This window comes from Rhinolophus sinicus, chromosome 6 (assembly GCF_057876585.1).
Source record: "Rhinolophus sinicus isolate RSI-liver-muscle chromosome 6, RSI-T2T, whole genome shotgun sequence".
Classification (NCBI taxonomy): Eukaryota; Metazoa; Chordata; class Mammalia; order Chiroptera; family Rhinolophidae; genus Rhinolophus; species Rhinolophus sinicus.
The window spans coordinates 55,764,697-55,905,119 of record NC_142506.1 but is presented as its reverse complement, the minus strand read 5'-3'; the positions used below and the strand labels follow the sequence as shown (position 1 = coordinate 55,905,119).

The following is a 140,423-nucleotide window of genomic DNA, read 5'->3' as shown; positions in this document are numbered from 1 at the left end:
TCAACTAGATTTGGTGAAGTGGATGACCTTTGTGATTCTGCGGGGCTCAGAGGCCGGCAGGAATGCGGAAGGTCGTGCGATGGAGGCCACAGGAGGAGGGAGGGCTGAGGGCAGTCATTCCAGGGAAGGGAACAAAAGCCTCCTACAGGGGCTGTTTGAAGTGAGCTCAGGCCCTTTTAGAAAAGTCGCTGAGCCCTCCGCGTGGCTGGCAGCTCACGTGGCTGCTGGTTAACTCAGGCTGTGAAAGCCATTTAGCAACGTGATACCTAGAGGGCACGGAACCAGGTGTGCCATGCGGGGCACAGAGGCGTGAGTACCTGAGCAGGAAGGAGAGGGCTCAGGCAGTTCTGGGGCCCGGCAGGGACTTGCCTTCCCATTGCAGTTTCGAGCTAGTCCAACCTCCAGTTCTCCAGTTCAAGAGACAGCTGTGTCATTTACCTTAAAAGGGGGGGAGGGGGCACCCACGTTTATTTAGATGTAATTCATACACCACAAAATTTACCCTTTTAAAGCATACAATTCAGTGAGTTTCAGTGTATTCACAGAGTTCTGCAACCATCACCACTATTTAATTGTAGAACATTTTCATCACCCCAAAAAGAAACTTGAAACCATTAGGAGTCACTTCCCATTTCACCCACCCCTATCAACCGCCAATCTGCTTTCTATCTCTATGAATCTGTCTATTCTGGTTACTTCATACAAATGGAGTCATACCATATGTGACCTTCATGTCTGGCTTCTTTCACTTAGCATGTTTTCAAGGTTCATCCATGCTGTAGTATGTATCGGCACTTCATTCCTTTTGGTGGCTTAATAATATTCCATTGTATGAATTTTGTTTATCCATTAGTCTGTTGATGGACATTTGGGTTGTTTCCACATTTTGGATATTAGGAATAACGGTGCTGTGAACATTTGTGTATAGGTTTTTGCAGACACATAAGTTTTCAATTCTATTGAGTATATACATAGGAGTAGAATTTCTGGGCCATATGGTAACTCTATGTTTAACATTTTGAGGAACTGCCACATTTTTTTCCAAAGCAGTTGCCCCATTTTATTCCCACCAGCAGTGTATGAGGGTTCTGATTTCTCCACATTCACCCCAACACTTGTTTTTGTTCCTTGTTTTCATTATAGCTATCCTAGTGGGTGAAGTGGTATTTCATGTGGTTTTGAGTTGCATCTTTCTTGTAACTAACGATGTTGATCATTTTTCATGGGGTTAGCGGCCATTTGTATGTCTTCTTTGGAGAAATTTCTATTTAAATTTATGCCCATTTTTAACTTGGGTTGCCTTTTATTGTTGCATTTAAGAGTTCTTTATATTTTGTTGATATAAGTCCCTTATCAGACATATGATTTGTAAATATTTTCTCCCATTCTATGGGTTGTCTTTTCACTTTCTTGATGGCGTCCTTTGATGCACAAAAATTTTTAATTTTGATGAAGTCCAATTTATCTAGGTTTTCCTTTGTCACTTGTGCCTGTGGAGCGTCATAATTAAGAAACCATTATCTAATCCAAGGTCATGAAGATTTATGTTTTCTTCTAAGAGTTTTATAGTTTAGTGCTTACATGTAGGTCTATAATCCACTGGGATAACATACGAGATAGAAATAGTCAGGTCTATTTATCTGTTTATCATGATTGTAATAGATGCTCTGATGCTGGCCAGGTACCCCTTTGGAACAAAAAAACTATTCCCCGAGCTGCTGAGCGTGTTGACAGCTCTCAGTTGTCAGTCCTCTTTGGGAATTGCGTTGGATGAAGAAAGTCACCTTACCCAAGATCATTCTGTCTTTGGGGGAAACCCACACCCATGATTAGTTAATGCGGGAATTCAGAGGCCTGCTCCCCTTGCCCCAACTTGATACTACTCCAAAGAGTCACCCAACTTTAGATCTTCCTTGGGCATTACTGAGTCCTCATTGAGACTGCACTGTGGCCCAACCAACTTCCTCCTGTACACAATCCTGCCCCCTTCCCTTCCCTTCCACAGGCGCTGATATCAAAAGCACTTCTTAACAGACGTCTTCTGTGCTAATATCTGCCTCAGTGTCTACTTCTCTGGGAATTCAACCTATGACTGTTGGTACTAGCAGTGGCCCATGAAAGAAGATGCTAAAATGGGATTTTGGGATTAGATTACCCCCCATCCAGCTGGCATCGAGGCCCCCAGTGACGGCAGTAGGTGGAGTACAGATAGGTCCTAGAGCAAGGTAGCAGTGAAATTCTTAAAACTTTCACTGATGGTGAACTGGGAATAGTATTCTGCAGGAAGGGCATGCACGAGTGGGTGTGATATGTGACCAGCAACCAGAGACTTGTGGAGATGATTAAGAGAACACAGCAAAAGTGATTGGGCAAAAGGGTTTTGCTCGTTCTGTACAACAGCAACAACAAAATCAAGAATGGATGAGCAGTAAGTCGAGAACAGCCACCTCAATGAAAAGTCATGATCCTTGCTCTGTTTCCAGAAAGAAACTAGTTTTCAAACCCAGAATCCATGGATTGAAAACGAGGTCAGGTCTGCCGTAGGAAGTACCCTGTTAACACCATGATGACTACCCAAGGGAACTGTGGCCGTTTATTTGGGTAGCCATATACTAAGAAAAGGGAATACTCTTGGGTCTGAGTTGACACCCTGAGACCTGAAGTATCATTATGAGATCTTTGTTAGAGTAGGTACATATGGATATGGGGCCAGTTAGCAAGTGGAGGCTGGCGCAGGTAAGGCCCTCGTGTGCCCAATGGGTCCATGGGCACAGCCAGTGGTCATTTCCCCAGTCCCTGAATGTATAATTAGAATGGACATATGTTGGTTTCTTGGCCTCTGTAATAAAAGCTATTTAATGGAAAAGCCTTTGAAACTCCCTTTCTTTCATCATTCCTGTCCCTATGAGCCAAGATAGTAAATCAAAAACAGTAGTATATCCCGGGGCGGGGTGTGTGTGTGTGAAGGGGTTGTGACGACAATTCATACAAAGTAATTATAAATGTAATTCAGAATCCTAAAGGGTATAGGGCTGGCGGTCCCCATCAGGTCTCCATTTAATCACCAGTCTGCACCCTGGTCAGACAGATCTTGGAGGACGACGATAGATGACTATAGTCCACCAAACAGTAGCCCCACCTGCAGCTGCTGTGCCAGATGTGATATCTTTGCAAGAGCAAATTAACATATCCTCAGGTACATAACATGTGGCCACTGAGCCAATGCGTGCATTCTTTTCTATCCATACCAAAAAGAAGGTAAGAATAGTTGATTCACTTGGAACAGACAACACACACTTTTATAGTCTTGCCCCAGGGGTATGTTAATGCTCCCTCGCTTGGCATAATATAGTCCCAATAGACCTGACCTGGCTGGATATTGACAACATCCTGCTAATTGGATGAGCTGAGCAAGAAGTGACTAGTGCATTGGGGCCTCTTCAACACATGCATTCCAGAGAGTAGGAGAAAAGTCCTATGAAGACTCAGAAGTCTGCCATGTCAGTAACATTTTTAGGGGTTCAGTGGATTGGTGCATGCTGAGAAATCCCCCCAACATAAAGGATAAATTATTACCTCTTCCACTTCCCACCTCAAAGGAGGAAACTCAACACCTGTAGGTCTCATTGAGTTCCAGAGGCTGCATATTCCAAATTTGGGAATATCAGTCCAACTCACATACCAGGTGTATGAAACCCTGTCAACTTTAAGTGGGGTCAAATGCACAAAAGGGCTCTTGCAAAGAATGTCCAGGCTGCAGTACAAGCAGTCCTGCTGCTTGGACCATATGATCTGGCAGACTCTCTGTTACTAGAGGTAGAAGAGGATGTTATGTGCAATTTCTGACAAGTCCCAATGGGAGAAGCACAATGTAGATTCCCAGGGCTCTGGAGCAAGGCCATGCCATCTGCAGAAGAGAATTAAATACCTTTCTAGGAAGCTCCTGGCAGGCTATTAGACCGTAGTAGAGACAGAACACCTGACGATGGGACATCAAGTGACCAGGCAGCTAGAACTGTCCATCATGAGCTGGGTTCTGAAAGAGCCATGGAAATACAAGGTCGTATGGTCCCACCAGCAGATGGAAATGGTACATTCAAAATCACCCACAAGCAGGGCCAAAGGGCATAAGTGATCTGCGCACTTATTTGTGTAGATACACATGCCACATATCGCTGTGGCACCAGCTTCTCTCCCTCAGCTCAGTCCTGTAACCCCATGTGGGTCTCTGGATAATTGGTGATGACCGCTTAACAGAAGAGGGAAAATCGTCAGTATGGGTCATGGATGGGTGGGCTTGATATGCAGTTGCGAGCTGAAAATAGATGGTAACTTCACGACTGTATCCTTCGGGGGGGACCTTGAAAGATAATGGTAAGCAGAAATCCTCTCAATGGCTAGACCTTCAGGTAGTGAATCTGTCATCCAGTTTGTGGGGAAAAAAGAAGCAGTTTGGGTTTGGAATAAACAAGGACTCAGGTAGTGGCGAATGGTTTGGTCAGCGGCCTCGAAAGAGAGATTTGAAGATTGGGACAGAGAAGTCTGTGGTACTGGCCCTTGGACAGACGTCAGGGAGTGGACATGAGGTGTAAAGACCGTTGTCTAGCATGTTAATACCTCTGAGGTAGCACCCACCAAAGAAGAAGTACTAGACAACCAGGCTGGCAAAATGGACTCAGCCGGCTGAAGTCAAGCTGCCCCCGTCATTGGCCCCCCCAGTACTGGCATAGTGGGGACTGAGTGGAGTACACATGGTGGGAGGGACAGAAGCTATGCATGGGCCCCAAAACGTGGGTGCCCTCTCATCAATGCTACTGAAGCTCATGTCCAGCCTGCCAGCAGGAAAGACCAACTCTGTGTCCTTTCTTTGCCATCATCCATTGAGGAGACCGACCAGCCACCTGGCAAGGAGTAGCAGTTAAATTCTTTTTTTCATTAGGAAAACTAGCAGAAAATGTAACATTTATTAGATCTGTTCAGGAATGATGATTTTCATGGCTTTCAAACAAGAGAAGCAAGCACCGAGGAAAAGATAAATAGATTTGAATATGTTAAAATTTAAAACTTCTATGCAAATGAAGAGGCAACAGACTGAGAAAGTTTGTGACACATAAATGACTGATAATGCATTGTGACTTTAATCTATAGCTTACTTAATGTATATGAAAAGGGCTGGAACCTTAATAGATAAATATAGACTATAACAACTGCCATTTATTGAATATTTTTCTATGCCCACATAGATTTACAAAATGAGATTGAACTGATTTTTTGGTATACAGAATGTTTGTAACCAGTTTTTCTCACAAAACAGCAGACTATGTTATTCACTAGTCTTCTAAAACCTAGTTTTCAGTGGTTGCAAAGTCTTCATTGGTGAGGAAGCGCAGCCTTATTTTACGTAGTTTTCTTTCTTTCTTTTTTTGCAATTAATTTTGCAAGAACTAGACATTTTCTCCATGCAGGACCGCAACCAGCACCACTGGCCAAGTGCTTACAGAAAGTTTAATCCACCAGCATATGATCCCACACAGCATTGCATTAGACCAAGGGACCCATCTTATAGCAAAAATGCTACAAGCATAGGTCCACGACCATGACACGTATATCATACTCTCTAGTCAGAGAGGGTGGTGGAATGGCCTGTTGAAGCATCAACTTGGGGGCACTGCAAGGATTGCAACAAACTTTTTCAATCTGAGAACCAAGAGGTGGAAGCAAGAAAGACCCCACTTACCATCACTCTCAATGATCCAGTTGGGAATTTGTATTACATGTCTCTGCAAGTCTGGATTAGAAGTCCTGGTTATAAAAGAAGAAATACTTCTACCAGAGTCACAGAAAAAGTCTCACTGAACTATAAGCTATGGCTGATGTTTGGGTACTGCAGGCTCTTTGTGCCAGGTGACCAGCAGAGAAGAGGAGTAGTCACATTTTGGCAGGGGTAATGGACCCCGACCAGTAAGAGAAGGTAGGATGCTAATTACACATCAGGTGCAAGAAAGAAAATGTTTGGCATGCCGGTGACCCATTTGGCGACTCCTAATACTCCATCACCCAATGTTGACAGCTAATGGACAAGTGCAGCAGCTATGGCTGAGAAGGGCATGGTGACCAGGGAATAGATCCCTCAAAGATGAGGGTCTGAGTCATCCCCCAGGTAAGCCACCTAGGCCAGCGAAGGTGCTATTTGTGGGTGAGGGGAATCTAGAAGGGAGTCTAGGGGTAAGAGGAGAAAATGATATAAGTTGTAGCCCAAGACAACCTGCAATGTTCACGGCTATAGTTCATCCCCTTAACCTTCCTCTTGTAAGTGTTTCCTAGGAAATTCTAGAGAAGCTGCTCCCCAAACTTAAACAAACGAGTGGATCTGAGCGCACGAGGGGCAGATTATAATGGATGCTGTAATGCGCCACCTGTGATCCCCATCAGGACTGATGACCTGATTTTCCCCTACTTCTTAGGGGTACTGCCAGCTGACAGCCCTCAGCTGTCAGCCTTCTTCTGTTGAAGAGTCACCTCATCCCTCTCTTAGGGCTGCCCTCATCCAATGTCTGGTCAGATCAGGGACGAACGGCCTAGCCCCTCACCCTAACTCGGGACAGCTCTGAAAAGCCTGCCAGCTTCAGAGCGCCTGTAGGGTTGGCTGACAACTTTGTCAAGACAGCTTCCCAGACCAATCCCGCTTCCTCCTCCTCCTGCTATGGGAGTTGACCCTGGAGCATTCCCTGTAATCTTCCTAATGCCAATCTCCAGCTCCAAGGCTGCCTCCAGGGGAACCCAGTCTGTGATGATGATATCTGAGCAGACTTGAAGGGAGTAAGAAGGAAGATCATTGCAGGCAAAGGGCAGCTAGTCCAAAAGCCCTAAGGTAAGAATATCTGTGTGGTCAATGGAGGGAATGCATGGAAGAGCTTAAGAGTTTAGGAAAAGTTCGGTGGCAGGGTAAGACTGTGTGCAAATAGGTCCCCGTATGTGACCCTATCTGTGACTATGAGCTGAGAGTCTCTAGTTCCATAGAATCCTCCAGAAGGTGCATGGAAGGGGGAGGAAGGTCCCTTCCTAAAATATACTCTGTGGGCCATAATTTTCAACTTAGCTACTTTTTTTTCCCCAGTAGCTTTTATTTTTTCAATAGATTTTCTGTTCCTCCTTTGCTCTTCAATCTAGGAAGACAGCTGATAAACTGGCCCTGGCACATTTGAAAGAAGTTTAGATGCTTAATTATGCCAGTAATACATAGTTGTATGGAAAGATTAGGAAATAAAGACAAACAGAGAGAAAAATAATTAAACCAATAGAAATTCCTCCCACTGTGCTCTCAGATAATTGTTATTTACATTTTATTGATTTTGGTTTTCAGATACTTTTATTTAAAATTTTACATAATTCACTTATATAATCTATTCTTCTCAATTAATGAATCTTGAATACCTTTCTAGCTTTCTAGTTGTCCGTAAATGTTGATCAACGGTGTCATTTTTTAATGAATTAATTTTCATAAAATTCCATTATATGAATAATTTTATTTAATTTACTTAATCCCTTATTTTTGGACTTTTAGGTTATTTCTTAGCTTTTTACAATGATAAGCAAGACCAGCAATATCATACATACATGTTTGTGCACTGGTCCACTAATACTCTACGATAAATTCTAGTGGGGTTAGGTCAAAAAACATGCACATTTTTAGGGTTTTTGAGATGTAGTCCCAATTGTCCAAACATTCCCCAAACTACTTTGTCTCTACCACAGGGTTCTAGTTTGTAAGTGAACATTAGTTTTCACTCAGCAATGTGCATGATGAAACAAGCAAGAAGGAAGTCACAAATTATCTTTGGAAGAATAATTAGTTCTCCAGCAAGGATATTACTTGAGAAACACAAAGTGAAAACAAGAGATTAATGGAGAGAGGGTAGCTTAACATCTAGATAGTGAAGAAGCAGGTCGGCACTCAAGGGGAACCTGAGCTTCTGGAAGCTTCCATTAGGCGTGGCCTCTGATTAATGGTGGCAGCAGTCCTAGGGCTCTTGTTCATACTCTGTCTGCATTTGCACCTGTCTCCTTCAACACTCCTATTAACACTTTTCCAATGCCAGCTCCTTCTGCAGGTGGCTCTTGTAGGCTAGTTGTTACTTCGGAAAGGAGCTCATAATACCTTCTAAGTGCCCGTCCAGCATGAACATTTTTCTGCTAGCCAACAGAAGAAATGATGGCATCAGAAGAAGAGCCAGGTCAGAGATGGACATGTGGCTGGCACAGACACCGAGGACTGGTGTCCTCTTAAGAAGACCAAAATCATAAATGACAGGAGAATCCTCTGTGGGAACGTCAACAACCACATCCAATTCATACCCTGTTCTTTTAACCCAACAGGCCCCCAAACAGGCTCCCAAACAAGCTGAGTATTATTTCCCATAAGCTCTTGCTTCCATCTTCCATTAAGGGCCCCACCATTACTAAGCAGCCTATGCATGAAACCTCATTTGTTACTCATGACTTCTCTCTCCTTCACCTCCAACATCTAAGCTGCCAATTATTTGCATCTATTCTACCAAAGGGTGTCTCTTCCATCAATGCTCTCCTTTCCAACCTCATAGCCCTGAGTGAAACCTCTATTGCCTTTTGTCTGCAAGAAGGTGGTAGTCTCCTGAATGTGTCTTTCCATGAAGGTTTGAAAAGCCACTTTTGGTGGCTCCACACAGGCTGCAGAGGAACGTTTTCACCCCTAAGTGAGGCATTGACAGTCCTTCCAGAATCTGACCCTAGCCTTCCTTTTCAGCTTCATCCCTGCCACTTTTCTTGTGTTCCAGATTTTTGGATCTCCTCAGCAAGGGCCTCATGAAGCTTTTGTTCCAGTGGGTTTTTTTCCTGCATTGCCCTCACTCTGCTTCTCAGTCTGCTGAAGTCCTTCCCATCTAAAGGCCCAATGCAAATATTAATTCTCTGTAGCTTTCTCCAGGCAGAATTAATCGTCCTCTCTTCTGTGTTCCCACAGCATTTTGTCTATACTGCTGGGAAAGCATTTGTCATGGCATTAGTTGCCTCCTTATAGACTAAGAGTTCATTGAGGACACAAAATATTTCTCATTCATCTTTGGCTTCCTGGGGCCTACCCCCATGCCGGGTTCTTAGTAAATATTGGTTGAATCGTATTGAGTCAGAAATAGATTCAGGTCACCCTTTATAGGCTCCCAAAGCAAAGACTTGCATAGCTAGGCTGGACAGTACCATAACGCAGAATGGGCTGATCTCCCAACTCTCCACCAGCCATCTCTGTTACCTGTTATAATTTCAGTGGGAATTAATTCTTTGCGGTATAAAAATTAGTTAATTTACAAATTATTGAAATCGCATTTAATGTATTTAAATTGCACATAATTTGAATCTAGTTAAATTACAAATATCCCCGGGAAGGCTTAATTTTTACCGCAGTTAACCCTACTAAAATGTTCATGCTGAAAGGGAACTGAGAAGGTATTAGCTCCTTTCCAAAGCAACAACTAGCCTACAAGATCCAGCTGGAGAAGGGATGGCATTCGATAAGTGTTAATAAGTGTTGAAAGGGATCAATCCAGAGAAAGGCATGAAGGGACTGGTAAGGGCCGGTCCTATGCAAGGTACGATGAAGGGAGTTATGGGCAGCAAGAGGGCACTGATTCCAGGGGAGAGGAAAGACATTGTGTGGTCGGAGGGAGGGAGGCAGCAAAGGAAAATTCCTTCTACTTCTCAATTTGGCCCAACATCTTCCCTGTGTGGAGTACTAATCCCTAGTTCTGACTTCCAAACATCTCTGGTAAATCTCTTTGCTAGAGTGCCAGAAAATTCTCAAGTAATTTTCCAATTTTAATTCCCCTTCATCTTAAAAATAAATACATGCCTCGTGGCATTTGTAAGAGGGGTGGGTGTTTGATGAAATAAAGTGAGTGACAATAGGGTGTCACAACTCCAGCAAGGTTTCATATCGCTGGTTTAGACTTTCCCAGTGAGGAGGAGTTTGATGAACTGCAGAAAGTGAAATGGCTTCCAAATCACTCTGCCCCACTATACTGAGTGGCAAACACATAACCTTCCTACACTGCTGAAAAGCTCCCAGCCCCGGGGTGAATGAACCCTGGGAAGCTAGCTCTTGGCACTCACCCAGCAGTTTGAGAAAGGCAGTGAAAGGAAATGTTAGCAGTCAATTGATAGCAGCAGAATCCTGAGGGAGGCAAAGCCAGTGACCAGCCCAGCCAAGGCAATTTGGACGGGCCTCCAGGTTACAGCACAAAAGCTTTCCTGGGAACTCTAGGGACGGCGGCAGGTTGGAGCCTTAGCCTCACATTTCACTCTAAAAGAGGCCACCACCAAAACGGGCTGAGATGCTCCCTTCTGGCTCTGTAGATGCCCAGGAAAAGAGAGAAGGGGGCGAAGCAGCCCTATGAGCACCTGTTTGCTCTTGGGCTTGATGCTGAAGCCGCATCTACTGCTGTCTCGCCTCACGAGAAGAGGCTAGAATCATCTTCCTGTGTTGAAGGCGACGTGTGACTTAACTTCACATTTTTCAGCTCCAGATGATGTAGGCATCTTTTCTACGTGATGATTACCTTGGATTAATATTTCGAATTGTGATCTTCCGATTCCCCCAAAGAAGAGAGCTTGAAGAGTCCACGAGGGCAGGATTCATCGCTCCTCAAACCACGCAGGTGGCGTTGCCCAATATGGACACGCCTTCCCAGATGCCCCACTGAGGCCCAAATGACTTTGGAAGCCTTTTCTCATACCCAAGGAATAACTACCTCCCTCTCTCTCAATTTTCCTTTTTCAAAACTCCATAGAGCTACTAATGGATAGGATTAGGGTAAGGCAGGTCAGGACCTTGTAAACCTTTTTAAAGAACTAGAACTCTCTTTCAATTGAAATCTGTACCCAACCACAGTATATAAGACAAAGACAAGTAGAGGTCCTTTGGTTGAACTGGAATGGAGGCCGGAAGCCTTGACCTCTCCCTTGCTGCGTCTGGGAAGCAAACGTGTCGCAAGTTCCAGAATTCTCCCATCGTTCAAATTGCAATTCTCAATCTCCAAGGGAAAATTTATCCTCTGGCATTTCAATGGCTGCTTTAAATTGTTACAAAAGATTAGGCAGGGTCCCAATGGGAGGGGCAGGCACCTGTCCCTGGACTTGACAGCCAGCAGGTGTGACATTAGGGAAGCTCAGTGACCACTGCCAGCTCTGCTCGGTGGCTTTCATCCCTGCCCCCCTCCCTGTTTGCTGTCTACATCACTAAAGCACCTGGCTGAGCAAAGGCTTTAGGAAGACCCAGAGAATGCCAGGGGACAGAAAAACTATGACACATGCCTTACTTATGTCAGATGGCACGTCAGCTTTACTTTCCCAGCTGAATAAGGACGCCTTCCACAAGCTGCTTGCTTGCTGAGTCCTGTCTTGAAAACCGACAGTAGGTGGTTGTGACTAGACAGATTTTCCCCCCAGAAGTGAATTAACATGCACTAGAGGCAGACTTCCAACCCCTCGAAATTTTCCCCAAGGCTCCTGGTCCGGTAGTGTCCTTGTCCGAATACCTCTATCAAGTGGGGCCACACGAGCAGGCTGGGTCAGCTGAATAATCCAGAAGGCAGGGGCTCTGCCCCAGTGAGCAGAGGGAGCTGCTTTAGTACTGGAATCCAAACGCAATGAAATGCGTTCTTAGGAATCGATCAACCCTGTCCCCAGGACAAGGAAGATGTGAAGTCAGGCCTGAGCTTCAGGGCTGATTTCAGGTGTCTCACGGCTTCAGCAAAGGCAGAAAAGCAATCGCCTGTCCCCCCTCATTTCCCTCACCAGTCAGGCCCAGGAGGGTCACCATGTTCTCAGCGCAGTTGGAGGCAAGCTCACTAACCCTTCTGTCCTGTGAAAACTCACCCATCCAAGAGGGCATGTGCCAACAGTCTTTGTCCCCCTGGTAGCTGGGACAGGTTGCTGTGCTGTTGTGATCAAAGGTATGAATTTCCCCTGGCAAGGGGCAGCTGGTCCACAGCTGGGAACAGGCCAGATCTCCTCCATGAGGGGTCCTGGTGCCCAGAGCCCAACACTCAGCTCAATGGCCCAAAACTCAGCCCGATGGACTCAATACTGACTGCTGTCCTGAGAGGCAGCTCAAGGGAGAACAGTGGAGATTCTGGAATCGGGGGCCAGATTGTCTGAGCTCAAGTTCCAGCTTCTGTAAAAGCGGACAATGAGCATACTTGTCTCATAGAGTCACTGTGAAGAAGAAATGAGCTAATACGCATAGTCCTAGACCAGGGTCTGGCACATAGTAGGTAAAGTGTAAGTGTGAGCTGCCTTTATCTTGACTCCTGGATTTGCCTCAATTCTGTGCCTCAACCTCCCCCTCAGCCCCATTGGGGCCACACTTCAGCGATAATTTTTTTCAGGTGCTAAAACATGGGGTGCATCTGGCTACTTATTCTGCATCCCCTCCCCCCATCTCCAGAGCTCCACAGTATGACGTTTGTCCTGGAAGTGTTCCAACGGCCATGCTCCAGGACTTGCTGGCAGTCAGACCCACTTGTGATTTGGTTGGAAAAGTCACTTTTCACCTCTTGTCTTAAGCTGTGAGGGAAAACAGTCATGTATCTAGATTTACGTGTCTGCATTTCTCTGGTGATTAAGAGTGACTGATTCAGGCAGTAAGTACACGACTGGAGGGGCCCCCGCCAGGCATTCAGGGAACAGGCGCTGGAGCTTGCTCAGTTAAGCAACGTGCTAGAATTTGGGGAGTCATGAACTCTAATTTTTGTTACTTGGCTGCATACTCTTCAGCCAGTTACTTCTACGTTCTGCCTTTATGAAATGGGGATAAGCCATCTCTGAGATGTTTTAAGAAGAGATACTGATGAAAATGATTGCCAAGTGCCCCTAGACAGAACGTACAAACAGGCATAAATGCTGTATGTAATGAAATTCAGTCTTGCTTCCTCCCTTCCCAACGGGCCCCACAGAATCAATAATGTTTTTCCAAGGGCACTGTCCCCAGGACAAGATGGGAATCCGTTCCCTGAGTCAGACCTGCCCTCCCACGGGGAGTGGCCCTGCCCTCTGGAGCCTGGTGTCTTGGGCTGGGGCTGGCTTTCCCGGGTAAGTGCCCATCCCTTCCTGGGATTCCAGCCAAGATGCCAGGGTTGCAAATTTCTCTAATTTCAGAGGAAGCTTTGTTTAGGGGTTGAGTCTTCACAATGGCTTTGGTCATCTATCTCCATTCTGTTTTCTCAGATGTAAACTTAACTATCTTTTACTGAGTGTCTATTGTACTCCAGGCACTATGCTAAATGCAACCACCAACATTATCTTGTTTAATCCTCCAAGCAGCTCTGTGAGGTTGGTGTCATTACCAGTCCTATTTTACCTGAGGAAATGGACACTTGGGGGAGTTAAACAAGTTAGCAAGGCAAGAGGACAACCAGGGCAGGGTCAGGATTCCACCCCAGGGCTCATTATTACCCTCCCATGTTTCCTTTCTCGTAGTTGTCCTACATGGAGACATTTCCAAATTAAGAGAAAAGCAAGCTGCCATTTAAGAAAGTGCTAATTAGCAAGCCCAAGGTGATGGGAGTGTCTGCCATGTCATGGGGAAGATGCTATAGCTGTGGCTAAACAGAGAGAACTTCCCTAACCTAACCATGGGGAAGGCTTCTCAGGAAAAACGGGGGGCCCATAGGACAAGAGTGGGAGCCGTCAGGTATAGAGCAAAGGGAGTCAAATGAAGAGCTTTCCGTAGCTGATCCACAACCCCTTTTAATGGACTGTCTTTTCAAACACGCCATGACCCAGCGGCTGATTCTTGCTTAGCTTGCAAGCATCAATACTGACAGCTACTCCATTACCGTACCCACAGTAGAGAAGGAAGTTCATCTTTTTCCTTCTTTTTCTTTTACCACAATCCTCACTCCCTTCTAAGACTGAGTTGGTTGTAAGTAGCAGAAACCAACTCAAGCCAACTTAAGATAAAGGGTAAGTCACTGAAATGGGTAGAGGTTTCCTTTTTGCACTAGTGACAGGAAAGCAGCTGTGCCTCAGGAAGATACCAACATCTGGGACTAGAAGGTATCAGGAGTGTCTTTCCATGTCTCATCTCTAGTCTATGTCCACTTCCGCTTCTTACTTTATTATGGACTTTCTATACTCTCCAGTCCAATGGCAATAAGATGAAATAATAAAAACTAAACAGAAGGCCATGTCTTAGCTCCTGGCTTTTTACGTGTTTAAGAGATCAGCCCAGACTGATTCTTTTAGTCTCACTTCCAGGTCCTGTGGCAAAGACATTAAATAGCCCAGCGTGGTTTAGAAGCCCATCCTGGGCTGACAACCATGGCCAGGGAAAGGGGCCACTGCAGTCCCATAGAGGTGCAGAGCCCATGCCTGCAACCACAGGGAAGGGAGTGGGCAGCCTTGGTGAGGGAGGGTGGGCAGACAACCCAGCAGCTGCTGGCTCCAGTCTGCGTACAGCAGCCGAGCCATCCCGGAATCTTACCTTTCTCCCCCAAATCCTCCCTGATCCACATGTGGACTGACACGTCTTAGTCAGAACCTCATTTCTCAGACAAATGTGCCCTGGTTAGAAGGTGAGCTCAATCCACAAGGGCAGAGATTTAGTCTGTTCTGTTCACTCTTTGAACCCCAGCATCTAGAGCAAGGTTGGTGCCATGGTAGGAACTGAAATACTTGGTACATCAAATAATGACGTGAACGTCTCCATCCTATGCCTTCTTGGAAAGGGTGGCAGCTGGGGAGGGGAGAGCACAGGAGAGAGGATATGAATAGAATCTTAGAAAACACCCCTGAGGCATGTTTGCAGGCATGACCTACCCAGTTTCTGGGCCCTGGACATAGTTAGGGAGCAGTGACAAGCCCTGATCTTAGAGGCTGGCAGACACAGTCACGTGTTCAAGGAGGCATTGTTCACTAGATGCCAAGCCCTACTGTATTCTCAGCACCAGCAGACCTGGGAGTACTGCCTCCTCTGATTCCCGTGATTCCTGGCTACCCTTTAGCTTCTTTATTAGTAAGTAGATTAGTAAATAGCCTCTGTTTATTAGTAAACATATTACAGGATTATTCAGATTAAATGATATATGAAATACTTCCTTGTATGTAGTAACTGTTCTATAAATATTTATTGACTCCTGCAAAATGTGGTTGTGGGGTTTTCTGTTGTTTTGTGGGGGCTGAGGTGGGACTAGGGTAGAATTGTGACTCTGTAATTTACCATAGGTCTTGGGTTCTTAGAGGAGATGGAAGTGTCTAGCATAATTAGCATTTCTCACTCACGAAGAGCCCCACCTTCCCCTGGCTCCTTTTGTACAATGTGCTCTTCCTTCTGTGTGAAAGCAAAGCTCGGACCCATCAGTAGGAGCCGTAAGCATCGCATGGGTTAGTTGGGGGATGATGGAGTTTGCACTGCCCCGTGTATACCTGCCTACCTGCAGCGGGGTCAGAGGGCAGGTTGAAGCTAATGGCTACCTGAGTGAGTTCCTGGCCTTGTTCACTCTGCCTTCTCCCACCTGGCTTCTGGTCCCAGGTTTCTCTAGCACAGTTCAGCCCCTCTGAATAGTTGGCCACCCCAAGCACCCCCACAAGACCTCAGATTCCTTTCAGACCACCATTCCCAGCTCCCCTGTTTCCACAGCCTCTTGTGCTCTGGTTTTAATGCCCTGTCCTCACTCTCCTAGGGCTCAACCCCCACCCCCCTTCCCCAAAAGGTCTCCCAGGCCTTGTTACCCCAGGACTCTCCCTACCATTTGCCCCCAGTTTGGCCTCATAGGGCACACAGTTTGTGTTTGAGGACCATCCCCTCCCCTTCCGGGTGTCCCATTATCCACCTTCAGTGGTTAGGGACACCCTGACAATCTAAACCAAATAGAGAAAGCAGGAGAAATTTTAAAAAGAGAAAAAAAGAACAGATAATTTCAAAAGGACATTAAGCTCTATTCAGGAACACAATCTCCAATCAACAAAATGAAAGGCGAGCTGTGGCCCCACAGGGACTGGCTGAAAGGCAGCCTGGTGGTGAGAGTGTTCTGGAGCTGGCTTCTCACACAAGGCCTCCCCCACTCTCCCAGCAACAGCCTCCCTCCCTGGCAACCAGCCCCACCCTGAGGGAGCAGGTCTGGACCCCACTCCAAGCTATAGAGCTTTGGGCCTCCCAGCCAGTGGGGCTTCCTCTCTGACACAGCTGACAAAGGCTCCCTCCCCGGGGGTAGCAGCAGGACCAGGCTCGGCTGACAGAATTCTTTGGCAGAAAAACGCTGTCTGAGTCAGCCCCGAGAAATAATTAACCCTCCTGATGTTTCCTGGAGCACGGAAAAGGGTCGAATGTTGGAAATGTAGTGAGAGCTGAAGCATTTGGCTTCTGAAGGTGAGGGAGGGAATCCCTAGGCAGTCATGCCTGGGCCACCGGCTCCCCTCACTTGAGGCAGTGGGGCTTTCCGAGGTAGCTCACACCAGCTCTCTGGGCCTCAATATTCTGTGTGTGTGGTGGGGGGGAGGGGCAGAGAGAAGGCCCTCATTTCGTTAGACACTCTTCCTGAAGGCTGGTTTCCATTCAGGGTCTTTCCGTAACATGTGAATCAGGCAGTAAACAAGGTCGAAGGGCAGTTGTGGGCTGCTAAGTACAGTACCAAGTGCTCAGAGAAAACACAAGTAAAATATGAGACCCCGACTAGACCTCCAGGAATTTACCACCTGCAGAGAGAGGTGAGAAATGAAAAGACATTAAATTAGATAGTCTCTGTTGGTCATGTGTTCATACATCCAGTGTGAAAGGAGAAAAGCCACTTCCTTGAGCCTAAGCAGATTACCTCACCCATTTAGACCAGGAACTCAAAGACTTGCTAAGACAATAATGTTGTGATTCCTCTTGGTCTTCCTTCTAAGACCAAGAGCTCCCTGCCAATGTCTCACTGAGCCTTGCTCAGATTCCCCTCTTTCATTTCCCTCCATTCCAAGGCCAAAATTTCTCATCCTCATTTTACAACCAGGAAAGTCAAGAAACAGGCCATAGGTTGGCCTGCCAGGCAACTGGCTTGAGATTTACACACTCAAAGGTGCAGCCAAAGATTTTTAAATCCCCGCTGGCACCTCCATCCTCATGCACAGAATGAACACATTAAGTTTTTAATTGTTAAGTGCACAAAAGAGGCATAGTCCAAAGAGAATCAGAGAACTAGAAAATGGCAGGTATCATGCTGGGGTTTACTGTGAATACAGACAGCATTGGTGCGATAGGATACTGCAGTGTGCTAGCTCAGGTGTCAAAAAAATTTCTGAATAGGGCCAGATGGTAAATATGGTAGGCTTTGCAGGCCAAATATGATCTCTGTTGCGCATTCTTCTTTGTTTAGTTTTGTGTTTTTTTACTTTAAAAAGAAACGTTAAAATACAAATAACAGGGCTAGATCCAAGATGGTGGAGTAGATAAACACTGTGCCTGCTTTCTTCTGTGAACACATTAAAATTACAACTAAATGATAGAACAATCAACCTGGCGAAACAAACTGAAGTCTGGCTGAACAGAAGTTTTATAACTAAGGATATAAAGAAGAAACGATGTCGAGACTGGTAAGAGGGATGGAGATGTGAAACGGGCTGGCCCCAAACCTCCATGTGACGGTTGAGAACCGGGGGGTGGCTATCTTGGCCATGGAAGTTTCCCACAGAGGAGCAAGAGACCCCAGCCCCATACCGGCCACCCCAGCCCAGAGTCCTGGTGCCAGGAAGAGAAGCCCCCACAACATCTGGCTGTGAAAAACAGTGGGGATTCCAACCATCCGAGTAGGATGGAAGGATGCAGGAAACCCAGACATCCTCTTAATTAAACAGCCCACGCACAGACTCTATCACTCGCAGGCACTCACCTTGGGCTTCAGTGGAAGGACAGTAACTTGGGGGGCGTTGGAAGCATGTGGGGGTCCAACTGAGGTGTGTAGCTGCTGAGTGAGGACTAGAGGACAGTTGCCATGTTCCCGGTGTGAGATCCTTTTCCTGTGCAGCTGGCAGGTGGGCGCCATCTTTACTGTGTTGGGCCCTCCCGCATAGGCCAAGTCTGAATCTGATTGGCTTGGTGAGCTCCACTGCTCCACCCTGCTGACTGCCTGAGACCCTGCCTCACCCAACGCACCCAACAGCAGAGGCACTTTCTCCCAGCACAGCCAGCACTGCCCATGTTGAACTCTTTCTTTGAAAACAATCAGAATCCTCAGTTCACAGCATGGCCTCTCCCACGTGCCTCCAGGGTTAGCACAAGCAGAGAACAAACACGGATCACTTTGTAGCTCCTACCAGATAGTTCCTGGCTGAACACAGGCAGTGGGTGACCTGGGCCTGAACCAGAGCCACTCCCAAAAAGCCCTAGAACCAACATACTTGGAAGTTGGCTTCAGACCACAGCAGAGCACCACCCAATTACCCCCACAAGTGGCACACCCAAAGGGTGGTCTTACAGGCACCAGAGCCCGCTGGGGCGAATCCCACTCAGTAGGGTAAGACCCCCTCACAGCAGCCTGTAAGCTATGGATGTGGCCAAACCCAACAGCCAGTCAGCCTAAGGGTCAATCCCACCCACATGCCACATATAAAAGAATGAAGCTGGATCCTTACTTTATACTATATATACAAAAATTAGCTAAAAATGGGTTAAATACTTAAACATAAAACCCAAAACTCCCAGAAGAAAGCATAGGAAAAGCTAGAGTCCACTTATATGAGGTATCTAAAGTAGTCAAATTCACAGAAACAGAAAGTAAGTGGCGGTTGCCAGGGGCTGGGGGGAGGAAGAAATGAAGAGTTGTTGTTTAATGTGTATAGTTTCAGTTTTGCAAGAGAAAAGAAATTCTGGAGATCTGTTTCATCACAATGTGAATATACTTGACACTAGTGAACTGTACACTTCAAAATAGTTAAGATGGAAAATTCTTTGTTATGTGTTTTTACCACAATTGTTTTTTAAAAGCATTTAAAGTCCTAGCCAGAAAAAAATGTTACCATCTTAGCCACTTTAAGTGTACAATTCAGTGTGTGTGTGTGTGTGTGTGTGTGTGTGTGTGTGTCTAACAACCCCTTCAAAACATTTTTTAAAAATACAAAGAGAAAAAAACGAAAATAAATAAATAAAAATGTAAAAAGCCATTCTTAGTGTACAGGCCTTACAAAAGCAGACTATGGCTAGATTTAGCCCATAGGCTGATGCTTGTGTTAGGTCATAATACACATGACCCAAATTTGGTAAAATGTAAAGGCTTTAATTTAGGACAAAGTAAAATCATCACATACATTTGACAGTGGTGTGGTTGTTCAGACTGGTGCCTCAGTCAGATGCCTCGCTCTGCCACGTAACGTACATAGATTGTCTATAACCTTAGACAATCTATTTACCCTCTCTACCCTCAGTTAGCACATCAGTAAAATTGGGATGATAACCGAAAACATCCTTGTAGAGTTGTTGTGAGGGTTAAATGAGATACACATGGGAAGCACTTGGTGTAGTGATGGGCACGTAGGAAGATCACAGTAAAGGTTGGCCTCCATCCATGTTAAGAATCAAGGAATCATAAGGAAGACATCCAGGTCACTACACTATCAAGGTTGAAACCCTTGGAACTCCGTGGTGAGATAGTGGTCAAATATTTTTGCTCAGCCTGGAAAGTCTCTGGATGTAAGTAGACTATAAGAGCTGATTACAGATTGTCTGGTCCCATGGTCCTGGGGCTCCCATGGTCCTGGAAGCCAGCCCCCCTTGAGCTAACTGATGGTGCTGTTTGAACCTTGCCAATTTGGCCCCCTGCTTCCCTGCCTCTTGGCCTCAAGCTCTAATGCAGGGGAGAGGCTGCTGCAACCAGACAGTGTTTCCCCTTCCGGCTGGAGAACAGTGGGGATGACCAGATGGTCAGGAGGGGCAGGTGATGAGGGGAGTCACAAGAAAGAGAGCCTGTGGCTGGATGGGTGGGGCCAAAGTCTCACAGACCCAGTCGACCTGCTGAGGGCAGCTTTCCTTTTGCCCCAGTGGATGTAACAGTCGGCAATATGGCCAGGAGCGGAGATTGACAGCTGTGCTCCTGGCTCCTTAGCAGGAATGGGAGAAATTAAGGATAGAGCTGAGGATTCTGACACTCACCCCTCAACACAAAATTTAAAGACAGCCTCCTGACTCCCAACCCCTCCCCCAGGCTGTCAGCAATATTCACTGGAGGCCCACTGTGTGCAAAGCCCTGTGGGAATCAGGGGGCAGTTAAACGGGAAACTAAAGACAGGGCTCAGCCATGGCCGGAGAGGAGTCACGTTGATCCACAACACAAGCCAGCACGGGAGGAAGTCACAAGGATGGGGCCGGTACCAGACTGGTCCTTGAGTGCTTCCGAAGCAAAGAGGATGGAGCCCTGATGTACTTATTTAGTCAGTCCCGCCTCCGCAGCAGCGGCCTCAGGGGTCACCCCGCCCTGACTTGAAGGGCACTGGCTGGCCAGGTGGTGGGCGGGGAATGCATTTAGTTTTAGCAGACAAACAACCACAGATCTGATTTCAAGGCTTTGAGTCTCCCCACCCCCTCCTTCCACTCTTCTAAATAGCTGCCTGAACTGGAACCCCTTGGAGAAGAGATGGTCACAGGCACCCAGCTGGGCTCCGCAGGAAGCTCTCTGAGCCCCCCACCCAGATCCTGCTCTCTGCGCCAGGGGGCACCCCTGGCTTTCCTCAGTCCAGGGGGAACAGAGGAACCAGTAGGAGTCTCCAGCCTAGTGAGCACCAAGCCTGGGTGGTCCTGACACCAACAACAAAACGCCTGCAAGACCCACACTGGGCACTCAACCAAGAAGAACAAAAAGAAGAAACAAGATTAATTTTTCCCTCACAGGAGCCAGAATTTTTGGTCGCCAAAGCTACCAATCTTCAGAGATATCTTTACCCTGAGCAAGAACTCTACCTCCTTCAGGATGCCTCTCCCACCCTCCTCCTCCTCAAAAAGTAATGAAATCCCTGCCTATTGTCATTGAAACCCCTGTGAGGTGTCAGCACCAAATGGTTTATGAATTCATTCTCCGGAGAGGGAGTGAGGGTGGGGAGAACCTTTAAGACCAACAGGCTGTTAGAGCCTAAAAGTCACCAGCCTCTAAAGTGGTGGCCTCTCTCACCCTGGCGCTGGGTCCAAAGAGACGGAGAGGGAGGCAAGTGACCAGGCCTGAGGCCAAAATGTCACTTGTACTTTTAATTGCAAACTCCTTACCCATACCCTTGGGCTAGTTGTTTAACTAGCGGTGGCACAAGCAACCATTCATTTGGCATCCGTTGTTTTGCTGACCCAGGCGTCCTCAGGCTTAATCAGACTCTACATCTAATGGCTGGAGCCACCCCAGACACCCCCCGGCTCAGCAGAAAGTGGCGGAAGCTAATACAAGTAGATGTATTTTAGAGGTCAGGCCACAAAGCTTCTCCTCCTAACTGCAGATCTAACTCTGACCAAGGCCAAGACAAAAATTTGCATTGTTTTGCATTTAAACAATTTTCTAGTCTTTCAAAGAGTACCGACTGATGAGTAGCAATTAACAACTAAGTAATCAGTTGCAAATTGCCAATAATTGCTATCATTTCAAGTGTGCATATTTTTCTCCTTCATTTTCTTCTCTCTGCTTTCTGTGTATTTTTAAACGAACATATATTTATTGACCTTCTTTAGACAAGGTATGGGCTAGGAGCCCCGGGGACATAAAAAGATAACACCGGCCACGTATTTGCATTTGAGATATTTGTAGTGTGGCTAAGGTAGTGACATGGTACACACAAGGGGAAAAAACCCAAATGTCAAAAGAGTGGTAAGTGATGAATGCTGGCTCTGTAATGGTGAAGTTAAATTGGATGTTCAGGGACTTTGATTTTAAGTTGCTTGAGGGTTGTAAACTACTTCTATTACCAATGAGGTGCTTTCCTTTACATTAGTCGTTCCCAAAATTGAAAGTCCATGAATTATTGACACAAGTTCTAAAAAAAAAAAAAAAAAGTGTTCTATGTCCAAAAGCATTTGGAAGCATTGGGTTTCTTGACATGTAATATTGTGTAAGTTTAAGGTGTACATGTATAGTTTTCTATAGTTTTCTTTATTGCAAAGCATCATAGAGGTTTTAAGAGTTAAAGTGCATTATGACTCAGCTCCAGACAGCGTGTGCAGCAGGTCCCAGATTTTTTTTTTAATTTTATTGGGGAATATTGGGGAACAGTGTGTTTCTCCAGGGCCCATCAGCTCCAAGTCGTTGCGGAGGGTGCAGTTCAGCTCCAAGTCCAGTCACCATTTTCGATCTTAGTTGCAGGAGGCACAGCCCACCATCCCATGAGGGAATTGAACCAGCAACCTTGTTGTTGAGAGCTCACGCTCTAACCAACTGAGCCATCCGGCTGCCCCACCGGAGGCTCTGCGGCAGCTCATTGTCTTCAGTCTAGTTGTGGAGGGTGCAGCTCACTGGCCCATGTGGGAATCGAACTGGCAATCCTGCTGTTCAAAGCTCACAATCTAACCAACTGAGCCATCCAGCTGCCCCAGCAGGTCCCAGATTTGACCTTGAAATAGTCCTTCCTTCATGCCCTTTTTCCCACAACCATTACACAAGAGTATTTTTCTAGACACTGTGATTCCAGAGAGGCTAAATGTTCTAACTCTGTTTAGAAGGCAACAAAGGAGAGTGATCAAGCCTTATTTTCTCCTTGAAGTTTCCCCCCAAAGTTTAGCCCTTACTGAGCCCTCTTTCCCCAGCTTTCCAAAAGCACTTTGATATCACCAATTTAGCACGCAACCTTTGTCTGCCTCCTGTCTGTTTATACAGTGCCATATCTCACACCACCCGTCCTGCAGAGCATTATAGCGAGTGCTCACTAATGGTGGGCTACCTGGTTATTAAATATGCTCCAGCATCATGGGTGAGGGCAGACCCTGGTCTCAGGAGGCTGGGGTTCAGATACTGGCTTTGGCTTTTGACTGTGTGACCTTAGGAAAATTACCTAACCTCTCTGAACTTCCATTTCTCCAACAGTACCTCACAAGGTTGCTATGAGCACAAAGCTCAAGTGACCAGCACATAGTCAACATCTAATAAATGTTAGCTACGTGTGTACTAACCCTAAGTGTGTTCTGCGTTTACTCTCCCCAAGTAAAGGAGACAGCATGGCCGGTGCATGGAGAGCCAGATTTCAAGGGCAACCCATGACGTTGGTCCAAAACACAGAGATATTGTTTATCTCTCCTACGATCTCAAAGCACTTTAAAAAAATCTCAACTTATCAATTTTCACAGGAGTTCCTTGACATAGGTTGGAATCCAGTACAATCCCCCTGGGAGGGGTTAATGCCCCACTCAAGGTTACTTGCCAGGGTCAACCACAGGCTAGAAATAGAAATTGGCTCCACGGTCATATCTTTGTCTCAGTAGCTTCCTCCCAGTGTGGTTTTGGCAAAGATAAAACACCCAGGAATGATGCAGCAACGGGAGTGAAGGTCAAAGAACAGCATCTGTGTTTAGCAGCCTTGATGATGCTTTTGTTCCTTCGTCCTCCCACAAGCAGGCTGATCTAGCCAGCAGCCTCCTGTCCATCTCCTAGCACTCAAAATAGTATTCCCTGACCTCCATTCACCAGGCTCTGCCGGTGAGAGGAAGAGGGTGCAGTGGCGGTGTCCCGTGGAAGGGCTTACAGGCACGAAGCAGCAACCTGACCTCAGACCTCTCTGCATCCACATGTACTTCTCCCCTCCTTGGCTGCCTTCTGCCATCATTGCAGTCACGCCAGCTCCTTAGAAGGACCCCCATTTCCCTTGCTGCTTCCATAAACAGGAAAAGTTCTCTGCAGCCAGTCTCCTGCCCAAGCTTCCAGGACCAAGTTGGCAAGAGCCCCATTTATGATTGCAAAAGCGGTTCAAGTTCAGAAAAAAAACAGAACAGAAAACCATATTTCAAAGGTACTGAGAAAACTCGCAGTGTGTGTGTGTGTGTGTGTGTGTGTGTGTGTGTGTGTTTTCAACCCCCTCTCTGCCCTCCCTCTCCAGTTACTCAGAGCTCCCTGCTTTTACAATTGTAACAATTAATAATTTATAGAGTGCCATACTGCATTCAGCATTTCCCATGACCACCCAAATTGTGACCACCCCGGGCAGTTTACTGCCTAAGTCATTCGGACAGAATGGGCACGTGAGGCAGAAGGTAACCAGTAAGGGACAGTGACGTAAGTGAGGGTTCCTGACCTCACCAAGGGTTGGGAGAAGTGGAACGAGAAGGCAACAGAGGGCCATGGAAGAGACTAGTCTGTCTACCACCCTGGTGTTAGTGATATAGCAGCAGGAGGGAAGCATATCAGAAACGGACAAAAGTTAAAACAATGAATTCTTGACCAAGCTATCAGGCCACCTTTGATGTCACAGCACATGCCTAGAGTGACTACCTGAAAAGCCGAGAAGCATCATAAAGGGCAGAGCATAGCAGTCTAGCCTGGGCTGAGGCCACCAGCCCTGGGGGTTCCATTATGGGTCATCCACACATTATCTCAGGTAACTTTGGTCAGTTGCTTCCTTCATACAGACCTTTTGCTCAGAATTTCTGCTTGTAGGGCTTTATGTCTGTTCTTTGTGGCTCTTTATATAAAGAATACTGAGATGTATCTCCCTCTGGGTCTCTGCTGTCTAATAGTTTACAAAACATGGCAAAATAAATGAGACCTATACACAGTGCTTCTTTTGTGAAGGAAGGTTCCTGAAGCTTGTTCTGGAATCATTTTCTCAAAAGTATGCACACTTAGAACAGCATCCCCAAATCTCATTTTTAATACTAATAGTTAATAGTCACATCAAATCATAAAAGCTGTTTACTTGCATTTTATATGCATTTTAAATACCTTCCCATATACCATCTTTCCTCTAATTATAGATACCATCAATATAAGATGCACTTTCATTTTTGTATACCACCAAGAAAGAAAAATACTTCCACTGACTGTAAAATGCATCCTGATTTCAGCTATTCAAATGTGAAAAAATGCACATCTTTGAATTGATACAATATTACACTTAAAGGAATCTGATTTTCATCTGGTTCTTGCCAAAAGTCAGAGAACAGCACCCTATTCTCTGTGCAAGTCTGATGAGGCCAACTGCTTTAGAGTTGCTGTCACTGAAGAAACACCAGGAGAAAGAAAAGGAAGGGGAAAGATAGATTTAGTGTTTATATGGATGAGATACCATATGGCTAAGCGTGCCTATACATCCCACCTCTGCCTCCCGGGTCTGCCAAGTCATTGAGCTCAGTATGAATGGGAAGGGATCTGGAGAGGGGAAGGGAAGTGCCTGCTTGATCTGTTTTATACAAAAGAGAGCTTTGCTTGTACCTGAGGCAGCACGTGGGCTGTGCTACAGGTATGGTTCCAGCAGGAGAGCTGGATGAAGACTTTGTGGAGAAAGCATTTGATCTGCGCTTAAAAGTCAAAGCATCTCAGGACTGAAAATGCAGGAAGCCAGGCAGACATGCAGCATGATTGGGTGGTGGAGCCACCTCCTTAGTGACAGCAGCCGGTGGCCACAAAACTAGAGAAAGAGGTAGGTGACAGACTTCCGGGTCACACACAAATGGCTCAGGATTTTGGACCTTCTTAGGCTGGCCTTGGCCACCCTAAGGTTTTTGAGCTTGGAAATAATTGATGCAATGCAATGCTTCAGGGGCAAAAAACAGCATTTCAGGCAAAACACACACACACACACACACACACACAGCAGAAAAACAAAAAACAGAGTTTCAGGAAGAACAAACTGGCAGTTCTGTGTAGGGTGAACACAGTTGGAAAAAGTAAAAGTTGAGAGGACCAATGAAAATAAAAACTAACATTTATCGAGCGCACTATTGACAGAAACAGGAAATTAAAAGAAAGCTGTTCTGAGACAGCAGGGGTCGTGATCATTGACTTGGACGATGAATTTGAGATCGTAGAAGAATCAGCCATTAAGTAGATGGAGACATGGAAGTGATGATGGGGAGACAAAGGATGGAAAATCAGATTTGGGAATCATTTTCCTAGAGACGAAAGTTGAGTCAAAGGGGTTCTGAAGTCATGGGGAAAGATAGGATTTGGAAAGGAGGAGCTTTAGGACCTCAATTAAGAAATTGTTTTTTAAATTGCAAAATATTTGAAATGTGCAGACTAGCACAGAGAACAATAAAATATAAACACCTTGTACCTACCATCCAGATAGTCAGATGTTACCCTTTTGATCTATCTGCTTCAGACTCTTTTTAAACATTTTTTCCTAAAGGAAAAAATAAAAACATTATGGACACAACGGAGGTCATCCCTGTTTCTTCTCTCCTTACCTGATAAGCTCTATGCTCCTATTGGATGCTCAGTGGCTCTTCTAATTACATTTGTACTCTCATGACATATATAGAGAGAGCCAAAAATATCATGGTGGGTGTTTAAATTGTTTGTATACACGGTACAATAGCATACATAGCCTTTTGCAATTTTCTTTTATTTCATTCAATATTCATATTGTTTTTGAAATTCATCCATAAATGTATATATATAATATATACATAATATATGTAATATGTATTATATATATGAAATACATTCATTTTAACGTCTACATAGCATACACGAATACATCATGAATTATTTCTCCATTTTTTTCCAGTGTCAGCTATTATAAACAACACAGTAAAGGACATCAAAGTGTGTGTTCCAAATATATGTTCTGCATTTTTCCAAGACTTTCTGAGGGGTATATATTCAGAAGTAGAATCCTGGATTGTAGGATATACACGTTTCCAAGAGATATTGCCAAATTGCTTTCTAGGTGTGTTTTAAATTCTACATCTCCACCACTACTTGATATTGCCAGACTTTCAAATTTTTTGCTAATCTTATGGGCATAAATTGGCATCTTGTTTTCTAATTTGTATTTTCCTGATCACTGGTGAGTATGGACAATGGCCATTCAAGTTTCTCCTTCTGGGAATGGAATTGCTTTTTTCCTATGGCATTGACAGGTTGTTTTTTGTTTTTGTTTTTGTTGTTTAAAGGAGTTCTTTATTTATTTTGTGTAGGAATCTTTTGTCAGTGGAATGTGTTCTAAATCTATTCTCCCAGTCTATGAATGGTTTTTTAACACTATTCATAGTGTCTTCAATTTTTTGTTATTACGAAAATATTCACTCAACCACCAAAGTTAAAAGAACGGTATAATGAAACCATATTATCCATTACCCAGACTTGACCATTAACCCGGTTTTGTCTCACTTACTTTATCTACCCCTTTTCTCTCTCTTATATTTCTGCTAACATATGTTAAAGCAGATCCCAGACTGTATGTCATTTTATTCCTACATATTTCAGTAAACATCTATACAACTATGGACACTGTCTTACGTAGTCAATCGTGCCAGGATGACACCTATCAAAATTAGCAATTATTCCTTCATATCCCCTAATATGTAGTGATTGTAGATACCAGTAGTCTTTAATTGGGCCTCAATATTTCTACTGCAAAGTACAGATGTACATGGGATTGGCATAGCTGGCCTTCCTATGTGAGGGCGACTCATGGGCAATTCCATTTTTGACTGACCGACAGGTCCTTTTCCAGGAAGCAGGCAGGCCTTTCTATACCTGGGGAAAGATGTGAGACACCTGCTTTAGTCTGTACCTCTGGCGGCTGCTCACAAAGCCTGTGACCACTCGAGTCACTCTCTTCCGTTAGAAACAAGCCATCGACCTCAGAGAGGGTGGTCTGCCTGCTACTACTACTGCCCGATGCTTCCCTGTGAGGCGGGTGTGAGTTCACACATGAAAGTCTTCATTCCCTTAGATACGAATCTAAACCCAATTAGAGTCAGGATGGTTTGGGGGATGAACTGGGTTAATTCCTCTGCTACGTTCTCAGAATAAACAAAACAGACATTTACTAGGGAAAAGAAAGGGCTTGAATATAATACTTGACTAGCACTTCTCAAATGTGCTTTCTGTGAATCCCTTTGCTCAGAGAAAAAGAGTCTATGGATTTCTCCCTACACGGCTTAACGTGGTAAGAGACCCCAAATCACTGGAATTAATGGGAAGGCTGGAGCAGCTTTGGATAAGACACCAGTGATGTAATGTCTGGTTTGGGTTAAATATCCTAAATAGATTACTCACTCTTGCTAGATAAAAGGTAAAAACACTGTCATGTGATAAACACAAATCCTGCTGAAAACAGGGCCCCCGTTGGTCCCTGGACTAGGGAGCTTCTATGCTGTTCTGAAGACCAGTGGTTGTGGGGTCGCAGGTAAACCAGTCCTGACAAAAAAAACCAGCCAGTTCTATAATCTTTGCAAACTCCTTTTCACTAGCACCCCAGACCAACGAGGGCCACATGCTCATATCAAAGGAAGCCAGAAATGAGACCCACGGGAGAGGTTTCCACTCTGTCTTCAGGAAAACGGCTAGCCTGGCATAGCCAAAAGGCTCCACTCAGCAATTCCCAACCTCTGGGCCTTCATTCTGTGCCTTTCCAGTTTTTACAAAGAATTTGCAGTTAAAGCTCTTTACAGTTACAAAGAATGTCCACAGGCATTGTTTCCATTGATCCCCATAAGAACCTTGCAAGACATGCAGATTACAGTGGGGTGGAGACTGATTAAGGGATCAGGCAGGGCCTCCAACTGGGAATGTGGACCCCAAGCTCCTGGTTGTCTGCCTCCCTCTCTTGAGAGGCTTCCTAGGTTGTCCCCTTTTTGATCTTACGGACTAGGGTTGTCAGAGGCCTGAGAGAGGCAGAGAGGAGAGCCAGGGAATCGGCTTTTGGTCCCTGGCATTCGTTCTTGTCACTGTACTGTCTCTCACCACCCGGCCAGGGGATCATCTCTTGTCCCCACCCAAGGTGGCAGGCTGCAGAGCAGGGAACAGACCAGCTTGGGGAGCTCGCAGCTGCCCAGTGCTGGTCTCGGTAGCCGAGCTTCCGTTCTTCAGAGACTAATTAATGGAGCGCCAGGGCAATGGACCAATTCCCCCAAAGATTCTTGCTTGCAGTCCAGTCATCCCACACACTCTCTGACTCCCTGTGGTAGGGTCCTTGAAATTTCATTTCACAACTTCCTGGCAGCTAGCAGGGCAGCGGTGGTAATCCCGTTACTGTTGGCCAGTCTCCCGAGCAGGCCTGACTGCTGCTCCTGCGGCCGCAGACGTCCTCCTCCCCCACACTGTTGCCAGGCCAGCGGCCCGTAATCGTGGTGGCGAGCTCTGAAACCTCGCCAAGAAGTCTCTCTGGGACATGTGAAGGCAGCTCGTGAGCGTGAGCCCACGGGGAGGCTGACGCTCCCCACGCCCATTCCTACCCACAGTCTGCCTCTCCCCTCAGTCAAAGGAAATGAACCTCATCACCCACGTCCAAGGACAAGCTCGTGCTTAGCAGAAGCCCGGAGACACAGAACAGATAAGAAGGTGGTAGGAGCTGGAAGCTCAGCTCCTCCAGGTCCTGGAGGAACCCGGGTCTGCGCTGGGGAAAGTGTGTGTTCCATCTGTCCGATGGCGTCATCCATGAAACTTTTCCTCTAAGAAGCTCAGCACGTCACTCTATGCTTCGTGGTGCTCCCAGATCCTAGGGATCACAAGGCTTTAGTAATTAGGGACGAGATAGCATGGAAATGCGGGAATCACAAAGAAGCAAAACAGTCTCTCAGCAGTCCCTGCTGGTATTAAAGTCAGACCAAAGTGCCCGCGTCTCCCTCATCTCTCAGTTCTCCATGCTGTTGGCTGTGGGAGTGGGATGCACGGGGGATGAGTAGGGAAAAGAAATCACAGTTACCCTGTATGTTGTACTTTATAGTTTGCAAGTATATATTTTTTAATATAAACAATTTTAAAATATGTTATTTGTCTTAATCCTCAGAATAAAACTGCGTCTGGTACACGGTAGATTCAAATGTTGGTCTCTCTTCCTTTCTCCTCATGAGGTTAGAAGGAAAGATAGTATTATCTTCACTTCACAAAGGAACAGACCGAGGCCATAATTATTCAAGATTAACTATATATGTATATTGTAGTGGACCCTAGACTCAAATACAGCTTTCCACACTGCACATGTCCTGCTCGCAGACTCCTAGGGTTTAGACACGGCCCCTTCCTTCCTCTTAAGTCCCCATCCAATTAGTCCTGTGAATGCGACAGCTTTTAAAATATCTCAGATGTGTATCATTCTCATTATTCCTGGCACTGGTCTAAGTACTTTAAATCTATTCATTAATTTGATCTTCAGAAGACACTAAGGTAGGTATCATCATTGTTCTCATTCTATACAGATGAGGAAATGGATGGACGTGGCGGTTAAGTAATTTGCCCAAAGTCACACTGCCTGTGGGTGGCCGAGCAGTGCGAGCCCAGGCGGTCTGGCCCCTGAGTATGGATGCTTGTTGATCACTGTGTTACATTAGCTCTCACTTACTTTGTTGTTAGTGCCTCCCTATCTCAGACATTAGTCAATAAGTCCTTGAAGGCAAGAACTGTCTTTTTATCCTGATTCCCAAGCCCTAAGCATAAAGTCTGGCACCCAGTATACACTCAATAACTAGTGAAAAAAATGTTTGACGAAGGAGGAAACCAGAGGAAGTCCATCCTGTTTAAACTTAAACTCTCAGAGCTCAAACTGGCCGTGAATTCTTTCCTCTGCTGTGACCCAAAGTAATACACAACCACAAAAACAGATTACTGATCGTAGCCTCATCCATCCTCAGATGGGCTTGGAATCCTCCCAAAGGCAGTACCAGCTCCCGAGGACCCGAGGCAGAGCTCCTAGGGACCCAGCCTGAGGTCCAACTTCAGTCTCCCAGGGCCACCCTTCTGTGTCTGTGCTTAGAATCAATAGGCTCCCCCCAAAATGGGAAATCTGCTCTACAGCTTCGATGCTGATGTGCGGAGGTGAGTCACATGGTGAGGACTTCCCAGAATGTCTGAGTGAATCAGCTGCTCGGGTTGGGACAAATCCAGAACATGGGACAAATCCAGAATTAGCAGTGTAGGTAGCCTTGATCCTGGAGGACACCTTTCTTCCGTGTCTTCTCTCAAACATAGTGACCGTTGCCTGAAAAAAGTAAAAAGCGAACCAATCACCTAGGGTGGCACATGGCAAATTGAGATCCAATATAAACCATCTGGTCTAGAGAAATGGCCAACTGGAAGGATGGGAGCCTGGAAACCACCCAGGAAGCAAACTTATTTGAGGGGAAATGATGAGTCAGCTCTGCCCAGAAACAAAAGCCTTTCTTGAAGTCCTTTGCAATCGTCCCCACAGAATCTCTTCTTGGAGGAGCCAGAGTTAGGTGACTTCATCTAAACATCACACTTGGATTCAAGGTTCTAAGATGCCTGGGCCCGGGCTTAGTGTGGACGAGGGAAGAGTATGGACGTGGGTGAGCATGAACTTGGGTGAGCATGGACGTGGGTGGAAGTGGATGTGGGTACGGTAAACCTTCATTGCTGTGTTGGGGGCAGCGTGGGTTGGAGAGAATCACTTCACAGTCACATAGATGTGCCAGGAGAGACATGATAGGAAGTACTGGACTAGCCGTGACCAGCAATTTCCCCTAGAATTAGCAGTGTAGGTAGCCTTGGTCCTGGAGGACACCTTTCTTCCGTGTCTTCTCTCAAACATAGTGACGGTTGCCTGAAAAAAGTAAAAAGCAAACCAATCACCAGGTCTAATTATCTCTCTTCAGCCTCTTCCTGGCAGGAGCAACCAAGGCTCTTGCCAAAACTCTGCTTCACCAACACCCTGATCTAAAAAGCCCCAAGTTAGCGAGAGAAGGCTCTGCTGGCCCAGAGCAGCTGTAAAGCTTCCCGACACCAAGAGAGGACACACGGGTTCAAGGCTGGGAGCTCCAGAGCAGCCATCCTCCTTGAGCGCCCTTGGCTTCCGCATCTGGACGGAGGAGAGGTGGTGGCGCCGGCCACCTGGCACTGCACCAGAAAGTGACACAGCCGTCAGCAGCCACTCGTCCTAACTGCCCCCCACCGCAGGAAGTTAGGAACCTTCCTAAAGGCCTGTTAGTGCTTGTAGTGGGAGCGCCAAGGTCAAGGTCAGGGGGAGCTCCACGGCCATTTCTGTCCGGGTTTGCTGAGAGCCGAGCCTGGGCCTCCCGCTAGCAGAGCCGGGAGATAGGCAAGAGCCTCTCAAGGGGACGCTGGAAAGCTGTCTGGGTACCACACCACTGCTGGTCTGCACTTCCTTGCCCTGCTGAAGTGGTTTCCCCACCTCGGCCTATAGGTGAGCCTGAGACCTGTTCATCTCCTCCTGGCTGGAATAGAGGTAACTCACTCCTGAAGGTGCCCCAGCTCAAGGCTCCCTTTGACTCACACAAACGTGAATCAGCCTCCAAAACCCCAGTCTCCTCAGGCTCCTGCACTTGCACGAGCAGGGAGTGGGGGAAACCAGCCAGGCGGCATCTCCTTGGCCTCCGACCTCGCCACCCCAGGGGAAGAAGGACCAGGTGTGGGTCACTGGGCAGTTATGAAACCTCAGGAGAAGCTGGAGTGACTTGGGGCTGGTGCTTTGAGAACAGGTGGGTATTGTGTGGTTGGCCGCAGAGGGGGTAAAGAATACCCATCCATTCACACACAAACACGATTCCAGCCTTGCACAGACATGGGGAGGCCTGCCAGGAGCCTGGGTGGCTTCAAACCGGAAATGGAAGAAGGACAGCTGTGTTCAGCAGGGTGTCAGTGACCCACACCCAGAAGAAAGGAGGCCCAGAAGCCAGGATGGACGTGTTTCCCACGCCTCGCCCTATGGATTATAACAGTCCCATAGATCTCAACATATAGCCTGAGGCATCTCTGGAGATACAGAAATTCCACTGGTCAGTAATTAAAGAGGGATGTTTTCCTAAAAACTGGAGAGAGGTAGTTTCTCCATACGTCTCATGCTGGTCATCTGCAAATATTTACTGAGTAGTACTGACTGCATGGTCCTGTCCGAGGTATTTGGTTACAAAGGTCAGCGTCTGCCCTCCCAGCCCCGCATCCCTGAAGATAGGCCACAAAGGGGAGCAAAGCTTAGCAGGAGCTTGAGCAACCAGACACACTAGGTTTGCAATCGGTCAAACACAAGAGACACAGAATACCTCAGCTTTGTGCCGAAGACAAAAGCTTTGCATGTTTTACTATTTTTCTCTTTCACAGTGGCTGGAAGACTGGATAAGGTGAGAAAGGAATGAGAGCAAAGGAGAGAAAATGGGTGAGAGTATAATGACGTGTGGAGCAAGTGATAATGGAGTGAGAGAGTGGGGGAGCTGGGGGACAGTGGCTCTCGGGCCTGAGTGGAGAAGGAGACAGGGCAGGCACCTAATCAGTTATGATTTCCCCCGGGGCTGGGCGTATCTTCTCCATCTGTCCTCCCACAGTCACCCAGTGCACTGAGGTGGTAGCTGTCTCTGTCTCCCTTTACTTCCCGATGGAGGCTGTGGTTATCAGTGTCCTGATTCCTGCAGCCCCACGTGGTCACACTCACCTCCCAGGCCAGGCTCTCACCCGTGGCCTCTAAAAAAGAAAGTCAAGACAGGGGCGGGGGAGGCCCTCGCTCACCATGTTTCCAGTTCCCACTGCCCACTCCAGTGCCCTCTTTCCCAACCGGTCATTCTAGGCATCTCTGCCACTAACCTTACCCTGTTCCGGGGACCTCAACCTCCCTCTGGGGAGAGCTACCCCTGCTCCCTGAAAGCTTGTCTGTGTGCCTTTGCTCACACCCTCTCTGTATCCAAAAGCCTAGCCATTCCATCTATTATCATCTGAACTTTATCTTCAAAACCCAAGTCCTCTGGGCAGCTTTTCCTGATTCCTGCCCTCAGTTAACCTGTCCCTTCTCTGCTCCGCAGAATTTTGTGACTTGATTCTAAACACTATTTATGATGGCTAGCTGTGCGTATGGACATTGCCTGTTTTGTGCTGTGTCCACTCCCCCTCCCCAAAACCCAAGTACGTACCAGGTTGAGGCTCAGGATCTATGCATTGACTTGTTGGACTAAATGACTGATCTGTGATCAATCAAAAGTCCACAGTCACCATTTCCCAGAGATGGTCTACGACAGAGCCCATTGTTGAGTGGAGATGTCATCTGATTTATTAATTAATGCAGACACTATTCCTCCAAATGCCCCGGGACATGGTTTTTGAAAATCCAGAACATTTAAAAAATGACTGAAAAAAACAACAACACTTACCGGCTGAGAAATCACTGAAGTTTTATTCCTAGTGCATTGGTTCCAGCATGATGTCCCCTTTCCTACCTCCCACCCCCACCAGTTGGTTGTCCCCTTTTCCCACCTTCCCCACCGTGCTTCTTTGGTGATTAGCAGGATTCCTGCCAGGGAGGGCTAATTGGGTTAATGGAGTGACTGTGTAATTGTTCTCTCTGCAGCCCAACCCACCACACTGGCTGCCTTCCGACTACCTGCTTCTCATCTGTTCCAGGATCACTAATTTGCAACAACAACTCCCATTGTCGTCCACATCTGGGACTTTGGGGTTTTAAGTGAATCTCCCTAAGGCAGAGAACAGAAGATGCTGCTATTTTGGTTTGTCTCATCTACAATGGGGCCATTCTCCGTGGTTCATGGGCATGCAGGGAAATCTGAGCAGCGATGGGACCCAGGCCAGAGCACAGGGCACTGAGGAGGAGGGAGGAGAGCAGGTGGGGGTAAAATTCTGACCTTTTCTTCCCAGCTACTTGGGTTTGCATTGCATTTTAATCTGTTTCAGATGAAACTGACAAGCCAGGGGCCTCTGGAATCTCAGTGCCCCCACCTTTGGCCTCTGGTCCCCAGAACAGCCAGCACACCCGAGTCAGGCACTGTGTGACCTGGCCTGACCCAGCTTCCCCCAGAGGAGGCCGCGCTCAGGGTGGCCTTTCTGATCCCCAAAGCTCAATCGGTGCCTGTTCGCTCTCAACACCCTTGGAAAAAACAAGGCTTTTTTTCCCTGTTGTTTTTGGAGGTGTGTCCATTCTGCTCCAATCCTGTTTCATCTTAAAGGGATCATTACCTGCCCAAAGTATGGGAATGTCAGCATTCTTGGATGGGGTGCAACTGGGACAGGGAGAGACAGCTGCCAGGAGCTCTGAGATGCGCCTGGGAGATGGCTTCGTAGATGCTGATGTGATCTTTGATCTCCCAGTCCCTTCAGTTTGTCTCCGGAGGGGACTTTGTTTCTTAGGGCGACTTCTATCTTTGCCTTTGCCCCTCGCGCTCCCCCCTTTCCCACCCCACCCCCAACTTCCAGATATTCCTTATCCTCTTTGTCCCTAGGCAACTGCAGGGCTTCTGATCACAGAATTCGGGAGAGCTGAATGTGTGTCCCTGGGGGTCACCTCTGGGCTGCTCCCACAGACACACTAGGGGGAACTGTTTGTGACACTTCATCCAGTCACCTCCCTCCAAAAACACCTGGGCAGGGAGGGGATGCTCAGACCTGCCTGAGTTCCCAGCTACGGTACCCTGTTGTGGTAGATGCTTTATAAACGCCGATTTCTGCCTTCAGTTTTGATTGTAAGCTTACATTACCTCTGCACCCTCCTCTGCTCTCACTGGCATGTTAGCTTCTTGTACATGTCTTTGTTTTCCCTGTATCACGCACCAGGTCGGGTGACTGACACGGAAGAGGGGCTTAATAAGTAAGTAATGAATTTAACTGGATTGGAAGTTTCTGGCAATCAAATAAGAGCCAGGGCTCTCTCCAGAAAGGGACAGATTGAGCAAAAGGTAGCCATACCAACCAATGCCTTCCCCAGCTAAGCTAGAGGGTATGTGCTCCATGGGGGACCATTTCCTTCAGGAAAAGGCTGGAATTGGGCCGCAGGGAAATGTCTCCATGTGACTGTCTGCACATGACTGCCCTCCACTGGACACTGGGCCAAAGCCGCCCCAGTCCCGCTCCACATCAGAATGCCCTCAGGTTTCCTTCCCTCCCCATTCTGGACTCAACTACTGGGCAAACCGGTTTCTTGGCTGGCTACGTACCAAGTTTGTTCCACTCTGACTGCTGTGCATTGAAGCTATGAAACCCGTGAAGGGACAGGAGGATCAGGGTTTCTTTGACTCCTGGCCTATCATGGGTTCCCGAAATACTTGATGCATGAAAATCAACATCATGACACGGGGTCCTGGCATGCCAGCAGCACTGTGGACTATTATTATGATTATTTATATGAGAATCCAGTTAAGAACCGATAGCTGTTCTGAGTCTAGAACAGCTATGACGCTGACAGGTTTTAGAAGACAATGGAGGACGATGAAAAGGGACGAACAGCTTCAAGCAGAAGAATTCAAAAACAGTCAGTCATTTCTCTCTATCTTAACCACAAAACCTTCCTCCTTTGGGAAAAGAGAAAGGAGAGGGAAAGTAAGCACATGTACTGCCAAATCTTGTGGATGAGACTGCTCTCTCTCTCACTGTGACATGACACGTTTTCTGTCTTTGATTATAGGTATTTGTGAATTTGCCTTATTATTTCTGCCGCTGCCCTCATTAGCTTATAAGCACTTTGCCCGGCAGAGTGGCTCCTAAAAGATCTGCAATACACTTATTGAATTCCTGGCAGTCAAATATAATATATGAATGTCTAATAACTTGCCAATGGCAACAGTAAAATACGCAAAAATGGAGACATCACACTTATTGCTTATAAATTGCTTCAGTTTGTTGAGAAATTGTTTTTGACTCCCAACATTGAACTGTAGGCTAAGCCCAGGGCCTGGTAGGCATTTGGATACATGAATCTGGAGCTTCAGGAAGAATTCTGGACTAAGCAAGGAGAGTCAGGAGTCACACAGCAAGGAGGTAGAAGTGAAAACCCGGAGTATCACCCAGGAAGGACTATAGAGGAGGAAATCAAAGTTTGGGACCTTGGGACCCAATGCTAAGGGAACAGGGGGCACAGAGGAGGCCAGCACAGGGCAGAGCAGGGAAAACCAGAGAAGTGAAGGAGAGAGGAAGAATGGGATCTAAAAAGCCAAGGGCTTGGGAAGTTTTAAGCATAAAGTGGTGGCCAGTGGCCTCAAGTGCAGCTGAATAATCTAATTAAGAGAGAATTAAGAGCTGACTGCTGGATTGGGCAACAAAGGTCAGTGGTGACCTGGGAGAGCACTTGGTGACTTCAGTGAAAGCAGCTTCAGTTGGGGGGATGAGGGTGGGTAGAGTGCAAGACACCATGGTGACAATGGGATTGAATGGGAGGCAAGAACATGAAAACAATCACAAGAGAAGGGAAGGAACAAGAGCTTCTGGTTTTGACCTTGCACCCAGGCTCTGTCTGCCAATCTAGCTTCCCTATTGACACCAGTTACATTTTCTTAAAATCAAAATTAATCCTACCACTTCCTGTGGTGCTTAACATGTGCTGGCTTGCCATTTGCTGAACAATGAAGAGCAAAGTCCAGTGCCAATCTGTTTAGTATAATTTATTTCTCAGGCTTGGTTTTTTCATCACCTATAAAGGCGAGGTGCACGGGTCTATACTCTCTTACCTGAAATCCTTGGGGCCACACGCGTTTTGGAACTCACAGCTTGTTTGGAATTCCAGAAAGGTAATGTGGTACATTTGCCATATATTACAGAGACTGGTCTCCACCTAGTAGTCAAACATACCAAGTGGGTCAGATCAAGGCTATAAACAACCTTACCAGCGGTCAGGTCAAGTTTTCCATCAAAGAAGTCACCAAGATACTTTGGTTTTTCAGATGTTTGGAATTATGATAAGAGCTCCCGGACCGCCCTCACAGCGTTGTTTGAAGGCTCAGATGAGACATGCGTGTGAAAATGAAGCCAAAGGGATAACCACAAAGAGTACAGAGGCCCCGCTCTTCTTGACTGGGAATGAAAGGAATCTTTCTTTTTCTGACATCGTGTGTGTGTGTGTGTGTGTGTGTGTGTGTGTGTGTGTGTGAGAGCAATTTATAAAGGACACTCTCTGATAGCCTTTCGGAAGCCATTTCTCCACAGCTGGAAAAGAATAACCTACTTTAAGGAATACATCCGAGTGTAGCTGGGGATATTTGAATGATCAAGGATAGTTCTCCTAACTTCTTCGTCACCTTGATTTCGCTCTCTTTTTAGGGGCTGGGACTGGGCTAAGCTCAGGTAGGTGAAGATGGAATTCACAGTGATGGGGACCCTCCCAATGCAATCACTTCTTTATTATCACCCGTCCTGCTAAGCTTTGAGCTCTATGAGGCAGGGACTAGGTCTGTCTCTTTCACGGCTGGGTCTCCAGTGCCCAGCACAGCTCTTGCTACTTGCCCAGGGTGGGCATTTGATATATGCTTTGCGAAACTGAAAGGAAATTGATCTCTTATAGTCCACATGGTGACAGAAGGCAAAATTGCAATTGTCTTAACTTCCACTGTTTTCACCTTCAGGCAAAAACGTCTCCTCCCAGGGTCATTCCATCTGACTCTGCCCTCTCTGCCGCTCACTTCTTTTTGGCTCCCCCACCTCCTTAACTGAGGATTTGGGTCCCTGGCTCACCGCCTTCTTCTTTATCCTCTCCCATTTCTTTCTCAGAAGTGTCTTTAATACTTCGGTGGACAGCCCAGCCTCACCAGGGACTACTGCTCCTCTAAAATGTTAAATACCGAATCGGGCCATAACTGCAGTTCCTCTTTCCTGTTATGTTACTTTCAGATTTCCTTGAAACCTGGCCCCTTCACCTCTCTTTTTTGACCCAATTAATTACTGCTCTAGCTAACCTGGATCTCATGATTTATCACTTCCACCACTCTCTTGCCAATTCTTCCAACATTTTGTCCTTCTGCCTCATGGACCCTATAAAACCCTAACATCTGCCTTTTCTATTCCAAGACCCAGGCTTTTGGATGGTGTTGAAGATAGAGCACAAATGTGCAGATTGGGACTATTCCCAGACGATCTCCGATTTCAGCTGGGACTTCAGCCCCGCCTGACATACTGTTTTGGAGTTTCGGGTCTACTTCCTCACTCATTTCTCACAGTGGCCTTCCCAAATCTTCTCCTCAAGGCTCTAAACCCACCCACCCCCTCCTACCTTAGAAGATGGCCTTGCCGCTTAAGTGACAAAGAACATTTACTTGCCCTTGTATCTACATACTCACCTATATCCTCACCCACCTTTTCCTCCTTCCTCACCTCCTCAAAGGCAATGGTGAAACTTCTGTTGTTTTCATACAGAAGTTTCCTCCCCTTCCTGTTACCCCTGAGATCTTGCTTTCCCATTTTTGTTATATTTTAAGTCTCTCTTTCTCTTATAATGGCTTCTCTAAAAGTTATAAACAGACACAAGATATTTCCATCTTAAAAAAAAATAACACTCGGGCGGCCGGATGGCTCAATTGGTTAGAGGGCGAGCTCTGAACAACAGGGTTGCCGGTTCGATTCCCACATGGGCCAGTGAGCTGCACCCTCCACAACTAGATTGAAGACAAGGAGCTGCCACTGAGCCTCCGGAGGGGCGGCCGGAGGGCTCAGTTGGTTACAGCACGAGCTCTCAACAAGGTTGCTGGTTCAATTCCCTCATGAGAAGGTGGGCTGTGCCCCCTACAACTAAAGACTGAAAATGGCAACTGGACTTGGAGCTGAGCTGCGCCCTCCACAGCTAGATTGAAGGACAATGACTTGGAGCTGATAGGCGCTGGAGAAACACACTGTCCCCCAATATTCCCCAATAAAATTTATAAAAATAAATAAATAACACACTTCTTCACCCAGTGTCTTCAGGCCATCTTCTTATCTCCTCTTCTGCTCATGGTTGAGTTCATAGAGAAGAGAACAAAGCAGCTGCCTTCACTTTGTCACCTCTTCCGCCTGTCAGTCAGTTCTACTTGATTGATCCCCAGCCTGCCAGAGTCTCCTCTGACCAGGGTCACCTCCCAATGACTACAATCAACCAACTCATTTCAGTTTTTGTTGTACTTGAGTCCTATCTGTTATCTGACACCCCTGACAGCTCCCTCCTCAAAACCCTCTCCTCCCTTTACTTCCCTCCCTGGTCTCCTTTTCTCTCTCTGATAATTCTCCTCTGCCTCTTTGTGGACTCTACTCCCTCTCTCTCACCCTTTGTACATGTGGCTGTTTCCCAGGATTATCCTTCTCTTCTCTTCTTGTGCTATGTCCTCTCCTCGGGAGGGCTCAACTAAGACCTATCTCTTCCGATGACTCCTATTTTACACCATTCCAGGAGTTTCAAATGGAGAGACCCAGCTAGGCTACTGGACACCTCCACTGGATGTCCCAAAGATACTTCCAGCACATTAAGTCCAGAACTGAACTTACCGTCTTCCCCAGTCTCCCCAAACCTGATCTTCCTTTCCCGTATCAGTCAACGACCACCACCTCCACTGGCCTAAGAGTCATTTTCTCCTCTCCTCTCCTGTATTCCTGACATCCAATCATTCACCAAGTAAATCTCCAATCTGTGTGCTCCTCTCAATTCCTAAACTAGTGCCTTAATCCAGAGTCATAATCTCTTATGCCAGCATTACTGCAAGAGCATCTTAAGAGGTCTCCCTGCCTCCAGGTTTGCCTCACTTGGCTTCAGTCTCAAGTGTGCAGCTGGAGGCCTATAAAATGCAAATCTGCTTAAAGCCCTTCAATGGACAGGAAAAACTAATCTATAGTAGCAGAAAGCCGATTAGTGATTGCCTGGGGCCAGGGGTGGGCATGGGGAGGTTGAATATAAAGAAACATGAGGACCTTTTTGGAGATGAATATTCTGTATTTTGACTGTGGTATTGGGTATACACACCCAATGGGTATCTTTGTCAAAATGCATCAAACTGTACATTTTTATTAAGTAGAATGTTTTATTTTATGCAAAATATGCCTCAATCAACTTAATGAACGAAAGATACCCTGCAACGTCACCCCACTGCCTGGAGGATGAAGATCAAATTTCTTATCCTGCTGTAAGTTATGATATGGCTTCTTCTCCTTCTCTTCCCCCACCCCCTAAGAACCCGTCACATGAAATGCACTGCAGATCTAAAATGGGCCTAAATCTTCTGCCCCTCCTCACCCACCTGTTGAACATCCACCAGGTTTCTCGAGGTTCAGCTTGTGCTGCCTCTATTCACGTACCTCGCAACCCACAAGGAATCCTTCTTCCCTTGTGTTTCACTGACCCGACGTAAACGATATAAAGTTTTCGGCCGCACTCTCGTCTGTGTGTCTCCCCTCTCCTTTACTAAGCTGTGGGTGTGACCGTTGGACCCTGTCGTCCCCATCCTTGTATCTCCAGCGCCGATCACTGAGCCGCTCAGTCTTTGTTGAAGGAACCCGGACATGACCATTGCAGTCCAGCCCAGAGCACGGCAGGACACGTGTTCCTCCAGACCTCCAGGGGGCGTCGTAGCAGGCGCCAACTTTCCCTGCTCTAGACTTCTCTGGGCCAGCTCCCAGAGCCACACGCTCGGGGCTCCGCCCCCTCCCTCGCAACATCCTGCCTTCCTATTGGACAAGGGCGGTCAGAGTCACCCAATGAAACGAAGCGTTGGTGGGAGGAGGTGCCACCGTCTCTGGGCCGCTGGGCGCTGTGTCGGGTGGAGGTGGCGGTAGTGGCGGTGGTGGGAGTTAGGTACCCAGGGTGGGTAGGCGGGCCGGGTTGCGCCGGCTTTGGTCCCGACCTTGCCTCCTTCTCCCATTGCGCCGCGGGGCCCACGATGCCGCAGTACCAGACCTGGGAGGAGTTCAGTCGCGCGGCCGAGAAACTCTACCTCGCCGACCCTATGAAGGTAAATTGCCGGCGGGGCCGGTGCCTCTGTCCCCAGCCCAGGGTGTCTTCCCTGCCATCCGCTCGGCCTCGGGAGCTTCTTCAGCACCCTGCTAGGTGCTGCGAGGGAGCAGAGACGGACCCCGCCAAGTCCGATGGTTCCTACTGCCTCCTCCCTGATTAACGGCCCTGAAATGGGCAAAAATCAGGGTCATTTCAGGGCCCTCACATCTCCCTTCGGTCTTTCCCCGGCCCCAGTCCCTCAGCTTCCCATAGGGCTTTGGATGGTTTACGTGTCTCTAAGGGCAGGGCTCCTCCCCCTGCAGCTGCGGCTTCCTGTCCGGTAGTAGTCTTGCTACCCTCTTCCCCTGCCGCCAGGGTAGAAGGGTACTTCGTGTAAAATAAGATGGTATTTTTTTCTGCCAACCCCGAGACATGTTGAACAACCCCAATTTGGAGACATCTACACCCCATGGAACAGTGGGTCTTAACTTGGGGAGCGGGGGGGGGCAATGCCCTTTTGAGAATGTGAGAATGCTTGCACCCTTTCCTCAGAAAAATGCACTTAAAGGTTTGCAAACAATTTTAGGGGGCTGGAGGACTCATTCAGGGCCCCCGTAAAAGTTATTATAAGTGGATGCCAGAGGTTAGCTCATTATTAAAAAGCTAAGATTTATTGTCATATCTAAAACTTATTTGAAGCACCTTTTGTTACCTAAAAATCCTGCAAGCTTTTTAGACCTGGCTAAGTAACAAGACGCTGTAAAACATTCTGTTCCATTCTTTACAATACGATAATATAATAATAATAGAATGAATTAGATATTTTTCAAATTGAGTACCTCGTTTATAACACGATTTTTCTGGCTTCTCCATTTGGATGATTTCCCTTATTCATAGTGCCATTCATTGCTTCATGCAAACAATATATTATGAGAACAATACAGGATTTTTGTCCAGAAGTACCCATAGTGTAAATTTAAAATATTTGAAAAGATAGTAAAGAATATACAAACTCACATCAGGAATAATCATATTTTAAGAATGTGGTGGTGGTGGTCGGGAAAGTGGAAATAAAACGGTAATTACGGAGCACCGCTGTGAACCAAGATGTCTAGAATAGACAGGAGAGGGAAAACTTTTCAGCTCTTTACACAATCAGAAAATGCCAGGGACCTAAACACTTCTGTGTCTTCGTGATAGCCTTCTACTGGCTTTTAATAGGGAGGTAAAGGGATGAGTCGGGGAGGGAGCTTGACTAAAAGTTTTATTGAGTGCCTTCTATGTGACAGGCACTTCACATACATTTATATGTATAATTCACGTGAACAATTAAGACAACCCCTTGAGGTAGATGAATGAACAATCTTAGATATATTAAATGATTTGCCTCATCTAAGAGATTAAGCTAAAGTTTGAACCAGGTCTCTAAACCCCAAGTCCATGCTGTTTTCAGCAGTTCATACTGCCAGGACTAAGAAGAAAAGACATTTTGTCAGAACTCCCCGGGATCTGTTTTACGTACTTTTCTGTCTTCTCTCCCCACCACATTGAACCTGTTCATGATGATACACATCACCTTTACCATTCTCTCTGGCATTGCTCCAGTTGAAGATGGTATTACTGTACCCAACCATGTAATAACATCTTAGTTCTGTCTGCCTGTTGAATCCTTCCTTCATGCTCACGCCATAATTGTCTAAAACACAAAAAGTTGAATTCTCCCAGTTTCCTACCTAAAAACTAGTTCTTCATTGATTGCTGGATGAAATTCAGACTTCTGTCCTGCAGTCTGATCCTGTCTTCAGTCTTTTTGGCTTTGTCTCCCACCATTTCCACTCTCAGCTCTAGACTCAAGAAGCTACAGAATTCATCGAATCTTCGTTCAGACTGCTTCCTTAGCCTTTCTGCTACCTTCTCTCCTAAAAGAAAAAAGGCATTTCCAAACCCATCTCCTGGAAGCCTCTTTACACTTCCTCTCCCCCCAGTCTAAAGTACTTGTTTTCTCTTTTAGCATTCTATCTGTATATGCCTTTATTGGACTTACTTCGTGCTTTTTTGTGTTTTGGTTGTTTTGGATTGGTAGAATTCAAAGTTCTTAAGAGAGCCAGAACCTTGATTTCTTTTTCTCACTTCAAGGCATCTGACATGGTAACTTATTTGCTCCCTAAGTTATAAAATGGATCATCTTATAATACTAGAGACCTTTTAACTCTCTCATTTCTACTAATGAAGCCAGTGAGTATTTTAAAGAGTTGAAACTTTACATAGTTGTCATGCTTAGTACATTTTAAAATTTCAGTTTCTTTTTGTTTCTGGAGAACTGAACTTTTTAAAAATATGTAAAACTGAATTTCATAGTTCAATAAATAGAATCAGGTAAGCTAACGGTAATTAACCTAGTTATTATTTATATCTACTGGTGAGTTCCCTTTCTTCCTCCACCAGGACAAATCTCATAGGGTGGTGTGACTTTTTTTTTTTTGCAATCCCAGGGAAGCTGAGAGCATAATGGGAAAAGCTGTAGGTTACAGCTCTGATAACCCTTTTTATTTAGTTCCCAGAATTGTCTTGAGGCTTCTGGTGCCACATTATAACCATTTAAAAATTATGTTCCTGTTTTAGCTTTGTAGACTGCACTTTTTAAAACAGTTATTATGTTGGTTAACAAAACATTGACTCAGCTGCAATACACTATTGTGAAACTGTCATTTAAAGAAATAAAAATAATGCTAATGGAAGTTGTAAACTCTTGGGAGATGTCTTCTTTTATTGGAATATGCTGATATCTAAATCCTTTTCTTAACTACCTAACTGTAGAATGCGAAACAACAAAAAGTATTGTGTGGCATGGCATTCAATGTAGGAATTACTCTAGATTTGGGACAATTGTTGATGGAGACTTCTTTTCAAGGCAGGCTTCTGCCAGTTTGAAGAAATGTACTGGCATCTCTTCAGTGTACCATCATGTACCATCACGATAAAGATGTAATTTTGCGGAATGCTTTAGTCTCGGTCCGCCTCCTGAGAGCCATGGGAAAGGGAAAGTGTGAACTATGATTTCCTGAAAATGGATTTGAACTTCAAGATATTTCTGCTAAGTTTTTTTCCCTTTTCCTATCATTGCTCTGTGGCTAGATATGTTAGTATTGTAGGGGAGAAATACTTTCTCCTTTATCCTCATAGGCTTAATTGCTGGGGTCCTGCAAATTAAACTGACAGATTAACAAGAGGAAAAAATACTACATATGCACTGAGTTCACAAAAAAATGTAAGGAAGCAGTTATAATCTGGAGCCTCTATACCATCTTAAAGGGTGATAAAGTGGGAAAGAAGCTGGACAAAGGAAAAGGGGTTTGGGGCGTCTGGAAGGAGGGTAAGTTGTGGGCGAGTGACTAGGAAATGTATGAGGAATAAGAGTGTTTAGTACAGTTTGTTTGTGCAGATAACAGGGTTTCTTGGTAACAACTGAAAATTCATGCCACCTTTACAAAGGTTAATTTATGTCCTGCTTTTAGCCAGAAGGCAGAGAGCTAGTTTCCTTCTGCTCAGTCCTTATGCCAAAGTGCCTTATTGTGAGGTGGTGTGCTCCGATCCCCTTCAGGATATGTTACTGTCAGGAAATGCCCAGCGCCTTACGAGTCTCACAGACAGTGCCTGAATATGGATGTGTTCGGTGCATCTCTTCAAACTGACTGCATGTAAAAGACGCAACTTCTCTTAAGTCTAAAAAAAAATAAATCGTAGCAATAGGAATAGAATGGACTAAAATGCTGCTTGGATCTCATGTCAGTAATACGTTTTTAGTAAAAGTGCTTTTAGACATTTCGGCTATTCTAAAAGGATCTGTTTTAGCCCACCTAAAGATTCCATTATTTATGAGCAATATCTTTGACTTCACTTTCTAAACACGTATTTTTGTTTCAGGCACGTGTGGTTCTCAAATATAGACATGCTGATGGGAGTTTGTGTATGAAAGTAACAGATGATTTAGTTGTAAGTATACATTTTTGTTTGTTGCATACTTTCAGATTTGTTTGAGGTAATCATTTAAAAGTAGCTACATAGAAGTTATGCAGATTACCCATTAGGATGCTTATTTTGCATCTCGTTCCAAAGTCAAGAACAGCATTCTAGAAGCTACTTCTATAGGATCTGGAGGAAATAATTGAATGTGCTTCATTAAGACGATATGTCAAGTGTAGTTTAATAATTGCTCTCTTCAGACCTTAAGCAAGAGGAATGGAGAGACCAAAACTGGATGCAGGGAGGTAACAGTTTCCTTATAGGAGTGTGAGAAGTCAGTGGTGGTATTCGAACACAAGATTTAGGCTTTAGAGTTACATCTCTCTTTCCCTGTCTGCTCACTCCTGTCACTTCCTCACATCCCATTCACTCCTTAACCCTAACCCTCTGCCACCTGCTTCCTACATGCAGTATTCCCCTGAGACTGCTCTTGGCGAGAGCTCAGCAGTAGCCCCTTCATTTTCAAACCCAGCAGTCTCACCTGTTCTTACCTCACATGACCTTCTTGCTGCTTTTGATACAGAAAATCACTCTCTCGTGGAAAGTATTATTTTTTCCATCTGCGGCTCCATTTTATCTTTCTCTATGTTTCTGTTTCATTCTTTGCGGATTACTTCACTGATGTGCCCCCATAAATATTGGTTTCTCCAGGATTCTGTCCTTGGTTGCCTTTTCGTACCTCTTCTTTTGGAGTAATCCGTCACTCAAGGTAAACTCCATCCTCACACGACCTCAGGTCTCTGCCCTTTTCTTCTGCTTAAGTGCTCCTTTAATCTGCCATGCTGGCGTAGGCCTCTGTGCTTTGAACATTCTGCTTCCATCTTTGCAGTATTAAATCCCACCCGGCCCCACTAGGCAAGACTGCTGCTGATCTTTCAAAACTCTGCTCAAAAGGATTGCTGCGTCTCTTGCTTTTCTTTTTGGCTCTTCTTGTGCTGCACCACCATTGTTTTATCCCATTTGTCTTTTTAATAGATTGTGAGCTTCAAGACAATAGAGATAGGACAGTAATATTCTTACCTGTATTTTCAGTGACTAGCCTTGACCCAGAGGGTACTTAGTAAATTTTTTTTAATAGATGAATTATTTTTAAAGTTTCACAGTGACTTTAAAAATCACTTTTGGTCATATATCTTTTAATGATTAGCATGTCTTCCAAGAACCGATTGAATTTGGTGAAGTAACTGAAAATATGAAAAAGGAAGAGTAAATTGAAGTCTGGTCTGCTAGACTTGGAGTCAACAGATTTGAATCCTGGCTTAGCCATTGTCCATGCTTCAGCCTTGGAAAAGTTCACGCAAATGTTAGGCTTTCTGGGCCTCAATTTCCTCATCTATAAAGTGCCGTAGTCGTAGTCTGCTCACCTAATTGGTTTGTTGTGGAAAGGAAACCAAATATGTGAAAGTTAATGGACTCAATAAATGTATGCTTGAATCTTGAGCATTCACATCAAGAAAAATTTTAATTGTGATTGTCACAGAGTGAATAGGTATATCTGTATGTCCTCCAGAGAGAATAGAGCAAAACAATAGTAGCAAAGACTCAACTTCTTACCCAGTCATACATTTGCTACATTGTGCATAATCTAGTTTTACATAGTTAATGTATACTTTTAAAATTTCTGACAGTGTTTGGTGTATAGAACAGACCAAGCTCAAGATGTAAAGAAGATTGAGAAATTCCACAGTCAACTAATGCGACTTATGGTAGCCAAGGAATCCCGCAGTGTTGCCATGGAAACAGACTGAAGGGTTTGAAATGAAGACTGTTTGCCATGTTCTTAGAAGTAAATGTCTTTTGACTTTGAGACAGAAAATACTTTATGTAACTAAGTGGGTTATTCAGAAGACCTGAGATCATTTTTTTGTACTTTTTTTTGTTTGTGTTTGTTTTTGTTTTCTCTTTATTTTTCTTTTTGTACTTTTTAAAAAAATGTTTATTTTAGAGAGCTAGGATTGTAAACGCTTTCAGTTAGAAAGCCTTTATTTATTTTTGGAAATTGAACAAGAAATGCATCTGTCTCGGAAACTTTGCAGATTATTTGATGCAAGGCAAAATATATAATTATTTCTTTTGGTAAATTTGTATCAGTAATTGAAATTGAGATGTCAAGAAAAGCATATTCTTCCTTAAATTTAGTATATCCATCTTTAAAAAACATTAAATGTAACCATTTTTGCTGGATTAATAGATTTCTTTTAGAGCATACAATTTGTGCTGTTGATGACCACCAAATATATAATAACCAGAATTAACTGTACAGCAGTATGCTGATAATGTACAGTAGTGTCTCAATTGTACCCCAAAGTAATTCGGAAAACAGCTTTGCTTTACCTTAAACTTTCCAAATTCAAACAATATTTTTGAATATAAAGGATTCATATTCATATTCATCTTGTTGAGCAGAGACTTACTTTGAATCTAGTTTTCAGTGCTCAAAACACCGAACAGTTCCTGTAAATGCACGAACAGAACGATCGCTGATGGACTGAAAGCACCATATTGCAGAAATATTTGCCATATATTTCCAGTTTCTCAGAAGGGCTATGGATTATGTAAACTGTTAAACCTTTGTATACCTCTCACCTCCCTGCTCATTTCGCTCTTTGCTTAACCAAAGTGTTAAAGCATGACTGGCGCAACTTAATATTTTCCATTAAACCAAAAGTATGACATTATTTGATATTTCGCTTTTATTTGTAACCTGAGTGTAATGTTCACATGTTGATTCGTACATTAAAATATTTTTTGTTAGGAATTTGTCGCGTTGAGCAACATTTTAAGATGGAAAGTTCCATTAGCCGTTACAAATTTTGACATGTTTCAGAGAGGTCAGTAAATAAAATATGTGACTATATATTGTTTCTCTTAAAGTTTTTGACTTCTCAAGAATTACTGATTTCTTGACTGCGTATACTGTATTCATGTAGTCGAAACTGAGCTTAATAATACTGCAACTACATTTTTTGTTTCTTGGTGCTTTAATTACATGACTTTCTCTGAGCTGTATGTTGTTAGCAAGATTCTTGATTAAGGAAAATAACATCAAATAGTGTAGGATTTTTTAAGTTTGGGGTTTTTTCCCTCCAGAATTAGTGGGATCACTGGAGTTTTGTGCTCTTTTTCATTTACATCTTCCACTTTTAACACTACTGTGTAAAGATAACCAGAAAGGGATGGACTCATATTTGGGTTCTTGGAGTCCTTTGCAGCTTATAGCAGAGTGGGTACGAGCAGAGGTTCTGAGGCACACGGCCTGGGTTGTAGTCTTGGCTCCACAACGCCTGTGCCTCTGTGGTCTTAGACAAGATCCTTTCTAAGCCTCTATTTTCTTCTGGAAAGTGAGTTAACAATAGTGCTCTTAGGACTTTATGAGGATTAAATGGCATGATCCATTTTAAGCCCTTAGCACAGTGCCTGGAACGTAGTAAAGCTCAATAAATGGTGGCTATTATTACTATTATAATGACTGTTGTTTTTCAGGGGGAAGGGTGTAAGTAGCTACAGTTGTTAAGTTTTCTCATAATTTTAATTGAGTGATTATTTATTGGTAATGTCTGCCTTTTCTGCCAAGCTATGTCTATTATTACGTGCCATTTTTGGCAGCTGGGATATACAAGATCGTCCTCGTTGACAGTGTTCTTGCATGTTTCGGGGGGGACTGAACTCCTTAAATCTAAAACTTGTATTTTTTTGTGTCTCCACAAAATAAAATTACTAAGAGAACTAGTTGGTGGTAAAAGTATTGAATCTCTTAAAGACCATGTAAATAATAAAATATCAAATCATAATATATTCTGAAAATTGCAGTGCTGGGGACTCTTAATTTTGTTTTAATCGGAAAGTATTTCTAGACACTGTAATCACACGTCCATGGATTATTTTTTAGCAAATTGTTTTGTGATACATTCGATCAAATGCTGCTGACTGTAAGGTAATCCAAATGAAGTCATGCGGTCATTGAGATTCTAGGTACAGTTAGCAGTTGCAATAATTTCATTTTGTTCTTCTCTTATAAAGACCCATACTCCTTGGGTCACAGAGCCCATTAAACATTGCTGCCAGGCTATACATGTTCTCTTGTAAAGGGTTGGCTTCTCCCTAAATAAAAATAGTATTATTTATATTTTACTATAAGACTGGGAATATAATATAATTAATATAATATAATATAAATACCGAGTCTAATATTAATTTTTGCTCCAAAAGACGCATTAGAGCTGATGGTCTGGCTAGGTCTTATTTTCAGGGAAACACGGCATCAGTTTCAACATTCATTCACATGCAACCAGGAGATGCAGTGAAGTCAAAGCCTTGACCAATAAGGGATGGGAGCCAGTACTCCCACTTTTTGTCCCCTGGGTGGACAGTTCTCATTTTATAAAACTTCTAAGATGGTCCCATAGAATCAAGCACCAGTTGCCCAGGGCAGCGGCCAGGTTGAAAACATATCCTTGTATTGTCTTTTCTTCCTTTACCTTTTCACCTCCCCAGCCCTTACTCCTTATCTATCCCTGGAACAACTTCCCAAATGAACTATTTATATGAAAGCCTTTGTCTTGGGCTCTGCTTTTAAAGAGCTCTTGGAAATTTAGAACATGATAGCTGAAATGAAAAAGAAATGAAAAAAAAATTGCAGAGCTATCTCAGAAAATAGAGCCCAAAAGACAAAAAGGTAGACAAAAAAGGAAAGGACAGGAAAAACAGTTCAAGATTTGGATAATAGGAATTCCAGAAAAAAGAAAATGGAGTGGAAGAAATTGTCAACAGAATTATTTGAGAAATTTTTACAAAATTAAAAGGACATGAATTTTCAGGCTAAAAGGGCCCTCCTAGTGCCTTGCACAAAGGGTAAAAGCAGACCAAATGTCAAGACGGATGATCTCAGAACCTCAGAATGTGGGGATAAAGAAGATCCTATAAGCTTCCAGGGGGAAGAGGGCTCTTGAAAAGGATTAGGCCTCAGAATGGCCTTGGACTTCCCAGTGGCCATACTGGAAACTAGAAGACTGTGCAGCAATGCCTTCAAAAGTCCATCATGGAATTTTCTGTTTTGTATTCAAGCCAAAATTTAATTCATGGGAAGCATGGAATAAAGACATTTGCAGACATATTTAGATTATGTTTTACTGAAGTAACACCCCAATCTTTTTTCAATCAGTACCTTGAAAAAGTGGTTTTTTTGCTCAAATCATAGGTACCTGTGTCCAGTATGAAGGAGCAGATCCTCACAACAGCTCTTAAAGCTTCTGTTCAGATGTCACATCATATTCTATTGATCAAAGCAAGTGACATGTCCAAGCCTGCTGTCAGTGACATGGGGCATTCTATGCATCCGCAGGGAGCAAGGCTCTGAAGGTTACATAGCAAAGGGCATGAAAATACACGCACCGACTCCCTGGCGACAGTAATCTATCTGCACACTGTCTGAAACTTTTACCCACATACCCTTTTTCAAGAAGCCACTCGAGGATGTTTTTCTAAAACAGAAAAATGAATCGAGGAAGAGGAAGATGGGGGCCAAAGAAAGCGGATCCTTGACACCAGAGAACAGGAAGGTTCCCCAGGCTGCAGGTAAAGGGGGACTCAGATGACAGCCGGGCACCAGAGAGCAGACCAGGAGGCAGATCTAAGGGCTCCTCGGGCACTTCTTTAGGGAAATGAAACGGAAGAAAATCGGATGGGCCGGAATTTACTAGGAAGGGATTTACATAACTGATAGGTTATTCCTGAAGTAATGATTGGTACGTAGAAAATTAGGCAAGTTTTACAAATATTAATTCTAGGGAAAACATGCTATACAGGAAAAGGAAATTAATCACAGTTACTATAGATCAGCCCCGATTTGCCTTCATAATAATGAGGCAACTGAATACTGATAAAGCTAAAATTATTTGGGGAATATGGGGGATGATGGGAAGTCCAGGTAGTGAGGTCAATTTAAGAAAGACCTAATTTACATGTCAGTTGAGGTCTTGGACAGTTAGTGCCTAAGCTCAGGTTTAAAAAATAAAACTTAAAAGAAGCAAATGTAAATATGCAAATACGTAACGAACCTGCTAAAAGGGTTAAACCTGGTTTGCTCTTCAAGGAGAATGGGGAGTGGGAGGTTGAGAGAAGGGCTGCAACTGCTGTTGTCTTAAAAACCTCGCAGAGGAAGGTGACGCTTCAAACAATTGGCTCTGATTAAAATACGGCGTTTAATTAAATAGTAGGTTGGTGCAAAAGTAATTGCGGTTTAAAAGGTTAAGTGAAAAAATACCGCAATTATTTTTGCACCAACTTAATAACAGTCCTTCCATCTCCTGCAAAACAGGAACAACATGAGTCTCATACATAAGGCATGGTCAGCATGCAGTTCCAGCACAGGCCCATAGAGGGCCCTAGAGAGCCTTTACTGCTATTGAAATTCCTGTTTGCAGACTAGCTTATTTACCTAAATTCTTCTGTTGCCCTTTGATCTTCACAAGATTATGTTGTTGACCAGAGTCCTGGAAGCTCTGGGAACATAGTATAGTCAGAGATCTCAAGAAACCTGGGAGAAAGTGGTTTGGGGAGTCAATGTGAAGTCATTTAAAAGAAAGTTCAGGATCAATGAGTAATAATGTACCCTTCCTCTTTTTGGTGGATATAGGAAAAGTGTTTAAAAATCCAACAGTTAGCATCTACTCTCTTCATTTACATCTGTTAAGAAAACAAAATGCAACTGAGTCAATTTTAAACACCTTATTGGCTTTATTCAACGATGCATGAATTGGGCAGCATCCCATCCAGCAAATAGAAAGGAGCTCGAATTGCTGTACAAAATGGAAGATTTTAAAGGCAGGAAGAGGGGACAGAGTTATTAGCAAAAGAAAAGACTATTTCAGACTAGTTCACCTTCCTTTGGGGGTGGCAGGGGTCTATCGGAAAGATTAACTCACTAGTGCTGACCAGATAATCCCAGGTTGACTGGTTAACAGTTACATTCCTGGGAGAGGCTGAAATTGCAGTTAAGTTAGGTCCATTGAGTCTTGGTTTGCTGACATGGGGTTTACCACAAGTGACTCCATTTTAGGCCTGTTGTCTCTTTTTTGACACATCTTTTTATAAAATTTGAACTCTATACAAAAATCTTAGATTATTTTCTATTTGTAATGACTCAGTGCGTAAGATATATGATATTGTCATTCCTGCTATTGCCCAACAGACACCTTTGCAAATTATCTTGCCCATTGTACATGGGCAAGTTTCTAGAAATTGGGGATTCTGCTTGTGTTTCATTTTCGGTTTGCTTGTTGGGAACACCATGTGCTAGCAGATGACTGGTAAATACATTTGATGATAAAAATGATGAGAAGACACAGATATGAAACAATTCTATGTAATTGGTATTCTTACAAAATGCTCTCTCTTTAGGACATTTTGTAAAATAACCATTTGGTATCCCCACCCCCACTTCTTTAATGTCACAGTGGATTTGTAATCTGTTAATCTTGAAGTAGATATACTTTTGTAATGAGTAGTGGGTGATATGCCCTTTTGAGAAGCTAACTGTAATAAAATACACACTGGGTCTGGTGCAATCAATGATCTTTCAATTGGCATCTGGTAAAGCAATTTATTGGTTAACATCCAAAGAGCAAAGAGTACCAGGCTGGAGCCCCATGGCAAATAAGAATAAAGGAAAAGCTTGGGGTGGGGAGCAGAAGGAAACAGCAGTTTATTAGAACTGACCTAAGCCTGGAATTTGGAAGAGTGCAAAACATGCTTTAGACCCTAGAAGAAAAAGCAATGAATCTGGAGTGCCGATGGCCTCGGAAAACAATATTTTTAAATTAATTTTTATTTTTATCCATATACATGGTTGTTAAGAAATCAAATAATCAAGACTTAGAATAAAATATAACAATCCCCCATCCCTCATTTTTCCCATTCTACTTTCAACTCTTGGCACTTATCTAATAATATGCGTATAATGCATATTTCTTCATTTGTGAGTTTTAGACATTTTTCAGTTTCTCTAATAGTAGATAAAGACTCAAGCATTATACACTCACTCCTACTGCTCCCACTGCATCCACCCAATATAGTAATTATTTTTTTGTTAAACCAATAGTGTTTACATAATTTTGACTATGTAAATATTGCTCACTACAGAGCCAAACAGTGTTCCGTGGTTACGTTTCCTTTCTTGAGCACCTTTGTATTCCTGTAGTTAATCAATTTATTCCTTTGCTTATTTTTCTATGTTCCTTTCCTTAGTTTTTTTCCCCCCCCAAATATGCCATCAGATCTGACAAATGTCTATTCATATTATTTTCCCAAAACTTAACTCTGTCAGTTAGTGTATAATTCTCTTTTTCCCTGGAGACCTGCCTCCTAGAGTCCTGCCTCCTGGGGACTTATGCATTTGGCATCTTAGCTGCTCCTCTAATATGGACAGGTTGCTGCTCTCCAATCCTGCTGCGCAGTTGTCAACCTGGGATTCCTTTTGCTGCTCCTCTGTATGAGATCTCCTGTTTCCCAAACACCATGTCTTCCCCTTTCATATTTTACTCCCTTGTTTTGCTGGAGTACATCTTCTAGTGATGTCCCAAGCAAGGGTACATGAGCACAAATGTCTTTAGTCCTTGCATGGGTGAGAATGTCTGTCTTTAATTTGTCTTCACACTTTATTATAAAATTAATTGTTGGAAATAATTTTCCCACAACTTTTGAAGGCCTTGCTTTACTATCTCATGGCATCCAGGTTACTAAGAAGTCTGATGACAATCCAGAGATTGAGTCTTTGTGTTGACCTATTTTTGTTGTTTGGGTTTTTTTGTTTTGTTTTTCCTCTCTCTCTGGAAGCTTTTAAGATTTTCTCTTTTCTTTAGTATTCTGAAGTTTTACAATCACTTGCGTTGGTGTGGTTGTCTGGGTTTTTGTTGTATCTTTTCAATCTAGAGATTTCTGTCCTTTGATTTGGGAAATATTCTTGGATTACTTCTTTAATCATTTGTTCTGATTTTTTAAACATAATTTATTCTAGAGGTCATACCCATTCTTTTGCTCCATACCAACAACCTTTGACCAAAAGCAGGAGAATTACAACTGTCTAAATTTTGCCCTGCTGAGTTGGACTCTAACTTATGTATTGTATATGTACATTGTATTTTGAAATATCTCGTAGTGTCTTAGATTCCATATTCTAATGCTGGATGAGTGATCTAACCAAGGAGAAGGATATTAGGATACAGGAGAGATGAGTAAGGTTACAATCTCACTGTGGCTATTTTATAGAAAAAATAACAGCTTTTTTGAGGTATAATTCACATACCATAAAATTCACCCTATTAAAATGTACAGTTCAGTAGTTTCAAGTATATTCACAGAGTTTTGGTGAAATGCCACCCACCATCACCAGTATCGAAGTTTAGAATGTTTTCATTGCCATGGCAGTTTTAATTTGCATTGCAGTTGCATGCAAATAACAAATTTGCATCCCTTGGTGAAATGGCCAGAGGCAGAGCTACTGTTTGAAAGGTTTGAGGGAGAACTGGGGGAACCTTACAGACTGCAAGTTTTGTTTTTTTTGTTTTTTGTTTTTTTTATTAAATTTATTGAGGTGACAGTTGTTAGTAAAATTACATAGATTTCAGGTGTACAATTCTGTATTACATCATCTATAAATCCCGTTGTGTGTTCATCACCCAGAGTCAGTTCTCCTTCCATCACCATATATTCGATCCCCCTTACCCTCATCTCCCACCCCCCACCCCCCACCCCCCTTACCCTCTGGCAACCACCAAACCATTGTCTGTGTCTATGAGTTTCTGTTTCTCATTTGTTTGTCTTGTTCTTTTGTTGTTTTGGTTTATATACCACATATCAGTGAAATCACATGGTTCTCTGCTTTTTCTGTCTGACTTATTTCGCTCAGCATTACACTCTCAAGATCCATCCATGTTGTCACAAATGTTCCTATATCATCTTTTCTTACTGCCGAATAGTATTCCATTGTGTATATATACCACAACTTCTTCATCCATTCATCTATCGAAGGACATTTTGGTTGTTTCCATGTCTTGGCCACTGTAAACAAAGCTGCAATGAACATTGGAGCACACGTGTCTTTATCTCTAAATGTTTTCAGATTTTTTGGGTAGATACCCAGGAGAGGGATTGCTGGGTCATATGGCAATTCTATTCGTAATTTTTTGAGGAACCTCCACACCGCCTTCCATAACGGCTGCACCACAGACTGCAAGTTTTGAAGGACTGCAGAGATACCAGAGACTGCAGGGGTGTGAGAAGGCTTTTGGAGGAGGGTGTAGAATTAAAGGAGGAGATTCCATCCTGTCCAGGCGTATTCCATGAGCGAAGGCTTGGCAGTGGGAATGAGTTGAGTGTGTTTGCTGACCAGAAACAGTCTCTCTTCATTGAAATGGAAAGTTCTTGGGCCTCGGTTAGCGGCAAGGTTGTAGACCAGGGTGATGAACTTTATCCTGGAGTTGTGTACCGAGTTTAACATCCCACAAGAGGCCGTGCTGGGGGTGGGGTCGGGTGGGGCCTCCATGCTGGGGTCTGTTGGTTGTTGAAACTGCAGCTCTGAGCACGTGAAAGGGGTGTTGGAGGGGTTGTGAGGAGGTGACAGAGGTCACATGGTATGTTTTCTAAGGATGGAAAGCCTGGGAAGTAACGCTTGTTGCACAAGTCACAACAGCCGGCATCCGCGGGCCTGAGCGCCCCGCTGCTTCTGAACCGGACGGCGTTTACTCGGTAGCTCCTCTCCAGGCGTCGTGGAGCGCGGTGCTCCCCGTGAAGACCTCTTCGAGTAGGTCCTCCTGTCGTGCGGACAACGCTTCTTAGTGTTGAAAGACAAATTTGCTTTTACATTTCCCAGTCGGTCCCGGACCTATATGTGTGCAAAATCCAATAACAATGAATTACTAGAAAGATTAAATAAAGACATACAACATGCGAGCTTAGGGTTTTTCGTTTTGATTCAGCTGACAATCACTGCATCTAACTTCTGTAAAAGTTTCTAGACGGGGTCCGCAGACCGCACTTGGAGAAGCGCTGCTCCAAAGCAGAGGCGGAGCGTTACAGAGGTGCCGAAACTGTCCCGGCGTCGCTCAGGTAACCGGGCCCCGGCTGGCCTGAACCCGGGAATATCCCTGCCGCCCTCTGCCGGGCCCGGGCCCGCCCCGCTGCAGGGCCCACCCTGGGCGGGGTCAGCGCCGGGCTGGAGACCAGCCGAGAGGGAGTCGCGGGAGCCGGGGAGCTGGAGGGACAGCCTGCGGATCGCCGCCGGAGCCGGGGAGCCTGGGCGCTGGGGAACCGACGACAGTAAGCGCCCGGGGCGCGTGGCACGCAGCTTCGGGGCCAAACGGCCGAGGCGGGATCCGTGGGCAGAGGGCGCGCGACGGGGCGGTGGGGCCGGATGGCCGCGGGCTGGGGGGCGCAGTCGGGCCGCGCCGTCCCTCCAGGGCTCCGATGCGACTTAGACAGGCCTTCGCTCCCATTAGTGTCGCCCGCCCCCTTCCCTCCGCACCCGCAGCTGCATCCCCGATGCGGGGACCTCGCGTGCCCGCAGCTGGCACCCAGCCACCCTTCTGGCTTCCAGAGCACGCAGTTTGGAAGAGGCCCAGGCGCCGCCCGGGCAGCGACTTCCGCGGCCTCCGACCCGTTGGGCACGGCCGGCTGCAGGGGCGCGGCACCGCCCCTTGTCCCGCTCTCCCGGAGAATAAGGGTGCGTCTCGGCCCCACAGTGACATGGATGTGCTTGTCCCCGGAGACCTACAGCCTGTCTCAAGTGTTTCAGTTGGTTGCAATGTGCTTTCTTGCCATCTCTGCCCTCCACCCTGGTTTTTCCCTCTCCTCCCCCGTTGCTCTTCCCTTGGGAGGGAAGGCCAGCCGGCTCAGCTCAGCCTAGCGCACCGAGGAGGAAACTTGGCCTTGGGGTTATTACAGTTCACCGTGTAGTGGAAACCGACCGGTGTGAGCAGTCCTAGGAAAAGCACCGCAAATTCCTTCAGCCTCCCTCCTGGCAAGGGCGCACGGACTTCGAAGCTGTGAAACTTGGCTTCTGGCCCCTCGCTTGCCCTGGCTCCTTCTGCAGCCTTGGGGGTGGGTCTGTAGCAATGCTATAATCCTAATGTTGACTTCTTAAAGTTGTGTTTCCCCCGCTTCTGCTTCCCTCCCCTCCACTGTATAAATTTCAGGCTCCCCAAAGCCTGGATCCACCAGGGGCCTGGATGGGCAGACACCCTCTCCCTCTCTGATATCCCTGCCTCTGCCCTGGCAGCGCTGGGACTGCTCTGCACCTGAGGTAGGGGTCAGGGGCAAGGGGACCTATGCCTTTGGCGTCTTAGCTCCCAGTGCAGTGCCTTTGCCCAGATGTGTGAGCTGTTTGGGGAAATTGTTGAGGACATTGGGATTTATGCCTGTTTCTGTGCCGCTGCAGCCTCCTGTGAATTCAGCCTGGTTCAAAGTAAACATTTTCAGGAAACCCCACTGCTCAGAAAGTAATGTCTTTTGGTGCCCTGGTTGCTTCCTTCAGGGAGTCAGGGTTTGGGAGATGGCCCCACTGAATCTGATGTAGCAAAAAGCTCTTGGAATGTTCCGTGGTTTTTCTTTCCCAAATTTCCACATCTACGAGGATCCTATGATGACCTCCTCCTGTTTCCCTTAGGAAGTGTGGGCAGTGCTTAGGGACTGCCTGCCCTCTGCCCTAGGTACAGAGGCTCAGCAGGGAGTTTCCTTCATGGGGTCTGTAGTTTTGTCCGGGAAAAGATGGACAATAAAGAAAATAAATATATAAAATATAAAGTATGTTAGAAGAAGACCTATGCCATGGAGAACAATAAAGCATTGAAGAGGGCCGGGGTGTGTTGGTAAAAGAAGAAGGTCTCACTGAGAGGTGATATTTGAATGATACTGAGGAGTAAGAAAGTGGCAAGCTGCTATCTGGGGTGACAGTGACCCAGGTAGAGGGAAGAGTAAGTGCAAAGGCCCTGTGGCCAGTTGCAGGCTTGTGCCTTGTGTGGCTGAGATGTCTGTGTGTGGGCCAAGCTGCCACCAGTGTCCTCTGGTGAGAGTGACCTACTGGATAAACGGAACTGGCCCAGCCTGAGAACTGGAGGACTTCTGCTGACTCCCCCACAGTTCCCGAAAGGAAAGATGGCTGTGGAAAACAACTGCTCAACAAGGCAGCCAGAATGAACCTGAAAGCCATCTGCTCCCAGCCCATCTACGTGACCCCATCCTCCTCTCAGCTATGCCTTAAGCACCCCAGCAGATGTCTGCAGGAAGTTACTGAATGCCCTTAGGCAGAGGGGCCTTTAGAGAAAGTGCATCTGACCACTGGAGAAAGTGGAGTACCCTCCTCAATCCCCTCCTGTGGTATCCCGGTTCATGTCTGATGTCCTAAATCCAGCACCAACTGGAGCTCACAGGGAGCCCCTGTGTCATTAATGCCCAGTGCCCCTCCCATCCACATAAGAGTCCAGCATGCCTGTGGTTAGTGATTATTCATTCGCCTGGCATCTTTACTTTTCCCTTTCAGCATCCTAGCCAAGCACAAGCTGCCCAGACTCCATGTCTCCATTCTTGAGCTGAAATACTCAAAGACGTGGAACACAGCTGGGCTTACAAAATGTGGGAGGGCTGAATGTGAGCTGGTCACCATGCTGAAGAAATGACCCAGAACATACCCACTGGGAGCTGGAGTTGGCAGGCGTGGGGCAACTAGGCAGGGCCTCTAGGGTCTCATGTGCAAAGCCCACCTCTGGTAGGGCCCAGATCCCATCGTTCCTTTGAGAGGTAGTAGAGTGATGTGGGACGAGAATTGGCGTAGAAGGAAACCATGGCTCATGTCCTAACTCTGCCATTAACGTCACCCTCCCTGGGCCTCATCCAAAAAACGAGAAGGCTGGACTATCCAATCTGTAAGACTACCATGTGCAGCTTTAATATATGATGATTCTGTGCTAAGTCCAAAGGGATCTTCAGGGAAGCAAACATGTAGGCGGGGAGTGGTCAGTGTGAATGGGGCCTGGGTGGGCCTTGCAGCCTGTGCCAGGTCCACTGAGGGCAGCTTAAATGGAGTGAAGGCCCTGGCCCCAGCGTGCTGTGGCAACAAACCCTCAGACAGAGGTTAGGCGCCCAGGACTGAAGCAGAAGGGTCCCCGCCCAGCCCAGCTGGCCTCCTGGGGTCACCTGTGGGGGGGCTGCCTATGGGCGTTCTTGGCCTCGGCTGGCCGATTTAGGAGCAGAGGCTCAGGGGACTGTGTGGGTAAGATGAGGAGGTTGCAGCAGGGAGAAAGCACCCCAATAGTTGCCCTAAGAGGAAACCAAACCTTTGCCAAGGATCCAGTCACCCCTTTCCTTGAGGAGGGCGGGGTGGTGGGTGCTCTGGGAAGAGCTCCCTCTCACGTTGACCTTTGAACAGCTTGGGTTTGCTCCAGCGGGTCCACTTATCCATGGATTTTTTAAAAATACATTGGAAACATTTTTGGATATTCGCAACAATTTAAAAAAACTAGCAGGCAAACCTTATGATTTTCTTAGTAACATTTTCTTTCCTCTAGCTTACTTTAGTGTAATAATACAGTATATAATACATATAACATACAAAATGTGTATTAATCGACTGTTTGAGATATAGGTAAGACTTCCAGTCAACAGTAGGTCACGAGTAGTTAAGCTTTGGGGGAGTCAAAAGTTGTATGTGGATTTTTGACTGCGCAGGGGGTTGGAACTCCCTAACCCCTCCTCCCGTGCCCCCCCCCCACATTGTTCAAGGGTAAACTGTATAACTAGACAGACAGTTGCCCAAACCAAATTCAAATGGCAGCAGCCTCTTTTACCGTCAAGGTTTGTTTACATTCCTGAGGGAGGTCACAGTGCATCCTTTCTCACCCGGAGAGAGGCTATTTTCACTTTCTAAAGTCTAGCCTACAGCATTCCTCCAGATGGGCTCAGAGACCTGGGGTGGAGTCTTCATGCGTTCTGGACCCCCCTGTCTGTCTCTTTGCTTTGTTGCCTGGAGGGTGAGCGGGCACTGTTCTCATGAGGAACCAATTTAGTGCACCGTCCAGGTGCAGCAAAGCCCCACCTGTTAGGCCCGCCGAGGCCTAACCAAGTGCTGGCATTAGGAAGAAAAATAATGCTCTTCTCTCTGAGGAGTTCAAAGACTTTTCAGAAGATTCTGTAGCTAACCCACAAAGGGGCACCCGGGTCAGGAACAGGAATTTTTGCTGCCTTTAGTGTTTGGGAGGATTGATAAACAGACTGGCTGAATTCCAATGTCATGGCACTTTACCAGCTGAGTTAACTCAAGCAGACTGCTTAGCCTCTGAGTTTCATTTTGAAATTTCTTCAAAACAGAAAACTTGCCCCTCACTTCTCAGGGTTATTGCTGTACATGTGGTTAAAGAGTTTTCCCACCCCCGTGGCACAGTGCAGGGCTTCTCTGAGCTTCCTAACAGGAGGTTGTGCTGCCCAGACATGTACTGGAAGGGTTCTGAGGGTCCCCGCCGTGGGCCCATCCAGCTGGCGTTAGCCGGGATGTGGCCTGCGCTGTGGGTGTGCCAGGGCTGCAGGAAGCTGACGGCCTCTGTGCCCTGTGACACAGCTGTGCGGCGCCCCTCAGAGAGGCCAGGGCGTGGACCCCCCACACTTGCTCCGATTGTCCCTTAGCAGCTCAGCCTGGGACTTGGCTTTCCCTGTGGAAGGAGCGACCTTTGCTACATTGGGTGGTGGCTTTCCTGTGTACTCCTCTTCTTGTTAGAACTGGAGACACTTGGGCCTTTTGGTTCCAGTGCCCAGCCCCGTGATTAACCCCTGTAGTGACTAGAACACCTCAGGAAAGTGACTCTCTTGCCTGACTCTCTTTCCTGCGTTTCAGTTTTGCTTCCCTCGCAAGTTGTCCCTGCGAGGGGGCAGGAGTGGGCAGGCCCAGCCACCAGCTGGGGGAAGGCAGCCTGTGTCTTCTTCCCATAGAGGCAGGGCTGTTCTCAAGGTCACGGTGACACGCTGTCAAGATGGCACATCTTAATTTCAGAATGGCCGCCAGGACCTTTGCTTGAACCCCAGAAGCATTGTTAGGCTTTTGTGACTTTTTATTCTTTTTTGCAACCCAAACCTTGCTGCAAGCAAACTAACCCCACCAAGATACCAACAACCCAGAACATTCCTCAAACTCTGACAATAGTCCTTGGGGCTTCTCTACATAAAGCACATGGCCCTTTTGCTAAGCCCCAGGCAAGAAAGCTGGCTCAGGTTACTCAGCCAGGGCCCAGCTAACAGTGCTATCCTGTTACACACCATTGAGGAAGCTTCCAGATGGGGAGCACATTGCTGAGGAATAGCCGACTTGGGGAGGGGAGAGAGGGCAGAATGTGGTTAATGGAAAGAAAAGCAAATAGGTAGATTATACAGTCCACTTCTATTGTCCCCTGAAATAGGAGACTTCCTCTACTCAGACAGAGAATGCCAGGTATTGACATTCCGTGGAAGGTAATGCTTTTTCCTCATAGGCAGTGAACCGTGTTCCACTTGGATTTTTTTTCCTCTGGTAATTTAAAACCAGTGGAAAACTCAACAGCTTTTATTTTCATGGGCAGAACGTGGGCTGGAATAGGACTTCGCATGAAACTCCCTGCACATGAGCCTGTGAACCCTACCGTGTGGGGAAAGTCTGGCTCCTCCTCGCATTACATAACTTAAAACCGGAAGGTTGTGTAAAAGTTTGCGGTAGGCGCCACGTCAGGGGTATTTACAATCTGTGGAGGTCGCCATCCCTCTCTAAAGCTGCTCAGGGCCAGCCAGCCCAGCCTGGTGGCCCTCTCCTTATCCCAGGCCATTCTTCCCCACACTTTCTGCCTTCCAGCCATACTAGTCTTCAGGTGTTGTATTCCTACCTGGAACCCCTGGTCTTTCCTCTTACAAGGATCATGCCTTAACTTCCCATCTTTGTTTAGGTAGAATTTCCTCAGGGGAGGTGCCTTCAGCTTCAGGCTAGGCCCCTCTCCCCCACGTTTACTGTTCTCGGGATTTAAGAACAAAAAGTAAAGCCCTGTGAAAGCACTTCTGTGTACCCGCACTTTACCCAAGTTAACTCATCAAAGCTTCCCTACTTGGTAAGGGTGGTACTTTATTCTCTCCATCTTGCAGATGGGGAGACTGAGGCATGGGAACAGCAGGCACTGGCCTAAGGTTACGTGGCTGGCAAGTGGCAGGGCCAGGATTCAAAGCAGGCAGCTAGTGCCTGCCCAGCAGGCAGGCTGGCTCCGACTCGGTAAATGTTTTCATTAGGCCCGTAGTCACAGACTCTGCTCTTTTATCCACGCAGGCGTATGGAGCAGGGAGTCCCTCCCAAGCAGATGGTGATGTCCCTTCACTCAGGCCCCAGAGCAGGGTTCCCTGCAGAAGGCTGCTTCTCACACTGCGTCTCCTCTACTCCCCTTTCTTTTCGCCTACACACCACATGTTTCCGTTCCCTGGGGTGCTCGCCCTTGCCTATGCTCCCAGGGCTCGGCTCCAGGTCCTGCACGGAGATAAACAAGGCCCTTGTGGGTGCAGAGCGTCCTGCTCCGACAGGCCCGCCTACATTCCGCCTAGCTACCCTCAATCCTCCATTGGGGGCTGGGCTTCAGGGGAAATGGCTGTGGGTGGAGAGGCTGGCAGAGTCCTGGGCAATGGGAGTCGGGGAGCCCCTCCAGGGTTCTCCCCTTCCATGGTGGGCCAGCCTGCCACCCAGAGTGGTCTCTGCTGCAGTGAGCTGGCCTGGGAATTTGGGGGATCACTGTTTGGGAGCCCCAGGGCTTGGGCGGCTCAACACTGTGTTGGTGGCAGGAACGTCCCGTTCTGCATTGCCTTGGTAGGCCAGCCCTGAAGTGGAAGGGGAGCCGTCTGTTTTTCCCTTTCCGCTGGATGTTCCTTTCACCTTCCCCCAGGGAGAAGCAGCAAGCCTGGGCAGGGCAGGGAGGGGCCCAGGCCCAAGGAAGCACCTGTAGCCCCTGGCCCTCCTTTCTCTCTGGCCCAGCAGTACCATTGTTTCCCTCACTCCCTCTGCCCCCAGTTTTCTGCCCGTGCAGTCTTCTCCCAGAAGGAGAGGAGGTTCTCAGCGCTCATGTGGGTCTGCGTCACGGTCAGGAAACCATCAGCCAACAGGGCAAGGGGAGGAATTCTCACATGTATGACAGAGCTGGGCCTCTGTCCACCTTCTCACCTCTGTTCTTAAAGAACCGTTAGCCACTCAGCGTGCAATGCACTCGGCCCAAGACCAGGTTCACGATAAGTGCTGAGTTGGAGTTAGCTAGTACCTTTCTATGAGTTTAGGAGCATTTTCTGATTGTGAAGTTCTCCCCACCACCCCAGCCTGGGTTTGAGGGAGGGGAGTCTTCCGAGGGCAGGCTGGCAGACACTACCCCCCTCATCGCGTTCAGCAAGATCCCGACTCTGAGTCTCATCTTTTTCGATCCCAAACTCTGATATTTGCAGTGTGCCTGGGATATGGCCTCTCTAGTCTTCGTTTGGGGAGAAATTCCCTATAATACCGCATGCCACCACCTCCACCCTTTTCCTGCATCTTACGGCCCATCTCTACAAACCAGGCTGAGTAGGCCATATATAATTCCTCAAGGAGAATTCAGCCATCTTTCTGTTTAGAAGTTCTAGTAATTTTCTACACTGTCATTCAAACAATGCTTGAATTCATTTGTTCATTCAAGAAATATTTAGTGATCCTCCCAGAACTGCCAGGCACTGAGGACATGGTCAGAGGGGAGCCAAAGCGACATGGTCTCTACCCTCAAGGAGCTTCCTCCCAGTGGGGAGGCCGATATCAGTCACATGACCACACTGACGAATGTGACCGTGACAAGGGCTTAGGAATGAGAGGTGTGCCGTGCTGAAATAGGTCAGGAGAGGCTGCCCAAAGAAGGGACACTTGATCTGAAATCTGAAGGATGAGCAGGAGTCAAGGAGCTGAGAAGGGAGGGAAGCGCGTTGCGTTCATGATGAGACAAAGGACTGAAAGAAGATCGGGGTGGGGGGACTGCAGCCCAGCAGAAGGGGAGAGGTGGGCAGGTCAGACCACACCGGTCTTGAAGGCCATGCTGGTGTTGCTTTGTCCCAAGGGCAGCAGGACGTTATTTAAGGGTTTTTACAGGAGGTGTGATATGGCCAGATATGCATTTCCAAAAGAACATCCTGGCTGCGGAGTGTGTTGGAGGGGGCACAGCAGGTGTGAGTGGACCGGGCAGGGGGCTTTGCTGTGGTCCAGGGAGAACACGGGAAGCTGTTGTGCTGGTGGGGATGGATTTGAGATATATTTTGGAGGTTGAGCTGCCAGAAGTTGTCGATAGATTGGATGTGGGTGGAATGAAGGAGAGAGGGGTTTCGAGGACATGGCGTGGGTTTGGGGGCTTGGCATTTGGAAGGTGGGCAGTGCCAGCTCCAGAGAGAGGAAACTCCAGAAGACAAAGTTTAGGGGAACAAGATCACGGGCAATTTCAGATCCACTGGAGTTGGTTTGGAGACATGCATGGAACAGTCAAGTTGGCAGGTGGGTGTACAGGTTTGGAGGTCAGAGGAGGTCTCGATTAGAGACACGAGTCTCTCATCTGTACAGAGGTGTAAGCGGGGGACATGCTCACAGAAAAGATGGCTCCATGTGGACACGAGTTCTCTGGCAGCTCCTGTTTCTCTGGCAGCCCAGCCAGCTTTGTTCACCCCGTTTCACCTTGTCACCAGGCCTCTGGCACCCATGCATTTCTGCATTAATCTTTGTCACAGGGGTTTCTTGGCCCCTAGAAAGTCACGCAACAGACATCCTAGCCATAGCTGCTTGAGCGTGTTTTGTGCATCTCTGGTGTTGTAAGGGCGTCTGATTCACTCTCAGAGTGGACTCACAGGGTCTGTCACTTAGGGTTTTTCATATTTTAAAAAATGTATGATCATTTTTGTTATGAGTAGCTAGTACAGGCATCTGGTAAAAGATGACTTTTTTTTTTTAAGTGCAAAAGCTAATTCCATGAAAGTTTATTCCCTCCTTGCAGGCAGGCACTGTTGCCAGTGTCTGGGTGTCCCCCGGAAACAGTCTTCAACCTGGATTGTGTGTGTCCTTTGGTGCCCATTAATCATACACGTTTTTCTGCTCCCTGCTTTTTTTCACTTAACTATATGTCGTAGAGAGCTGTCCCTGTCGTCATAGAGATTTACCTCTTTTTTCTTCACCTTCTGCGTAGTAGTCACAATAGGAATATGTCACAGCTTATTTCCCCAGTCCCCTATTGATGAACATTCACAGTGTTTTGAATCTTCTGCTTTTACAAAAAGAAAAAAGAAGTGCAGTGAATAGAATTGCCGGGTCCAAGGCCATGTGTATTTTACATTTTTACAGGTATTAGAAAATTGCTTTTCATCCAGTTTTTTATTTAAAGAACTGGTCTGAATACTTGGAACCAAATAACACCCTTTTCTGTCCTCAAGAGGGATGGCTCCATCATAGAAAACACCTCTGCGAGAGGCCACCCATTGCATTGTCTGCCCTTTAAGAACCTACCTTTTATGTACCTGGGGCAGCAGGAAAATGTTTATCATAAAATGTTTCAGAGATAGAACATGAATATAGCATTGAAAATTTTGAGACCGAGCATTTGTTGTTCAGAGTTTGTCCATTGGGGGACTTGATATATTTTCTTTTCCCCCTGACTTTCTCAATTAGTTAGGATTATGTTAGGCTTTATGTAATAGAAAACTCAAAATAACAGTGGCTTAAACAATAGAGAAGTTTATTTTTCTGTCATGCAAAGGAAGTTTGGGAGTAAAGAAACCAGGACTTAGGTGGTGGCTCCTTCCGTCTTTCTCCGTCATCACTGACTTGCATCCTTAAGATCACTTCATGGTCCAAAATGGCTACCGTCATGTCCATCATGGTCAGCCATCAGGCCTAAGTCCCAGAAAGCATGACGAGAAAGGGGAAGGGCCTGAACAACGGAATCAGGGCTCTTTTCGGCCTTCCACACACAGGCAGGACCCATGTACTGTTGTACAGGTTGTGTATCAGACAAGCTTAGAGGAGGCCCTTACTAACCAAACTACAATAAAATAAAAAGGTTCAGGCTATAATAAAGACTAGAAAAAGAGTTCTTTGGAGCAAAGAAAGAGTTGCCATCTGGGGCACAGATTCAGGTAGCAACCTAAATTGTGCTCCAAAGAAAACAAAGCAAGAGTATATTTGTAAAGGGCAGAACCGTAAGAGCTGTTTTCCTTTCGGTCCTCCATATAAACGAAGGATGATGGCTAGGTCAGCTGAGATTGGTTAGGCCCATTATATAAATGGAGGATGCTGGTTGTCGAAACGGATTGGTTAGTTCCTTTCAAGGGGAAGAATGAAGATGGTATGGTGATCATGATGGGAAGCAAGTAAAGTCTCTGTATGTCCCTGTAGCAATCATGGATCCAGGATGTTTGTTGTTCAGCCTTGAGCCGAGTTCAGCAATAGGTCCACAACTTGACAATAGTTCCACGAACTGAGACATAAGACATGCTTAGGCCCCATTTCCTCAATGGCCTCCGACTCCATTTTAAATGGCTCTCTTAGCAATGCTTATTCCATTTTATTTTCTCCCTAATCACCGTTCACATCATGGATTTGTGTTTTTATTTACGACTACTTTCTAGCCGCTGGCAATGAGGTATCTTGTAACAAAAGCAGTATATTAGGTTAATTTTCAGACAGTATTTTGAGGAATGGGTGTTTTTTTCCTCATTCACACAAAGGTACTGGCTCTGCCTCAGATACACTTACAGCTCTTTGTCAGCACCTCATCACTCTGCATACTGAGCTGCAAAAAAGGGCCAAGAAACATAGTGTTTAGCTGGGCTTCTCCAACGAAAATAAAAATGCCATTGCTAAGAAAGGTAAGAACATAGCTGGCAGTCTCCCATGCTACCTCAATCTGGTGGCAGGTTTGCTGGAGCGGCCAGCTCAGTAAGGGCACCTGGGGTGGAATGTTGAGATTTGCGTAATCTGTTACAGAAGCGTCATCCGAATTGCAAACACAGTTTCTAAGTTAAAACTCCTGGGTCCGCTTCATCATGATAAAGTGGTAACTTATGACAGAGATAAAGTAGGGACTCCTTTCACCTAATACAGACATAAATGAAACAGCTGTACGTCCAAGTTCATTAACTGTCACCTTTTACACTGAACATGAGTATATATTCTTGTGGTTCTTCCTCCACACCATGCACTCACTTTCTTTCTTCCATGCCTCTGTGCATGATTCTTTTTCTTCCTGGATGTGTCCCCGTCCCACCATTACCTTCTGCCTGATAAACTCCTATTCGTCCTTAAACACTCAGTGTCCCCTTCTCTGTGGAACCTTTGTGGCAGACTTAACCACTCCGAGTTTCGCACACTTCTCTTCCATCTGTACAGTCACACACCACTTAACGACGGGGATACATTCTATGTAGTGAGTTGTTGGGTAATTTTGTCATCATGTGAGCATCAGAGAGGCGCTTCCACAAACCTGGATGGTATAACCTACTACACACCCAGGTTTCGCAGGGCAGCACTATTGATCCTGGGCTACGAGCCTGTACAGCATGTGACTGTACAAAACAACATGAGATTAAATCAAGCACAAGAGGAAATGATGTCATCAAGAGATGCAGTAAACGAGATGAAACATATGAGACTGTGGCCAGCAGAACAGAAGACTGCTTTACAGCAAACTTTTTTTATAAGTACAAAGACCACACTCTAAAATAATGATAGAAAGTATAGTATAGGAAAGATATCAAGCAGTAACGTGGTCGTTTATTATCATTAGCAGGTATCATGGACTGTACATAATTGTATGTGCTGTACTTTTATGCAACTGGCAGTGCAGGTTTGTGTACACCTGCCTCCCCACAAACACGTGAGTAATGTGCTATGACATTAAGACGGCTACACTGTCACTAGGTGATCGGAACACACATCATTCTGAAGTCTCATCATAAATTAGCTTCACTTGTCTTTGTCCTGTATTTAATGGAATCATGTGACGTCCTGTTTAGTCTGCTTTCTTTGGTTCAGCACTGTGGAAACATCACGTCATCGTGTGTGCCTGTAAATTGTTCTTTCTCATTCTACGGCATTCCATTGTGAGTGTGCCACAGTCTATGGTGGATGGGCATCTAGGTTGTTTCTAGTTTGGGGCTCTTACAAATAGTACTGCTATGAACATTCTAGCTTGTGACTTTGGGTAAACTCGGGACACATTTCAGTTGGGTCTAGACCTAGGAGTAAATTGCTGAGTCATGGCGTTTGTATTATGTCCAGTTTTAGTAGATTCTGCAGAGTGATTGTATGGAAGTCTCCGATTACATTTTGATTTATCCTAGCTGCTCGCTAGGGCTAGTACCTCAATTCCAGTTGTGAAGGTACCTTCTATATACCCCCCCGTCGCCTTAAAGGTAAATGCCTTACTTGAGCCTTCCAGTGGCAGGACTAAGGCCCCCCAGCCAGAGCGGGGACTGAAACCCACATCCCAACTTCCGGTGTGTGGTGGCACTGACTGACACTGAGCACCACTCTGTGTGGAGCGCTGTGCTTGGGGCGATTGGCGGAGACAGAAGAAATAGAAGATGGCGTTCTAGCTGGAGGAGACAGAAGGTGACTTGGAGGGCATAGCAGCATTTCTTCAGCTTCTTGCTGTGGGCTGGTGGAAGCTGTGAGAACAGTGGGAAGATGCTCAGGCCCAGGCGAGCCAATAAGCCCAGGTGACCTTGAGCAGCGTCATTTGATCTCCCTAAGCCTCAGCCCACTCTCTTTGTCGTGACGGGCTTGACTGTGACAGCATTAGTTCTGTGGTTTATTGGCCATCTTTTATAAACGGCACGGTGGGGATTTTGAGTTGAAAAGGATATAATCCTTGGCTTTGAGAAGTACAGTTTCACCAGACAGAGAAATCTTTCCCAAGTAAGAAAGCATAAGGAATAGAGGTGATCTGGGGAAGGGTACAGAGCTTGGGTTATGGCGCCTCGTGGCCTGCATTTGAATCTTGCCTCCCCCACTTACTGACTCTTTGGTCTTGGACAAGTTACTCTTCCTTAGTTTTTCATCTGTACAATGGGAATGTTGTGAACATTAAATGAAACTGCTCAGAGCAGTGACCTAAGAAGGCCTCGCTGACATAGCCTGTTATCCTTAGACAGTGAGCCTATAGGAGTGAGAAGGCACTGGGGTGGGACTTCAGGAGAGGGTATGAATACATGCCACTGTAGAGGTAAGGGAGGATCATGGGAGATTTTGTTGGCTCCTGAAGAAGGAAGAGTGGGGTGGGGGGGTTGTTGTTTTTTTCACCACCACCCCATCCCTGTTCAAGAGCAGGGTTTTAACAGGGAAATGGAGGGTGTCCTAGGATTTGGAGCTCTGTTTTGGGGGGACAGAGAACTGCCTAGTGTAGCTTCAGGCTGCAGAGTGTGTGGGGGGTTATGCCTCATGTGTCTGACTAACGGTTTAGACTGTAGCTTGCAGGTTGTGAGAAGCAGAGGTTATGGAATTTCTCTGGGTGCCCCTCCTAGGAAAAAAGAGTTGGTAAAATTTGAGAATTGAACTGCAGAGCCTTTCCCAGGCCTGGCTAGGGGTAGCAGGCTCCCCTGCAGCTGTAGCATTTACTTCAAATTTCTGATGGGATCTTGGATAGTATGGATGAAGAGTTGTGGGTCCACCCTTCCCCAGAGGGTCATAACCAGGAGGGCAACTCGGGTACCCAGCCTTCTGCGTGGGACCAACTCACCAGACTGCAGGCAGAGAGAGGCTCTGGGATTCTCTGCTCACCTGGTTATCTTGGCGATGGCGTTCTCTCTTTGCTTTTCTTCTATATCCTGTAGAAGAGCCAGGGTGCCTCCCACCTCGGGCCCAAGTGTTCATTCAACAACTGTTGGTGGGCTCCCTGCCTCTGCCAGAAATGGGTTCAGTGCTCGCTGGGATACCTTGGGGAGCACTGCCTTCTGAAAGTCTACAATCCAGGCTAGAGCAAGGGTTCTCAAAGTGTGTTCCCCAGACGAGCAGCAGCAGCCTCACCTGGAAACTTAGAAATGCTAACTGTCCGGCCCTACCCCAGACTCCATGAATCAGAATCTTAGCTTAACAGGCTCCCCGGGTGATTCTAACACATCCTAAAAATTGAACCACTAATCTACAACATGGGTCCTCAACTGAGGTCAATATCCTCCCCAGGGAACATTTGGCAATGTCTGGAGACATGTTTGGTTGTCACAACAAGGGTGGGGGGGTGAGGGGTACTATTGGCATCTAGAGGGTAGAGGCCAGGGATGGTGTTAAACACCGCACAATGCAGCCCTCACAGCAAAGAATTATCTGGTCTAAAGTGTCAGCAGGGCTGAGGTTGAGAAACCCCACCCTAGATGAGATAGGACAGAGGGCAGAGTACAGTGACTCTTTCCCCCCCTTTATTCCAGATGTGTCGCTCCCTGGTCACATGATCTGGGGCAAGTCACCCCTCACCCTGCCTCAGTTTACCCAGCTTTGAAGTGAGGGGTTTGGAGTCAAGGTTGCTGAGTTCCTTTTCAGCTTGGGTGTCCATTGGTTTCACCCAAGCCCCTGGTGGGCCTCCTGGAGGTTGGGTATTTGTAGCCCTTTTCTTCCTCTCAGGTGCCAACTGGCAGAGAGGGCCTTAGGGAGGGGAGAGCTCTGTCACTTGCCTGCTGTCACCCCCCTCCCAAATCCAGGCTGCTGCTACCAGAGTCCAGTTGGCTTTGGGTTTCCGGGTGAACAGCCCTCCCCATTGTGGTTGATGTTTGTTTCCACCGGCCCAACCCCAAGGAACCCACCCTGGGGAGGAAAGAGAGCCACCAGCCGGCTCCACACACTCGCCTGCTTTGTGCGGAGAGATGGGCTGGCAGAGAGGACCCTCTCTCCTGAGTCTCAAACCACCACTTTTCTCATACTCTAAATAAAGGAGCAGCCCTGTCCAGGGAGCTCCGGAGGCCTGAGGGCGGCTCCCTGGACACCGGCCTGCAGGCCCTGGCACTTCCCGGCCCCTCCAGGCCCCAGGGGGTGAGGGACTCTATTCTCGTTCCAAGCCCTGGAGCATGGGGGCGGAGTTAAACTGAATGCAGGGTGGGAGCCTAAGCTCTGATTGGTCGGACTCCGAGGCCCCGCCTCTCCCCAGGCCCACTGATCCGCCACCTCTTTCTCCGTTGAGCCGCTGTTGGCAGGAAGGGGAAGGTCTTGATTATTATTTCATTTTTTGGAAAAGTTGTGCAAGCCAGGGAAGCAACTGGGGCAGACGGCCGCGGGTCCCGTGCAGTCGTGGCTTGCCTGGCTGTGGGGCTCCCAGAGAGCAGGTATGAGTCTTAAGGCTGAAAACACGCGATGGGGAAACAGGATGGGGGGCGGCGGGGGGCGGGGGCGATGTGTGCAACATGCTCAGTGACAGGGAATGAATGCTTTGGCTACAGATTCTAATCCTCATAATTGCGGTGTGATTTTTGCCTTAAATACGTGAAAAGGAAAGTAAATTTCAATGAATTTTAGCTGCATATTGGGTGGATTTGCATGGTTTGTCACAGCCCTTGAAAACCCATTGGCAGACAGTCAATGCCTGTTACAGCTGGCGAACCTAGAACACCTTACTTCGTGTGCATTTAATACCCTCTATTAAATAAAAAGTGGTTACTAGGTGTCAAATTAACACACCGCGCTAAAGCCTGCTTTGCAATTTGAGATCAGTGACTCTAAAGCACTCTTTAAGCCAAGTAGTAATATTCTTAGTATCTTAGTTAGGATGCAAGAGAAAGGGCTTTAAAATTTCTCCTTGAATCTGTTAACTTTGCCTTGGCCATGCTGGAGTGGGCCACTTAATGCCCCTTGTCCTGGACTGCCTGCATTTAGATGGAATATTGAACCCTGGTCATTTTAACACTCTGGGCCAGCGTGGTTCAGTTTGCTGCATGATATCTAGGGGAGATAACCACGCTGCATACACAGCAGATCAGCTGAGTTGGCAGGATCACGCAACTGTAAAAACGCATTGGGGAGTGGGGCCCGTGCCTGCAGCCTGCCCTGCCTCCCCTACAGGCCTCTAGAATGTCACTGTGTACAGAGCCCCACAGCTCTGCGTCCTTGGCTGCTTCCCAAGGAGGTGATCAAAGGGTGAGGACACAGCACCCATGTCGACAAGTGAAAGCACTGGGACAATTCCGCCCAGAAAGGGAAAGGGGTGCTCTTGGACTCTGTGCCGAAGTCAGGTCAGGAGAGTGGTTTGTAAAAGGAGGTTGAAGAAGATCATTATTTCAGCCTCTTGGACAACGTTGTGCAAAATGTGTCTTATTTGCTTCCACCGCACACTGATTGCACAAACATTGGTAGCATGCCTTGCTGTGCCAGGCATTATGCTGGGCACTGGCGTCAGGGCAGTGACCAGGACAGGCAACGGTCCTGCCTCCCCAAGCTCCAGATCATCATTGTGCAACCCTCATGCCAGGTGAACTTTGCCCGCTGCTCCTGCTGCTGGAGGCAGCTCTGCCCGCTGCTTTCCACCTCCTCCCACAGGCTCCCACATGCCCCACAATCCCTAAGCCTAGTCCCGCCTTCACATACCCCGGAGGCTAGTAGCTGGCCCTTCTCCATCTTCTGCAAGGGTAGGATTTCCTGGCAGGGACAGAGGGTTTCTCTGGAAATGGAAGAAGCCTGTGCAAGTTGTCTCTTCTGAATTCCTTAAACTAGGAGGGATTCATCTCCAGCTGTCCCCTGCCTTGTTTTAACTGTAGGAGGACTGGTTCCATCTGACACGTAGAAAATCAGGCACTGTTGGTGCTTCGGGTTGGAAGGTGAAAGCCATGGCTTGTCTTCGGGCTGGGCTTAGGGTACACACTGGCACACCACATGCCATGTCTCCGCCTGGGATAGCGTAGGCCTGCTCTCTGGCACAGCTGAGACTTCCAGTACATGTGCACTGAAAGGGGGAGCCACTTCAGCCACTTATCTCACAACTGAAAGGGGGAGATAGAAGTTTAATGGTGGAGACACTGGGTATGGTCCCAGGAAGAATGCTGCAGTGGATCCTAAGTGAGCCAGTGACCAGAGAGATGGGGTTGGAAAACTGTCATAGTCATTTAAATGCGGGTGACAAAGGCACTGGTTCAGAGGAGGGGACTGGGCATGGAGGGGCCTGAATCTGAGTGGCATCAGGACTTGGTGATGGGTGGGTGTGAGAGAGGAATCAGAGATGATTCCATGGGCTGGGTCTAGGTGCTGGGAGGTCAGTGGGGTCACAGACAGAAATAGGGCATTAGAGTTCCATTGTGATACAGGAAGACAGAAGAGCCAACTCCAATGGTTCTCTGTCAGGAAGTTCCATTTCTGGACTGCTGTGAACGAGTGTTTCAAGGAACGGCCCCCAGTGGCCCAGTGCTCAGTTTAGAGGGGCAGCTCTTGGCAGGAGCAAACCTCAGGGCCTTGGCAAGCCCCCCTCCCGGGGTCCTATGGGGAATAGAGAGCACACTAGGGTGGGTTTCCTAGCAGAGTCCTCCCCTGCCTCGGGTTCCCAAGACAGAGTCAGGGGCAGGGCTGGAGGGCTGTGGCTGTGCCAAGACCTCAGCTGAAACACGATGCTTTCTCCAGTTAGGTCCTAGACACGCTGCATCCAGCAGAACCTCTGCAGCTTCTGGCACGGGGAGCGTGTCCATATTCATGCACATTGAACCTTCTGTGATTACCTCCCTGGGCCTGTGTAAGATGAGGAGCTAAGGTAACAGAGCTGCCCAGTGTCTTCCCGGTACGGGTTTGCAGGAATCAAGCTCCTCTTTCTTCCCTTCTGAGAAGAAAGACACAGCAGTCAGACAAATGGGATGAAAACAGCGTATATGAAATTTCGTAGGCAAATCGATAGACAGAAAGTAGAATAGTGGTTGCCTAGGGCTGGGGTGGGGTGGGAGGCAATAAGGGGGTGATAGCTAAAAGGTACAGGGTTTCTCTTTGTGATGATGAAAATGTTCTGAAATTGTGGTTATGTTTACACAAACCTGCGAACAGACTAAAAATCATTGAGTTATATACTTTAAATGGGTGAATTATATCTCAATAAAGCTGTTAAAAAAAACCAGCTGAGATGTGTGGCCATGTTCAGGCTGTCTAACACTCTCCCCCTCCTCACTCCAAATTAAATTTAACCTTCCAGCACTTCAGTCTCCCCCCTTGCCCCATATACACATCCTGAGGACCAGACCGTCTCAGAGAGAGACAGCAAGGGGCTCGAACCCTGGCTCCGTTCCCACCCTTAGAGAAGTTGCTGCATCTCCCTCGTGGAAGGGAGTCACACAGGTGGGGAGAAGCTTCTGGAGTAGAAGGCCCCTCAGAGAAGCATGAGGCCTCAGGAATGCAGCCCCCACACCCAGGGCTGTGTACGAGCCAACCCTGGTTGAATTTCATAGCTCAGAAGGATTATGGGTGATTTTTTGTCTCTTTTTCTGTTGTTTTTCAATATTTCTATACTATGCTTATATTATTGGGGTGTTTTTTTTAGGTCAAAAGTATATAAAATCAGGGAAGGGTTGGGTGGGAGAGAAGTTGGGGGTATGGCATCTCCGGCCAGAGGCTGGGGTGGTTGGGTGGTCTCTGTGGCTCATGGACTCTCCCCCCTCTGCAGGAGTCATGTGGCTGGAAATTCTTCTCGCCTCAGTGCTGGGCTTCGTCATCTACTGGTTCGTCTCCCGGGACAAGGAGGAAACGTTGCCACTTGAAGATGGGTGGTGGGGACCTGGGGCGAGACCCACAGGTGTGGAAGACGAGAGCATTCGCCCTTTCAAGGTGGAAACGTCAGATGAGGAGATCAATGTAAGGCCCCTTTTGCCAGGCAGGGCTGGGCAGAGGGGAGGCGAGAAGCCCTTTCTGGGGTTGGGCCTTAGGCTGGGGCTGGGAAGGAAAGGAGGGCATCCCTCTGGGGCGTGTGTTTCAGTCCGCTCTTCTCCCACTGGGCATACAGGTTGCTCCAGAGAGACGTGCCCAGCTTGCCCACTCTGCCCACCGGGTCCCTTCTCCTTCCCTCCTTTCCCCACACAAGGCCCATCACTGCCCCAGTGGGAGGGGAGTGCCTGCTGAACCCAGTTATGTGCATCAAAGGCCACAAAAAGTAACTGCTTCGCCTCCTTTGTGCCCGACCTGAAACCTGGGGAGGGAGCTTGTAGGAGAAAGCAAGCAGGCTTTCATCAGGGCCTTGACAGAGATCCTGAGTGAAGAGCAAGGCCATGGTGACGTAAAATGCTACAGCACAAAGCTGCTGCAAGGGCCAGCATTGGTTAAGCACCTGCTGTGTGTCAGGCATCCGTGGTCCCATTCAGCCCCTGCAGTAATCCTATAGGGTAAGGACTAGTGTTCCATCATACAGATGTAGAAACTGGAGCTCAGAGAGGTGAAGCAATTTATCCGAGGTGACAGAGATAATAAGCAGAAGGATTTGGAGTCAGATCTGTTGAACTCCAAAGCCCATGCCCCTGCTCCACACAGGACTAGAGTCAGGAAGAATGTGACCAGTGTGGGCTGATCTGAAAGCCAGGCTTAAGCAGGGCCAGAAGGCTGGGTGGGAACTGGGGTGTCCCCACCCATTCTTGCTTTTCCTTTTGTGGGTATCAGAGCACCTGCTGTGTGCTCACACTCTGCTGGCTGCCTGGAAGGAGAGGTTGTTCCCTCTCATAGCTCATAGTCCAGAAATGTGCAGAGAAAAGATTAATGGGACAAATACTGTAAGAAGTGCTGAGAAAAAGATATGAGAAGTCTGCGAAAAGAGGGGATGAAAAGGCAGAAACTGGGCTGCACCCAAGAGAAAGCAGGCTGCGACTCCCTTGGTAGGACTTGCTAAAGCCTCATTATTTGGGGCAGAGGCTGAGCCCTGAGGATAACTCCTTTAGTGGGTTCTTAGGCTCAGAGCCTAAGAGCTCCGAAATCTGTTTGGGGGTGACTCAAGTGCTTGGGGGAACACTCTGGGAAGGGTAACACTTGAGAGGCTCCATGAGCTGGCTTGAACTTCCCCCAGCTGGGGCTGGTCTCTTGGCCTGATATACACCCGTTAGACCTGTGCTTCTGCTGGCCTGAAATTTTTATCCCACTGAGTTCTCATTTGGTGCTATATGTCAGAGTCAGAAAGCCGTGCCCCATAGGACAAATCCATCCTGCCACCTGTTTTTGTATAGCCCCCACGCTAAGAATAGTTTTGACTTCTTTAAATGGTGGAAAAAATCAAAATAAGATTAATATTTCGTGATGTGAAAATCATAGCATTCACATTCAGTGTCCATAAATAAAGTTTTATTGGAACACAGCCACACCCATTGGTCCACGTACTACCCATGGCTTCCACATGACAAGGACAGCATGGAGTAATTGCAGCTTAAAAAGCCAAAAATATTTACTTTCTGGCCCTTTACAAAAAAAGTTTGATGGACCTTGGATAAGTTAAAGATCTGTATTGTTCATATATTTAAAAGTGAAAGATGAGAAACCTGAAGTCAAAAGTGAAGAATGGATGCTTTGGGAATAGCTACCGTTGTGGGAACAAAGTTTCTTCTGGGACAACCCAGAGCACAAGTCTATAGACCAGTGGCCTCCTCACCCCCTCAGATGACATGTTGGAAGATTGCTTTGCCTCTGCTGTAGTGCAGTGTCTTGTGGCTACAGGGTTTGCTCTGTCTTCCGGAAACAAACTTTCTCTGTGCTCTGTCCCATCTACCCCTCTCTCCTTGGGGTCCTGCATTTTGCTCCAGGACTTACACCGGAGAATCGAGAAGGTTCGTTTAACCTCACCTTTGGAGGATAGCCGCTTCCACTATGGTTTCAACTCCAACTATCTGAAGAAAATCCTCTCCTACTGGCGGAATGAATTTAACTGGAAGAAGCAAGTAGAGGTTCTCAATAGATACCCTCACTTCAAGACTAAGATTGAAGGTATGTTTCCAAAACACCAGCTGGAGGGGGATAGATGTCATGGGAACAGCTTCCTTAGACACAAGATGTGACTTACACAAAGTTGGGGAGACCCAGAATCCAATTATTGGTCATTGAGATGTGTTTATAAGGTATAAACTCAGCAGGGTGCCAAAATAATGTGAAATCCCAACAAATACAATAGGCTGAGCCCAGGTTCACATGCTGTGTGCCCAGACCCCACAATGCTGAGCTGGCTCCCTCCCTTCCCTGGGCCCAGCAAGCCTTCAGCACACCTCTTCCTGGCTCCCCAGCCTGGGGTTGGTCCAAGAAGACCTCCCTTTTCACTCGCTATTTGCTGCTGTGCTCCTCCCTCATGTGGGACCTTTACAGAGTCCTCCCTGCCCTTGCACTGACCCATGTTGAGCTCAAAGCTCAACCTCTGACCCCTACCCCAGTGTTCTGTCCTCGTCGCTTGGCGTCCCTGTTCTGTGGTGAGCTTCTGGCTCTCGCCACTATCCTGGGCCTCCCACTGCAGAGTGGTCTCTACAGAGGCCTCCAGAGATGCCCAGCCCAGCCCCTCAGATAGGAGGAGAGAACTGCCCGAATCACAGGGAGGGCCAGAACCTCGCTCTCTAGATGCCCAGCCTGTCCCGGCTCAGGCCCTAGCTGGGACACCCCCCGCCCCCAAGGCCCTCCCCTCACAATCCACCAGGCCCAGCGCAGCCTCTGAGCCCAAGTTGGCTCCTAACCCAGCAGCCTGGGCATAGAGCATCTTGCTGGCACCACAGACCTTTAGGGGAACCGAGAGAACATTTCCTCCTCACAGGGCAAATTATGAAGTATGGGCTTTTAACATTTGTCTTAATTTTAAAAATTCAAATATTTAAAATTCAAAGGCTGCACAGTGAAAAGGAGTCTCCATCTCAGGCCTTCTCCCAAATCCCAGTTCCCTCCCCAGGGATAGGTTCTGCTTCTCTTATGTCGGCTTCCAGAGAGAGCCCGCGCACACACAAGCATGTATGTATATATGGGTGTGTTTTTTTCCTAATTTTAAACCCAAATGACAATGTGATAGAATTTGAATGAAAATGAATCTCACATCCTGCAATGTGTTCCAAAGGAGGTAAGATTACCTACTAAAATAAACTTTAAAATAAGAGTAGATTTAGCAACCTGAAAGGACACCCAGGATATATTGTTAAGTGAAAAAAATAAGGTTCCAAGATAGAGTGGATGTAGGGTTCTATTTTTGTTAAAAGCAAGTTATGTTCTCTAAGTGTTTAAAAAGAAGTCTGAACTGTCACAGCCAAGAGGGGCCTAAGGAGACATGAGAACTAAACATAACACGGTGTCCTGGAACAGAAAAAAGGACATTAGTTAAAAACGAAGGAAATCTGAGTAACATTCCACTGTATGTATATACTGATACCATTCAGCCTTAAAAAAGAAGGCAATCCTGCAGTGCTCAGTAAAATAAACCAGTCACAGAAATACTGCGTGTTTCCACTTATGTGAAGTGTCTAAAGTTGTCAAGCTCATAGACGCAGAGAGTGAAATGGTGGTTGCCAGGAGCTGGGAGGTGGAGGAAAGAGGGACTTGCTAATTAATAGGTATAAAGTTTCATTTATGCAAAATGAATAACTTCGAGAGATCTGCTATGCGACATGGTACCTATGGGTAACAGTACTGAAATATTTGTGAAGAGGGTCAGTCTCATGTTAAATGTTCTTACTATCATACAATTTTAAAAATAACAACAACAAGAAAACCCTAAGGAAATCTGAATAAAGTATGGACTTCAGTTACTCACGTATCAGTACTGGTTCATTCATTATAACAAACGTACTATACTAATGTAAGATGTTGCTGGAAGAAGAAACTGGGTTTGGGTATATGGGAACCTCCTGTGCTATCTTCCCTATTTTTCTACAAATCTAAAATAGTTCCAAAGTAAAAAATTTATTTGAAAAAAAGCTTGGATGAACAACACAATATTCTCTTCAGATAGTGGGATTACATGTGATTTTCCCCCCTTTTGACTTATCTGTGTTTGCTGTTTTCTGCAGCAAACATGTATTATTAGTATAATGAATTAACCACAGACCAGAAAGAACAGTGGCTAAACTGCTGTCAACTCCAGCCCTGCTGGTCGAGGGTTGCAGGTGTGACAGCAATCCTGGCCTTATTTGCTGTGACCTCCCAGGCGCTATCTGGGCCCCTCACCTGGGAAAGAGGGCTTTTAGAGGGATGCCGGAGAGGCCTGGAAACTGCTCACCTGCCCCTGGCTAGGATGGCATTACGAGTGCCCAATATTCTACTCTGCCTAAACAAAAATTCTCCACTTCAAAAAAAATTATGCATCTACTATGTCCATTGCAGAAAAAATAGAAATTACATATAACACGAAAAAACAAAAACAAAAGCACTTGCACTTGAAATTCTGTTCAGTCATTTTTTTTACATTTTTATAGTTTATCCTTCTAGACTTTAAAATTCATATACACGCAGTATAAAGCTATGCATACATGTGGCTGTTTACAAAAGTTGGATCACACTTGGATATGACTTAGAATTTTTCTTTTCCCATGGAGCGATACATACTGGACTGTTTTCCAAATCAAATAAACACACATCTGTCCCCCCAGGGCTGGATATCCACTTCATCCATGTGAAGCCTCCTCAGCTGCCCGCTGGCCGCACCCCAAAGCCATTGCTGATGGTGCACGGCTGGCCGGGCTCCTTCTTTGAATTTTATAACATCATCCCATTCCTGACTGACCCCAAGAACCACGGCCTGAGCGACGAGCACATTTTTGAAGTCATCTGCCCTTCGATTCCCGGCTACGGCTACTCAGAGGCATCATCCAAGAAGGGTATGGGGGCTTCTGGAGGCCGTGTCACCGCCCCCGCCTCGCCTGATGGGAGCCATGTTTTCCCACCAGGCTCTCCGTCTGGGAGGGTGAGGCAGGGAGTCACCTGGGACAACTTCCTTCAGAACCTGAGGATGCTGGGGAAGGGACCAGAAGCTGGAAGGAAGAAAAGCAAGCGAGGGGGGCATTTTTATTATGCAAAGGGCCCATGAATCTTCTCAAGATCTGAGGAGTGCAGTGGATCAGGGCCTGGGCAGAGCAACGGTCACTGTTCAGGGCTGGCTCAGGGGCCTGGACTCTTGTGTTGTCAGGAGCTCCTTATCTGGGCCCTGGACTATTCCAGGCCAGCAAGGCTGACCAAGCCCCACACGCTGTGTGGCCCCACAGAAGCCCACCCGGGTTGGCCTGAGCCCATCACGTGCCTGGCTGTCCACTCACTCCCTCTCCACCAAAGCCGGCACCAGGCACCCCACCTTTGGGCCCCAGGACTCCTTCTCTCCTAGCCTGGGGCAAGGGGGGGCAGTAGGAATTTCACAGGACACCAGGAGGACCCAACAAGTGACCTCTCCATGACTGTTCTCTTTCTCCCTCACAACCAGGCTTGAATTCAGTGGTCACTGCCAGGATCTTTTATAAGCTGATGCTGCGGCTGGGCTTCCAGGAATTCTATGTTCAAGGTGGGGACTGGGGGTCCCTGATATGCACCAACATGGCCCAGCTGGTGCCCAGGTGAGGGTCACTGTCTGGTGCGTGTGTGCCCAGTGTCTATGAAGTGGACGTCTGCGCAGGGCGGCAGGGTTATTCACCCCACACCCTGCCAGGACACAGTGTGTGAGCTTTGGAGTGCCCTCTTGGTAGGGGCCACCTAGGCAGGATGCTTGTGACCCCAGGGGAGAGGAGGGAGTGTCCCCTGTCATTCAGCTCTGTCCTTGACGTGGATGCTCCCTCCATTCCGTGTCACACAGGGTTGGTGACTCAGGGCCAAGTGCCCAGGTACAGAGGACCAGGTAGAGAGAGCCAGCTAGAGGAGGGGAAGGTCAGAAAATAGACCTTTCTGATGGACCGAGCCCTGGGAGAGACCTGACTGGAACTTTCTAGAAACAGTTTTCTCCCCAACCTGCTCCTTCACCTCATGTGGCCACCCAGAGAGGCAGATACGGAAGAGGGCTAGACCTGGTGGCCTCTTCCTCCTCCTCCTCCTCCTCCTCCCTGCCCCTCTTTCCTGACACCAGCCCAGCCTCACCTGCCCTTCTCTGTCCTCAGCCACGTGAAAGGCCTGCACGTGAACATGGCTTTGATTCTAAGAAATTTCTACCCCCTGACCCTTTTCCTGGGACGGCATTTCCGGGGGCTTTTTGGCTACACCGAGCGGGATATGGAGCTGCTATACCCCTTGAAGGAGAAAATGTTCTACAGCATAATGAGGGAGAGCGGCTACATGCACATCCAGTCCACCAAGCCCGACACTGTGGGTGAGCTCAGGAGGGCCCTGGCTCGTGGCCTGCTCCACCAGGGCCAAGGGGAGGCGGTTTCCATCCCTTCCATTTCGAATGCACCCCAAGCATCAGGGCAGCGCTGTGCCCCACCGTAGGCTCCCTGCCCGCAGTGCTGCTCTGGGGGGCCTGCACTACACCTCAGTCCTGACGGCCAGCTCCCTGGTGCCAGGCCTGAGCTGCTCCCTGAGTCGCTCCCTTGCTTCTTCCCACACCAGGCTGTGCCCTGAATGACTCCCCTGTGGGACTGGCTGCCTATATTCTAGAGAAGTTTTCCACCTGGACCAATTCAGAGTTCCGAGACCTGGAGGATGGAGGCCTGGAGAGGTGAGACCCCATGTATCCCTGCTGTGAGCCCCCCATCCCAGCAGCACCCCCCATCACCCTCCGCTCCCTCTTCACCTGGGTGGGGTGGTCAGCAAGTTCCATCTATTGTTGGATGACCCACAAATCCCCTCTGACCAGCGTAGACCCAATGTCTAGATAAGGAACCTTGAGGCGCAGAGAGGTCTAAGCTTTGCTCCAAGCCTCACAGTGGGCTGGATAAGATTAGGATGTAGGGTTCGAGACTGTATATGCTCTGTTTGCTAAATAGCCTCCTTCTGGGGTCAGTGAGCACCTCTTTATTACAAAGAAGCAGGAGCAGCCCAGGGCCTCTCCCTCCTGGAGCCTGGAGAGCCTGGCATCATGGCCGTATGACTGCGTGGTTTGTGGGAAGCCCATCCCCAAGGTGGCTGCAGAAAGATGGGGGAGCTTTAAAGGCTACAGCCTCTACAGTACACGACTCCCAGGTCCCTAGCCTGACTCAGCTTCCATCGAGGTCAGCCCCGACCCACCTTCGCATACATAGTCAGCACTCTGCATTGCCTATTATCATGGTAGCTGGTGACCCTGGGCTGAGCCCGCCCTGCCTGTGGCACGGGGACAAAAGCTCCAACCTTGCAGTGAGGTCCGAGGAAGGAAGCCAGATGTGCATGGGGCCTGGCAAATGCTTGCAGCTGGGAAGCGGCAGCTCTTGTTTGTCCACAACTGCACCTGGCACTGAGCGTGGCCTTCGGTTCTGCTTTCCCAGGAAGTTCTCTCTGGATGACCTGCTGACCAATATCATGATCTACTGGACAACAGGCACCATCACCTCCTCCCAGCGCTTCTACAAGGAGAACATGGGAGGGGGCTTTATGGCCGAAAAGCACTATCGGTGAGCCGCTTTAGCCCAGAGCCAGCCTCTGAGGAGGGGTCTCTGAGGCAGGACGCAGGGGGACCCTGGTCTTGAACTCAAGGGAGGGCATCTGAGGGCAGAAAAGTATAGCCTTGCCTGCTGGGTGTGTAGGATGAGAACACAACTCAAAGAAGGTCGGGGGCGTTCGGAGAAATCCCTCTGCCTTTAGAATTAGTTCCCGGAGAGAACCCGGACCTCCCCCAGGTCCAGGATGCTGGCCTGGTGTGGCATTGATGGTTCTGGGACTTTCCCTGGCACCCTTGGCTAATCTCATATGAAGACCCTCAGGGGGGCAGCAAAAGGCAAGGGGACAAAGGCAGGGAGTTAGAGGCTGTCCCATCACACTCGCCAGCCTGGGCAGCCCTTCCAGAAAAGAGGGCCCTCGGTGGGTTGGAACTGAGGGGGATGGTTAAAAGCTTAGGTCCATCCTTTTCTTTATGGCTTCCCGTGGGTGGGCCAGCTGACCCTTCCCCGCCTGCTCCTAAACCCTTTGCTGTGGGGAACAGGCTGCCAGGTGGCAGCCTACCCCATCAGTGGGATCTCTGTCCTCTTCCAGGATGAAAGTCCACGTGCCCACAGGCTTTGCTGCCTTCCCTTGTGAGTTACTACACGCCCCAGAAAAGTGGGTGAAGTTCAAGTACCCGAAACTTATCTCCTACTCCTACATGGCCCGTGGGGGCCACTTTGCTGCCTTTGAGGAGCCGGAGCTGCTCGCCCGGGACATCTGCAAGTTCGTGGGGCTGCTGGAGCGGCAGTGATGGGACCAGCTGTCATCTCAGAGGCAGCCCCTGGCCCTTTGTGGCAGGCTCCCTTGCTGAAACGTGCCCTTTTACCGGGAAGTCCCAGGTCTCCCACTGCCGGCTTCCCCAGGGAGTAGGACTGGCAGGGAGGCTGCCTCCATCATCTCTTGGTGAAGAGCCCCTTTTCTGAGGAATGGGTTTGCTTCTGTCCCCTGCCCATCCCAGGACCCCCACGCTCATCTCCATGCCCACTCCCCCACACGTGTTAAACAACATGGCTTTGATGATAAATGATTTTACTTCTAAGAGTGGCTGGAACTAAGTGACCTGTGCCTGCCCCCATCCCACGTGGGGTTCCCCTTCTAGCAGAGCTGGCAGATCTGCAGCCTGGGGGTTGGGAAGGGAATGCCCCTCGAAGCTGGCAGGAGAGGGCAGGACAGACCTGCTGGGGGCACCAGGACTCCGCTCTACCCGCTCCTGATGCCCGGGCGGCTCGGAGCAGAGGCTGAGAGGTCGGGTGACTGCTGGGGAAGGGGTCCAAACAGGGGCCCCAGGTCCCCGCAGCCCGGCCCACCTCTCTGGGGTTGAGGCAGCCTTGCCCGCTCTGCCCGACCACCCACGACCACTGGCGCCCACCTCACCGACTTCTGCTTCTGGCGCCCCCTGGTGGCAGTAGAAAGGCGGCTTCTCTGGTCAGTGCCCAAAGCTGCATCCCAGCCCCGGGATCTCACAGGGACAGAAAAGGCAAGGGACTGCACGTCCTTCCTGCTAGGGTCACAACTCAATGGTGGTGCACAGCCCTACTCCCCCCCCCAGCTACAGTCCTCCCTTGAGTCCAGGAGGCCCTGAGCACTGCTCCCCACACCTCCCACCTTGGAGGGAGCAGACAGATGGAGTCAAGGGCTGGAGGAGATGGAGCACCCACACTCACCCATCTGGCTGAATGGGCACTTTATTAGTGGTCCTCACTGTCCCTGCCTGCTGCCGGGTGACCCTGGCCCAGCCACCTTGTCACTGGCAACATGATACAAAAACACAGAACCATAACGAGGTACAGAGACGTGTGTGCCGCTGGCAAGATCCTGCACTGGCCATTCCCTTCCTGCTCCCCACAGCTCACTCCATGGACAGGGCTGGGGTGAATGGCTTCATGCACAGAGCGGGGAGCCAGAATGACCCTGGACAGTCTTCTGGACCCCATCTCAAGCCTGGGCCTGCCACAGGCTCTTTGGTTATCCGTTGGGGGGGGTGTACCTAGAGAAGGCTGGGTGGTGTCCAGGTGCTCAGAAAAGAGAAGGTCTTCCACTGGTTCCATTCTCCCTAGTACCTGATAGAGTCACCGCAGCCAATGGGCCTGCAGGGGCACAATTTCATGATCTTGCTGATAATCATGGGGGACATCACCCAGCTACAGAGCTATGCAGAAGGGGCATTGGAAATGAGCAGAGCCTCAGGCACACAAGCAAGGGTAAGATGCTGCATGTGCCAGAATACGCCCCCCGATGGCAGAGTCCTGCCCCAATCCCCTCAGCCAAGGGCCAGAGCCCCTTCCTGGTTGCATCTTCCCTGAGCAGTGGGGCTTAGCACACGTGGCCAGAAGTCCTGAACTTGGTTGGGGTCCATGTCAAGCCGCTTCTCCACCTGCGTCTCTTCACCTCCGGGCTCCCGAGCCTGGCCCAGCCAGCAGCTCGCCCGCCCTCAGTCTTCCTGGCAGGCAGTCAGCACATTGTCCGCAGGGCTCTGGGCCAGGCACTGCCCTGGGACGGCCCCACTGATGTTGTGGATGGCACCATAGGTCTGCTGTTGCTGTGGGGACAGAGCTGTCCTCTCCGAGACCAAGCCATTCAGAATCCGGGGCACGTAGGGCTGCGAGCAAATGGGGGTATTAGTGCTTGGGTGGGGCAGGCATGAGACGCTGTACCCCATTCCTCCCCCAGTGTCCCCCTTCCTTCCAGCAGGAGGACACCCAGTGCTCATGAAGGGCACAGAAAGAAATAACATCAACTTAGGATGTCAGGACCAAAAATATGCCAACTGCAGAATTTCCTAGCAGCTACAGCAAAACAGAAAATGCAATCAATTACACCGTTCTCCGGATCATAGAGAAGGAAGCACACACACTTATTTCTCAGAGGAAACAAAGCTTTTCCTAGCACTGGATCCTAGGAGAATTTCTCGTTTTATGTAAGACACAAGTCTCTCTCTGTAGGCCAGGCTTAGGATGTTGTCAATGGGACCTCTGGGAAACTGAATGAATCGTTGTAGGTTATTTCTCTTTCCAGTCCCAGGCTCCCCTGCTGATCCTGGGGCAAAGCCCTGCTCTGGTCCTCCCCAGACCCAGGCAGGGAATAAGGAATTTACATCATCCACCTGCCCTGCTTCTTCTTTTGTCTGGCGGGCACAGCCACAGGTTTGCTTCTGGGTAAAGAACCTTCTCTGGGGCTGGTCCTTGGACAGACACAGATAAGAGTGGCTGACGCCTGGGAAGCAGCCACTGGAAAGAACACTGCTGATGAGATGGGCTGCTGCCCAGCCTGGTTCTTTCAGGAAGGCCAGTGGTCACAGCTCTGGGATCCCGTGGCTCCGTTTTCCTTTCCCAGCCCCACCTTAGGAGCAGGACTGGAAACAGGGAGAACCAGAAAGGAAAGGAGTCCCAGGGTCTGTCCAACAGGGTGCCTGCTCTGAAGCATTAATTGTTCAATTCAAAGGGGAGTTGGTCTGACACCACAGAGGACCTCACACAGGCGGTGTTGCTGAAACACTCATGGTAAGTGTCACCAAACCACAGGGCCTGCGATATTGCTTCATTGTTTTAATGCCAAACCTTCTAGGCATTAAATATGCAGAGAAGGAAAGTGAGCCTGGAAATGAAACCGAGGGGGATGGGCATACGTCGTGGCAAACCTAATTCTCTTCTCAGGGACACATGGATGTGGCTTCACATATGTAAGTTAAAGCACCCAGAGGGACCAGGGATTCTTTCTCAAGTGACATTAATTCAGCAATTTGCCTGGCACATGATCAAGGGACTTCTATTTTTAAAAGAGGTGATCGAAGCATGTTTGCAAGGCCCATCTGGTTGGGGCCGTAGCCAGTGCTCGGTGCTGGGGGAGAACCATAACTTACTGTGAATGGTGGCGGTACTGGGGCCTGGGCCTCACTTCCTTTGTCACTTGCAGATTCTTCTGTCTGCAGATAACAGCAGAAACTTGCAACGGTAAACAAAACTGATCTTCCTGAACTAATACCCTCCAAACAAGTAACACCCAGAAAAACAGTACCAGCTGGCACCAAGCTCCCAGCAGTAGCCCAAGAGAAGAAGGGGGGGGCGGGCGGGCAGTGCAGGGAGAAGGGAAGGAGGTGGGGAGGGAAGCCACACATTGTACCCAATGCCCACGCCTTTCCCATGAATAAATAAAATCTCGAGAAGGCTGTTGATATGTGAATGGGTGGCGAGTGAACTGACATCTCCTCCCAGGTCCTGGCTGGGTGGCAGTGGGGGAAGGGGCCCTTTACCTTGTAGTTCAGAGGGCTGAGGTGCTTGAAGCATCCAAAGCAGGTGTAGCCCAGGCAGACCAGGATGGTGAGCAGCACAACCAGGAAGGTGAACAGGGTGGCAGGGGCTGTCAGACCTGGGGACAAAGGGATGCCAGCCTTAGGGAGGGAGCGAGGGAGGGGCGGCCATTCACCCTCACGCTGCTGAGGAAGGGTCCACACGTGGTGCAGGAACTGTGGGTGACTTCTCCCTCAGGCAGAAAATAAAGAGATGGCACCACTCCCCAGACCCCTTCAAGCAGCTGGGATGGTGTCTTAACAGCCAGGTGCACACAGAGCGACTCACCGAACAGCTGGCATTATCCCAGCTCAGATTTCAGGTACTAGGACACCAAGTCAATGGCAATTTCCCAGCTTCCTTGCTGGGTCAGTTCCCTCCAGTCTCTGGTGCCCTGCACCCTGGGTGCCACATTCTGATTGGACACCGAGTTGATGCTGTTACAGCAGTGAAGGATTTGACTGACTGGTATGGATATGGGAATGTGAGGCCAGGGCTGCCTCCCTACCCCCAAGGCAGAAGGGCCCCTCACCCAGGCGCAGGAAGGAGAAGAAGTAGAGCCAGAAGAGGCACAGGATGGGAGCAGCCAAGGCCTGGTTCACAGCCGCGAAATGGATCCTTTTCTCCAGCTTGGCTGGGAGGTAGGCAAAGTAGAGGTTGTGCCGGTCCACCATGTGCTTGAGCAGGATGTAGATGAGGCCTGAAGAGATAGAGCTGTAAGCTGGAGAGCCGGCTGGGCCACAAGGGCCCCTCTGCCCCCTCCTCCTGGGTGGCTATTTGTGCATGGAACTGGGGCTGGGGCTGCCGCCTGACTGCAGAAACCAGAGAAGGTGGGCAAAACGCAAACTGCATTTCCTAGCTGCTAGTGTTCTTCGTCTCTCTCCCCTCTCCCCACCTCCTTTCCTTACCCCTTTCTGGTCTCTTTCTGACCCTAAGGAGATGTGTCTATGAGTCTGTGCCCATGGAATACTGAAATTCTAGGATCATTTTGGAGAAAGAAGCTATTTAACACGGAGATACCTGGCCTCAGCTTCTTCCTGGGCCCCTCTCATGCTGAGCACCCCCAGATCCTTCCATGCTCCCACTCTCCTTTCCTTCTCCCACCCAAGCTGACCTCCTGCCCACACCACAACGAGTGGATCCCCAAGGATCTCATCCCAGGGGCGGCACATAAGGTCGGTACTGCCTCTTCTCTATTATGTCAGGTTTAAAAAAAAAATTGTTATTTTGTTTTGAAAGAGTAATGCTGTATTTAAAAAATAGTACAAGGGAGTAAACAAAGAAAACTAAAATTTCCTCCTACCCCTAAACCTCAGCTACCGTTGCCAACAGTCTCTTGGGCATTCTGTTTCCTTTCAGAGTCTTCCATTTGTTGGCCAGTTCCTGATGTTTTATTTTAGTGGCAAGACCTTGGCCTTTGAAATAGAACAGTCCCTAAGTTCGAATCCTGGCTCTACTTCTCACTGCCACGTATCAAGAGCTTCCTCTGTGAGAGGAGACAGAAACTAGACCTGGCTGATAGGACGGTGTGTGAATTAGTGTACCGTCCACGGGAGCGCAAGGCTGATCAGCCAGAGAGCACACGCAAGAGCCTCAGGCATTACTTCGGGCTGTCTTTGCTGCAGAAACAACCAAGAATGACGTGGTCAGCGGGCAGAGAAGCTCAGACCAGGAGAAGTACACAGTCTGGAGGCCAGTGGAAGGAATTCATTACAAGTGAAATGCAATTTGGTGTCACCTGTGACTCTGTGGCTAGATGAGGTCCTCTATGTGTGGGGCTCTATAATCACCCAGTGATGGCTGAGCCGGGGTGCTTGGCAGAATCAGCCACCCCCCACCCTGGACCGGCTCCAGGGCCACTCACCAAATGGCACGATGATGGGACAGGTAATGCTGTAGGCCATGATGACGGTGAAGACACACAGCATCCATGCATACATGGCTCCGAACTCGAACTCGAAGGCCTGGTTCTGGGGGCAGGAGGAGGTGAGGCGCTTATGGCTTGTTCTACCCACACCCCCTCCGTGCACCCCGGGTGGTGAGGGGAAACGCCGGGTAGAGGACTTTGGAAACGGGAGGCTCACAGCTACCCCCACCACTTAAAGTCCTTCCTGTTCCTCCACAAGCCTTCTCTAGCTTCACTCAGCTCACACCCAGACCTCAGAAGGTACCGTGATCATCATTCCTTAGTGTTTCCTTTGTTTGAATCATGTCCACCCAACAGGCTCGTGAGCCTCTAGAGAGCAGAGGCAGGGCCTGAGGACAGACGTGGGCATCAGACCCGACAGCAGCTCTGCCCAGTCTGGCGTGTGTCCTGGACCACCCGACCTCCGCACCGCCCTACTGCTTCATCTGTGCGTCTGCTCAGTAGGGGACGCACAGTGCCCATCGCGCCCACTGATGGGGTTCTGATGATGAAATGAAAACACACAGGGCGTCTCCACTTTCTTCTCACCGGTACCCACATGGCAATGGAGAAGAAAAGAGAACCCACACCACCCCAACTTAGAGAATCTTAAAACAAATGTCACAAGCCCCAAATGCCTTCGACATCAGTGGTAATCTTAAGAATCCACGCACAAGGTTGCCCAAGAATAAGGAATGAGTTGGGGGGGGGGGGGAGAGAGAGAGAGAGAGAGAGAGAGAGAGAGAGAGAGAGAGAGAGAGAGAGAGAGAGAGAGAGAGAGAGAGAGATCAGACTGGCTAACGTGCAAAAATCCACCTGTGAGTTCGAGTGGAGAATTTTGCAGACATGCCACATTCACGCGGGGTCCTCATACCTCCGCCCCGCTCAGGGGCGCCCCTGTGCCCCTGGTGAGCAGCTCTGCGCACCGTGTCTGGGGTGAGGGCCGGGTGGGGAGTCAGCGCCCGCCCCGCCAGCGCGCACCTGCTTGACGTTCCTGCGGTCGGCGGCGGTCTTGGCCATGATCATGCGGAAGGTATAGAGAATGAGGCCCGGCAGCCGCAGCAGCTCCATGCCATTGCCGATGAAGGCCGACGCTATCACGTAGTTCACAAAGAAGGCGCCCTGGTCCGGCAGAAAGACGCACCTGGGGACCCGGGCGGGCGTGTGAGCTGACAGCCTGGAGAGCCTCCTTCCCACCAGAGGGAGAGGGGGAGCCCCAGGCTCTGCACTCGTCCCTCCATCCCACACGTGCGTATGCAGCACGCACGCGCGCCAGGCCCTGTTCTGGGCACTCAGAGAAACAAAGCACGACCCTGCTCTCATGAGGTGTATGTCCCATCTAGGAGACACAAACGAACATGGAAATACATGTATGCCAGGTGCGCAGCAAAGAAAGCAGGGCGGGCAATGTGTACTGTGTTAGCACGGTGGTCAGAGAAGCCTGTCTGATAAGGTGATTTTGTGCAGAGGAGGTAAGAGCGGGTGTCATCCAGAAACCTAAGGAGAGAGCATTCCAGGCAGAGGAAACAGATAACGGCTCTTGGGGGAGCGAGTCTGGCCTGTCAACACAATAAGGTCAGGGGCCAAGGTGAGGGGTAGGGTGAGGCCGAGAGGTGTGGCAGGCTGGCCCTGGACAGAAGAGCTGCTCTGCCTGTGGGGAGGGTGCCAAGGGGCAGGGAGACCACGCAGATAGCTGCTGCTGTCATCTGTGTGTGGCATGAGGGCGGTCCCGGTGGAGGTGGTGGTCAGATTCTGGATCTATGTTAGAGACAGAGCTGTCAGGATTTGCTGATGGAGTGGGTGTGGCATGTAAGGGAAAGAGAGGAGACAGGAAGGACTCGGGTTTGGTTTGCCAGAGTAACCAGAAAAACAGAGTCATGGCTAGGGAAAATTGTGGGAGCCGCAGATTTGAGGATAAAAGTCAGGAGTTTGGGTTGGGGCAGGTAAAGTCTGAGATGCCCAGTAGAACCCAAAGTGGGGCTGTGGCAGGCAGGCGGCCAGGGAGTCCAGAGCTGTAGGCTGGGGTTATGCACGTGGACGTCTTCTAACTCAGGAGTAGTCCGGGGGCGTTAAAGCAGTGGATCTGGCTGAGGTCACCTAGCGAGGGAGTGTGGATAGGACTGAGGGCTGAGCCCTTGGCAGCTGATACTTAGAGCTTGGGGACATGTGGAAGAACCCACGAAGGAAGCTGAGAAGGAGACACCATGGATGGAAGAATGAGAAGAGGGGAGTCCCAGAGCCTGTGAAGACAGCATTTCAAGGAGGAAGGTGCGATGAATGTGCCAGATGGTGCTGACAGATCAAGATGAGGACCGAAAGCTGGCAATCTGGAAGTCACTGTCAACCAAGAGCTGGTGGGGTGCAGGTGTGTCTGTCTGTGGCTGCCAGTTCCCGAGTCATCAGCTCACCCAGAAAGAACCCATTTAAAATAATGCACCCCATGCTTCCAGACAAACACGACAGCCTTTCCTATAAATATCCCTTTAGAAAAGTCCATCTTGAGTCTAAGGGCCTCTGTTAGGACTTAAAGTGCAATGTGATAGGGGCTGCGATTGCATCCCAGCTCTGCCCTCTAACGAGGAGGGTAACCGTGGACAGATTATTCAGCATCTTTGGGCCTCAGTCTCCTCATCTGTAAAAAGGAGATGATCGTAACTCTCATAAATTGTTGTGAAGGTGAAATGAGAGAAAGAATAAAGCATTGACCATAGTGCCTTCTTAAATAACAAGTGTGTCCGCTAAGCGGGCATCGTATAAGCTGAAAACACTAACCAGGACACACATCACCATTCTCTTGGTAAAGAAAAAAAATCGTTCCAGTCCAGACAGTCACTCTGGTTGCAATGTTAATTATTATTCTCCCTCTCTGCTCCCTGGCACCACTGAGATCCCGCAGTTCCCTTTCCCCAGCGGCTCCATTCTCGGTAAGTAAGTTTCAAAGAATGAACGAGACTGCCTCTAATTGAGTCTTGGCCTTTAAGAATAACCCCATTTCTGCACACGAAGCAAGCACAAAGTGGGCCAGCTCCCACGGTGCGGCCAAAGGCTTTGCCTGGCCCCAGCCCAGCCAGGGACCTGGTAGGGCTGATGGGGAAGCCCCAGGCCCTGTGGTCTCCGGTCCCCAGGAGGAAGAGGTCTGTTCTGAAGCCCAGACTAACCTTCCCCCAGGGCAGCCCCAGCCCGTGGGACACTTACTGGGACCGTGGTTCCAAAACTCAGTGTGACTGATACTTACTCCAACCTGATAGAGGTGTCTGAGGAACTTTTGTCAAAGAGCCACCGGAAGAAAAAATCCAGACTGAAAGACAAATGCATCCCGTGAGAATTTATTTCCAACACTCCATGGGATCGCTACATGTTTTCATTTTTCTCTGCTCTAAAAACAGCCTGAATCTCAAGCGCTCCAGTTAACCTTTAAAAGGTCACTTATGACAGTGTAACTTGCCAGGCCCTGATTTAACAGAAACTTCCTTCCTTGGGATAAACAAAGTCAGGATTAGACCCTTCCCCAAAGTCGAAGGTTGCGATAAGTTTTGTTTTCAAGCTTTTCAAAAAGTATGTATGTTAAAGGAGGAAGGATCGCATCTCCAGAAGTACCCACGGACCAGCACAAGTGCACCCCAAGTGGATGTGACAGATTTAAATGTTGTCAGGGGTTTGCATCCACTCCAAAACTGTTCCCATTCTCCGGGGGACAGTGATCTCCAGATGTGACCCTGATTCTAAGCTCAGAGCAGGAGGTGGCGATGTGTACCTGGTGAGGCCGAGGGAGGGCAGAATCAGGACCATGAAGATCAAGAATATGTAGACTTTGGTCATCATGATGCGGTTTTCCCCTGACCTGCAGGGAGTCAGAGGTGAGTGCCCAGTGACCCAGGCCTTGTCGGGAAGCCCCGTGCTGTGTGCCCATTGCCCTAGGGGAAGGGGCCAGAGCTCCCGGGCACCCACTTGGTCCAGTGAGACTCCAGCAGCGTAGAGTAGTAGACAACGGACGGGAGCAGGGCCGAGAAGGACCACAGGAGGAGGGTTGGGAAGAACTGGCTGACGATGGGGTCCTGGAAAACAAGGTCCATAGCAGAGAGAGTTGGGGGCTCTGAGGCCATGGCCTGTGGGCATGGTGGCTCAGTGAGGGGCTAGGGTGGGGTTCTGCTCATCCTTGATCCCCAGAAATGATACTGTGCCTGGTACAAGTTAGGGATTCCATAATGTTGGCTAAATAGACAATAATCGCACCTTATTTTGTATAGTATAGTTCTTTTGAGTGAAGACATCAATTTCACATACAAATAAATTTCCCTATAGAAAACCAAGCATACCGCCAAGGGAAGAAGGCTGGCCCTTCCCCCATCTGCCTGCTTAGCTCACAGTGGCCCAGTCAGAGCTTACCAAAAATACTCTGTTCCCAATCCTGTCTGCTGTGCCCATTGTACTTGTTACTGTAATTACATGACTTGATTAACTTATTACGTTCCTTGATTAAATGAACATAAAAATAGAAAGAAAAATTCTTTGAAAACTATGTCGGCTACTTCGGAAAGATTTGATAAAAGCCAATTTCTAAAAAATGCTGTTGAATTAGATAAGAATAAATTAACTGTAAAAGACGGAGGGAAACGAAATCTAGGAGGGTTCTATACTTAGACTGGCTTTGCAAGTATCTTTAAATTCTTGCTTTCCTGTTAGAGACCAAAACTGGAATCACAAACAATGACATAATGGTGTGGTTTGTGTAAAACAGACAAAGGGGAACTCTAATCAGCAGATCCATCCTCAAAGAACCAGCCTTGACCATACATCAAAAGACTGACAAAGAAATGAACATGTACGTGCTTTAAATCGAGACAAAACTGCTTCAAGTACACTATGTATTTTTGATGACGTGTTGAGTCAGGTAAGAGAGCTTCAACCACACATTCGCTCATTCGGTCACCATCACAACAGCCCCATGAGTGTAATCTGGCAGGTGTTTTGACTCCAGTTTTTAGATGGAAAACCCAGGCCCAGAATTCATCAGCTAGGGAAAGGCAGAGCGAGGACCAGGACCTCAGGCCTCCAGCACAGAGTGCTTTCCTGGTGTGAGATGAACCAAATGCCAAGTGGAACTGGAGCAAAGAGAAAGATTTAGGGTGCTAGTTCAGCAAAGCTAATTATGGGAAACCAGTATCTTTTTACGTAGATGCCAATTTAGTGCGTGTTTAGCTGTCATCTCATTGATTCATCTAAGATTTTAAAAAACCATTCATTACCTATCTGGAATCAATGACTTTCTACAAGATTACCAGAAACTGAAATGTAAGAAAGAAACAATTAATTCATGGTTCTGCCACCCCAATCCACAAAGCTCTTTTCATTCTTTCCTTTCCACTCCCAGTAGCATGCATCATACACCCACATCGTTGGCCCACGGCTGTAACCATGGCTAAGGGATAATTCTACATTCTGTTTTTATCATAAACTCCCAATGTCTGCTAAAAGTCTATATAATTTTTAATGGAGGCTTAATGTGCTGTGAGACTGAATATACTTCATTCAACTCAAATGGCACCTACTGCTGAATATGTAGATGGATTCCATATGTTTATGTATATATGGAATGAATACATACATATGGAATATCTAGATTACTGTACGGGGTTGCAATAAATGTGGCCATGCTTGCTCAGGGCTTAAAAAGCACAGTCAATCATACCTATATACATTTTTTAAAACTTTAGTTATTTAATTAATTGTCGGTTGATTTTTAAACGCATAGACATGAGCTGAGCAATATGGCCGCCTGGTTCAGTGGCCCCACCTCCCTTGGTTCCCGTTCCTCCCCCACTCACATTCAGTGCATGGATGGGCTTGGTGACATTGAACTTGTCCATGGTAGACAGGATGATGGAAGGTGTGGTCAGGAAAAACAGCCCCACGGAGAGAGTGAAGTTGATGCCCAGCCACTGGAACCACCAGCGGAGGCCCTGGATAGAGAGGTTCTTCCTGCAGAGGAGACAGGACACAGGCCCTGGAGGCTTCTCTCCCAGGATCTGGCTGCCAACCTCATCAACAGTGCCCATGGCTCAAGCGGGTCAGAAGGTCCCATCGAGGCAAGCCAAGAGACTAGCCTGACGGCTCTGGCTGAGGGTTCATTCCAACCTCAGGAGTACAGGCAAGTTCTCTGCACTGAGCTTCATCTACAGGAATGTCAAATGTTGGGTCCCTGTGATCTCAGAGGGAAAACAATTATTCACTGCTAATATGGCTGCCTCAGTCTGGGGGCCAGAATCTACCCTAGAAGGTGCCATGAGCACCCAAGTGGACCCAACAAGGCTCCGACATGGCATTTCTTAGACCGGTCTGTGATCTGTTATGACTAATGACACATTCTTTCCAACATGGCCATGGGCTGGGGTCCCAGGAGGAAGGAGGCAAGGGACGAAGGCACAAAGGCCCAGCTGGAACCTGCCTGACCTCTCACCCCATCAAGAACAGACTGACGAACCAATCCCAAGTTTAGAAACAAGAACCAGCAAGCAGAAGCACCAGAAGCAGAACTAGAGTCCAGCAGAGACAAGCACCCAAACCCACTCTGGACAAGGAACTGAGGCTAGACCGGACGGCAGCCATGCTGGGGCCACTGCTGGGGCTGCCCTCACCCTGGGCATGATGCTTAAGGCTCGCCGACAGACCCTGTGGACACAGCTTAGCTCGTCAGCATGTCTCCCAGGCAGGAGAGGCAGCTGACACTTGACGTAAGGCTGCACTGACACATCCAGCAGCCATGAGCTATGTGTGGCTATCAAGCATTGACATGCGGCCTTTCCCGGCCTGCGTTCTCACCAGCAGATGTCCTCTGGGTAAGCAGCAAAGGTGACTGTCCACTTGGAGGTGCAGAGCTCTCTGCTGTGGGAGGACGGCTGGGGCTCACCTTTGCACCGAAGACCCTGACACTTGCAGGCGTTGAAGTCTTTCAGGATACTGCCAAGAAATGCAGAAATAGCCAGGGCCCAGACCACAGGGGTGCCCCATCCATACGCAGCACACAGGCCCCAGTAAGACTGGGAGCCTCGTGGTACAGGACCTTTGCTTTATTATTACTCATTTATTATAATTAATGCTATGGAAGAGATGCCACGCTTGGCCCACTATGTGGAGGATTCTATTTTCCTCAGAACCACGCTGCAAGACAGGGAGTATTATTCCTGTGTGACAGGTAAGGAAACGGAGGTTCTCCAAGTTAGGTTCTGCACCCCATCTGTCTGGCTCCAGCTGCCACGCGTTTGCACTTTCCACACACTGCTCCTCCCTGGGATCCTGCTGGCAGTGGCCTCACCCTTCCATTCTCTCACCTACTCCCCAGACCCCATAGTAGCATCAGACAATGTCACATGTGGCCTGTTCCCATTCTGACTTTCCTAGGACTCCCACCGCAACACTCGCCATCTCCATGGTCCCTACTCACTCCCCCTTTGGTCTCCCATGAAGAACCCACCAGCTCCCTTACTCCTGTCTAAGAACACCCTTCCTCTCTCCACTGGCCCCCTCTTGGCTCCAGCCTCACTTCCGGGTCTATAGGGCACATCCAACAGACCCTTCCCAGGGTCCACAATGCCCAAGGCAGGGAGGCAGGGAAGGGGCTTTTGCTTGGCCACCGCCTTTATGCATCCTTCTCCCGACCCCACCCCTGGCTGCTCCCAGGCCAAGATGCACCATGCAAACCCCGCCCCCCATCCCCACGCAGCAGCTGTGGGCGTCCTGGAGTGCTCAGGGGTCTGCCCCCACAGCTGTCACTTTTAGGAAGATGAGGAGCCCGTGCACAGATGAAGGATCTGTGGTTGCAGAGTGGCTATCTGAAGGGCGTTGGCATCCATCCCTCCTGGCAGAATTCTGGGACACAGAGCTTGTGGGACTCTTGGGGCAGCTGGTGGGAGCCCTGGGCAGGGTAAGACCACATCCACCTGAGAGGGGCTCATCTAGAATCACCCACGCCCAGCTGTCACACAAACATGAGCTGGACGCCCTGAGGGAGTGAGTATGATGGCTGCTTCCTCAGCTGCACCTGGGGAAGTCGATGGACATGCCACCGACAAATCCCAGTGCTGGTGACTGAGTGGCTCTATCAAGATGGACAGCAAGGTATCTGGACAGGAACAAAGGAGTCAGCCAAGGAAGGGCCTGGGACACTCACTAGGTGGCCATGGACTTCTCCTGGAAGGTGACGAAGGCCATCCCCAGAGGCTTGTACTGGACCCTGCCCTCCTCCTCTGTGATTCTCTCTGCCAGCTTGTCCTTCATGCGCGTGTAATAAGCAATGGCATCCTCCTACCAGAAGACAGATCCCCTTGTGATGCCGTGGCCCTGTGTAGGTGGCAGGGGGACCCCCGTGCCTGCAGTCCTGGCCAGGGCGTAGGTCCTCACCCGCTCGCAGCCCTGTACTTCGCAGCAGCAGAACTGGCCGCAGGGCTTGGGATTGATGAGGGTCCGCTGGCCGGTCTTTGCCTGCAGGTTTGTGTAATAGGTCAGGCTCTTCTCAGTCTTTTTCCTACAGTTGGATGCAGGGGAGGGGACAAACTTCAGACTCACAGCCCTGTGGCACGATGGACCCCACACCTTCCATTCAACCATGAGTCACCACCAGAACTGGGAGTTCAGCTTTCTGAACAGGTAAAGGGCAGAGCCTCCCTCCTCCCTTCCCAGGGGGGCATCTGAGGCCATCAAGGAAGGATGGAGGACGTCTCTGAGGGGAAAGGTCAGAAGCTGTAGGCCAGCTTAACCCCTGCCCGCCACCCGCCCTTACCTCTCCTTGCACAGGTATATCAGCTTGGCCACGTTGTAGCACAGCTGGACCTCCACTACCTCGCATGTCGGATACGCGTCCCTATGCCCAGGGTGGGCCGGAGGCAAAAAATGGCCATTAGAAAAGAGAACCCCCAGACAGATGAGACCCCCCACATCTCCAAGGTTGGCAGGGCAATCACAATGCTCATTCCTGTGCCGGTGGAGACCTCTTTTCTCTTTCTCTTTTAGCAAAAGGGGAAACTCTGAAATTTAATACAAAGAGGCCTTTTTTAATAGCATGAAAGTAACTGCCTGTAACTGACAAGTATATACCCACTTGGCTTTAAATCAGCTGGCACCTCTAATGGGGAAAAATACTATTCATTATTCCGTCTATCCACCCAAAGGAATAGATGTCTTGTGCTTTCCAGATCATATCTACCTTAGACCATCACTGAAATCCTATTTAGTTTGTGGCCCTTTTGAAGATCACAGACCTTTTAGGTCTAATGAAAGCAAAGCACCCTCAGCCCAGAAAATGTCTACACATTAACAATCACAGTAAAATATTTGTAAGCGTGCTGTACATATACAATTGGGCAGGTACGCTTACAGTATTAACTTACTTCATCTTGACCATAACCTGTGAGGGTTTGTCCCCGTATTACAGATGAGGAAAATCAGGGTAAGAGAGGTTAAATGACTTGTGCCCAAGGTCACACAGCCAGTGAGTGTCTGAGCCAGGATGGCAATCCAGGTGGCCCCAGCTGCAGGACCCATGCCCATAGCTACTGTCAGAAACTCCCTTACCATCCACACAAAATCAATACATACAGCTTCTGGGGATCACAGTATAAATCCCCACGACTACATGCCAGGCACTTTTCTGGACACTGGGGATGGAACCTGGATATGTTAATATTTTAGTGTGAGAGAGACAGCCCACAGGTACACCAGTCATTCGATGAATCAATAGGACAAACTTCAGGTCCCAGTAAAAGCTCTCAGGAAGAGAACCCTGGTGTAAGTATCCCTGACACAAGGCAAATTCATACTCAGTCCCCACAGATTGTAACAGCGTTCACTCGATGCTCCCTCCTAAAATAGGGGAAAGTATGATTCAGTGTTTGTACGGGAACGAGCAGAAATTCTTTCCTCTTTAGGGTTACACTGGTTCCAAATGTCACCTAGCAGGCAGCCCTGGGGAGCTGTTTCATGGAACAGAGAAACAACGTTCCTGTATCCAGTGTTTATATATAAAAGAATATTTCAAAAATACTTGGAGTTTCTGAAGAGGTTAGTCAATACATTGTAAACATTCATTGAAAATTCCGTTTATACTAATAATTTGCTTAGCAAGTGTTCTCGTCAATAGGGCAAAGTTAAACTGTAGCCAACCCTGGTTTATGCTACAAATTAGTGATTGTTGAACTGCTAAGGGATGAATATAGACTCGTTGGCCTGGGTTCAAGGCCTCCAGCCCAGGGTCCCGGGACCTTCCCAGCCTGCTTGTCCCCCTCACACCCCCTTTCCTGATGCTCCGTAGGACGCCCCGTGCTCATAGCACTGTGCACACAACTTCCTTCTCACTGGACAGCCCTTCCTCCAGCCCCCCCTGCAGGGATCCTTGGTGCAGGTGCTCAATGGGGGCTGCTGGGGAGGAGGTTCTGCCAGGAGAGCGTGGACTCTGTGAGGACAGAGCGCTCATTCAAGGGATGCCTACTGATGGAGGAATGGACGAACACACAGGAGAAGGGGCCTAGGTCCTTCCCCTTGGACTGGCTCTGCCCCATGTACCTCTTACTCTGCAAAGCTGACACTGAGAAGCCCAGGGAGAATCATTTTCTTTCCCCATATGCTCTCGAGACGGTTATTTGCACCAACACACTGGCCTGTACTCTGCTCACATGGGCAGCGGACAGGCCAGCCTGGCCTGAGCTCTTCCACGGCACCAGCAGGACAGCACAAGGCAGCCATTCGATGCTCACAGGGTAAGGTCAGGTCCTTCCTGGATCTCACCCAGGTGCCCAAGTGGAAGATGGAAGCCTGTCACCCCAGGCCCCTGGCCTGTGGTCCCACCTGGAGAGGCTCACTCCCCTTCCTGCCCTGGCCCTACTCACCGGAAATGATTCTCCACAGTCTCCTTTGTGGCATGGCTGGGGAGTCCTGTGACAAACAGGGTCCGCCTCACCTACCGGAAAAACATACCAGAGAGAAATGTCACCAGGACAAGCCAGTCTGTGGGTAGGCCCAGGTTTTCCACCCAGTTCCAGCCTCCCCTTCACCCCCGCCCCCCAAAAAACATCAATGGGAATTCAGCAGGCTCCAAGGCTGTCCTTTGTGGCCTGGCAGAGCCCTGAAGCATGTTACCTACATAGCATCTCCTTCCGGGCTGTACAAAGATTCCATTTTAAAAGCAATTCTATGAGCCTCCTTTTGCATGACAGGAGACTAAGAAAGAACCCAGAGAGGGGAAGTGACTCAAAGAGGATCACACAGCAGATCAGAGGAGAACCCTGGCCTGGAACCAAGTAACAGAAACTCCCTCCCCGGTCAAGCTGTGTATTGCAAAGGGAGAGGGGACCGTTCTCAATCCGAACCTCTTGGAAGTGACTTAGAATCAGTAACTTACAAGCCCAAACCCCAGAAACCTAAGGGTTAGGTGACAGAATAGGGGGAAAAAAGACCTAAATCCTAAAAGAATCCATCAGAAAATTAAGAAGGTAAAAAAAAAAAAAAAAAAAAAAAAAAAGATAATGGTCCCCCAGCAACCCCCTCCTGAAGCTCACTGCCGTGGAGCTCCTGCTCCTGGGGAATAAGATGGGGTGCCATTCCTCTCTGCCCCCGGCCCGGAGCCTCACTCACCAGGCTCTCCTCTTTGTACTTGATGGACTGGGTATGGTGCCGCATGAAGCCCACGGTGAGCAAGAGGTAAATGACGGCGAAGATGGTGTGCAGCCAAAGGAGGTTGTTGCTGGGGGGAGGACACGACCCGCCATCAGGGGACAGGGCTCCTGGGCAGGGGGTGGGGGCCGGCGGGGGCCTGGGTACCCTCACCGCACTGATCTGAAGGCCCATGGCTTCATCACAACGGATGCCCCCAATGGAAGCCACGTGGCCACTGTCCCCCTAGAGAGGCCCTGTCCTGACAAATGAACAGTCCCTCCTGGTTTCCTAACACCCCCTCCAAAGAGTGGCTGCCTAGGATGGGCCCGGAGCCCAGCCACACACTCCCTGCAAAGGGGCATTCAGACGTCAGCCCACCAGCTTTGCACCACCTCGGGCCACCCAGGGTTCTGGAATCTGCCTTCTCCTTGGCCTCGCCCCTCAGCACCCTCACACCCTCCCACCCCATACTCACTCAGTCTGTAGGTTTGCTATCGTCGTCCTCCCAAAACTGTAAGGGTCTTTGTCTGCAGAGAAGCACAGGTACTTAGTTCCAGGGTCACACTAGGGAAGTGGAGTGGGGTATAACCAGCCTCGGTTTGTGGAACTCTGAGGAGACGGATCACCGAGGGCCGGACTGGTCAGAGGACAATGACGTCCACCCAGTCTTTTCAGACCTGCCCCAACCGAGGCCTGTGTGACTCCAAGACGCGCCCTGATAACGTCTTCTCAACCCACCATGTGGGTGAAGTCAAAGTTGAATTCACTGGCTTTGAGGTTTTTGTGGCATTCCTTGAGAAATCTAAAAAGATCCTAAGCTGTTCCCAAAACCAAGGCTGGGAATCGCTGGGCATCAGAGGTGGATTCATGGTGGCATTTTGGAGGCTGGATTCCTGCAGTGGCTTGGAAATGGAATTCCTCGCTCTGATTTGGACTTTGAGCATCACAAAGGTCTTCCACCAATGGTGGCCTCCTGATTTGGGTGGGGGCAGGAAAGTACACAACACTCTCTGCAGCCCAATTCTATAAATCTTGAGTTTTGCCTCCTACTCAGATAGAACCAGAAATTGATATCAGGGGCCCAAGGTTTGGGGTGGATTCTTCTGTGGATTTTTCCATCTGATGGAAAAGTCCAGAAAGTCACCCTGAGACCTTCTCACATCTGAGTGTGAGCGTGAATCCTGGGGTTCTGGTCCACCTCCACCACGACTAGAGCCCCTTCCCCTAGGCCTACACTCTGCCTAGGCTGACACAGACAAGGACAACAAAGATGGTTACCCAGCAGGTCCCCCGAGAGGTTGACGGGCAGGACGACGCACAGGGACAGGAAGCTGACCACCACCAGCAAGAAGATGATATGTCTCTGGAAGGACAGGTAGTGGATGGCGTCCTCCCCACACCACTCCAGGATCTGGTCGTCACTGGCCAAGACACACAGGTGGAATCTTAATACGTCGTCATCACAGGCCCGGCCCTTGGGGCCTGGCACACATGACCTCCTTTAACCCTCCTGACCATCCCGGGAGGTAGGTTCTAATTTCAGCTCCTTTTTTACTCCATAGGAGTAAACAGAGGTACGGAAAAGTTGCATAACTTTTATAATCACGTAGCTTGTAACAGCAGAGCTACGACGGGAACTTCAGAGCCTGTCCTCTAGCCCCGCACCATACTGCTGGGCAGAGGAGGGTACCACCATGCCATTTGTGTCTCTAGAAACATTGGTGTCCACATCTGTGTAGGGGTGAGAGGTATAAATACAATGAGTGATCCCATAGCCCTTTCCTGCTTCTGTGAACAAAGCCACTGGCGAGGGCTGCTGGGAACGTCCTTCCGAACGGAGCTGGGAGGGTGTCGGGGCTCACGGCCCCCATACTTTTTCCCATCTCCCCCTCAGCCAAGCTAGGAGAGAGTGGTGGAGCCACTGCTTAAGCATGCCAAGGCTCATATATCCTCCTGGCCCTAGGTCCTCTCTGTCCCTGCCATGGCCCCAGAGATGGGAGGTGACCTACTCCCCCCTTTCCCACCCTCAGTGCTATATTTGGAGGCTCCAGGTCATTTAGGGACCCAGAAAATTCTGGGTTCTGACAACCAGACTTCCATGCTACCAAGGGAGATGGGCGGTTCTCCTTCTTTCCCATTCTCCTGAAAGGGAAGTAGGTGCCCTGAGGGTACTGCTTCCAGAAGGCTGGAAAGGCACTGCCCTGGGAACAGCTTAACGAGGCACATGCTGCAGCACAAAAAGGCACATCGAAAGCTGTGGCGCACGGGCTCGGTGGTCAGACAGACAGACCACAGTGGAATCCTGCCCAGCCTCCTCCGGGAGACGGTCCCAGGACTCACCTAGGCTGGGACTCACCTAGAGCCGGGAAGGCACTACCTGCTGGCTACCTGGTGACTTAGCAGGGGCACAGGTGGCCGTGAGGATCAGCATCTGGTGCCTGGCACCTGGCAGATGCTCAGAGGTACGCTTGCTAATGTTACTCCTTTCTACTATCTGTCTGGAGGAAAAAGCTTTGCAATTAACTACACTGTTTTCACTTAGAAATAAACTACCGAAATGCACATGCTTTGCCACAACATGTTCTTACTAAACAAATACAACTGACAAGTGAGCAATTTTCAGTACAGTTTTTCTTGAGACTCTCTTCTGACTTCCCTCTCTTGCCGGGGAAAGGCAATTCGGAAGGAAACTGAGAGGCCTCTTTAAATGTCAGTTGTAATGTTGGCTGTGAGCAGATGTTAAAATTTAATTGCAACTTTAAAAAAGTCCAAGGGTAGTCCTTTCTGTGGCTAGAAACAAAGAAAAAAACCACCGGGAGTTGAAATGCAAAAACATGTTTGATATTAGCATTAAAATGACAAGGCAGAATACATGGCTATACCCACATGACAGCCCCACTCAATGAGAAATGAGTGTCCACATGGAGAGGATTGTTGGGGACACAGAACAATGAACATAGGGGGCATGGAGAGGGGAGGCACTGCAGGGCAAACCTCGAAGAGCCTTTCTAGTTACCATGAAAATAATGAGTCCAAGTTTCTGGCTTTGCCACTGCGTCCTCGCTGAGAGTGGGGTCCAAAGCCCAGGAGTGGCAGGCAGTGGCCTGAGCCCCAGCCAGCAGGGTCTATAGAGAGTGGCTGACCAAAGGAATGCATACTACGGACATCTTTCAGAGGTACAGTTACGGGGGACTTACAATTTCTTCCTATTGATTCTTTTCTGCATGTGCTGGACTTTTTGCTCAAGGCATTTATTACTTCCAATATCAAAAGGAAATGTGTCTGAGGGACATGATTTTGTGGTGGGCAGGGAAGGGTGAGGTCCCACTTCTGCCTGTCCCACTTCTGTCCCCTTCCTTCCTCCCTGAAATCCCTCCTCCTGCTTCAGACCAGAGTTCATTGGCTTTTCTACAGAAGCTCTACCTCCTGCCAGTCCCCCTGGGAAGAACTGCCCCCAAACTCTCGTGTTTACAACACTCTCACGCGTGTTAATTCATTTGAATTAGGCAGAGCTGGCATCATCCTCGGTACCCTTTTATAGTTGGGAAAACTGAGGCCCAGAGAGAAGGACTTACCCAAAGTCCTGTATCTACCATATTTCATCAACTCTAGGGTGTCCTTTGCTTATTTGGACACCTCTGAAATGGGGTATACCCTATGATCAAAGCTGGTCACAGCTTCACAGGCATTTTCTTATTCTCAGTGCCATGTCAAATAATATGCATCTTACAAAGCAAGGGTTTCTTGGTTTTGATGAAATATGACAGCAGGTGATAGAGCCAAGACTCATATCTTGGTCCTCCTACCACATTTGAGATGACGAATTGGCTTTCTCTCCCCAGACCCCAGGTTAAAACATACACACACACACACACACACACACTTTTAAAGGAGCTGAATATATCAAGCAATGATTAGTTCTCTACTTTTCACTAATTCAAAGACATCCAAAACTGCCTAGAAGAACTTCTATGTAAATATATCCATGTCAAATAATAAGTTGTTATAATTCCTGCCTAAAGGGAAAAAAAAAAAAAAGGAGCTTTAAATAGCGTGTACAAGGGCTGCCTGGGCTACCTTTGTTCTCAGCCCCCACAGGCTGCTTTGGACCAGAACTGAAAAGTACCTAACAGGCCCCCATCTCAGGATTAGGCATCTTGGCTCTTTCCTCCCCCAAAGAGGAAAACACCCTAACGAACCCACCCAAACAAAGACACAGACACACACACAGCTGCCCCGCTGCACTCACTTCAGTCGGAAGATTGCAGTCAGCCAGGGGCAGCATCCCTGGAAGTGGAGAGATCAGGGATTAGCCTCGAGCATCTTGCCTGGGAGCAGATGTAATTATCGTCTTTGACATTAAATGACCATCTAACCTCCCCTGGTATAAAAACAGCACTTTTGTCCCAAATTCAGCAAGTTACCCCTCATCCCAAACATGACATTGTCTGCACACTCCCAGTCCTTGGCAATATGCCCTCCATCCCTGGAATTTTTGCAAAAACCTCTCAAATTAGACAATTCGTGGAATTACACAAGTTCCAGGGCCAAATCACAAAACTTGAATCAACAGTTAATGAAAACTCAGGGCAGCTTTGGAGAAACTGATGTGGATTTCTGTTTGTTTCAAAACGACTGAATGGGACGTGGGACCAAAGAGCCCTGAAGTGAGATTCAGAGAGAGAGGAGGGTCTGTAGGTTTTACTGTCCATTGCATCTCTGAAAACTGATACCCCATATAGATGGACTGTTACCCAGCTGGGGAAGACAAATATTGTTCATCATTCACTTGACAGTTACTAAGCACCTACTGGGTGTCAGGTGAGGAACAACGCTGCGTAAGACACGGTTCTTGCCCACATTTGGCTCACAAGCCAGCAGGCAAGTGAATAATTAACTGTCACACAAAGCCGTACAATAACAGAGACAAGTGCTGGGATGGGACCACAGGGGATTCCAAAGCCCTCTGCCTGAGAGTGAATCACGATCCTGGGTCATCCAGCAGCCATTCCCCTGTGGTACTGCCCAAGTCCAGGTGACTTTGCCAAGGCACAGAAGAGTTCTCACCAGCACTAGCCACTCAAGGCCAGGGTTCCAAGTTAGCGGCTGAAGAGCAGCACCCCATCCTTTCCACCCCCGACTCACTCATTACCTCTGGTCCCCACCACCCTGGCCACAACCACCACTGGCCCTGAGATACCAACCAGCTCGCTTTCAAAGTCTTGTGGTCCTTGGGAGGAAGATGACGACAATCTCTGAAATCTGGACCCGCTAGAAACACGACAGGAAAAAAGGTCAGATAATTCTCCTAAAATATCTGAAAACTTATGTCCAGTATCTTGCTGCCTCTTAGAGCTCAGGATCACATCTACTAGCCCTCAATGGCTGGGGCACAATGTAACTCATCCTGTGAAAAATATACACAAGGGCAGTGGCCATTCCTAGGTATGTAGGACACGAATCTCTGTTATACGCGATTAGAACGTGGGGTCAGGCATTGGCAAATCATCCTGTGCCCCACCTCCCCGGCCCTCAGCCCTGTGACCAGTCTACCTAAAAGGACTTCAAAGTATCACCTGTGTACAAGATATTTCCCCATACAGCAGCTAAAACTTGGAATAAGTACTGTGTGTTATCAAGTCTAAGACGACACTGGTTGTAAGGGGCATAATTACTGTATGAACCATGAAGAAAGAAAAATGCTCCCAATTAAACTATGACTACTCCTGATAATAAGTTGCATCCCAATTTCAGAGATGAGAAAATGTCAAAACGTGCATTTTAGAGTGGATGAACTCTGGCATTTTACATTGTGGCATTTTAATCAGATCCTTTCTTCTGAGTAACCCACAAAAACACTCTGTGTGCTGTAAATCTGAAGTGTTTGCAATGTTCATTTTTGCTTCTATTTTCCTACTCCTGGCTCCACCATCTAACGGCATAAGACGTGGTGAAACTTAACTTTCAAAGCCTTTGCAGAGAACGGTCTCATTTGACCTTCACAGGAAGCCTATGGGGAAGAAAGGACAGGAGGAAACAAACCCCCAAAAGCTTGGGGACTTGATCAAGATCACACAGCCAGGTCTCCCGATTTCCAAGTGCTCTATTCTATTATAGTGTTTGGTCCCTCCTAGGGCTGAATGTGCCAAGAACACATCAGATGTCCCCAAAGGGTCCCCCAACAGTCTAAGGCTCCAACACAGCTGAAGTAAGAGGCCCCACCACCTTACCCCAAGGGTAACACCCTCAGGCTTTCACAAATGCCAGAGCGGAGATCGTGGGGAAGAAGGTGCACTTACAGATGCACCCCTCACTACTCCCGCACAGACCACACTTCAACATGGAGACAGCCTGTGCTGCAAACGTGGAGAATCTGCTTGGTGAGGGGCAGGCGGGGTGGGCAGCCGGGGCCAGTATGTGTTTTCCCATCCAGTTCCTATTGCTGCATCTGACACAAGACCCTGTGGTGTGTGACAGCCAGCTGGAGCCGGAAACTCCAATTGTGCAGATTGAGAATTCATTTTTCCCCTTCCGGTGATGCAAGCAGAGAGCTGTCATAGCCCAGAGAGGAAGTACAAGAACCTGAGGTCTGTGGTGTGTAACAGACTCATCCAGGCCCGGCTGAGTTAGGGCCATCGGCTGGCACTGCCCCAAAAGGTGAACAGGAACAGCTCATCTGTGGTTCAAGCTTAATCTGTCTCGCCTCATCCCAGGCCCAAGCGAATGAATTTCAAAGAAGATGCACTTGAAAATATTCAAGGTAAGAAAGAACACTGGCATCCTCCTCCTCAGATGATAAAAGCCCAAAGTATCTAAAGGAACTAGATTTCCTCTGTAGCCTGAAGGCAGCAAGGTCCACGGCCACGGCCAGGCCAAAGCCCCAAGACAGAGCTGGGCGGGTGGCCTTGGTTTTCTCAGCGGCACAGTGAAGGTAACATGGCTGACCTCTGGGTCTGTGGTGCAGAGTGGGGAGAACAGTGTCTGGGACAGGCCCGGCGGATGCACTCAGCGAACGTGATACAATATCAGCATCATGTGTGAGTCCTGCCTGGTGGGCTTCACAAGCCCCCATCTGCCCCGCCCCCCCCCCACACACACACTCACATTCGAGGTGATATGTCTTTTTTACCTGTCTGCTTCTGACACCAAGGCAATGCGGCCATAATCCCAGAATCTTCTTCTTATGAATGAAAACGCCAATATTAAAAACTAAAAGTAGAAAAGAAACCAAGGGAAAGCATATTGGAAAGCTTCTAATGAGAAGAGACAGGTGTCTTAGGGGCAAAGCCCGCCTGCCTGCCTCAGCGAGGCTAGAAGGGCCGTGGAGATCATCCGAGCCCAGAGGGGTTCCTGAGCTGCCCAAAGCCACACAGCTTGCGCTAAGGCCTGATGCTTTGCTCACCCACCTGCTTCCCTAGCTCTTGTCACCTGTTCCCAAGTCACGAAGGCTGTCAACATGGACACCAAGCTTGTCCCAGCACCAAACACATCAGCCTGTCCTTTGTCCTCAGGCAGCTTTGACAGCCATAACCATCCTCGGCCCTGATCGCTCTTCAGCGGCCCCTGGGCAGGAAGGCGAGGGCTGGCCTCACCGCCGCCCTGGGCAGCAGCTCCCTTCTTCATTTAACGTAGAATTTCACTTTTAATTTTTTTTTTTTCATTTTAAATTTCTGAACCAAGGTAGCACAGCAGCCCAGGCTGAGCCGGAATCGGATGATCTATTTTCAAAGGCTGCTCAGCAAGGGCCTGCCCTCTCTGCCCCCTGCCCCTGCTTTCGTGGCCATCTGGTGTGGACATTTCCCACGTATCCAGGTTTTACAGCTCCCCTAGCTCTTCTGTGACACCCCCCTCCCCATAACTTCCTCCAATAAAAATCCACCCTCACCATCACACTCACCTGGAGCGCAAATATCTCCTCTCAACCAACCTTGTTCCAAAGGCACCCGCACCCCCAGCCCTCCTGGGGCTCCTGCCCATCCAACCTCCTCAGACTTCTCACCTTGGCCCGAGCTCTCCCCTCCCTGAAGATACTGGATTACAGCTTCAGGGCCGCCCTCCGACTGAACCCCACCACCCTCAAATCCATCACCACACTCCTGCTCGCTCGTCCCTCTATAATATGACATTGTTCTCTACCTTCAAATGGGTGTTTAGCTCCAAGACGTGCGTGATTTGGCACTTAAGGAGCCCTTTTCCATAAAAGCAACATATGTAGCCTGTAGGTTCCCACATCAGCCCGTAAAAGACCAACAGTGTAGCAAAATTCTAATGCAACCATTTAGACCTTAATCCTAGGGACCCGAGTGGAAAGAGAAGAAGGGAGAACTCTCTCCCCCCAGCCTATGGATACTTTTCATGCTAGCGAACTTGTTTGATACCTGCCTCTTTCCCCCAGGGACTGGGGCCCTCATGCTACCCTAACGCCCCCTCCCCCAAACCCCACCTAAGCCTAGCCTCTAGCCCCAAAGTCATTCCATCTCACTCCATTTACTCAGATGGTCTCCACCAGCTGTTAGGAAAAGGCACCAAGATGGACTGACCATTCCATGGGCATTTGGGAAAAGAAGATGCCCCTTAGCCCCAGTAAATTTCACCCAGCCAATGCTGAGTCAGTCCAGGGAAGAAAAATAGCACATTTCAAATTGGGGGAACCTTTGAGAACAAGGTCTCCATTAAAGAAAGGGCATCTGTGAGGGTCAGCTATGATAAGGTGTGCCTTTACCCAGTGTTCTCCTCTCGCCACGTCTAATTCTCTAAAAGGCCCAGGGACTCCCGTGGAGAACAGGAGGTAACACTTATAAACTGGGAATTACAACTGCTCTCATTCTAATCCACACTCTCCACTCACATCTCTTGTCCCTGAGGACTGTCCCTTCCCAAGGGCCTTAAAGACATGACAGGCTGATAACTCGGTAACGATAGTAATAATCAAAGGAACAGCGACGTGTGTTCTTTCCACACCGTGCCTTAAGCTCCAAAACTCTCTGAGGTAAGAATTATTACCTCCATTGTACAGAGCAGACACTTCTGGCTCAGACAAGCTATGTAACACACTAAGGTCACAGAGCAGGTAAGTAGCAGAATTGTGATATAAACCCAAGTACGTCTGGCTCCTCACCTGAGTTTCCCAGAAGACCCTGGGTGGGGGAGTTAGGACGTGATTCATGAGGGGTCTTACCAAGAAGCAACTGACGTCTATGAGCAGGACGGTGGGGATGCCACCAAAGGTGACCCCCTGGAGCACGGTGCTGTTTTTAGCTGAGTTGTAGCAGTAGGAATCATTGGGCTGGTCCCCAATGCCCAGTCGATCCCGGATGGACACTGCCTTGGACTGCCACAGATCCAGGAACGGGGAGACAGTCATCGTGCCTTCCTCCCTGGAGAACAGAACCAGGCAGAGGGTCAAGGCTGGACCGCTCCTGTAGTTGCCCCAGCCAGCCCTGGCAGAGCCAAAGATGGGTGTCTCCTGCAGGGGCTGGTGGAGCACGGGGATCCAGCAGCAAGGGGTCAGGGAGAGGCAGACACCAGGCCCCGCGTGCCTGGCAGAGCCTACAGAGAATAGCTCCATTGTGGGAATAGCTCCCAGTCAGATGGACTGGACAGATGGCTCAGCCAAGACACAGCTGGCAGCCTCCCCAGAGTGGGGGGAACAGGAAGAAAGGGAAGGACAGGAGCTGCTGCAGCTGCCTGCCTAAGAGGTGCTAAAGGGCCTCCAGCCTCCAGGACACCTGCTGGGAAGGTAATCCCATGGGAGCCACTGGGCGAGCTAGAGGACAGGCAGGAGAGAGGGTGAAGGGGGACAAATGAGGAGGGAGTGATATCGAACTATGCAACAACCGCTGACCCGAGAGAGCCTCAGCCCCTGCTCTCAGGGTTCATGGATGTGAGAGACAGACCCATTCAATACACCTGGAAACTGAGGCTCAGAGGCTGTAGCTTCATTCACCTGCCCCAAGATTAAGGAGCCGGTTGGGGCAGAATCAGGTATCAGACCCAGACTCCTGATTCCAGATGCCAGTTCTCTTTCTACTAGGCCATGTGCCCGCTCCAGCCAGCGACAAACATACTTTAGTTCAGTGAGAGATAAAGGTCCGGAAAGGGATAGCTGGAGAGGAGAGATATGGGGATGGAAAAGACAGAGAAAGCAGAGACGGGGGTGGGGGGGGGTTGTAGTTTGCGGGGAAGAGGGGGAGGGAGTCTCAGGATCTCCTCAGGGACCCCTGAGTCACCCCCAGCTCCGCCTTCTGACCCCTGCACTCCTGGGTACCTTTGGTCTAAAGGGAAGGCCTGGCATGTCCAAAGCAAACATCACTCCAGGCTGGCAACTCACCTTCCCTTTCCTGGCTGCTGGTACCCCGCCCACCCCAGCAAGCTAGTGGAAAGCTCCAGTGTTTCTCTCCTGACACCGGAAGCCTCAGAGTTACTGCCCAAATTCCGGCCTGCTTTTCACAGTGTCTGTAGCTGAGAGCCAGGAGAAATTGCTCAGCACCCCTTCTTCAAGCTCCCATCTCCCCACATCTGGTTAAACCAGATTCCCAGGGGACTTCTGCTAGGTCTGACTTTCTGCCTGCTACAGGGACAAAAATCTTGGGGACAAGAAGAAAAGGTACAGAGAACCCAAACAGAAGTTTGGACTACCTGGTAGTGCTGGTGGGGTGTGTGCTGGATGTGTGTGAGGGAGAAGGGGGGAGGTCCCAATTCTGACCCCTGGGACTGCTGGGCTGGGGACAATCTCAAACACACATGCCAGAAAGTATAACAAGGGGGTAGTGGCATGTCCAAGGCCTGGGAGGATTTCCAGAAGGCCGAGTAACTTTCTCACCCCTATAAGAGACTGAGTAATGGCTAGAGGGTGTGGTGTCTGAGCCATGTTGTTGGTGGCTCTGAACAGTCATCAAAGCTGCCCCCAGGAGACAGATGGTCTTGGCTTCCTTGCTTTAAACCCCACCCAGTGGCACCACCCCGCCCGACTCTGGGAGGCTAACCCTTGCCACAACTCCTGTGCCCACACTTACCACACACCCAAGGAAGGCGGAACCTGGACGAGCCCCTTGGAGAGGTCCTCAGTTGGAGCTGGCTCTGGCAAAGGCAGCAGCAGCCCCATGCACCGCCCGAGCTGCCTCAGGCCCGCCACTCATTTCCTGCAGGCTTTCCTGACCACAGGGTCAGGGGTACCAGCCTTTACAGACTTCCCTGAAGGAACACAGACGGCCAAAGTCACGTGGGAGCTGCCTCTTCCAGTTCAGGGGTTCTGGCCTGAGACCCTTCAGCATACTCCCCCCACACTCACAGCTGCCCCAGCGTCTCTGAACTGAAACGCTCACATGAAGCTTTTGGTTCCTCCCGATGGACGCCCTCCTGCCCTGGCTCTTCCCCAACTCCCAGAACTGGTTCTGGGCCCAGGCTCCCCTGTGCCACCTGCTCCTCCCTCCCTGCCCAGCACCACCTGCGGCTCCAGCCTCCACCCTCTCAAGGGCTTGAAGCCCTGCTGGGGCCACGGCAGTGATTCCCCCTCCCCAAGCACTGCAGGCTGTGGGTACGAGGTAAGACTCTGAGTCGAGGACTTCATCCGGGCCCCAAGGGCTAGAATCAGGAAAAAGGAACACAGCAGGAAAAACAAGGGAGGCTTAAAAAGTAAAGTGGAAAGAAAAAAACATCCCCATAAAATGCTCACAGAGGGAACATTATCCCTGGAAAGGGGTGGCTGCTGTGGGTGGTGCTGCGGGCAGGACAACTCTCACCACCGCTGCTTCATGCCAAGCTTTAGACGGGCAGAGGCCGCATGGGAGGAAGGCACCTATGGCTCCTCTTCCCCCTTCAGCCCCAGTCATGCCTCTAAGTCACTTTCCTCTTGCCAAACAGGATCCCCTAAGTGGTTTTACAGTTTGATAAGAGAACTCAGTGAGGTCAGCCAGGAAATACCACCAGCCTGGGATGGAGCCTGTCCCATCTGCCCATATCAGGTGAGACGCCCAGATGAGGGGACAGCTTTACGGGTCCTCAGTCTCTCTCAGACTTTTCAGCTCAGCTGTAGCTGCCTCTGCCCATTAACACATGAAGTCCAGAGTCTGCTGAAACCTCAGGGTCCCTCCAAGGTCAGCCCCTCTGCATCTTCCAGAAGAGGCACACTCTGAGAGGGCAGCTCTGCCAGGCTGAGGAGGAGGGGCAAAGGGAGAGAGGGGACTCAGGTGGCCGCGATCAGGAGGGAGCTGGCTCAGTAGGCGAAAGACTGATAGTTCCAGGCAGAGGCCAAACCAGCAAGTAGGCCCTGTGGCCACAGGAGCCCTGCCTGGCTGGCACCTTCGCAGTATTCAGTCATCTTATATTTGTTAGACATGTATATGCAAATGCGTAGCACTTATTCCAAGAAGTCTATATTCATCGTCGCATTCCTAGCCAAGATCCTGATGGTACGACAGCCAAGAATGACTGCTGAGCCCAGGAGCCAGGTGAGCAGCAGGGGACTCAGACAATCGAACTCAAAGTTCAGCCCATGTGCACCCGAGTCTGGTTGTGGCCGTTGGGACAGACAGCTGAATCCAACAGCCGGTCTCAAACTTGCCAAAGGCGTCAACCATCAATGATGACCCACTGCCCACCTGAGCTGGCAGCAAGGACTGACCCCTGCAGCCCACTTGACGGTCTCTATGCCTCCGTTCCAGAAATGCCAGCAGAATGCCACTGGCAGTGTGTGAGCCTTGCTGGTTCTCACAAGAAGGCCCCGTACAAATTCAGGGTATTTTAAACACCACCAAATCTTCCACTTTTGTTATGATGATAGCAGGACTACAAGCAGCCCCAGCCCTTCTGCCATGGGACCTAACTCTGATTGTCTGGATACAGAAGAAGGTTGGAAAATAAATACAAACTTCTCCTTAAAGAGCCACCAATAAGAACCCCGGAACCTGGACAGCTGTTGGCCTCCACACAGGTCAGCCCTGGAAATGGCACAGCGTCTGGCTGCGATGGGAGGCAGCGTGCCTGGCAGTTACCTGAGTAGGCTGTGGCGTTAGGGTCCAGGCACCATGTCCCTCAGACAAGTGACTTGGCTTCCTTCCTCTGCTGTTGGGAGGCACACACCTGAGACAATGCCCATAAAGCGTAGCCGGGGGCCCAGCCCCAGCAAACTTTCAAAAGCCCTTTACTTTTATTTTAAGTCACCCTCCAGCGAATGGGAAACACAACCGCAGGACCCCGTCTGATGTTTTCCCTGTTAAAGCCAGGGAACAGCCAAGGGAGACCTTTGTCCCAACACTAAACAAACAAGAGGGTGTGGGAGGTGAAAAAGCGGCCTCTGCTTGGTTCACATTCACTGTAAGGCAGAAGCGGACAGAGGAGGGGAGGGGAGAGAAGGACAGAGGGACATACAGGAGACGGAGGAAATCCAGGTTCTTTCTCCAGTCAGGGATGACCTGGAGTCTTTCCTCATCCCAGTGGGTGTCTACCACCGTGCAGGAGCCAGGGCTCAGAAAGGCCCATTGCACCCACCGCCCATCAGGCCTGGGACTGGCTTAACCTCCAGCCCTCAGCACTGCAGGGGCACAGCCGCACAACTTCAGGGTGATGGAAGCTCGGAGGTTATCTGGTCAGCCACACTGGAGACTCCTGTCCTTGAAGACACCACCTGGAGCTGAAAGATGGTGGCCAGCCCAGGGTCTCAGGTAGCCAGCCTTATCTGGTACTGGAACCTCGGTGGTTTGGGTTTCTTAACAGACTTCTCCTCCCCTCTCTACCTCCCCCAAGCCCCCAAGCTTCCCTCCTCGGGACTCCACCAGAGCTGTAGGGATTGGTCACCGAGGGACAGCCCCAACGTGGTTTCAACCTTCCCAGGGGCAGGGGACTCAGCCTGGCCCTTTCCCAGGCCTGCCTGGCATGTAGTTCGGAAGGGAAGAGCCCAGGTTAGGCTGGGAGGATTGCCTTCAGCTGACAAATCCCCAAAGAGAGGAGTGGGAAGAGGGAGAGATCGGCGTAAAAGCGAAAAGCTGGAGCCTCGGAGTGGAAAACCCGGAAAAAGTGTCAGGAAGCCTGGAGGAGCGCACGGAGGGAAGGCGGCGCGAGGTCTGCGCGGCCGGGAACTGACTTTCTGCTCCCACCCAGGTCGGGAGTGGGGGCTGCGAGGGCCGAAGGGCCGCGCCCCAGCACCGGACACTTAGCACCCGGCGCAGAGCCCAGGTCCTACGCATAAGTCCCGGGAAAGGCGGAGGGCGACATTCTCCCTGCTTGACACCCCCTTCCCGTTTACCTGCGGCGGTGGAGCAGCTAGCGTGGCGGGAGGAAGCTGTCTGGCTCCACCTGGGCGGGCGGGGTAGTGTCCCGACCACTTGAAAGTTACGAAGAGAAACTTCAGCGCCTCCTGCACATGCGCAGAGCGGCAGCCACTGCTTGCCCAATTTGCAGCTGCGGCCCGCGCGCTGATATAGTGCGTCCTTCCGCGGTCCTCGGCCGGGGCCTGGTCCCGGGGCCGCGCTCAGCCCGCGCGTGTCCGCCCGCAGGTCTGCGGTTCCCGGTCCCGCCAGCTCGCGTCCTGGGGCCGAGGAGGGCGCCGCCAGGGCTAATCAGACCCCCGCATGTCCCCAAACCCCTGGCACCTCGATGAGACCCGGGCCAGGCACAGGTGGTCGCGGCCCCGGGACGCGCGGGGAGAGCATCCGCAAACGTTCGTGGTCGTCCTTGTTTTGCACTTTATTTCCTCCAGGGGCTCCGAGACCGCATCCAGGAGTGGGAGGGTGGGAGCTCAGCTGGGCTCAGCACCAGGGCTCGGGGCAGCCCCGCGGCCCCCCGGTGCCGCGGCCTCCCGCCGCGGTAAGGTCCGTGGGGGTCCTCAGTGTAGCCCAAATGATGGTCACACTGTACTCCCCGGGCACCGATCTGGCCCAGCTCACTGAGGGCTGCCCCCAGGCTGGGTCCAGGGTACTTCCTCTGAGCCAGTGGCCTCCGCAACTGGTCTGGAAGCTCGTTGAGGGCATGGCGGTGTGCACTGAGCAGGACGAAGGACTCCTGTGCAGCGGGAGAGCACCGCATGTCTGCCCCACCATGCAAACTCCCCCCCACCGCCGGCCTCAGTGTCCGCATCTGCCAAACCTTGGGGTTGTACCAAAGCTTCCCCTCAGGTCTTTTCTAACAGTAAATATCAGTACATCCTGACCAGCTCTTCACTCACACATGTGCATCTTTGCGGGTTCTCTGTCCTCTCTACCATTTCTGGATTCTCATCTTTTATTGTGATGATAAACGTCTATCTCCTTACCTCTCTGGCCAGGATTCTAGCAGCAGTCTGTGGCTGGGGTGGGGGTGGGGAGAAGCAGGGTCCTTTCCTGCTTCTCTGACAGTTCTTTTTTGTCCCATCTGGCTTCCTCCTCCTCCCTCCCTCAAATCCCAGCTACTAGCCAGTCCCCACAGTTTGCCCTCTGCCCCTGGGCTCAGCTCTTGTCCTTACTCCATACCTGGGTCTGGACATCTCTCTTCTTCTGCCATTACCTCCTGCTGCTAAGGGCCCCACATCTGTCCTCTGCCAGGTTCCTGGTGTGGCCCATTGGACTTCTCCCAGCTCCTCCCACTGACCGGTCCACTCTCTTCATACCTACATATCCCCCACCTGCCTGTCCTTATTTCTTTTCTGCCTCAATGGCACCACCTCCTGCCTGGTCTCTGCTGAGGGGTCCAGGGAAGTGGAAGATTCTAACCCCAGTGATTAGAATGGTAAAGCAACTGACGAAAAGAAAGTTAGGATCTTTGATTACAAAAAGGGAAGGGATTTTGAAATTTGATTTTCAGTAGGTTAAGTTTATTTCAAAATCAAGAGAAGTCCCAAATGGACCAGAATGTGAGTTGAGATCACCTTAGCTCCTGTTATGTATCAGGTAGCTTGTTACATGTGTGGAGTGCTTGTAAAAAACATTATTTCCTTAAAGCTCCAGTAAATGTTGGGAGTCAGGGATTTTTCCTATTAATAGGGAAGGAAATGGCAGGTTGAGAGGATGTAGGATTTACAGCTAATAAGAGCTGTGCAGACTGTCAAGGAATCCAAAAAGTCCATTCCCCAGACTGGATCCTACAGCAAAGTCACAGCTTTAAAGCCTCTGCAATCTTGGCATTCTAAAATATTATATCTGGCATTTTCAACCCTTGCTCCCTTTATCTGCCCCAAAATCTAAAGGAGTGACCCACATTCTTGTAGTACTGATGATGATTTTAATCACAGATTTTCTTATTTTGTAGCAGGTAGAGTTGAAAGACCACACACCGTGCCTGGAAAATGTCAACAATGACAAAAAGATTTCTGCCTCAATTCTAAGCAGACACATACACTAGAATCTGAATGCATTTCAATCCTAGCTTCCTGTTTTACTTACCTGAAACCTTGACCATGTCCCTTTTTTTCAGCTCTTTCCTTAGTTTTCTAATCAGGTTGACCTAATCCCCACAGAACTTTCTGTTCCCTCACAATTGCCAGACTTCTAGGTAAAAAAAAAAAAATTAGAAAAAACAGAAATACAGAATAAAATGTGTTTTATTTGTTTCATTCAAAATGCCCTTAGTATCTGAGATGGGAATGCACAATCCATACTTGACCCTAGGTTTTAAACCCAGAGCGGCAGCTGGATCTCCCACCCATATCACAGAACTCAGCCCAGATCCTGTGATAAGACAAGAAAACAATGACAAATTTGGTTTTCTGCTCCTAGATTCCAAAATCTACACAGTTAAGTGCTTAACGTATAGTGCAGTGAACAATATGAAGGATAGAGACGACGGGGCAGGGGCTACCCAGTGGCCGGGGAGTCTTGTTCCTGGGAAGCAAGACTGGTCAGAGGAAGCAAATCTGGAGCTCAGCAGAGAGCACAGAGCATTTGCCCATCAGCAATCCCCATCTCTCCTGGTGCCTAGGACACTTCTGACAGAAGCCAGATCCCTCGTTGGCTCCTCCCAGCACCTAGGGTTCCAGCTTCCTTGGCACGGGCGCCCCATCCGAGGCACAGCTGCACTTCTGCACCCTCATGTTGGGCAGGCTGACCACCTGGGCCCGGGGCTTGCCTCCCTCCTTGACGCTGACAATCATGGGCAGCAAGGTCGTCTCCGAGGCAATGCACTGCCGCGGCCCCAGAAACGGCCACTTGAAGGTCAGAGTCTCCGGGGGCTGCTGGCAGGTGCCCACACACTCGTAGGCCAGGAAGCCCGGGGGCTCCAGGACCCAGTTCTCAGCCCACTTCATCCCCTGCAGGTCAATGTACATCTCTTGGCGGCAGCAGCGCGTGCCCTGGGTCACCGGGGCCTCAGGGTCACAATTGTCCTGAGCTCTGTGGGGGCAAGGAGAGGCAGAGTCCAAAGTCAGCTGGGAAGGCTAAGGTCAGGGGACCCAGGGTGGGGCCTAGGGGGGCCCCTGGGGCAGGAGATTAGGGTCCGTCTCTCATGTTAAAAAAAAAAAAGCTGGATTATTTGTGATAAGGATGGATACCTAGAAATAACCTAAAATAATACGTGATATTATTATTAATAATACAATAATAATAATAAGTGATCTAAGTGATAACCTAAATAATAAGAGCTATTACTTCTAAGAGTCTAAGGAGTTTTATATATTCATTCATTCCCAAAGCACTTCGAGAAAAGAAAAGGTGCCCATTTCTATCTCAATTTCACTTCGTATTTGTCTTGTTGACCTTTGACCCACAGCGCCTACCCGTAGTCCCTGAGGTCCAGGGTGTGCAGCTCCAGCTGGGGCTCGCCCTGCCTGGCGTCCGCCGGCCCCTGGGCGGCGAAGTGGACCAGCTCGTGAGCGCTTGAGGCCAGCGGGCCCAGGTGCTCCCTCTGTACCGACACCTGCAGCAGCAGCGGCTGCCGAGGTCGGCTCAGCTGCTGCCAGAAGTTCACGGCCTCTGTCACGTCAAAGGCCTTCCAGCCGCTCTCGTGGATGGACACCAGCCTGTGATACCACGCAGAGCTGGAGACCCGTGCTGAGGGGTGGGGGCTGGGGGAGCCGCTCTCACCCCCATCCCATCCCCCTCCCGGAGTAGCCCAGACAAGACCCGCCCCGAATCTCCTCCCTCCCGCCCCTCTCCCCGACGTTGGGTCCAGTCCCCCTCTCCTCTGTCCTCCCCACCTGGAGTCGATGAGCGAGGTGCGGTTGGAGCCGTCCTCTCGGACGTGCAGCCACTGGATGGTGACCCGAGCCCGGTCGCTGCGTGGGGAGAGCAGCTGGTGCCTGCGGAGCGCAGCCTTGGGGACAGGCTCCTGGAAGAGGCGCAGCACGGCCTGCACCAGCTCGCTGTTGGGGGGCAGCCGCTGCTCCATGCGGAACACCAGCAGGTGCGTGGAGGCCTCGGACACCAGGAACCTACCGGCCACCTCTGGGGACACGTGCAGGGTCAGGTCTGAGGGCAGCAGAGCCCCCCCAGAGCCAGGGAACAGGATTTCCCCGGTAATCCACAGAGAGAATTTGGGGGCTGGGAAACTGGTCCGCCAGGACAGAAAGAGAACACCCCCTACCTTGAAAAAATTTTCTGGCCAGGCCGTTTCCTAAAAACAATCATTTGGGATTGGGGCTTGTTTACCAGCAACCCCCACCCTCAGAGGGTGGGGGCAGCTTTTGTCCCCTGAATGGAGTGTACAGACATGCAGCCTTCTTTAGGCAAAGAGGGCGGGACTAAAATGGGAGGGGGAATGGAGATTGGGAGGCAGAGAACCCAGCCAAAGGAAATCTATGATCACCAGCTGAATAATCTCATTTTCATCTCTGGCGAGAGGGCTCGTGCCCAACAAAACATCCCCAAAAGAAGGAAGAGGAGCCAGGGGCCTATAAAGAACCTTTGCGGGGCTCCTGAGCCCTGAGGTAAATGAGAGAGACAAGTACACCTTGGTCAGAGGCACCAGGCAACCTGTCGCTAACACCTGAGGCTCCAGGTTGGTGGCACAGCTAGAGTGTTCATTGCAGACCTCCTGGTCTCCCCAGGCACCCTGCTGGCTAGGGAGCAGATGTGGGTGGGTCTGGCTCTGGGCACTGAGGAGGTGAGCCCCAGCCCCAGGGAGGTGAGAGGCTGCAGTAGCATTCAGACCCAGAACATTTCTGACGCGCTGTTTTTCAAACTTTAAAATTATGAAGCCAACCCCTTACATCTCATGTAATGCCCACAACTCTGAGAACTAGTCAGAACTCATTTAACCTCATTTACAGAGAAGCAAACAGGCTCAGAGATGTTTGGAGACTTGTCTGAGGTAAGACAGCAAAGGTCAAAGTCGAGAACTGAACCCAGGGGTCCTTTCTCTCTAAGGCAACTCTCTCTGCTGAGACCGGCCTCTTTGTTCCCCAGCATGAAGTTCTTTGCCAGCCTATTTTCTCCTTACCATTCTTCCCTCTTTCCACTTTCTCCCCTACCCCATGGATATCTATTCTGCCCTTGGCTTTGGCAGTGGGTCCAGCTTAGCATGGCTCTTCCTGGCCTGAGGGGTAGGGCCCTCAGTGTAGACAGACACCAAGGGTTCAGACCCAGCCATCCTCACAGTTCATGGTCTCTCTTCACTGCCTTTTGAACTCTGGGCCCCAGTCGGGCACATCCAGTCTTAGCCCCCCACCCACACCCAGGCCCAGGGAGCAGCAAGGAGCGAGGGTCTCACCTCGGAAGTTCTGGCTGAACCTCTTCCCCCGGGAGGGGGCCCCGTGGCTGCGCTTCAGCAGGGCCACGTACTGGGCCCTCACGTGGGCAGGGATGACCAGCTCCTCCACGTCGCCCTTGCCCAGCACGGGCACCTCCCTGAGATGCAGCTGCTGCAGCAGGCTGCCCAGGATCTGCTCTTCGGTCATGGCTGCCCCAGGGTGGGTCAGGGGCAGCGCCCAGAGTGCCCAGCAGAGCCACAGGGACCTCATGGTGCTGCTCAGGAGGAACAGAGCAGACGTGTCCCCTGAGGAGGCTCCAGGATGGTCCCAGCGGGGCGTGCTGAGAGCCAGGCTGGGCCAGCTTTATAGCCAGCCCTGGGCTGGGCCTGGGTGGTGGGAGGGAGGGAGGGAGGTCACACCCCTCGCCCTCCTGGGGGCTCAGCGGCCAGACAGGTCCCTGAGCCCCCAGGAGGGGGGCCGTCTAGAAAGGGCACGAAAGCTGTGTATACAGTGGTCATGAGCCTCTACCTTGGCTTGGGGTGCCCGATCCGTTACATTAAAAAGCTTCTTTCCTGGAGGAGAGGTAGGGGTCTCATTGTCTGCCAGATTCCATGTCCCCCCAGGGACAGAGTGGACTCGAGTCCTTGGTGTGTGAGCCTTGCTGCAGTGACACTCCCCAGTTGACACCAGGGACCAACCTGCCTATAGGGATGAGCGTCTGGACCCAGCACTGCTGACATCTTGGACTGTCCACAGCGAACCCAGTGCCCCCCCCCCACTGTCCTGGGGGGCATTCGTAGGCAAGGGAGCCTGGGAACACTTAACCCCAATGGGGATTCGTCCAGTAAGGAACCCCACCCTCTCTCCCTTTTCCAGGCTCTTCATGGATTTAGAGATTAGAGTTGAAAGGACCCTCCAGTCGAACCCCTCCTTCAATTTTTGAGCCAAAAAACTGAGGCTCGAGAGGTGACAACGTCCCGAAGCTCACACAGGTGACAGATGCCTACATAAAGTCTTCAGATTCCCAGCCCAAAGTCCTCTCCATACCCTCAAGCTGTATGTCAGCATCCTGTCCCACCCCCTGATGCACTCAGGTGCTCTCAGTCCAGATGATCGTGTCTGGTGGGGGCAGGGGGCACCCAGGGTCCAAGTCTTCCCCCACCTGAATGTGGGTTTGCTGATAGAGGAGTTTCCCTGGGGAAATAAAACAATTGGGCAGGCAGCCAGGGGGAGGGCTGCCAGATAAAATAAACGACGACATTTAGGATATCCTTATAAGAACAAATTATTCGTTGTTTATCTGAAATTCACATTTCACTGGGAGTCCTATGTTTTTATTTGCTGAATCTGGCAACCCTAGCCAGAGGCCATAAGGAGAAAGCGAATGTGGATTGGGAGACAATTTACAACGGGCTGATTAGTAGTCGGGCGGGAGGGCAGACCCCATGCTTTGTCATGCAGAGGAAGGAGCCTGCTTCCCCCCCTCCCCCACACACATGCACCTGTGTCTGGCCCAACTCTCTGTGGGGTCAGGTCGGCTGGAGATGGCAAATTGGCCCCCAACCAGCTCTTCCATCCTGAGAGAGGAGAGGGGGGCCAAGGGCCACTTTGGATCTGGCCCTGGGCCTAGAGCTGAGGGTACTGTGGAGGGCAATGGATCAGCCAGCCCAGGGTGTGGGTGGCAAACCTGGCACCCAGATGGCCCTAGAGAGGTGGATGATGGGGGCTGAGGCAAGAGGGCCAGTGAGGAGTGGGCCATGTGCCCACAAGAAATGTGGGGGTTCGGAGGTTATCCTGCAGCTTCTATGGGTGGGGGACAAATAGTACCAGAGGCTGGCTGAGAACCAAGGGAGCTGTGAGGTTGGTGAAGGCTGAGCCCAGAGTGGGTTCACGTCTGGGTTAGAGCCCAGCATCTGGGGGTCTCCAGGATGTCCCCTTCCCAGATAGAGGCAGACAGTGCTGTGCATGCTCCAGAGATGCCCTGAGGCCCAGCCCCAGCTGCCCAGGGCTGCCCCAACCCTGCCCCTTCAGCCTCCCTGACCTCAGGCCTGGGGGCCCATGTGGCTGCAGACATGCCCTTCCTGTTCTCCTAGAGCAGCTTGGCCTCTGACAGCAGCAGGCCTGGCCCTTCCCTGGGGATCCCTGGGCTAAGGAGGGTAGGGGACAGGGGAGGAATAAGGACCCGTGTTTCAGCTCAGCCAGCCCCTTCCTGGCAAGACCGAGGCCTGGGCTCAGCCCTTGCTGTGAGGCCTCAGGCGAGTTTTCTACCCTCTGCAGTGAGTCTCCTCCTGTAAAATGGAGATACTGTCCTTTTTTCGCAAGAAACTTGTCAGTATTAATAAAGATGTCAGCAGAGGCCCCTGACACACAGTAGGTGCTCAATAAATAAATGTCACACTGTTACTAATTCCTACAATGCTTACCATTTTAAAATTTTAAGTTAACAATGTTTCTTAATTATTTTTATAATGAGTCCATATAGTACTGAATGTGCAAAATGGCATATGTGAAAAATGTCAGTGTCCCTTCCTTTGTTGCTCACCTCCCCAGAGACAGTCTGGTCTTTACAAAGAAACACAGGAGTATTTTTCCTACCACACACATCTGAGTAATCTATCAACATGATCTACACCCCTTTTTTCAAAATTATAATTTTAATTTATCATTATAATTTTTTAAGGATACAGTGAAAAGTCTCACCCCCCAGAGGCAACCAATATTATCGATTCAATTGATTCAAAGGGGTTTATCGTTTTCTCTGACAGTTAAGCTTCTTTCACATAAGAATTTATCTTACAATCATGTGTCAACCAGGTGGCAGTTGAGACACATCTGTGCAACAACCTTCTGACGACACTAATGTATTAGTCTGCATGGGCTATCATAACACAATACCGCAGACTGAGTGGCTTAAACAACAGAAATGGATGTTCTCACAGTTTTGGAGGCTGGAAGTCCAAGATCAAGGCGCCAGAAAAGTTGGTTTCTTCTGAGGCCTCTCTCCTTGGCTTGCAGACGACCACCTTCTCGCCATGTCCTCACTCTGTCTTTCCTCCTTGCACATGCACCCCTGGTGTTTTTCCATGTGTCCAAATTCCCTCTTCTTATAAGCACACCAGTCAGATTGGGGTAGAGCCCACCCTAACAGCCTCATCTGAACTTTTTAAAAATCACCTCTTTAAAGTCCCTGTTTCCAAATACAGTCACATCCTGAGGTACTAGATGTTAGGACTTCAATATATGAAATGATGGGACACAGTTCAGCCCTGGTCAGATGAAGGAAGCTCAAGCATCAAAGGGTCTCAAGTTTGAGGAATTATGATTTCTCAGGTATCCTTCAGAGATGCAAATACAAGCAGAGACATTTTTCCCTTTCTTTTTTTTATCTCAAAGTTTAGCATACAACACATATTTTCTGACACTTTGTTCTTTCATTTAACAATGTATTTTATGGAAACTGCTATATAGTACTGCCTCATTCTTTTATTCTATTTTACTGCTACGTGAACTTTTTTTGTATACATGTAGCATAATTTATGTAACCAGATCCCTTTGAATGAATTGTTTCCAGCAGTTTGCTGTTATGAATAATGCTGTAATAAATAGCCTTATATAAATGCCACTTTATACATGTATGAATGTATCTTTTGGATAAACAGTCTACAAGGGGATATACTGGGTTACAAGTTTTGTGTAGTTTCCATTTTGATAGATGTTGCCAAATTGACCTCCATTTACACCAGGAAAGCCTTAACAATACAGTGTCATTACAGACCAAACTTAAAATAAAAAAAGAGAGAGAACCACACCAATCTAATAGATGAAAAATGGCTATTTCACTATAGTCTTATCTTGCATTTATTTCATTATTATGAATGAGTTTGAGCATTTTTTCATGTGTTTAAAGCCATCTGTATTTACATTCCTGAGAACTATTTGTTCATACATTGTGTCCATTTTTTCTATTGAGTTGTCATTTTTTCTTGTTGATATATAGACACTCTATATGTTGGGGACATTAGCCTTTTCTCTGTTGTAAACATTGTAAATATTTCCCCTTGGTTTATAAAACTTTGTTTTTTACTTTGGTTATGCTGGGTTTTGCCATCCTGTAATATTTTTATTAAATTATGTTAAATTTATAATTTAGGAAGCATTGACATCTTTTCATGCAAGTACTCAGTTTATCTTTTCTTCATTAAGGCTTTCTAAAAACTGTTGTTGGTGGTCTTAAATCTTATACAGAACTTGTTAAATCAATTACTAGGTAGCTTATAGTTTTTGTTGTTATTGAGAATAAAATATTTTATTCCATGGCATTGCTTAATTATTGTTTGTATCATTGAAGAGTATTGATTTCTAGGTACCAGTTTTGAACCCAGCCTTCTTACTGGATAATCTGATAATTTGTAGTAGTTCTTAGTTACTTCTCTTGCCTTTTCTAGGTTAAAAAAATCTTAATGTTTGCTAATAATGGTAATTTGATTCCTCGTTTTCAATTTTTATTTCTCTGGTTACTATTTTCTTATTTCATTAGCTAATATCTCCAGAACAATGCTGACTAAAAGTGACAATAAAAGATATCATCATCTTGTTCCTGTTTTAATTCGACTTCTTTCCCCATGAAGTATGGGCTTGAGAGTCAAGATACATACATTTTATCATGTTAAGGAAGTATCCATAATAGCAGTTTTTGAGAATCAAGAACAGATGTTGGAAATTAGTGAAGATATGGAGCAGCAAGGCCTCTCATGTGTTGCTTGTGAGAGTGTAAAGTGCTATAACCACACTAGAAATTTCTTTGGACATATTTACTACAGTTCCAGGTACCACCTTACCCAAAGACCCAGAAATTCCACTCAGTTGGACAGAAGTGCCTACACATGGAAGATTACAGCAGAGACCCACCAAAAATATCTATCAACAGTATAATGGATAAATAAAATGTCATCTAGTCCTGCATTGGAAAATTCTGCAGCAAAGAAAATGAACCTCCCGCTTCTCCAGTGAACTCCCATAATGCCCCATGGAAAGCAAGCTCTGAAGGAACGACCTTGAGTTATTCGCAGGGGATCCCAGGACCTGCCATGCCAGCAGGCAGCAGTAGACACTTGCTAAATATTGAGAAGAAACATGTTCTTCCGTTTCCTGCCTCCAAACATTTGCTACCATTCTCTGGGCCCACAATTTAAACACTAAACGTTTTCCTACTAAAACCCCACTGTCCTACATGGAGCAGGACATGCTCCCACCAGGGGACACGTCAATGGTTCCACTATATCAGAAGATGTGGAGTCTACCTGGTCATTTTAGGCTCAAAGCCATAGTCCTTTACTGCCTGGTTCCGCCCCAGCTTGCAGGGTGTGGTGGGGCTATTTCCTCCCTTACTTTAACGATGGATCTCAAGAGTTTGCCCTTTCCTTTCTTCGTAGTGGGCCCCCCTGGGGAGCTCTGACTGGCCAGCACAAAGCACAGATGGCCTGGTAGGAAGTGGAATGGTTTATGATGGAGAACAGTGACGTTCACCGACATGAAAGAGCCCCGCAGACAGCAGAGCTCCCAACAGGCTTGGTTCTCATGTGTTGCTAGTGAGAGTGTAACAGGCTAGAACCACACTATCCTGGCTCTGTGTGTTCTCTCTTTATGACCTGTCGTACCTCGGCTCCATCTGTCAGTGAACAAACACCATCTTGTTGGAGGAAACACCTCGAAGGTGTATATTGAGGGTGAGCATTGGATTCCACCCCAGCTCGGGTCTGTGCTCTGCCACAGCCGTGCACACATGCTGGGCTCCCAGAGTAAAAGCGATTCCACTGTCACCTGCTAATCTCTGTCTGCAGCATCTCATGCTTCCAACTTCTCATTCCACACCTCCTGAGGGCTGCCACCTCCCAGCAGCTCAGTCCAAGCACCACTTCCCCTTTAAAAGACAAGACTGGCCAGGACTCAAAAAATCACAAACACAAAAAAACACTGTTAGGTGGTAGGATTGCCCTCAGTTTTCTTTCTTTCTCTTCTCTTTTTCTTTCTTTCTTTCTCTTCTCTTTTTCTTTCTTTCTTTCTCTTCTTTCTTTCTTTCCTTCTTTCCTTCTTTCTCTCTCTCTCTCTCTCTCTCTCTCTCTCTCTTTCTTTGCTTCCTTCCTTCCTTCCTTCCTTCCTTCCTTCCTTCCTTCCTTCCTTCCTTCCTTCTTTTCTTTTTAAGCGGGGGAGTAGTTAACAGTATTCATCTCTTATTTGCCCCCCAAATAAAATAAATGTTCAAAAAGAAAAAACACCCTTAGACTTATCGGGGGGATCACTTTGTAAGTTACACAAATGTCTAATCGCTATGTTGTACACCTGTAACTAATATAATAGTCTATGTCAACTGTAATTGAAAAATTTTTAAATTGTTTTTAATAAAAAAAAAACCCAAAACACATAAACCAGTCTATCTCCCCAAATCTATCCTAGAAAAAGGAACTTCTAGAAGCCATTCATCTCTATAAGCTCTTTTTCCTGCTTTCCTTTCTCTTCAATGAATTAAGCCAATATTTACTGACGATGTGCCTCTGCTGCGTCCTGGGACTTACATGAGGAGACAAAGAGGCATCTGATACAAAAGGAAACTCAAGAGCAGTGTGGTGACTCCCGGGAAATGGGGTACACTCTGCGAAGCTGTGCTCGGAGCCCAAGGGTACCCTAAGCGCCCCTGCTTTAGGTGGTCCCACAGTGTCCCGTCCTCCCCTCCTCTGGGGGCAGCCGGGCCTCTCCCTCTGCTTTCCTTACCTCATGTTTCACCTTCACACTCCACGCCACCCTTGGAGGAAGACATTGTTGACATTTCACAAAGGAGGCTCAGAGCAGATCAGACCCTTCCCCAAGGCCATAGTCTGATAATCAGAGCACTGAGGGGGGCCGATCCGGGCCCAGTGACCTTGGACAAGTTCATCACCTGCCTGCACCCGGGTGTCCTTATCTTTAAGATGGGGTGTTAGTAATATGCATTCCATGAGCTCAGTGTGAGGGTGAAAAGAGTGCAGGTACAGGCACAGAGTAAACACCCAATCAACATCAGCTCTTGTTATCTTTTCCCAAAGACCTCCTTCCTGGTCTTTTCAGAATCCGCGCCTCTCCTTGCCTCGCCCAACTGACAAGCAGACAGCTGTGAGAGGGAGGTTCAGTGACTCACCTGAGGCCACACAGCTAGTGAGTGGGACAGCAAGGACTGAGCCCAGAACTCGGTCTTGCCAGGAAGGGGCTGGCTGAGCTGAAACACGGGTCCTTATTCCTCCCCTGTCCCCCACCCTCCTTAGCCCAGGGATCCCCAGGGAAGGGCCAGGCCTGCTGCTGTCAGAGGCCAAGCTGCTCTAGGAGAACAGGAAGGGCATGTCTGGAGCCAAATGGGCCCACAGGCCTGAGGTCAGGGAGGCTGAAGGGGCAGGGTTGGGGCAGCCCAGGCAGCTGGGGCTTGGCCTCAGGGCATCTCTGGAGCATGCACAGCAGTGTCTGCCCCTGGCCGGGAAGGGGACACCCTGGAGACCCCCAGACGCTGGGCTCTAACCCAGACGTGAACCCACTCTGGGCTCAGCCTTCACCAACCTCACAGCTCCCTTGGCTCTGAGCCAGGCTTTGGTACTATTTGTCCCCCACTCATGGAGCTTCCCGATGACCTCTGACCCCCACATTTCCCCCTGGCCCTCACCTGGCAGCCTGGACTCTCACTGGGGTCAAATTCATGTCTATAGGGGCAGGAGAGTGTTTGTAGCTTCCACCACCCGCCTGTCGCAGCCCCTGTCTCCCATCTCCCCACAATGTCCTCAACTCCAGGCCCCACGCTTAGTCCCTCCAACAGGGGTGTTGACCTGCCCCTCATTCTCCCCACTCCACTGCCCCCCTCCAGGACAGCTTGGCGATGACTTTCCCACCTCTGACCTTCAGGCCCAATCCAACCTCACAGAAGACCAGACTCTGCCCCAATCCACAGCCCGAAGCTGCTCCTTCCTCTGCATGACAAAGGCTGGGGGCCCCTCCCTCCTGACGGCTAATCAGTCCATTGTAAAAGGTCTCCCAATCCACATTCACTTTTTTCTGGCTGATTGCCCACTTATTTTATTTCCCCAGCAAAACTCTTGTATCCCTGAGGAATCCACATTCAGGAAAGGGGTCTGTTTGCAGAGGGATAATAGGTCTGGGGGATTTGCCCTGAGTCTGCCTCCACTGATCCCCTTCCCCTGTCCACCCTCCATCAACCTCCTGTATTAATGTCTCACCAACTTTCCGACCCCAGGCCAACAGCCGGCTGCAAACAGCCTCAGGTCATGGGAAGAACCTGCTTCTCTTTTCTCTTAATAGATCGTGTGGCATCCACTCTCACGGCAGCCTGTCTCACCTGTTCACTGATGACTCCAGGCTCACACCTCCAGCCTGACCCTTCCACTGGGCACCAGAACCGTATATCCAACTGCCCTTACACCCCTACCTGTTCCCATCTCAGCACATGGCGCCACCCTACACCCACCTAGGCCTCCAGACCTCGGGGTCACTCTTGATTCTTATCCCACATCCTTCAGAGTCAATTCCTGGCAAATCTTGTTGGTCTCACTGCAAAATTAATCGTATCCATCTGTGACCTTCCATCACTTGTCTGGGCACCTGCGACTGCCATCTTCCTGCTCCATTCCCCACCTCCAGAGCCAATAGTAATCTTTGACAAACTTTAATCTGATGCACTCTATTCATTCAAACCCTCCAAAAATTAACTCAGAATGGATCGTAGACCTAAATATAAAATGCAAAGCTATAAAACTCTTAGAAGGTAACATCTAGAAGGTAACTCTTAGAAGGAGAAAATCTAGATGAACGTGGGTTTGGCGATGACTTTTTAGATACAACACCACAGGCACGATCCATAAAAGAAATAATGGATAAGCTGAACTTCACTAAATTTAAAAACTGCAAAAAACACTGTAGAGAAAATGAGAAGACAAGCCACAGACTGGGAGAAAACATTTGTAAAAGACAAATTTGATAAAGGACTCTTATCCAAAATATACCAAGAACTCTTAACGCTCAACAATAAGAAAATGAACAACCCAATTAAAACATAGGCAAAAGATCCAGATACCTCACCACAAAAGATACACAGATGGAAAATAAGTAGATGAAAAAATATTCAACATCGTATGATATCAGGGAAATGCAAATTAAAACAGCAATGAGATACCACTACCCACTATTAGAAAGACCAATATATCAAACACTGACAACACCAAATTCTAGCCAGGCTAGAGTCAAATGTCTGGGTCACAGGACCCCCCACATCTCCAGCTCCAGGCTACTGAGCCCCTCACCCCTGCATGTGTTGTGCAGTGGGCCCCCAAGTCTTTCCTTTGGGAGAATAAAAATCAAATTAAAAAGCTAACTACTTCTGACTCAGCCTGGGAGGCTGTGCTGCCTTGGCTGTGTAATTAAAAATGGAATAACATGTCAAGTGAGGGAGGGAGCTGGTCCCCTCCCTCCCTGAGACCAGCCTCTCATCTCCCTGCCCAGGGGCCCCTGAAAAAGGATGGAGACTGTGGAGCAGGTCAGAGACCCCACCTGGGATCAAAGCACCAGGGTGCAGGGCCCAGAGGAGGGAGCGGGGAGCGTATCCAGTGCTTGTTTGTAGGTCAGCATTGACAAAGGTAGGCCGGGGGCGGGCCTTCACTGCTCCAGCAGGAGCTAAGGGAAGCTGCGTGACTCAGGCCCACCAGCTGTGTGATCTTAGGCAGCCAGGACCTCTCTAAACAATGAGGGATTTAACCTACACGACCATTTTTACTGTTTTCCATAAGAAGATTCTAAGATGTGTTAGTTCAGTGTCAGCAGCAATTGAGTAAAACAGAAGCATCTTCTGGGGGTGTTCACGTGTGTGTGTGCGCACATGTGTGTGTGTGCACGCGTGTGTGAGTGTGTGTGCGATCCCTTCCCTGACTACAAGCTGGCCAAGGGCAGCACTTAGGACTTGGGACTCTTTAACTGCACCAGGACCACAGAGCAGGCTCGCGGTGGTCCCGGGAAATGGTTTTGTTTGGGTTTTAATGGAAAGGCAGGGTCTTCCCGCCAGGTCCCTTGGAAGCCCCCAAGCATGTGTCCGAGAACAGGGCCCGGCTTTTCCCATCTTACAGGCCAGGGTCCCATGGTCTGTGCAGGGAGCAGCTGTAGTAGATTGCAGACGTGAATAGCATAGGGCAAGAAAAGAAACAAAACTGGCCCCTTCAGAGATGGGCAGGATGAGGAGAGTTCACAGAGGGTCACAAGTGTGTATTGGACTGGGGTTCTGGGTCCTGCCCTCAGCAGCTCAGGGGTGCCCAGGACAACCTCCATGCAGGGTATGGACGGGCCTGAAGCAGACCCTATGCACTGATGGGGGAGGACACACCTGGACGCTCTGCTTCCCTGTGGCCTGGACTTCCAGCTGGTCACCCCTGCAGGGAAGCGCTCAGTGCAGCAGGATCCCCCACCCCGCAGCTCTGGGGAGTGGCCTCACTATCTCTGATGAAGACACCACAGCCCTGGCTGGCAATGACCAGCGGTGCCCTCCACGGCCACATTGGCCTTCCTCTAAGGCACGTCTGACTGATGCTTTTACAGGGAGAGGTGGCCACTGCAGCTCCATCCTCTTCTTCTGAGCATCCTTCCATTTCTCAAAGTTCTGGCTTCAGGAACCCAGCCGTGTTCACCCCCAGCCCTTCTCACTCGGGTCACGTGGAGCCTCCATCATTGCCAGCCTCGGGTCTATTTCACCCTTGTCCCAGGAGCTCCTGGATTTACTCCCCAGACCACCTCTCTCGTTCTCACAGGCTCTCTCTGGTCCTTCCCCTCTGCTCTTAACCTTCATAATCCCCAGACTCTGCCTCTTATGGGCTGAACTGTGTCCCCCCAAATTCATATAGTGGAGCCCTCACCCCCAGTACCTCAGAACGCATCTGTATTTGGAGGTAGGGACTTTAAAGAGGTAATTCAGTTACAATGATGTTCAGTTACAATGAGGTCTTCATGGACGGGCCATAATCCGGTATGACTGGTGTCCTTGTGAGAGGAGCAGATTAGGACACAGACACAGGGAACGCCGCGTGAGGACGCAGGAAAAGGTGCCCCGCTACAAGCCAAGGAGAGAAGCTCAGGAAGAAACCCACCCTGCCGACACCTGGGTCTTAGGCTTCCAGCTTCCAGAATTGTGAGACAATAAATGTCTATTGCTTAGGGCCCGGTCTGGGAGGGTTGAGTCTCGGGGGTAAAGTGTGAGCGCCTCGGGGAGCTGGAAGAAAATGCGTGGAGCTGAAGGCAAAGTAGACATACTTTATTCAGGCGTATGGGGCTCAATCAGCCCCGTTGTCGGATACAGCCAGCAGCCCCCATCATGTCTCAGCTGCCCACCTCGTGAAACAGCCGGACACCTTTAAACCATGCAGAGACAAAGGTGGCGTACAGCCAGGGTGCTTATGTAAGAGAATATCTTTCAGATGGATGGTGCCTGCACTGCGTTCCATCATCTCGGACAGGCAGGTGGCCGGGTCAGAGCCAGCAGCTGGTCGGGGAGGGAGCCTGACCAAGGCTATTTTCCCTACAGGCCCCAATCTGTGTGGTACTTTGTGACAGCAGCCCTAGCTGCTCTTCTCACACAGGTGTCCCCAAAACTCTCATTCTACTCAGCTCTAACTCATGGTGCCAGGTTACAAATCCTCACCTGGGCCTCCAGACTCTTGAGAGGCCCAGCCTCTGTCCTCACCTGCTCCTCAGGGGTCGCACCCCACTGGAAGGGGTGGCAGAATGGGGTGAGCATGGGCGCTGGCCTCTACTGTTGCTCACCCCGGCCCTGGGCAAAGCGGAGGGGCTCAGTTTTCTCATTTGTCAAACACCCACTCAACAAGGTTGTTTGTGAGGATCTGGGAAGGTGTATAAAGGGCCTAGCTCTGGTTTTGACCTGTATTTCACTCTTAATAAATGGCAGCTGTTATTTTTATTATTTGTCACAAACCTGACCTCCTTCTAGTATTTCTCTGGTCAGTTAATAGTCATCAAGCTGAGACCGTGGCCTGGCTGCCACACCTGCTCCCCTTCACCTGTCCCTATCTCATGGGTTTGTTTGCTTCATTAGCTCAACAATCCCCACAAGCACCTACTTACTCACCTATCTGCTAACCCACAGCCACTGTGCTGGGCTGAGCACACAAGCGGAAAGGCTGTGGGCCAGAGGGGCTTCAGCTTATCTGCTTCAGCTGATCAATTTACACACACTGATTTGTAAACAATCAATTACACTATACGGGGATGTGTTGGGGGAAAGGGGCGTCCTTATGCCTTGTGGATTACCCTCTTCAACTGGCCTCTCTCATCTTTTACCCAGATGGCGGCAAGACTCACATTACTGTTCTTCAAGGCTTCCAGAGTTTTCTTTCTTAAGCAAAAATAGGCCTGATCCCTCCCTGCATAGAACCCTCCCGGCTGCACCTGCCTTCCAATGGGCCCAGTCCGGTGTCACCTGGGCTTTCCTGTCTATCACCCAGCCTCCTCCCCCTGTCTCCCCCCACATTCCCTCTTCATTCTTGCCATGTGAAAGACTATCATTGGGCATCAGTCCCCACCACCATCACCAGGGTGTCACTCCTAGGCCCACCCTGGCCCTTTACCACCTCTCTCTATCTGGAAAACTCGTCTTATCTTTCAAGACCTATCCTCACCTCTCTTCAGCATCACCTCCTTCACCGAATCTTCCTGAACCCTTGACTGCCTCTATCAGAGCTCTTATCTCCTTGTAGTATGGAGCTTGCAGCGATCTCTTTCATATCTATTCTCCCCACCAGATCAGAAACCCCACTGGGGAGGAAGAGATCAGGTCTGGTTTTATCTGTGGCTCCACAGTCTGGCACATAGTCTTCATGTGTGCAGACCGAATAAATGCCTGAATAAATAAATGCATGCGAGTCAGATTGAGCCAGGCGCTTCTCACACCTCATCCCATTTAATCCTCATGTGACTGAGCCAGTACAAGATTATAGGAAGGTCAGCTTCACCCTCTGCCCTCCCAACCCCCTGACCCCCACAGTCCCCTGGGGCTCCTTTTTACCTGGACCCCCATTTCCCAGGGTTGGCCCTGAATGTCTCAGGACATGGACACCACACCATGGAGGGTCCTGATACATGAATAATGTGCATTTCATGTGCCTATAACGAGGTCTAAATAAATCCACATTTATTTGGCAATCATGCAGGTATTCTTCTCAGCGCTTCACCTTGCTGGTCTATCTCCCTGGATACCCAGGAATGTTGGCTGCAGGCCACAATCAGCTCAATTCAATTTAACAAGCATTTGTCCAGCTCCCAGGTCAGTGCCAGGCAGTGGTTCCCATGCCGGCTGAGGGTCAGAAGCTCTGATTCTGAGGTTTGGGTGAGAGAGGAGTGTGCGCCACATTTAGAGAGCAGAAAAGGCAAGGAGAAGGCATTTCCAGTGGAGGAAATGGGCTGAGCAATAACAGTGGGTGGGTAGGTCGGGGCATATGATAAAGGTGGGTCTGGGGGCCAGACAGAGGGAACATTTTGGAGAGTCATGGGTAATAAGATTAGAAACAGGGCTCAATAAATGCTAGTTTCCTCTCCATTTTCCTTCATTAAACAAGGCAGGTGAGTGCCAGCCTGGTGGCTCAGGCGGTTAGAGCTCCATGCTCCTAACTCCGAAGGCTGCCTGTTGGATTCCCACATGGGCCAGTGGGCTCTCAACCACGAGGTTGCCAGTTCGATTCCTTGAGTCCTGCAAGGGATGGTGGGCAGCACCCCCTGCAACTAAAGATTGAACACGGCACCTTGAGCTGAGCTGCCGCTGAGCTCCCAGATGGCTCAGTTGGTTGGAGCGCGTCCTCTCAACCACAAGGTTGCTGGTTCGACTCCCGCAAGGGATGGTGGGCTGTGCCCCCTGCAACTAGCAACAGCAACTGGACCTGTAGCTGAGCTGTGCCCTCCACAACTAAGACTGAAAGGACAACAACTAGACTTGGAAAAAAGTCCTGGAAGTACACACTGTTCCCCATAAAAAAAATCTATAAAAAAAAAGGCAGGCAATACAATCGGTTTAAGAACCAGGTCTGGAGCCAGTGGTGCCCAGGGAACAGGCCATGGGCCCACCCAGACCAGGGCTGACTCTGGCTCCACCAGGTCCTGGCTTTGGGGCCTGTGCTCCCAGTTAACCTCTCTGAGGCTTAGATTCCTTAACGATTACCATCAAATCAACAGCAGCCTTGGTTATTGGGGCTCGCCTCCTGCCGACACCAGCCCAGTCCTGAATCAGGTTTAACCCTGGCCTGCATCCTTCCAGGTGGGGACTGCTATCGTCCTCACACTGCAGAGAAGTTCCTGGAGGGAGAATAGCTAGCCCAAGGTCAGACGGCTTCATAGTAAGTGATCTGACTTGCAAGGCCTCTTGAACAAGACTGCTGTGTATTGATTCAGACGACCTACAAGAAACCTGGACCTGCTGGGCACTCGATAAGACTTGTCTTCCTCGGCTCTGGACGCCCAGGGGAGAGGCCCAGGTGTGTGGGCAGCCGGGAGGGCTGCTATCCCGCCTTTCCCACCAGGGACAACGATGATGGTGAGGGACAGAGGGCAAGGGCTGTTCCAAGGAAGAAGATTCAAGATCTCCCCTCTCTAACCAACACTAAGCTGCTTTGTTTTGTGACTACACGACGTCACGTGCCACAGCTGGCACGCGGGGCGCGGAGCTGGATCGGGTGTCTCTGATCCGGTTTCTCCCCAGGACGCAGCACCCTGGATTTTGTCCTCAGCGCAGGTGACCCGGGGCGTTCACTAGTTAGCGCCTGGCGCCCTCTCGTGGCACAGGTGAGCCTTTCCTTTGCCAGGGCCCTTTGCCAGGGCCCTTTTCCAGCGCGGTGGGACCTGAACAGAGCCGGGCTTCCAGGACTAGCTTTCCTAGTGGGCCGGCGTGTAGGAGCATCGTTAGGAACCACCTGCTGTCGAGAGCTCATCTGTGAGAGTGGGAGGGACATTGGACTGGACTCCGAAGGCTGCAATCCTGTCCCCAGCTCCCCTCGTTTCCCAGTTGGGGCTGCTTATAGGCTCCCCACCTGCCTCCCAGGATGCTGTGAGAATCCTATTGGATGTGATGAGTGACAGCAGCTTCTTATCGGCTCAAAAGCACTACTAAAGAGCAAAGCATTGTGTTCATGAGAAAGTAACTAACAGAGCAAGTTCCAGGACGCTAAGGGCCAGTGAAGGGCTGAGGGCAGCAGCTGGGGCAGAGGAGCTGAAGGGAAGGGGAAGGTATTCCCAGGAGAGGGGTGGGGTGAGCAAGACCCTGGAGGGCAGGGGCTTTAGCAGACACAGATGTATCTGTTTGGGGCAAAGGGAGACTGATGGGGAGATGTGGTCAATGGTACTGGAAAAAGAAGTCCATAAACGCTCGTTTCTTTTTCCTTTCTCTTAATTCAAAAGGCAGAGAGGAATGATAGTTTTATTTGCTTCTATAAAACAGAAAAAATTAAACTGCCTACGTCTCTGAGTGGGTTTCCCAGGGACTTGGTAACTCTCAAAACAAGGTCCCTGCCCCTCCTGAAGGTGGTAAGGAGGCCAGTCCCACTCTGTTCCTTCCCAGGCCCCTGCCAGGGGCCCCTGCAGCAGCGTCCCCTGCCTACATGCCCCACTCCTCATCCAGCCTGGTCTTCAGGTCATTCCTGTATTCCAGCAGGAGGGCCCCTCCCTTAGAGCAGTGAGGGTGGCAATGCCCGCCGGAGGCAGGACAGTTCAGTGCCTCAGAAAACGGGTCTTGGTTTTAGTCACCCAGGCTTTTCCTGTCACTGGCCGTGCTCCTAATTTGCACAACCGTCAGTGTTCCCATCAGTAAAATACAGAAACAATAACAACATCATCATTCCTCAAGTAAAGATTAAATGAGATTATGTGTCTTGTACACAAAATAATTGTGTCTGGCACTGGGGAAAACACATGCTCGTTTATCGTGGACGTTTCTATGTTTTAAGTTATACGTGAGAAGCTGCTTGACAAGGAAAATGGGCCAGGCCTTCCATCTCAGAAAAGAGGAAACCCTGCAGTGTGTGATGTTACAGAAAGGGGAAGGGCTGTCAGGGCAACACTGTCACCTGCTGAGGTCCCACCAGGCTGTGCTGTGACTCAGGCATAGAATGGAGAGGAGCCAGCAGTCAGGCTCTCCAGTGTCCCTCCAAGCGTTGCTTAGTAACAGTCACCTAGGGACACAGATGAAGCTGCCTGGCAGGGCCAGTGGGGAGCAGTGGAAACATTTTTTAATCTTTTAACTACGTCACCTTGGACAGCTCACCAGCAGGCCTAGTACAGAGGACAGGATTTGGTATCAGATGTGGATTGGAATCCTGGCACCACTTCCTAGCTAATTAAAACTTGGGCAACATATTTTGTTGTTTTGGAACTTTATGAAGTGTAATTTACATGCCATAAAATTCACCCACTTTAAGTGTATTATTCAAAGATTATCTATGTACAGTTGGGCAACCATCACCACAATCTTCTCTTAAATCATTTCTGTTACTCCGAACAGGAATCTCATACTCTTCCCAGTCCCACCCCAGCCCTAGACAACCACTCTGTCTCTGTAGATTTGCATTTTCTGGACATTTCATATAAATGGAATCATATAATTTGTGGCCTTTTGTGACTGGCTGCTATCAGTATCGTTTTTGAGGTTCATCACGCTGTAGCCTAAGTCAGTACTTCCTTTTTATTGCTGAATAATATTCCATCGTGTGGATATAACACATTTTGTTTATCCATTCACCAGTTGATAGACACTTGGGTTGTTTCTACTTCTTGACTATTATGAATAATGCTTCCCTGAACATCCATGTACAAGACTTGTGTGGATGTATTTTTAATTCTCCTGAGTCCATACCTAGGGGTGGTTTCTGGCTCATATGGTGCTCAATTTAACCTTCTGAGGAAATGCCACTGTTTTCCAAAGTAGCTGCACCATTTTCTATTCCCACCGGCAATACATGAGGGTTCGTATTTCTCACATTTTTGCCAACCATCTTTTTTTTTTTTAAGAGCGAGCATGAAGTGGTATCTCATTGGGTTTTGAGTTGCATTTCCCTAATAACTAATGGTGTTGAGCATCTTTTCATGTGCTCATGTGCCATTTGTATATCCTCTTTGGTGAAAGGTCTACTCGAACCTTTTTGGGCAACTTAACCTCTTTGAGCATCACCTTACTTTTAAATTATACCCAGTTCCTAAGAGCATGAGGTTTTATGTAAGGGATTTGCAAAAGGGCCTGCCGTGTAATGGGGCGTAGCATGATAGCTTTTACTATTGTGGTCACTTTGGCCCCATAGGACTGAGTCTTCCTCGTGGGCTCACAGGTTTAGAGTTGGAGCCAGGGCTGCCCAGACTCAGGAACAGAAGGCTCTCCTCCCTCCTCAGCAGGAGGTGAAGGACAAGGGGTCCACAGTGTTCTAGATGTTCTGTTGAGCAATCCCACATGGCCTCACTTCACACCCACCAGAACCTTTTCATGAAGCACGACCATATTTATGGAGGATGAAATCTTGAGGTCAGAGATACTCAGTAACCTCTCCCAGGTCGCCTAGTTGAAAGTGGTAGGATCTCCCAGGTTGCCGGATGCTGATGCCAATGGCACAGGCAGCGAGCTCCTACAGACGAGCCAGGCACACTGGCCTGCGTGGGGAAATCACAGGCCCCGTCTGGCTGTGTGGATGGCATACCCCGCCTTGGCTTCTGGGAGGCAGGACAGCGGGCGGCTAAGAACACAGACAGCCCCCACCACTGACCAGCAGTTCAGCTGGGGTGCGTACCCTCTCCAGGCTTCAGCATCTTCTATAAAGACGCCCTCAGGGAGGATTTCTTCTCTTTGTGTCCTTAGTGCTCCCCACAGAAGCAGGGAGCACCTGGCCAGGGACTTGATTTCTCTAGAATGACGACTTAGGATTACGCACAAGAAAAGCAGGGTAACAAAACATAAAACTTTATTAAAGCAGCTGAACTTAGCACTTCCTCAATGGTGCCCCTATGAAGTGACAGTTAAATATGAGCTGTCTCATTTCGTGCATTTCTGCTTCATCGTGACAATTCTAACGTTGCTCATCTTCCATTCACAGAGAAATGCCCTCGTCATGTTTTGTACCTCTCATCTCCTTGACGTGGCATCACACTGATGCTGCTTTGGGCTCCAGCTGGAGAACCCCAAAAGGGGTTCCCTAGACTGGGGCTCTGACAGTGGGAGGTGCGCAGGACATCTGGCTTCCAGTTTCAACCACCCCTTCAGAGTATCTTCCAGCAGGGGACAGCAGGGGAAACTAGGGCTTCTTGGTCTGAACAGATTTAAGGTTTAGTAACAAGGATCTGGCCTCACCCTGCACGGCCCCTTCAGGCGAGGGCTCTAGGCAGAAAGTGGGACAAGGCTACCTCAGTCCTTTTTGCCTCCCGGGGCCGGGCTTCTCGTGAGAAGCTTCCCTGAGCTGCCGGGGGTCAGTGTGGACACTGTGGGGGATTCCAGCTTCACTCTGTCCAGGAGGGTCTTCTTGAGGGCCGCTGAGGAGATCTTTTCTTGGTCTGCCATGGACTGCAGCTCTCTGCAGACAAAGTCGGAGAGGGGTTGAAGGCGGAAGGCAATAAAGCTTGGAGCAGAGTTTCACAAGGTTTCCCCATCCACATAACCCCCAACCTTTGCTGACATGATACCACCCAAGATGAGACCCTGCACCAAACACTCCCCCAAGCTTCGCAGGGTGCTCTTTAGCTACGTGTGGCTTCCTACGCAGATGGAGAGCGTCAGGAGGTAGCTGTGATCATACGGGAGAGAGAGTGGAAAGTGACAGGGATTGGAGTCATGAACTTGAAGCTAAATCCTGTCTCAACTGCTTGTTAGCTGTTTGACCCTGGGCAAAATCGTCTGAGTCTCAACTTCCTCATCTATAAACCAAAGCTAATCCCAACCATCAGAACTGTGAGGAGAATTCAATGAAGACCTGCAAACTCTTAGCTAAACAGAGTCTAATAAGTCATGGTTATTAATACAGCACAGACTCCAACCCTGCTAATGGGACCAAACACGACAGGTTCTGCAAGACGCAACCCAGCCCAGGGATTGGCTGGGAATTGGGGGGCCTGGGGCAGAGGAGAGCAACCCACCGTGTTCGGATGCAGGAGGCCTCAACTGCATTGATGAGCAGGGAGCGGAAGCCCCCGCTCTCTAGGAAGTGCAGGGCGTGGATGGTGGCGCCTCCGGGGGAGCAGACATTGTCCTTGAGCTGGCCTGGATGCTGCTCTGAGTCCAGCAGCATCTTAGCAGCCCCCTAAGGCAGGAAGGGGGTATGAGAGGAGCAAACTGCCAGTACACCTTGGGACAGGTTTCTGCACGACCACTGCTCTTCCCCAACGCCTATCTACGCCTCGCAACCAACCCCTGCCCCCAGCTCACGGACACACAAGAACCCCCAACGCATACCCTGGTCCAGAACATGCAGGGGCAAGATACTGACCAGCAAGGCCTGAGCCCCCAGTCGGACTGCTAGGCGCCGCGGCAGGCCCATCTTCACCCCACCATCAGCCAATGCGTCCAGGGCCATGAACGCCTGTGGAGACACTCATTGGTCCTGGGGCAGCAGGCACCCAGGGCATCCCTTAGGCTCTGCTTTTCCTGATGCCTGGAGCTAGTGCCAAGGATCAGCC

At 48.9% G+C, this 140,423-nt stretch overlaps 5 protein-coding genes and 1 long non-coding RNA gene across 13 annotated transcripts in view; 2 read left to right on the top strand and 4 right to left on the bottom strand.

The window, feature by feature from the left end:
- Nucleotides 1-29,838: 29,838 nt before the first annotated feature.
- On the bottom strand, nt 29,839-41,558 carry LOC141567912 (uncharacterized). 3 transcript variants are annotated; one of them, XR_012490888.2, is made up of 2 exons: nt 41,121-41,558; nt 29,839-31,686 (listed from the first exon to the last, which is right to left on the bottom strand). It is a non-coding gene; the product is annotated as an uncharacterized LOC141567912 (long non-coding RNA). The 3 variants fall into 3 exon arrangements; XR_016021556.1 differs by having other exon boundaries at nt 29,839-31,104; XR_016021555.1 differs by lacking the exon at nt 41,121-41,558 and adding an exon at nt 34,238-34,343.
- On the top strand, nt 41,556-49,506 carry SRP9 (signal recognition particle 9). The gene is made up of 3 exons (XM_019730917.3): nt 41,556-41,773; nt 45,679-45,747; nt 47,406-49,506. The coding sequence occupies exons 1-3, from the start codon at nt 41,702-41,704 to the stop codon at nt 47,523-47,525; spliced, it is 261 nt and encodes an 86-aa protein (XP_019586476.1). The 5' UTR covers nt 41,556-41,701; the 3' UTR covers nt 47,526-49,506.
- A 7,345-nt stretch (nt 49,507-56,851) lies between these two features.
- EPHX1 (epoxide hydrolase 1) lies at nt 56,852-84,320 on the top strand. 3 transcript variants are annotated; one of them, XM_019730916.3, is made up of 10 exons: nt 71,965-72,117; nt 74,396-74,522; nt 75,420-75,607; nt 77,530-77,710; nt 80,338-80,565; nt 81,162-81,291; nt 81,826-82,034; nt 82,274-82,382; nt 83,128-83,253; nt 83,831-84,320. In XM_019730916.3, the coding sequence occupies exons 3-10, from the start codon at nt 75,425-75,427 to the stop codon at nt 84,030-84,032; spliced, it is 1,368 nt and encodes a 455-aa protein (XP_019586475.3). In that variant the 5' UTR covers nt 71,965-72,117; nt 74,396-74,522; nt 75,420-75,424; the 3' UTR covers nt 84,033-84,320. The 3 variants fall into 3 exon arrangements, with proteins under 3 accessions (XP_019586473.3, XP_019586474.3, XP_019586475.3); XM_019730914.3 differs by lacking the exons at nt 71,965-72,117; nt 74,396-74,522 and adding an exon at nt 56,852-57,090; XM_019730915.3 differs by lacking the exon at nt 74,396-74,522 and having other exon boundaries at nt 71,960-72,117.
- Nucleotides 84,321-84,918: 598 nt separating this feature from the next.
- On the bottom strand, nt 84,919-115,715 carry TMEM63A (transmembrane protein 63A). Of its 4 annotated transcripts, none has more exons than XM_019730910.3 (24): nt 115,359-115,715; nt 112,132-112,309; nt 110,295-110,493; nt 108,246-108,325; nt 106,321-106,387; nt 105,366-105,403; nt 102,395-102,537; nt 101,592-101,643; nt 101,096-101,204; nt 100,351-100,421; nt 98,250-98,330; nt 97,871-97,994; nt 97,641-97,774; nt 96,293-96,430; nt 95,299-95,452; nt 93,422-93,528; nt 93,228-93,314; nt 92,709-92,771; nt 90,455-90,617; nt 89,432-89,537; nt 88,100-88,267; nt 87,531-87,646; nt 87,141-87,203; nt 84,919-85,880 (listed from the first exon to the last, which is right to left on the bottom strand). In XM_019730910.3, the coding sequence occupies exons 2-24, from the start codon at nt 112,218-112,220 to the stop codon at nt 85,713-85,715; spliced, it is 2,520 nt and encodes an 839-aa protein (XP_019586469.3). In that variant the 5' UTR covers nt 112,221-112,309; nt 115,359-115,715; the 3' UTR covers nt 84,919-85,712. The 4 variants fall into 4 exon arrangements, with proteins under 4 accessions (XP_019586469.3, XP_019586471.3, XP_019586472.3 ...); XM_019730912.3 differs by lacking the exon at nt 115,359-115,715 and adding an exon at nt 114,109-114,609; XM_019730913.3 differs by lacking the exon at nt 112,132-112,309 and having other exon boundaries at nt 115,359-115,714.
- Nucleotides 115,716-117,488: 1,773 nt separating this feature from the next.
- On the bottom strand, nt 117,489-121,029 carry LOC109446959 (left-right determination factor 2-like). The gene is made up of 4 exons (XM_074316921.2): nt 120,728-121,029; nt 119,217-119,463; nt 118,797-119,039; nt 117,489-118,413 (listed from the first exon to the last, which is right to left on the bottom strand). The coding sequence occupies exons 1-4, from the start codon at nt 120,975-120,977 to the stop codon at nt 118,050-118,052; spliced, it is 1,104 nt and encodes a 367-aa protein (XP_074173022.2). The 5' UTR covers nt 120,978-121,029; the 3' UTR covers nt 117,489-118,049.
- Nucleotides 121,030-138,701: 17,672 nt separating this feature from the next.
- PYCR2 (pyrroline-5-carboxylate reductase 2) overlaps nt 138,702-140,423 on the bottom strand; it is a 3,938-nt gene continuing 2,216 nt past the window's right edge. Inside the window, exons 5-7 of the mRNA XM_019730927.3 lie at nt 140,234-140,326; nt 139,884-140,047; nt 138,702-139,324 (exon numbers count right to left, since the gene is read on the bottom strand). Of these exons, the coding sequence (XP_019586486.1) occupies nt 139,159-139,324; nt 139,884-140,047; nt 140,234-140,326 (423 nt within the window). The 3' untranslated portion in view covers nt 138,702-139,158. The remainder of the gene's footprint in view (nt 139,325-139,883; nt 140,048-140,233; nt 140,327-140,423) is intronic.

Excerpts from the sequence above, each read along its gene's own strand:
- SRP9 (XM_019730917.3), top strand. The coding sequence starts at position 41,702 with ATGCCGCAGTACCAGACCTGGGAGGAGTTCAGTCGCGCGGCCGAGAAA. Across the intron at positions 41,774-45,678 it reads ACCTCGCCGACCCTATGAAG|GCACGTGTGGTTCTCAAATA; the intron begins GTAAATTGCCGG and ends TTTTTGTTTCAG. Across the intron at positions 45,748-47,405 it reads AAGTAACAGATGATTTAGTT|TGTTTGGTGTATAGAACAGA; the intron begins GTAAGTATACAT and ends AATTTCTGACAG.
- EPHX1 (XM_019730914.3), top strand. The coding sequence starts at position 75,425 with ATGTGGCTGGAAATTCTTCTCGCCTCAGTGCTGGGCTTCGTCATCTAC. Across the intron at positions 75,608-77,529 it reads CGTCAGATGAGGAGATCAAT|GACTTACACCGGAGAATCGA; the intron begins GTAAGGCCCCTT and ends ATTTTGCTCCAG. Across the intron at positions 81,292-81,825 it reads ATGGCCCAGCTGGTGCCCAG|CCACGTGAAAGGCCTGCACG; the intron begins GTGAGGGTCACT and ends CTCTGTCCTCAG.
- TMEM63A (XM_019730910.3), bottom strand. The coding sequence starts at position 112,220 with ATGGGGCTGCTGCTGCCTTTGCCAGAGCCAGCTCCAACTGAGGACCTC. Across the intron at positions 105,404-106,320 it reads AAGACTTTGAAAGCGAGCTG|GGATGCTGCCCCTGGCTGAC; the intron begins GTTGGTATCTCA and ends CTCCACTTCCAG. Across the intron at positions 93,315-93,421 it reads CTGGAGTCTCACTGGACCAA|GTCAGGGGAAAACCGCATCA; the intron begins GTGGGTGCCCGG and ends GACTCCCTGCAG.
- LOC109446959 (XM_074316921.2), bottom strand. The coding sequence starts at position 120,977 with ATGAGGTCCCTGTGGCTCTGCTGGGCACTCTGGGCGCTGCCCCTGACC. Across the intron at positions 119,464-120,727 it reads GTTCAGCCAGAACTTCCGAG|AGGTGGCCGGTAGGTTCCTG; the intron begins GTGAGACCCTCG and ends ACGTGTCCCCAG. Across the intron at positions 118,414-118,796 it reads CTGGACCTCAGGGACTACGG|AGCTCAGGACAATTGTGACC; the intron begins GTAGGCGCTGTG and ends TTGCCCCCACAG.